General features: G+C 40.9%; 3 protein-coding genes across 3 annotated transcripts; 1 reads left to right on the top strand and 2 right to left on the bottom strand.

Moving 5' to 3' along the window:
* Window positions 1–1167: 1167 nt before the first annotated feature.
* Window positions 1168–23767, bottom strand: robo4 (roundabout, axon guidance receptor, homolog 4 (Drosophila)). The gene is made up of 19 exons (XM_030067993.1): window positions 23634–23767; window positions 20511–20837; window positions 18232–18389; window positions 17685–17805; window positions 16626–16764; window positions 15896–16023; window positions 13998–14113; window positions 13147–13378; window positions 12873–12994; window positions 12433–12604; window positions 11959–12156; window positions 11757–11799; window positions 11110–11225; window positions 10210–10536; window positions 9335–9439; window positions 8640–8787; window positions 5418–5657; window positions 4961–5310; window positions 1168–2622 (listed from the first exon to the last, which is right to left on the bottom strand). The coding sequence occupies exons 1-19, from the start codon at window positions 23683–23685 to the stop codon at window positions 2441–2443; spliced, it is 3276 nt and encodes a 1091-aa protein (XP_029923853.1). The 5' UTR covers window positions 23686–23767; the 3' UTR covers window positions 1168–2440.
* Window positions 23768–32778: 9011 nt separating this feature from the next.
* Window positions 32779–40907, bottom strand: tmem218 (transmembrane protein 218). The gene is made up of 3 exons (XM_030069785.1): window positions 40448–40907; window positions 39003–39105; window positions 32779–33933 (listed from the first exon to the last, which is right to left on the bottom strand). Exons 1-3 carry the CDS (start codon window positions 40555–40557, stop codon window positions 33799–33801), a joined length of 348 nt encoding a protein of 115 aa, XP_029925645.1. The 5' UTR covers window positions 40558–40907; the 3' UTR covers window positions 32779–33798.
* Window positions 40908–65947: 25040 nt separating this feature from the next.
* Window positions 65948–132363, top strand: LOC115371490 (pbx/knotted 1 homeobox 2). Its single transcript, XM_030068898.1, has 11 exons — window positions 65948–66026; window positions 98074–98180; window positions 101111–101247; window positions 116516–116687; window positions 118777–118962; window positions 119219–119354; window positions 120891–120988; window positions 127205–127324; window positions 127707–127783; window positions 128201–128379; window positions 130459–132363. Exons 2-11 carry the CDS (start codon window positions 98094–98096, stop codon window positions 130734–130736), a joined length of 1470 nt encoding a protein of 489 aa, XP_029924758.1. The 5' UTR covers window positions 65948–66026; window positions 98074–98093; the 3' UTR covers window positions 130737–132363.
* Window positions 132364–135430: the final 3067 nt, after the last annotated feature.

The following is a 135430-nucleotide window of genomic DNA, read 5'->3' as shown; positions in this document are numbered from 1 at the left end:
ACACACATAATCTACTGCTAGGATCGCTGCACTGCATATGGACTGGTGAATGTGACATGATGTGATAATTCAACACAGACTAATACTAAATCTTGGCCAGTGAAGCCAACATGGCTGTGTTCTTGCTGCCTTTGCATCCCTGTTTCTATTTTTCTGTTCGTCTAAATGTTGCTCAGCGTTTCCAAACTTCACTTCTTCCTGAATACAGTTTTATACCAGTAAAGGACCTTCCAAAATTCCCAAATTTCCATCCAGGATCTCAGAGGCAGGGACTTCATCTCTGTCAGAAAGCGTACATCAGGCAGGCTGATTGAACAAATCCTGATGCTTTCTCTCACAAAGATTTAGCGTTTTGTACAAAGGGCAGACACAAAGCGTTGTTTGGGGAAAAAAAGATCCACAGAATGAAAAAAAAATTATCTTCCACCTCACATTTCTAGTTCCTTTCAATTTTGATACCACATCCTGGGATCATTTAATGCAAAATACTGATCTTGGCAAGCTTGTTTTCTGGTCCTTTGCACCTTACAAATGAAAGACAGCAAAGCACCTGTCAGGTGTTATTTACACATTCCTCTGCAGACCACAGTAAGACACACACAGGAGGCATGGTACTTCAAAAAGGAGCATTTTGTACTGTTTCGAGGTGTGAAATTCACTCCTCCTGCACACAAGGTGATGGAGAGGACGGCGTTTGACCCTGGAGTCAGTGGTGAACCGCACTGACGAGCCAACTGCTCATCCGTAATAATCACACCACTCAGGTGAGCTTGGACTCAAGCATCTAGAGTCCAGAGGGAAACATTAAGGATTTGTATTTTTACGTCTGGACGGCCATCCTTTGAGTTTGTGATGAGAAGCTGTTATCAGCGGCACCAGCACTGCTTGTCTTGGTTAATCTCCCCAAACAGATGAGAGCCAAACATCTTCCTGCTCTGCACAGCCATGAAGAACACAAGGGGTTAATCAGCGTCTGATCGGCAGGACCTGCTTCACTGGCCCTTCACTCTGCATTGTGTTGTTGACAGCAGCGTTGTTTTGTTTTGTTCTGTTTGCTCATTGATTCTTTCAATTAGGGCTAATAACATCCATGCTCTTTAACCCAGTCAGAAATGATGCTTTTTAAGACCATGGCAGAAAAAAAAAAAACAAATAATTTCAGCCCCAAACAGTCAAACGCACTATGGTTGCATACTGTTTTTAATAATGAAGAGACAATTATTCCTCAGCTCACACAGGACGAGTGCTGCTGAGCCAATTCAAACAAAAATGGTCAAATCCTTGTATGATGTAAAATTTTGTTGTTAAACTTGACTGCAATCAATTACAAACATTTTAATTCAAATTTCTATTACACATTTGTACTTCATAGAAAAATTGCATATTGCATCTAATAATTAGTGAATTTAGACAAAATTCAGCAAGCATGCAAGGACTAAACTATGCACGTAGCAATGGCATTAAAAATCATTCTTGTCGAATTCTTACTAAAATTCAAGTTATTCACAGGTCAAAGCTTCAATTAGTTCAAGTTAATAATGAACACAACAGAGTGAAATCTCAAAATAAACTTTGCTATGCATTGTTAACTACATTTTGGCTAATGCAAACTTTGTCTAACACTCTAAAATGGAAAGACAAGCCTATGAGGACAATAATCACTTTATAAAAATACAAAAGATGTCCTAGAATGTAAAATGAATGACAAAAGAAATAAGACAGAGAAGGGTTTGGAAGGCAATCAACAATTCTTTAAATAATAGGCTGAATATTGTGCATATTTACACTTCATTATCACTGAATGATCAATTAAACAGTCTGTACAAAGTTGCTATGGTGTGTATTATTTGGTAGGACTTCAGCCGTCGGAACATCCTGCAACATGTGAAATAAACATCTGCTGTGAGGAACACGGCAGCACAGCTCCTCTTCTTCCTAATGACTGTTTTCTCACTGTCTTGCATCCTGTCTTTGTGTCTTTCTGGCCTTTTCAAAACACACTGGGTGAGAACATCCCAAGGGAAGTATCTCATTATCTTCTTCTCTAATGAGAGGAAAGGATGCGCAGACAGGAAGAAAACTTTTGAAACTCAACAAAAGTCATTTGAAGGATGCAAAATAGTGGCTGGACGGCCCTGAGGTAAAGTGGGAAAACTATTAACAGACAAACAACAACAGATTCGCATCTGCTCGGAGAGGAGGTGTCCTGAACATCAAGGAGTTATCTCCAATTATATCTCAAACCCAAATAGTGATCTATTTATAGCTGAATACCATCTCTAACCTTCAAACCCTGAATAATTTGGACTCAAAATTGATTCCAACAGTCTGAAGCGGATAAATCAATAATTGTTACGGTGCTATTTCTGTCCCTTCTCCTCGCCTGCAGTTTCTATGAGGTGCTTCTGTAGGTGTTTCATTAATTGCTCTGGCACAGTCCCTAGATGTCGAAGGGCTTGGTGTTCCTGGCAGGATACTGAGCTCTGTACTGGTTCTCCATTTCTTCAACCCAGGCCATGTTCCAGTCCCACGCTGGCACGGGCTCCGGCTCCCCCAACGAGTCGCCGTCTCCACGAAATGGAGGGAACAAGGCACTGAGCGGGGAGGCCGGCGGAGAGAAGTCTGAACAGAGAAGTGGACAACATGTTGATATGCATGGCAAGAGCTAGTGGAGGGATTATATAGGGGGGGGGGGGGGGGGGGGGGGGGGGGGGGGGGAAGAGAAAGAAAATGCTGTTGCCTTCAGAGTCCCTTGTGTTTATTCAAGTAATAAGTAAACATTTCAAGACCGTTCAGGAGCCCCTTTCAAGTTGACTCTTGGGGGAAAAGAAAATTTGTAGGTCTGTTTGAAGTAGCTGCCCATCATGGAAAACAGAGCAGAGCTATTTTAATATGTTTGAGGCTAAAAAAAAAAGAAAAAAAATTCCTATCACCTAATTTCTGGATTCTTCCAAGTATGCTGCATCCAAAATATACATTAGCGACTCTTCAGTCATCAGGAAAGGTTTCAAAGCTCTATATAGAAAATGTAAAAAAAACTGTATTTTGCACTTGTGAATGCACCCTGCTCAATTATCTCCTCAAACATCTGTGCCAGGGTTGTACAAAAGCACACTGAATCTACATTCTAGTACAATGAATAGTTAAATCAGACCCTGTGTGCTGGTGAGGCAGAATTGTTGGGTTGAGACACCACAGAATGCTTGGCTGCATTTTTTGGAAGCTCAAGTCCAACATGGCCTTAAAATGTTCACAATGTCCTAAATACCTAGCAAATAGCTTTAAAATGTTCTCTTAATGAAACGTTTTGGATAAATGTAATATATAATAAGTGACAGGTTATTGACTAAAGAAAGTAGTGAAGCATCTCTGTTCCCCTCAAGGATCCAGCTTACGCTATGGCCCATTTAACATGAGGTCACACGGACAAATGACCTTGGTCTGAACACGATGCGTACAATTCTCCAAACCCTGAAGAAAAGTCAGCAGCTCTGACGCCGACAGTTCCCATGGACGGGAGAGGATTCAGTACACTTTCAGCTGATGCAATGTTTTTGATTCGAATTATTAATATTTAATGTCAGCCATTGAGAGATTGCATTATGAAGTCTAGAAAATATGATTTCTACTATGAGGCTGAGAGTGCACTGCTGCATGTGTAAAGGGATTTGGGAGCACTACAATATATATTTTTAAGGTGTTAAATGAAATCTAGGAGTTTGAGATAGGAGGCAATGATACTAGGCGTTACCTCCACAGAGCTGCATAAGTTGAACTGCTGATGTTTTTGGCACTATACCAACATTTTTTTTTTTTTTTTCTGGGCTAAAACTCAAGAGTGGGTGAATGTTATTGGATGTTTCGTGGTGCTGTACTTTATTTCAACTCTTCATATGTCGACTAACTCACGACCCCTGCCCCTCCCTCCCCTCTGCTCTCCACTGCATTGCAGTTTTCAAACTCGTGGGGGAGTACAGAGAGACCAAACGGGGGGGAAATGCTGTGTTTTAAAAAAAAATACCTGATGAGTAGAAAACATCCAAAACTGAAAAAAAAGCATATAGAGCAAATCTGAATGCTGCCTACAGAGGGAGAGTGGAGTGACTGATGAGGTGACACTGGGAAAAGGATGACTCATCTGGCAGTTCAATTTGCTGAAAGCTCCTAAGTAATTGCTTAGTGCCACCCTAGATATTATGTTAAATGTCTGTCTACTGCAACACAGACACACGCACGACTGTGGGAGACTGAAGAATCTCAGACATGCAAGGTCAAAAGTCTTAAGAACGCACATGAACACACTTCCCTCCACCCCCCACACACACAATGTAAAACTGCAATTACTCCTCTGAAATACTGTAATACCTCAATACTGATTTTTAATGGCTTGTAAAAAGCAAAATGAAACAGCAACTGAAACCAAACCGCTATTTTATGATGAGCCTCATCTTATGTAAGTTTGGCAGATTTTCTGTGTCACAGGTCTTCTGGGAAGGTTGCACAATACCTGGGCTTCAACAGCAATGATCACTGATAAACTGAGTGCCCCATCTAGTGGACAAATGTGGTAAATACAGGGGAGTCCACTGTTGAAAATGAGTTCAGTCAGTTCTCTTTTCTGTCAAAAAAAAAAAATCCACAGCCTAACAGGCTCTTCGGCTTATAGACATGGTTTTCTTTTTCTTTTTCTTTTTTTTTTTTTAAATTCCATTTGATTTTAAAATTCCATACTTTACGCAGCCCTGAAAATGCTGAATCCATTTAAATCTATATCTGCTTTACTTTCTTTGCTGCCCTCCCAGTCTGTACATCATTATTATGACAAACACTCTGCAGCAAATTGCTTTTTTCCCAGACTTAGCGCAATTGCCAAACTTGTGAAAACAAAAAAGTATCAAATTTAATTTCCCTGTTTATACAAATGGCATGACAACTGAGGAGACATTCTTTGCCTGCTTACCTGAGAAAGAGGCTCCGCTTATGGACTCAGCTGCCACAGCCAGGACTCGGGCAAAGGTGCCGGTGTCGTTCATGTACGAGCTGTCCACCGAGCTGATGAGGCTGGTCCGGGCGCTGGCCATGTTGCTGTCCACGACCGAGCCCCAGGTGTTCCACAGTGAGCTGTCCCACTCGCTGTAGCAGGACGAGGGCGTGCTCTGGAGGCGGGCCCGTCTCGAGCCAATTAGCTGAGCCTCCTGCTCATGAACAGCAGCGTTGTCCTCCAGCTGATTGGACGGCAGCGGGCCACAGATGTAGCCCAGGGTGGGGGAGAAGGGATGTGACAGGGAGGGATGATACTGTGATGGGCCACTGGAGAGAGAGTGTGTGATGGAGTGGACAACAGTTAACATCTTTAGCCCTGAGGAGAAAATCTATAAAGTCAACTAACCAAATGCCAGTCAACACTGTAACTTTACCTGTGGCTCTCAGGTTTTGGACTGAGCTCCAGATATTGGGTGACTTCCTGTGATGTTAGTGTGCTGCCCTGCTCCTCATCCAGTGACATGCAGTAGGAAGCAGTGGACAGGCGGCTGTATGAAGGGCAGCTGGTGTTCGTATTGCTGTGTGTGGGTGCTGGGTGCCCAAGGTGGCCTGATGCTGCACACACCGACTGGAGGGACCCCATGTCCACTGTCAGCTTGGTAGAGCGGCTGGAGCTGAGGGGGACAAAAGACGTACGGAGGTAAGAGGCCGAATCAAGTTGGTTAGTTCCTGAATCCCAGTACCGGGCGTCGGGTTCTGCCACTTGGTTCTTGGTTTCGTGGTTTCATACTAACTCTCCTTATCTATACAATCATGTATATACTTCAATCTGTATATTTCATATTCATTACCATCTGTATATTTCACATCTCATATCTTTTTCTTAGGTTAGCCTTTATTGTATATTTTTAGTTTTTAGTCTTTATAGTCTTTATTGTAAATATTTAGCCTTTATTTTATTTTATTTTTTTTATTTAACTTTATTATATGTTTCTACTGTTGCTGCTGGAACACCATGATTTCCCTGGTTGGGATCAATAAAGTATATCTATCTATCTATCTATCTATCTATCTATCTATCTATCTATCTATCTAAAGTTTTTAACCTAAGAGGAATTCGCTTTTTGGGGGTAAGATCAGCCATCTGGTTAAAACATAGCTGTTAAACTACGGTGAAAATCATCCTTGTGTCAAAATCATCGTTCACTCTGGTGGTCCAAGGTAACAAACCATATGCCACCTGAGATGAGAGACAGTAAGAACTTGTTTCAGCTAAAGCCGAATGAATAGTAATGTCAGGCCATGTGTAGAAGACTGTCAAAATTTACATGAAAAACAAAACAAAAGTAATGTACTGTTTTGATGTATATATGACTGCTTTCCCTGTTAAATATTACTTGGCTAGTGAAGGGAGACTGTATGCAGGTAAAAAGGTGGATGAATGGTTGCTCACCTGAAATATTCCAAAAATACACCTGGTTGCATCAGCTGCATTGAGTTACTGATATTTAATTTCTAAAATGTATGAACTTACAAGTCATATAATAAAATACATTATTGATCTTTTACTAAAAGTCTTCTTAGTTTTGATAATGCTACTCACATGATACACTATATGGACATAAGTATTAGACCACCTCCACATCACACCTACAGGAGCTTTTATGACCCCCCATTCTAAATCCACAGGCATTAATATGGAGTTGGTCCCCCTTTGCAGCTAGAACAACTTCCACTCTTCTGGGAAGGCTTTCCACAAGATTTTCTCAGTCTCTGTTCATCCCAAAGGTGCTGAATGGGGTTGAGGTCAGGGCTCTGTGCGGGCCAGTCAGGTTTTTCCACACCAAACTCAGCCAGCCATGCCTTTATGGAGCTCGCTGTGTGCACTGGGGCTCAGTCATGCTGGAACAGAAAAGGGCCTTCCCTAAACTGTTCCCACAAAGCTGGAAGCAGAGAATTGCCCAAAATGTCTTGGTGAGCTGAAGCATTAAGATTTCCCTGGCATTCACCACACCCAGACTCGTCCATCAGACCGCCAGATAGCGAAATGTAATTAGTCGCTCCACAGAACACGTTTCCACCGCTCCAGAGTCCAGTGGAGATGTGCTTTACACCGCTCCATCTGACACTTGGCATTGTGCTTGGTGATGTCAAGCTTGCATGCGGCTGTTCGGACATGGAAACCCATACCATGAAGCTCCTGGTGAACAGTTTTTGTGCTGATGTTGATGCCAGAGGAGGTTTGAAGCTGAGTCAGCAGAGCGTTGGCCACTTTTACACTCGATGTGCCTTGGTGCTCGGCAACCCTGCTCTGTAACTTTACGTGGTGCTGCCACCTGGTGGCTGAGTTGCTGTGGTTCCTAAACACTTCAACTTTGCAATAATACCGCTTACAGCTGATGGTGGAATATCTAGGAGGGAAGAAATTTCACCAACTGTTGCGATGGAGACATCCTATTACATCGTTATTACAGCACCACGCTCAAGTTCAGTGAGCTCTTTAGAACGAACCAGTCTTTCACAAATGTTTGTAAAGGCAGACAGCATGGCTCGCTGCTTGATTTTATACACCTGTGGCAATGGGACTGAATGAAACACCTGAATTCAATGATTAAGAGGTATATCCCAATACTTTTGTCCATATAGTGTATCTCTCAACAATGACAGTATATGATTCTGAGTTAGCATTACACACTGATGCTAATAATCTACATTACTGGAAACTAAATTGATAAAAGTAATTTACTACTAATATTGGATTGATTGTAATTGTGCATTGAATGCATTTTGTTATGAGATCCCAGTTCTAATACTAGCAAAAGTCGAAAAAAAGCTGTGGAAAAAAAATAATGACATGCATTTAGGCTTCCTGGAAAGAACCTCAGCCTATTCTGTTGCTGACTGAAAGGAACACAGTCTATTCTGTTGTGTCACTGTGTCATTTTTAGCAAAGATTTTCTTATTTTAAAAAAAACAATCTCTAATTCTCTGTAATTCTGTCTCCAAACTGCTGGGCAGAGTGATGGCCAGTTCATGTTCAATTCATTTCAAATGTTAACTGGACAAGCAATTTACTGTTTTGTTTTTTGCTTGTTTGTTTGTTTTTGTTTTTTTCCCTCAATACTCTGTATTCTCAGCAACTGTGGAGTAACTAAATAATTTCTAAAATTCTCCAGGAAGATGCATGGATCAATCATACCTCTCTACAACAACCAAACATGTAAGCCATGCAAAGATTGCTGGCAATATTCTCAACTCTCTAAAAGAAGGTATTATTCACTATTGCTTGTAGTTATGTGTAAACATTAACATTGGCTCTGCAAATTAACCATTAGTAATGTGGTTAATAAATGTCTGAATAACTACTCAAAAAAACTGTTTGTTAAGGTGACTTTGTGGTGCTTTGGAGTAGAGTTGGAGTTAAAAAACTTTCACTTCAGTTTAAAATGTTGCTGAACTGACATGAACTCACACCAGATCCTTCTTTGTTCAGGTGGATCTCCCTCTAGCCTTGTTGCTGTATATTCATCCATTATTTGTGTTCACTGCTCTCCAGACAGTGTTACTCAGAAATTTGTGCGTCAGCTGAAAAGCCTCTATTACAAACCACCACCACCCAGTCTGAGCTTTGTGTGTACCCTCTGCGTGCATCTTACCCTTCATCTGAAGTGAGGCTGTGTGCATCCGTGGTGTCATCAGTGGGGATTGGAGGAGGGGAGGGCAACATGTCCACCAAATGCAGTGATGCAGAGTAATGCAGGACACGAGGGGAGCCAGCAATTTTAACAGACTCTGGGTGTCCACCTGGGCAGGAACATAGGAAACAGTTAATAACAGCATGTAAGTGTAATGTAGTAAAAGGGTAATGGGTTATTCACTAACAAGTAGTGTTAGAAAATCACTATTTCAATTTTAGTAAAGATATTCCAGTTAACAATTCATCTCCTCAGAAAAATTTATCTAAATTATCTAAAAACTATAATCCACCAAAATTTGCAGAATCTGTCATTGTGTCCTCTCACACTGAGCTAGCTTAGATATGAAATGGCAGAAAGCTGACTTTTCCTATTTTATGTTTAATAAGTGAAAGTATCCGAAGAACATTAGCTATCAGTTAAGTATTATAATTATTTTTATGAGTAACATATGAAAATTACCACTATTATATTTCTTTTGCAATAAGTAATAAGTAATGTTATGATTTTTTAAAGGAATGTGTAGTTCATTACTTTTTAAGGTAGAAGCCAAACACAGAAACAAATATAGATCAGTTCTCCGCACTGTTTCGCACTAAGCTGAGGGAAAGAGCTGGTGTGTGAAAAGTATTTTTAGTGTGGAGTATTTTCCCCACCAGATCGGCTCGGTGGCAGCTGACTGAGCCTCTGTTTGTAGGCGTAGGCTGGACAGGCCTGGCTCCTTGTTGGCATTAAAGGGACGCTGCTCACTGCGTGCAACTCTGTGGGGAGAGAGAAGAAAGTTATCCTGATGTTGGAGGATTCATGTTCTCCCTGATGGTCTAGTACAGAAACGTCCCATTAAATTCATCACTGCAAATTAAACAGCGTGCAAGAGTTTATTTGCACCTTTTGCAGGATACATGTTATCATACTGTATATCCTACAACATTTGCTTTATTCTCATACTTCATTCTCTGATCTGGTTCATACCAAATCCCCTAAATCCTGTCTGATGGTGGATCCTGTGACATAACCATGTTATGAGTTTATGTCAGGGCTTCCACTGTGGCCCTAATGTAAAATTCCTTTTCTAGGTCAGGGTGTTTTCATGACCTAAAAAAAATGTTATTTAAAAATGTGTCATATTTGTCAAGGAGTAAACAGTCTGGTTTGCTGTGGAGACAAACAGGTGAAAATCACAATCTGATGCGGTGAATGTGTGAAACAAGCTGAAAAATGTATTCTGAAATATTCATATACAGCGATCCATCTGTAAAATTCATCATCAATTCATCATTTCCCCCAATTTCCAGTTGCAGAAAACACTTTTAAAATTACATGATATTCCAGATATTTTATAGCCACTAGGAACCCTGCAATGTGGCTGTGTGCACTGCCAAGATTTCCCTATGTGCTGAAGTTCTGCTACATCCAAAACCACAGTAACTTACGCCAGAGACAGACAAAGACAACAAGGATTATGAGAAGAGGAGAAAAAACTCCAACAGTGGTATTTACATGATAATCACAAGTACTCACTACTATTCACCTTGCTTGCTGTGGCTCTTCTCCCAAGACTCCATCAGCACACCCATCTTGGGCTGGCAGCGTATGGCCTGTTTCCATGGCAGAGCATCACGGCTTCCAGGGCTCGACGTCTTTGCAACAGGCTGGGTGCATATCCGGATGGTCTCCGCTCCAGGCTGATGGGGCGGGCCATGGGGCATCTTGGGGCAACGCCCGGGGCTGTTAAAGGTCTTCAGACCATTGCCCATCAAATCCACATAAAAGGTGCCATAGACGCCGCAGCTGTCGGACACGATGGGGCCAGCGGAGTCCAGGCTGCTGGGGTCCTTCTTGGCTGTAACAGGGAGGCCTAGTTACACAAAGAGCACAAGAACAAGTACAGACTCAGTTCCACCACAAATCTGTGGTGATGATTTATAGTTGTCCCTTCATACGTGAAGATGATTGTGGGAGTGGTGTGAAAAGTCACACCTAAGGTGTGAAGATGTATTTTTTAAAAAGCGACATTTTGTTATTTTAGTGGACTAAGGCACATGTTGACTCTGCTTGTCAGTAAAGATCAGACAGTTTACAGAAAACTTTTTCTCTTGCACTGTAAACCATAATATGCACTGATGGCGCACAGTTACAGAGGTGTGTTTCTGTGACTTGATCTGAATATGTTGTTTGATGAGGCAGAGACACAAACGGACACCAAATTGCATGGTATTTGCATGGTATTTGTATAGACACACCCCTCTCCTGCACTCCACACATTTCAGTGCAACCAACATCTTGAGGGGGCCACGAAATTACGAAATGAAATTCCCATTGGCATGACAACAGAACCTAAAGAATCTAGTACAAAGACTGCAGTACATCACATTCTCGTGTAACGTTGGTCATTTTTACCCTCTTCTTCTGTGCTAAGATCAATACTCACTGGTACTCCTGATCCCTGGATGTTGCTGTCTTTGAGCCCATAACCCCTGGTACTTCTCATTACAATGGGCCGGCCTCCATGCTCCAGAGATCCATGGGGAGTCTGGTGCTGCCATCCTGTGGAAGAGGTAGCCAATGTCACTTTGAGGAAAATACACAGTTAATAACAGTATATGATAACAGGTTCATGGTAATGTAACTACAATTTTGTTGAGCTACAATGTGAATTACTCTCTCTGGTGAAAATACTGTAGCGGTTTTCTGTTGTTCACTGAGAAAACCACTGTATTATTGATAAGAAAATAATAAATGATGAGTCCTTGTCCTTGAATCTTGGCTAAAGGTGCCAGAGGACACCACTAGCTACTTTACATCGCCATTTAATCCAGTAGAAGCAAAGTCAGTTTCAGGATTTGAGGACTTTGCCTGAGAAAATATAGCTTTATTTGGGTTCCTGGAATCCAAAATGAACAGAAAATGGATTTGGCTTGGCTGTTTACTTTTGAAATCATGCGTGAGTGGGTCTGAGTGATATTAAGTTGTTAAACTGCTCTCTGTTTTCTAAGAAATGGAGTGACATTTTGTATCATCATTTTATAATACACCATATCCATTGTCAACAAGTTATGCCAGGTTTCTTGATTTTACCTGTGTTTTATGATGAGATCTTCACTTGCTAGTTTGTGCAAACCTAAGAAAATACAGAGAAAAACAGCTCTTTGGTTGTTATGAAATAACAATGAGTCAAGTTTAAAGTCATCTGTTCAGGTTTACCACACCTGCAGGCCAGGTCAGTGGGCTTGATGATGAAGGCAACAGTATATCATGATAAGAAGTCACCTCTACTTACCTCTACCCTTGCTACACCCTGGCCCCAGGTGACCTGTCCTGGTGTGGCGTCGAAAGAGGCAGACGGCTGTGGCCATCAGGACACACCACAGGAGGGCGCCAACGCTTCCAATCAACACTGGGTCCCGGAGGACGGCCATGACCTGGGACATATTCCTTTTGTCGCTGTCTGACTGGGAGGACCCACCATTTTTGGCGTCTGAGAAGATAACAGGAGGGAGAGGAAGAAATGTAGGATTGGCGGTAGAAAGAAGAAGCAGGTAGATGAAGGCCAGGTGTGAATTTCCCAGTCTGGGATCAATAAAGTATACCTATCTATCTATCTATCTATCTATCTATCTATCTATCTATCTATCTATCTATCTATCTATCTATTTTCTGCCTCAAGGTGGTTATCCTACACTGATGTCACAGACTGCTGAAATTGTTTTAAATTACTAAAAGAAAAACTATTCCAAAGTGCTGGGCTGCTCACCTATGACAAATCCACTGGGGTCACTTTGTACTCCTGGTCCAGCTCCATTGACGGCTGCAACAGTGATCCAGTACCGTTTCCCTGGATTGAGATTTGAGATGTCCAGGCTGTGCCGGCTGCTGTCTACTGTCCAGTTCTGGTACTGCTGCACTTCTGACTCCACACACCACACCTAGACAGAGATACACACTTTTAATCCTTGAGTTATCTGGAAAAAATGTTATGTTCACTTCTTCTCTACTTTATTAAAAAGTCACTCTTGCCTCTAATTTGTAAAAAAATAAATAAACAAACAAATAAATAAACAAATAAATAAAAAATTGCAGCATTCTGCAATCTTACAATCATCTCTATATCTAGGTGGCAGCTTGTTGGAAACATGTTAAAATTGAGAATATAAGAGGATATTTGTATTATCTGTGTTGTTCTGCAGTGATTACCTGGTAGCCCTGTATGATGCCGTTGTGGGTTTCATGAGGAGGCGGCTCCCAACTCAAGTGGACTGTGTTATTCTGCTCATGGCTCACCATTATGGAGACTGCAAGAGGTGAGGCACTGGGCACTGTGGGAAGACGGCAAAGTTTGCCATTATCATCTTAGCTTTACTGCTGGATTATCTGCATGCATCCACAATGCAATGACTGAAATCACTCTTGGAGCATCCACTTCAAGTTCACCACGCACTCTCAAACCAAACACTGAAACATTTCTTACCAATCTCAGGAACTCTCAGGTGCCTGGTGTTGCTTTCTCTTCCGTACAAGTTGCTCCCATACGGACGAACCTTGAACTCATACTTGTAGCCTCTTTTCAAAGGGCCAACGTAAGTCTGGTAGTTAGGCCGTGTCACCCTCTTTGCTGCCCAGTCGGAGCTAGCAGGCAGCAGAGAGCGGTAAAGGACCTCAAACCCATCGAGGTAATGTGGTTGTGCAGGGAGGGACTGGAGCTGGACAGAGAAAATGTAGAAGTTTGCTCATACGCATATAGTAACCTGTGCAAGCTGGTCTTTTTATAACAAGACCACAAAACTGTTAGTAAGGCAAGCGACAAAAATCACAAGCATTATATTCTCTTATACTATGTGCACCCAGGTTATGCTATACAAACTAGTGTTAACATACCCATTAGGGTATAACACATTTATTGGATGACTGATATACTGGGACAGTATGTTACTTTTTTGATTACGCAAACTGTCTGTGTCTACCTACTTTAATTATTTTCTAGATATTTCTTTAAAAAGATGATTAATATTGTTTGACAGTATCTCTCTCATTTTTCAATTCTGCATTTATATTTTTTTTGTTCATTTTATTTAAACTTTTCATGAAACCGATATCTACTCTAGCAATAGTTTTATTGTTACTGTTATTGTTATTTTTTTGCATAGTGATTTTCAAATGATTATATACTGATACTGATACTGAGTTTTGGTACTAAATATTGTTTGTTGACAGCTTTTGTTATAAAAAAAAATATATATATAATAAACAGTTTCGGTCAACCCATATCGCTGATACTCTAGTACTTGTAAGTGATCACTGAGGCTAGTGGTTTTCCAGTACCTTCCACTGTACTTGGGACATGTTGGATCCAGGGGCCATGATGGTGACATTTTCCAGGGCCACTCGCAGGGCCGACAGCTCTCTGTGGAGGTCTTTCTGTTTGGTGCTAGCCGCCTCTGGAAACACCAAAGAATTGTTTAATTGCCTGGGGATGGACATTAAAGAAAGACCTGTGAAAACTAATTACATACCAAACTGTCAGGTCTTCGAGTGATGTGGGAGCTTAATTAACATATTAAGTAGTATTTAACAGCTAAACTGTCTTAATTGTGGCACTTTCTGGTCAGAATCTAGGAGTAACCACCACTGGGAAATGGAGGTGCTTCATTTTCAGAGATTTGTGCACACATTTTTGTCATTCGGATCTAGCTTTCCGATGCACTGGTTTGATTGAGTTTGGCTGAGTTTTGATTGTGTTACCTGAGAAACATACAAACACATGGGCTGCTGCGCTTTAAGGGGACCTATTTTGATTGCTGGAATAACTGGCTCCTTCTTCAAAAGGAGCAGCAGGTCTACTCTTAGGTTTGTCTCTTTTCCACAGCAGTCAGTGGTAATGGCCTGATTCAGCTCCAGAGCTACCTCATTTCAGCTCCACTGTCTTCCTCCTACAGTTTTGAGACACCCGGGGAAAGTAACAGCACCTACCTTTATGCTCTTGAGACGAGGTTAAATCTAGACTAGATAACCATGGTGTGCTATTGGATACAATTTGTTTTCACAGTGTATTTGCTCCTTTAGACAATACAACTATCAGACGATTAATATTTACCAAATTCACTCAAATTTACCTATTAATAACATAAAAATAGGAATTTCACTGTCTTGGGACTCACCTGGCTACATTTAAGCCTGTTCACCTGAACTCAATGTCACCTGAACCAGGGATCTTTCAATCATAAGCAACCGCTACCAGTCCCATTATTTACAAAATTCAAAGGTATTAGTGATTTCTATTTCACACACATGGTGAGTGAATGAGACAGTGACAAAGAGCAGGCATTGTCAACACTGCTCAGTATTCAGTCAGTCCATCAACAGTGTGCACTGTTTACCTGCAGTCTTTGGTCTTTCAAGTCCACTACCTCACACACAAGATGTGCTTGGGCTATTGTGATGGCAGTAAATAGCACGGTGAAGATCTATTAACCAACTAGCAAACCTCAGAAAGCAGCATTACAGCCATCAAAGTAAAGTAAATGTGTTTTATTGCTGAATTATATCCACTGACGATACAGAGTAGCAAAATGGGCATTTATTAATATGAAAATGATATAGATTATTACTTCAAAAACTTTCAGAGTTGGTCTCTTATTCAGTGACAGTGGTGCTGCAGGACGTGTTAACATCATCAGCACAGGCTCTGTTCTCTTGTTTCTGCTTTTGTGGGGCTTGTTAATGTTCACAAATGCAATCTGGACTGTCAAAGCTCATTGCAAAAGGATTGTAATTAAAATCTTCTTCATCAGCTGACTAATGCTTCAGGCCATAACATGGTTGAATAGACTGACATTCAAACCCAATATGCCCTTCTGTTGTGGCAGCATCATTACATTGCCATTTAAATATGGGATGTTTTAAGCCCCTTAATATCTACATTTCCCTGTTGGCTAACAAGATTCCACTTACAATTAAAACTGAGCACTGCACAGCATATTTGATTTTATGATTTTTAGGGTTCAAAGTTAATTCTGTTATATCTGCACAGTTACATAGCGAGACATATATAGGGAAATTTTTCCCTCAGACCTGATTTGATTTTGGTGAACGTGAAAAAGAACAGAAGCAGACTCCCTAAAAGAGCTTTTGACCGCACTCTAAGAGCGGATTTTGACTAACAATCAGCAGCAATGTGGATGGCATGTTTTGTTCTTTATGCTCAAGAGATTTTGCCTTACCCTCAACCAGTAGATGTGCACTGGCAGTGACCACACCGACATCATTGACAGCAGTGCAGGTATACTTCCCTGCATCTTGTGCTGTCACATAGTGGATCTCAAGAGTCTGGTCTGGATTCACCAGATACCTGTACACACACACAGATTTTTTGTCAAGACATAAGCAGAGGAGTGCACAAAATGGCACAATTGCGAGACATTTCCGTAGCCCACTGGGTGATAAAGTGTCATGGCCAGTAAAGAAAATGCAGGCTGAGACTTGAAAGCAGCAGTTGGTCAAAGGAATCACTAACACACAGAGCATCAGAGCATCTTGGTAATGTTGTAGTTTAAGAAGTGGTGGAAGGCAAAGGCCCCTCTACATGTTGGTGCAACCAAGTGCTCCTTCGTAAACTGCAATCTAAATGTCAAGGCCTTGCTAAATTCAAGGAAAATTAAGTGTTAATAAAATTTTAAAGCTTTAAATCAAACCAACCAGATACTGCTTTTTGTTTCAATTTCTTAGAATACATTACAGTGCAGCATATTGGACCTTGACCACAAATGCAGTATAGCACACATTATAATACACTGTGTCTTTCAACACACTTGGCTGAACTGCTAGTTGTACAAATAGACTAACAAATATTTCATTGCATGTACCAACAAATATTCCATAAATCAACATTAATGGGGTATTAAATGGACTATAGAGATAAAACTGGTATTGTTGGGCTTTGGTATAGAGTACCTGCCATTTGGCAGTGGCCCCTGTTCTCTGCTCCACTCCACAGCAGGTGGAGGGTCTCCTTTAGCCTGGCAGTAGAACTGGGCCGACTCCCCCGTCCTCACCGACACATTCTCTGGCTTCAGCATCAAAACAGGTTTGGCTGCAGTAGGAGGGAAGAGGAATTTAGCACTGCACTATAAATTTTTGAGCTTATGCACCTGGTGTAGTGTTGTCTGAAGTAATTTTACTCCAGCACATAATCTTAACACCCTAGGCTTCAATTAATAAAGGTTTTTGAATTACAAATACTGCCATTTTGGGTTTGCAACTGCCAACAGACTATAATTTGTGCCATTATACAGTATCTCTAAATTTGGCCATGCTCATGCTATAAAATAGCCAAAAATACAAGTACTAAGCATTTCTCCCCAGAATTTGATGATAATGAAGATACTATTACAACTAAACAATAACAGAAAATAATAAAACGTTAATATTTGGAATCCCATCAAATTGTCTCATTAGCACTCACACTGATTAATACCATAACTATGCTGTCAAGCAAACTCTAGCTGTTATCTAATTTTTCATAACAGGCCAGTGGTGGCCTGCCAAATTGTCAAACTGTCATAATGGTCTAACTGCCACATAGTACAAAACTAATTTGTAATATAATTCGTGCATCAGCACAGATGAAACTCTAGTCCACACAAGACAATCTCTTAATCTTCTATCTTTAAGCACAAGTGTTATGGTCCTATCAGCAACAAGTTGTAACACGTATAAGTCACGTATAAAGGGCATACATATGTGGATTAGAAACTAGATACCACTTCACCTAAGCTTGCTGGCAAATTTGCTCTAGGAGCAAAACATGAGACTATTTAACTTAAAGGAACCAGCAAAGACAAAAGCCAACCAACATCCAAACCACTGTGCAAAAGCTAAAACAAAGCTCTCTGAATCAAGTGTGTATTTTTCTGTGATGGAGTTGCTATAATTTTGTTGGCCATGGGGTTAAAACCAAAGTTCTGGTCCAGCTAAAACACTAGAAAACACACAGCAGCAATGATGTCTTACCTAGCACAGACAGACGAGCGGCCCTGCTCTCCCTTACACCCACAGTGTTGGAGGCCACACACACATACACACCAGAGTGGTTCCTCTCTGCTGGAGCAATGATAAGCTTGCCACTCAGCACCTGAAACACAGGCACACAAAAATACAGAGCTAAAAATCACAGGAGTTACCAGTTCAGTGGCAAGAGGAATGATCTAAAACCTTAAACGCAAATATGTTGTGTGGTTGTTCAGTCATACTGCAGCACTGTGAAAACCAACACTTAAAATTTTAAGTTCTTATAGCCTTACTCACTTATTAGTAATGTGGCTCTCCCCATAGTATATTATAAAATATCTGCTTTGTATAAGCTTGTGTAAGAATTTATTGTACAAAAACAAGTAGTATCAAACAGATGCAAGTTATGTGAAGATAGGATATTTTTCAGGGCGAAATCATAATCATCATGTTTTCCTTATAGATGTAATAGTGTAGTTTATCCACTATTGACTGTGCTATTACCATAGCACAGACGTGCTGACACCTGATTGAGTGGGAGGGCTCTTACAGTGTAGTGCTGATCAGTGGTGTTGATGGGGAGGCCGTCCTTCCTCCAGGTAACATGAGGTTCAGGGTGTCCCACTGGGGGACCGCAGTTCAAGACAGCCATCTCCCCCTCTGCCACCTCCACATCACTGGGCTGCACACTGAACTCCTCCCGCAACACTGGAACAACACAGAATGATAGCTGGGCTCAGACTCATGTCACTTTAAATAGAGTATATGCAGCACTGGCCATGCATACATTGTCCAACGACCATCGATCCAATGGAAACAAGCAGCAGGGTCTGATATACTGACTCAGTGCAGAAAGAGATCTAAAATTCAGAGAGAGAAACTAAATGTCAACTGAACAAGATGATCTCGTCCCATTAATAATGACATTTCTGTCAAGTGCTGTGAATTTTGAACAAAAAAAGTATTAGATATTACAAATTACATGTATTTTAATCAGCTGGGTTGAGGTTTAAAGTACAACAAATAGGCACACATTCAGCCACAGACCCCTGTTTGATATGGTTTGGTCCCTGGGTCCCTTATGTTGGTTTAGTACTGAATTATAGAACTGTCTACAACATTTCTGCAAGGTTCTGATGGGCAGATATTTTTAACATGATTTACTCAAAATTGCTAGATATAGCATGGTTTCTTGATTGAAATAAATTCTGCTTTCACTTCAAGCAGAATAAACAACAGTTTTGTGACAGCTTTCCAAATCAATACATCGTAATTTAGATGAAAACCCTGGGCTTGACTATTGCCTGAAAATTCCAGAAGTCAGATGCCTGCAGGATCACTGGATGTATAAGAATTGCCCACGATATAATACCATACCATACAATCATGAACAATGAGCAGAGGAAAGTTAAAAAAAAATCCAAAATGGCCTGCAGTAAACTACAGTATGTGGTTCTGAAAGCACACCAAGAGACGTGCTCCCAGTGGTGTCCTATTTTACATCCCTAAAAACACCACTACAATATAACACACAGTATGTGCACAGCCATAAAAAAACATGGAGTGTACTCATTAGCAGTTAGAAAGGCAGACAGTACACCACTCTTTCAAGCCCATTAGCCATCATTAAATTGAAAACATCTTTTCACAGTCCAACTGAATGGCTGATTTAATACAAAAGCTGAGAGGTACAACAAGATGTTAGACTTCAAAGTGCAGCCAAAAAAAATGTGTGAACTGCAAAGCCTGCAGGAAGACTAGCTGCTGCATGAAGAACACTTAATAGGGATCCTGATAAGTAAACAGCTGGGGTTGGAGGTCAATTACCAACACTGTTTGAGCTCCTCCTCTCCAGCAAACATTGACATTGGACCCCTGCACCCTTCTGTCTCTGTCATCACAGACATCTTGATCATTCTTCTGCGTGTGTGTGTGTGTGTGTGTGTGTGTGTGTGCATAGGGTTTGGGGGATTTGTTTTTCATGCAGGTGTGGGGGTTGCAGGAAGCAGCTGCAGGGAATCTGACTTGCAGGAAGGGGGTGTAGATACAGTCTACCTCGAGTAGACAGCATCTCGTCCTTTGGGGTGTGGGTTCATAGATGGCTTGTGTGTATGCATCACTGTGTGTTTGCATATGTTTATCTTTTTCAAGCATAATCTATGTTACTGGCATTGTTAAGTTTTCCAAAACTTAAAGTCAGGGCAGCAAACAAAAGGCACTCTCTAAAATCTTCTCAGTCTGTGGTGCTGGGTATAAGGCCCATTAGTTATCTTCAAGAGGAAAGTGAAAATATTCCCACACACGGAAATACACTCTGCATCTTTATTTGTCAGTTTTGGTCCTCTGACCTTTCTTAAGACATTTCATTAATGTGTTAAAAGGTCAGAAGACCCAAACATTGACAAATAAAGATGCAGAGTCTATTTCTGTGTGGGGGAGTATTTTCACTCCAAATGATGTTTACATGGTGTTTCATGGCTAATATTATTTAAGTTAAGTTTTAGAATAATAGCCTAATTATAAAAGTACTGCAAATGGAAAAGACTAGCACATCAGCAGAGTCAACAGAGGTTTATTAGAAGTGTACAGCTAAAACTGATGAATTTCCGTGGCTGGATTTCATAATATTCTCTCTACACATGTTGGTCCACTCAGAAAATGTGACGTTAACGAGTTTCGGGAAAAGTCTAGAACATTCATCTTTACACTTACTCCTATTACATGCATGTAAACACACATCTTACCAGATCACTTAATTTAACAATCAAGCAAACAGACAAGCCATTCTGCAGTAATCCACTATAATTCCCATATAGGCTCCAATTTTACCTGCAATATATAGTGATGCGTTGCGACTGGTGGCCTTGCCCGCACTGTTGCGTGCTACACAGGTATAGATGCCCTCATGTGACTGACCCCGCCTGCCTCCCGATGCACTCAGGAAGAAGAGGCTCCCGTCTGACAGTATCAAGGCCTGCGACTGGCTATCTTCCATGACCGTCTGCAGGGGCTGGCCGTTGCGCAGCCACTCAATGGTGGGCTCGGGGCTGCCGTCCGCCCGGCAGGAGAGCGTGGCAGGGTTGCCCACTTTCACCACCACGTCAGAGGGGTGGTGGATGATGCGAGGCGCCGTCTCCTGTGCATGAACCCTGAAACCTGAGGAGAATATAATAGAGATCAACAAGTGTCCAAGTGTATGTGTGGCTACAAAAGTAGTGACATTTTGCATTTAATGCTTGTGTTCTGGTTCAATATTGTCAGATTCACTCAAGTTTCCCTTAAAACTTTAGAGGAAAAAAACTAAAGATTATTTTCGACTCCTTCCTTGGCTTTAACTCTGTATCTTTCCTTTGCATCTTGTTTTTATAGTACATGGTTATTCCATGATCACACAGATATTGTAAGAGCACTAAGGCCCTGACTTTTGCATTTTTGATTTTTGCTTGCTTGTAATTGTGGTGATATAGGAGCTAAAGTCTATTGTGGTAAGTTACCCTATATAAGAGTGTATATATTGTTTTCAAATGTTTTTTTCAATAGGGAGGGGCCACACCCAAACAGCAGCCCACAGCACCAGATAACACCCACTCAGGGTCATTTGAGCGGCAACAGAACACCCGCAACAAACAACTTTAAGCCCTGCTTCCAGCAAACAATGTCTATTTGCAGCTAGCAGCACTGGAATGCCATTGTTTGAATTTCCCATGGTTACTGGATGACCACACTTAAGGAAATGGGGGGACTATGATCGGCTTCCTGCACAGGAAAGGAAGCTCAAGGGTCTCAGGAACGTCATCCCCAACAAAGGCTGAATGGAACTTCCCCCCATCAACACCATATCCGCAACAGAACAAAAGACTGTCATGAAGAGTAAATGTGCCACAACCGACTTTTTGATTGTCATTTTACTAAAAGGAACATTTTTTTTTCCAATAGTGTTTTATTTCCTGTTATTTCATGTGATACTCGCTTGTTGTTTACATGAAGAAACATGACTTTTCAAGATCATGACAGATAAAATCACCACCATCAGTCTGAATTGTTTGAGATGGCTGAAAGAAAATGCTCTGGAGAGTTATTCGAAAGTTCATAGTTTTTCCTCTGAAGTCCAGTTGATTAGGTATTGGAAAATGACAGTCCATATAACTTCCTTTCAAATGAACAGGAACAGAATGTCATAATTTGTCTTTCCTTCTGAGAATTAATCAAAGTTAATCAAAGAGCAGAGAAATGTTAGCAAATCTCACAAAAGCTACACAACATGTAGAAGTAAGATGTAAAAGGCCACTAAGCCAAATAGGATTTGTGGCGACTGGCCCTTTAGGGATGCTGCTCTCCCTCACTCTCTCACACACTCTCATCTACCCAAAGTGCGTGCCCTGTCGTGCCAAAATAATTCAGAACCATACATAACTACGTAAATCTTAACAGAAATTAAAGGCTGCAAAAAGGCAAGAAATAACAAAAAAAAAGAAAAAAAAAAAACTGGAAAAAATGTCAAAAGTTTGGTGATTATGGGTTGTAAACTTTTTAGATGTCATCACGCAGTACATTCTTTTTTCTCCACTGAATATAATCCCAATATGGCTAAATTTCTTGGCCGCACTTCTCAAGATGCTCTTTCACTATAGCCGGAAATGCCCCGAAATTACAGTTAACAATAGCCACTTTAACCTCACTGTCATTGCATGTGTTCAAATTTACAAAGAGTGCAGCCAAAATACACACAGATATAATGTAAACAGTACACCAAATGTTAGCAGCACCTACTCTGTGTGTGAGGTGGATTAACCAGCTGCAAACATGATTATTTATTCATTTCAGATGTTAAGTCCATTTGAATTTATGTAGATAAAATATTAAAAAGTCATTCAGATACTACTTGCCTATATCTTCCATTCAAAATGTAATCTGAACATCAATTAATCACACTAGGTAAGCACATACATCATTAACAATGGATAAATTGAAGTTTATGACAGAGGCACCCTGGGGCGTCCCTGTCTCCTCCAACCAGAGTTAATGTCCACCACACTTTCACTTAGGTTCACTACACAATTTTTCAAATGCATCATAAAAGTACCGCTTTCACTTTGGGCAGAGTCCATCTGAAGTTTGATATGCTCACTCTGATCATTACTGTCCATACAGTGGTCAGGCCAAGTTACACAATGCTCTTACACTCAGTAACACAGACATTACACATGATCAAATCATAATCATCAGTTTTAAGTTTAAAGCAGTTTTAACTCCACACTTTCACAATCTGAAACCCACTTGCGCAGTGTTATCAGGGCTAAAAGTAATGTGTGGAAAGAACACATCACTTCAAAACCTAATACCACCATAATGCCACATAATGCCTTTTTTTTGTGTGTGTGTCAAATCAACAGGTCATTTGATTAATCCAAGCAACAAGTACATCTTTGGTACAAAAACAACGCTGTTTTCTCCAAATCACATTGAATCTACATGCAGTAAAAGGCTGTGATAGTTAATTAAAATGTAGACTTGTTTATCAGGTTTTATTTTTATTGTTAAAGTCTTGCCCTAATGACAAAAAAAAAAAAAAAAAATCATCATAACAATCCTGTGTCTTACAGTATCTCTATGAGGGCGACTTTATATAGATCCTATCTCATGCTATATTTACTCATATGGTGTAACTACCCTACTAGGACGTATAATTTTTGAGTGACAGCTGTGTACCCTGTTATAATTTATTTTGAATAAATAGATAGCTGAATAAATAAATCCACAAATGAACAGATTAATTATCACTTCAGAACGGCCGTCATAAGTTATTCAGCGCTTGTTTACTGTCTGTCTGATTAAAGATGAAAAATGCGTTTAGTGTCAGTGTGTACGACGATAAACAGTGAAAATATTAAAGTTGGCAGGAGAAACAGACAGTCAAGAGAAATGCTGTGAGCCAAAAGAAGTCAAACTTACCTGCCAAGTTAGCAAGGACTCCAACAACCGATAATATTAATGTAATGGTCATTGTTGATATTTTTCCACACCAGCTGATAATTAGCTAGCTTATTTCTTAGGTAAAGTGTTTATATGCATCTTAATTAAACAAAAATACACAGTTCAGGGGTCAGTTCAAGATCTTTTTCGCTTTAGCTAACGATGAGGCCGAAGGTTTAAGTTCCATTTTTTTCCTGAAAAAGTCCGTTATAGCTGAAAAGTAAAATGAAAATGTTTCCACATTGTGACAATCAGCGCAGCCAACTCACTTCACATCCTGCTGAGCGTCACCGACGTCAAGCTGCACGCAATAACATTCAACTTCCTGTCGCCTGGATTTTCAAAATAAATGCATCCTCAACATGATACAGTGAACAAATGAAATCTTTTTCAAATTTGGTATATTTATGTCCACTCCAATTTTTGAATTAATAATTAAACTGACTTTAAGATACTATTTCATCATTTTACACACCACAGAAGCTGTTCTATTGTATTCAAAATATGATAATTAAAGATTTTATCTTTAAGCATAGTCATCCGGTGTTTCTCTTGCTTTCTATGGTGAGCTTGATGCAGATTTGGATCAGAATAGAGCAATGTAGTTTCAAAATACACACTGAACTAGTCAGTTTTCATCCTAGCCAGTGAGATGAAAAACTTTGTTTTATTTAATTTTATTTATTTATTTATTTATTTTAATAATGTACAGGATTTGATGGTTTATTGTGGCTGGTGAACATGTAGAACAATTAGCTTTCAACTCTTGGAATTCAGATGGACTATTACAATAAATACAAACTCCAAGTGAAAGTGCATTTCACTGAAAAGAGGGAGTGCCAAATAAGCATCCAAGGTACACAAGCTGTTCATGTGTCCGGACCCAGCTGGACCTGGCATGTTTGGCACTGCAACTGATTCAAATTTTGGATTTTTGCCACTGATTATAGCACTCCTCATGGTGTAGGTCTATAGAAAGACATTATTTTACTGCTGAAAATGGGCAACAATCCCCTTTAAATTTCAGTTGTCCATTTTACTATATGACCTGGAAGTTGTATAAGAAAATCATCTCTAAATGTTGAAAAAGTAGTGGTGGTTTTTTCCTCCTTTGTCAGAAATCACACGAGAAATCCATGTACTTTTGCTTATTAGCTTTACATTAACCACCAAGTATCTAATATCAAGGTCATTTTACTGTAGACAGGTGCAACCCATAGCTGATTGCAACAAGTTTGTACGTTTTCTCATGAAGTTGTCGGAAGTAATTTTGGGAAATGTTAGAAATGTCTGCCTTGAGTCGAAGTAGATGACACTTAATCCCAAAATAACTTATTGTAAAGATTTTTGGAGTCATGAACAGCACTCACAATTTATAAGAATTAAAGATTTTCAACAACCACCAGACAACCACTAAACAGATAAAAGTTTTGCCACAGATGTCATTTTGCTGAGATTTGTGACTCCATATGAGATGTTTAATGTTAAATATGATGCAAATTAAGACTGAACTGCTGTCTGCCTCTAAATAACAGTGGAAAAAGGCTCTATGCTAATTCCTTATAACTGAATGAAAGTTTTTTTTTTTCTGTGGACCCACAAAAACCTCAACAACCACTACCTTCAATCAGTCAGTCAATCAATAAGTCACATACATCATATGATCAAATTCTGTGAGTGAATGAGCAAAACTATCTGCCTTGATATCCTGACAGCCCTGGAAATTATATTCATTAAACATCTCAAAACGCGTTTGCCTGTTGAATTGTTAACAATACTCTTCTTTAACTGCATTTTAAAGGTTCAAGTGTCTGTTTTAATGCATGTAAATGAAGACACAAGTGGCTCAAGTGGATGTACTGAAGTAATTTACTTCTCATAAGTCAGTGTTTCATCTTTTCATTGACAGTTTGTGGCAGTGGTTCTGTCGACGCTGCTGGGAGGCAGGAAGCTGAGAGTCTCGCATGCCTCCAAACAATAGAAGGAAATGATATATCTCTCACTCATTTAATGAGTCTACAATGTATTTTCAACTGTTTGTACGCATGCCACAGCTCTGCTTGTGATGTCGTGGTATGGTCTCTGGCTCGTGGTTATCTATTGGATGTTTCACATTAGCTGAAGAATAAGACGGTTTCTCGAGATGGCTTGCCGAAAGTAACGGATTATGTGGTCAATCGACTACGTACCACTTAATAAGACAGAAATTTGAGGTATACAAAAAAAGAGCTTGAGTCAAGCTTTAAGGGAGAAAATACACCCCAGATGCTAACAGTTATTCAAGCCAATTATCTGAGCTCCACAGCAAAGCAAGAACATCCGAGGAAAAAGTGAACTACCACTAGTTCATTCCTTCCAATGGCACACATAAATAAAGTATTGTTTGGTGAACTGTTTATTGTGAGGCCCAGAAAGGCCCGGGGTGAAGTGATGGATGCTTGTATTGATCCAACAACTTGGGCTGGATGGCCCCGGCATCGGCCAGCTTTCAGTCAGCAACAAAGGGTTTAGAGAGGATGAAGGATGAGTCCCCACTAAACACAACCCATGGGAATGGTGGTGGGCTGAGACGTGCCAAGGGAATGAACCTCTTTCATGCTGCGGACCAAAGGTCAGTAGAAGTGTTGGAACGGGCAAAGAGGGAGGGATGGAATCAGAAAAAGAAAGAATGTGTCAGCTATAATGGGGAATGTGGAAAAAAGTGACTTAAGTGTTAATTCTGAGTGCAATTCAAGTTTGTTTTGAAAAGCAATTGCCCACTTAAACAATCACTATTTGGCAAGAATCAGATTTACCAAAAGTTTCTTAAATATTCTTTCATGTTGCACCTGATTTCTTAAAGACTGTGATCAACTGGAGGAATTAAAGACTGAAAATTGCAGCTATTTGAAATTGTCTTAAAAATTATCGGTCTTTAGAGTCACACTGTCATTCCATCAAAAGGCACAGTATATGTATATATTACTACGCAATATTACAATATATTGTGCTAGTTTTTTGTTCTTATTTTGGTAAATCCATCATTTGAAGAAAAAAACACTGTGTAATATTTTTAACTCTCTTTAAGAAGTTCAGTCTTTCACAGTTCAGCTTTTGTAAGTTAGTAAGTCAGTGCTGTCGTCTGTGAACTGGTCAAAAACCATTTATCTTTTTCATTTCACAGTAGGAATGCTATTACTTTTCTCATCATAGCTCTGGGCAAATAGCTTCCCAGTGTCACCAAAAGGACATTTAAAATTCCCATAAGTAGAAAACTTTTCACAGATTTTTAAAAATATAGGATTAATTTATATATTTCTTAAAATGGCCAGTTGAGAGTTTCACTAAAATAGGTAACTCAATTTCATTTTTATCCATTTGCAATGCATTTATTTTTGTGCCAAGAATTCCCTCGATGGGCAAAATAAATTAATGCAAAACTTTTCTTTTACACTGCATCCAATTTAGCGACTGATCTTGGCTGTAGATGTGCGGTGAGGTCCTCTGGTTGCCAACAGCAGAACACTGCTTACACCTAGATGCGCGGGCACTCCATGAGATACAGCCTTCATCAACCCATGCGCAACAGGACAGAGCACCTTGAAGATCCCTGGAGTGTGAAAAGTGAAGGGCTTACCTTTTTTGCGGTGCGGCCTGCTCTTGTGAGGCGTGTGCTGGCGTCCCACACCGTGACGAACATGCTCCTTGACCCGGGTCTTTGACCTCTTGTCCAATCCTGGCTCGGTCAGGCAGATGTCTTTGCAGTCGCAGTGCAGCGAGTACTCTGCCCAGGTGTAGAGCCAGGACGCCCAGAGCATCCATGCACCGACCCACATCTTCAGAAGTCCTGCCTGCACTTCCTGGCCCCAACAGATCTACACCCGGACATCTACTGCAGCACTAGTGTGCCATCCATTCCCCCTGGAAATTTGGATCCCCCTACCATGCAGCTCCACAACTCTCTCTCTCGCATGACAACATGTGGACCATCCTATGCAGACTTTGTTATCTGGAAATTGTTATAAAGGGTGTTTTTTGTCTTTATACTCTTTAAACAGGGTTTCATGCTCCTCTTCCCTCCCTCTTTAAATTGGCTCTTCTTGGGTCTCTCAGTCTCCCTCCTCTTTGGGTCTGTTTTTCTTCCTCCAGAGGAGGGAAAAGTTGCGGGCGGGGTGGGGGGGGAACTGATCAAAAAACAAGTTTCAGACCTCATGCTGAGCAGAGAGTGTGGGGAAGGGAACCAAGGGGTACTGTCTTGTCCAACAACATCTGTGCCATTCGTTCTGCATGGGACTGGGGGAGGCAGAAAACAAGGCTCAGTCTGGAGGAGGAGGGAGGAGAGAGGAGGCTGAACTGAAGGGGAGGTAACATAGAGAGGCCTGTTTTTACCCCCCAAGTCAGATCAGTTCCATTAATCAAATGTCTACCATCTGACTGGTCAAATGTGGCAGAGTTATTTTTGGCCACTCGGTACAGACCTTTGGCATTTATGTGGCAATTTTGTTTTTATTTTGATATTATTTCTTCAAGTGCAATTGTGTAAAGCAGGTAGGCTGTATGGGTTGCTGTTTTACTGCTTATGGTCTTGAAGGGTGGCTATGCAGCATTTAGAGGTGGTTGTAATTCCTCCTGTGGGAATGCCTCGAAGTGAGTGTTTTCAAACAGCCCTTCAATAATTCCCATAGCATCAGTGCCAAGAAAGGCCAGGAACATTCACATTTGGCAAATAAGGCTTATTAATAGGAAGAAATTAAATCTAAATGAAAGATATGCGAAGAAAGAGAGAAACTTTAGATAAGACATTCTTGCTCATTAAAGAGAAGAGAAATTATTTTTGCTGCATAGTAACAACTAAATTCCTCCGTATGTAAATTATCTGATCAAAAAAACACTGTTTCTTTTAACAAGCAGAAGCTAAAAAAGGGGGAGAAAGGGATACAAAGGCTTCTTTTTTCATTCACTGTCATCCTTTAATGTGACAACTCAACCCCCCACCCCCACCCACTCAACCCCCTACTAGTCAAGTAGCCAAACAAATTTGTAGCTGCCTGTCTGCACAGTATGAGTCTCGTACATCATCTTGGTTTACGCACAAGAAGCAAACAAAAGTGCTAAAGTGATGCTGTCAACAGGTTCTGTTTACAGTCTGGTCTTTTGGTTTGAGTGGAATCAAAATGTGCTGGGATAACGGATATATTTTGGTCTTATCCACACAAATACCTTGTAAACAAAAATGAATGGGACTTAATTTAATACAGAGAGGGCACTTAGCACAAACTTTATTTTTTGGTCAATTTTCTGTGGGACCCTTAGATGTTGATGGTGATGGTGATGAAGAATGGTGCCCCGATAGATAAAACAGAGTTTATACATTGAGTTCTACAATGCAGTCATCCTATGACACTAATGCCCCTTTTCCACTAGTACCTACTCAGCTCGACTCGGCTCGACTCGGCTCGACTCTACTCGGTTTAAGAGCTTTTCCATTAGGTCGTAGTACCTGCTAGCAGGTCCCATTTTAGCACCTACTCAGCCGGGGTTCCAAGCGAGCTGAGTCGCGCTGAGTCGAGCTGAAAATGTGACGTTAACGCCGTGCAGGCAACTGATTGGACAGGGAGTGACGAGAGCGACTCCCGCACGAAAACAAAACCCGACATTTAAAAAAAAAAAAAAAACGGCAACAGCGGCCGTGCGCATTGATCGTCAGTGAAGTTGTCAAAGTCGGAAAATGGCAAGCAAACCGCTACCGCGGTCAAATAAAGACGTGGAGACTTTTCTGAGCTTGGTGGCGGCCCAAAGAATCCAGAGGAAGCTGGACGGTGCGCCGCCTTGCTATGACGACTCCACCCACGGCGAGGTGCTACTCAACTGTAATGGAAAACCACCTAAACCGTGTCGAGGCGAGTAGAGTCGAGCCGAGGCGAGCCGAGTCGAGCCGAGTAGATACTAATGGAAAAGGGCCATAAGGCAGCATCATTCAACTCAATTCATCTCGTCTGTGCAGCAACAACAAATTTTAAGAAACTGAGGTGAACAATGCAACTGAAATATTTTTTCATCAAATATTAAAGTGCATCAAATAATTGGATAGTTTTAAGTCATTTCATTATTGTTAGGGATAGCCATCCTGTTCTAAAAGGTAGATCCATTCAACAGCTGAGCTCTATCAAAGACAAGCCAATGCCAACCACAGCCAATATAACTGCTGAGCATACTCCTTGGACTGCTGTGGCCACCCAAGTTCCACAATTGTGAGCTTTGCCTTTGATCAGTGTAGCCACTGCTTTCTGAGCCTGGCCGATATTCGATCACTTTTTCAACACTGTCAAAATGGAACCCCCTATCGGGCTGTGATTCGGCCCGCAATGGGGTGTCATGTTCGCAAAGCAAAAGAGCCATTGGCAGGCACCCTGACCTCTAAACTGAGCCTTCAACTTCCACCCAAGAGCAGCAGCTTTGGGGTAATTCCTCTCTGAGAGAGGTAAAAGGCCGAGGCAACACCACGGTCTTGAATTTAGGATTTTGTTCCCCTGGTGTGTGTTGCACTGACAGCACCCTCTGGCTTCTCACAAAAGCGCATAATGGAGCACAACCAGGCAGCGCTGAGAAAATCCACTCTTCTTGGCCCCAAAAATACATAGTTTGTTGCTAGGGCAACAAGGTCCTCTCCCACAATGAGATTAAAAAAACTTTACAAAGCTATGGTGAAATACCCAGCCAAGGAACTGTGGTGTCTCCAGGCTTGCCCGAAATCTACATGTTAGGTAGTAAAACCTTATCTAATTCAAGGCTTTAGTAGTTTAGAATAATTTAATTCATTTTTACAGCACAAAGCTCTCATCAAAATGTATTTCCCAAATTTTGAAACAAGATAAAACACCAAAGGATGTCGAGTTGATTTATTAAACATTTGCCGACTACATTCTTCTGGAATACGTGCACCAACATAGTTCAAGATTCAAGAGAAATGATCTTTAATGAATAGTCCAATCTTCTGTGTTGTAAGAATGGTGGGAGGAGGGGTATCCATATCACAAACAGAGACGGGTGAGGATGTGAACGCTATGCAGGAGTTCTGCTTGAGTGGATCTCAATACAGGATCTACTAGAGAGGAGCACACCCCATCCCCTCTGCAGCTTCAAAACCAAGCACCCTGAGCTTTCTGCTCACACCTCTTTGCCCTTGCATTGCTCTCTCTTTCTCTATCTAGCCCGCCCCCATCTCTTTATATGTCCAGCTGGCTGCTCCACAAAGACTTAGTCTCTGAGTTCCAAATGATCCTCAAACCCCCACATGCTTTGTTCTGCTCATTTTCCCACTCCCCACAGAGAGAGTTTAGCAGCAAAAAAAATTAAAATGAGGAAGGGATAAAGTGGATAGAAGAGTTGAAGATAGAAAAACAGAGTGAATGAGTGAGAGAGAGAGCAAAGAAATATACCCAGATCGTCTTGACCTAGACTTCTGGGATTGCTAAGGCCTTTCAATTTACAGACTTCAAGACAGAAATGCAGTGACAGCACTTGAATACTGCAAACCGTAAACATCTTTTGCATGATGACCTTGAAATATAAACAGTTGCGGAATGGTTTTTATTCAAAACACTGAACTATGAGGGCTACTTTGTTATTACCTCAGAGTTACAGAACCTCAAAAGTTACTGTTCCATTTCAAATGTGGGGCCATGACTTTGCCGGCTTAACCCTGTGCTGAGGTTTCATTGTGGTAACAGACACTGGTTTCTCAGTGCCACTTTCTGCAGGAGCTAAGATCATGTTTTGCGGTAATCATGCGGTCAATTACAGGCAACAAGTCCCTCCAGGTTGAAAGGTTTCAGATCCCCTATCCCACCATGCTGAACCCCCCCAGTTCCCCAGCTTGTGTGAAATCATGCGGTAGATTGTTCTGCAGAAAAAGGGCTGCTGTATGGAGATGTGGGCCGGAACTAATAGGATTGGTTTTGATTCATTAGATTCTCTTTCATCATCCTGGTTGGAATTCCACTCCACGTCTCCTTGGGCTTCACACTTTTAAAACGGAGGCGGGAGGGGGGCAAGTGTTTATAATTGAGCCTCTAGACTGCAAAACCTCATTATTCTCTATGGAATCATCTGCTTATTTATACCCCGTGGAATTCGCATCATAACCAAGTCACTGCAGCAGCATTTGTCAAGGAACAGATAACTTCCACATTAGGGGATGCGATTTATTGCTTGGCAAGATTTGTAACCAACGTGTATAATAGCAGACAATGGGTACTTTCCCCATCACTTGTTTTCATGGAACAGTACCTATTGTTTATGTATGGAACATCTGTTCTGTGAAGCAGATGGAGATGACATATAGTATGTTGAAGCACCAAATTTGACCCATTCACTAAGCACATGAGGACTCAGCAGGTGGAAACACTTGCTTCCTCAAAAGGCACCTGCAGAGCCCCAGATCTTTATTCATGTAACGGCTTCTGACACAGACCGCTGGTGAGATTGCTTCAGGTGTTGCATGTGAAGCTAACAGTTATCGTTCAGTCGCTAACAATCTGCTTTGTGCAGCGCCCTCCAAAGTTCTGACCCTCTCAGAAAATGCGCTGTGGATAAGCCAGGATAAAGTGCCGTGACATCTGTGTCGTAAAAACCTCACAAATGAATGTTGGGATGTCTGGTTAGCAGACACCAAAATCTTAAAATGGAGATGTCTCTGCACAGCCGCCACAAGGCTTCACAAAACATTTCAAGCATTTCAGTGGAATGCCGCCCGATATCTAAGGGTGTCTCTTGCCCTTGACAAATGAGGGCTCTACTCTTTCATCAGTCTTTCATCAAGATTATACATATCCAGGAGGTCTCCAAGAGAGTTTTGCTCTTTTGTTGGAAACATAATAGGATTAAAAAAAGATGCAATTTTCGCCTTTGCCTGAAAAAACATGTACAAATGAATGTTATGGGTGAACAAGTAGAGGCCAATCCACATGATGCGACTGGGCTGTCACTGAGAGTTGATGTTCAGATGATTTTCTGACCTGAAATTGGTCGATGGACTAAAAACACAAAGTTCTCTGATAATTGCCATACAGGAACTTAAGGAAAATACAGCCATTCTTACTGCAGAAAGAACAAGTTATAGAGGCATTCACAACATCTTGCAAAATACTTGGAAAATCTCTTTAATCTCTCAAAGAATGATATTACATTAGAGGCTAAACAAGTCAACTAATTTATAGAACACAAAAAACAGATAATAATAATTATAATAATAAAAAAAAATGAAAATACCAAAACAAAAACATGGATCATTACTGTGGCCCTTTTGACTCATTTATTTGGCATTTGCAAGAGTGAAATTTTGCTTATGTTTGCACACCAATTATCAGAAAACCAAACAATGCATCACAGTTTCATCTAGTTTTCAACATGAAATTACAGGAATTATTCTAGATTTTTTCATATCTAAAATACTTTGAGAAAATATAGAGCCTCAAGAACACATCTGCATTGCAGTCATTCTGACAAAACCATAAGTGTTTAATAATGATCAGTGATCAACTCAGTGGAGTTTATCTGTTTCAAATAGCTGTAAATGGGACACGCAAGATGTATCTGGAATTAATGAGGAACCTTCAGTAAGTACACTGGGTCACTGAGTTCAACTGGAAACTGTCTATGATGTTTAAATAGTTTCATAGGGTTTCAGGAGTGAACTTATAATGGGCTCAAACTACAAAATTTAAAACATCTATTATTTAAAAGCTATACATGAACAAGGTAAATGTTTGACCATTCAGAGCACAGTGTCAGGATCTATGATATATAAACAGGTTAGACGGTAGGTGTTTTAATGTAATTTTGTGTGAGTCGATTAAAATATCTCTGATGCTCTTAAAACAGATCAACTCAAATTTCCTGTGAAAAATTACAAAAATATAACATTTTGTAAAACAAACTGGCCAGTGTTGGATCAGTCCTTTCATTTGGCTGCACATAACCCGCCCCAACAACGAACAAACAGTTGGCCATGGAGAAAACATTGGCGCTCCTACTGTTTTGTTTGGGATGCATTCGGCAGTCCACTTTCAGATGAAGACGGGGGGGTGGTTCTTGTTGGCCCTGCTCGCCTCAAGTTGTGTACATCAGCAATGCGAACCCGGTGCCAACTTTGACCCTGGCAGCTCTAGTGTTTTCTTAAGGGCTTGGCATAAACCGGCTCCAGGAAATGATGGGGTACCAGCATGAAAAGTGCCACCAGAAAGACTGCACTCACCACTGACAGCAGCACGTAACGGCCAATGAAGAATCTGTCCACTATCTGTAGAGGGAAAGAGAGATGCCATTCACTGTTAAGAGCCACTAATAATTACACCTTAATGCATGTCCACTAGGGTAAATAGGAGTTAGTGTTTAACATTGGAACAGCATGCCTGGCTGTTTATAAGATCAGTATTTCCTCTTTAGGCCACCAGATGTCATGGGAGAGCTTTCACAGAAAAATGAGAGCAGAGAGCAACTCTGCAAAGCCGTACAAGGACAATCTACCAAAAAAAAAAGAGAGAAAAAACTCATCTTGCTTGTTTCCATTAAAATGCAAGTCAGCTTGAGTCAAAAAGTATTTAATTATGTGCATACTTTACGTTGCGTTGAACTACTACATTGAACATACAGTATAATAATTGATGTGCACCAGACGAGTGTATTCTAATACCAGGGGGGACCCCCAGGTTGACTTTCATGAGGCAATGGACCCCTATTTGAAGTGATATTGCTCTAGTGACCCTGATATGAAAAGATAATTTGGTTTGTACGAAGGATTAAATTGTTCAGATGTCATATTTGAACACTGACAAATAGGTTCAAAGTGCTGAAAACAGTGTTAAAAAGCATTTTTGTATCGTAACAATTTCAAGTGATTTAAATTATACTGAAAATATACTGTTGCTCGTTTTGCTGAGGAAAACCCCGGGGTCGCTCAAGGGACCCCTGGGGACCGCACTTTGAAAACCTACTGCTCTACTTAGCCATGGTAATAATTTGACCTAGATGGAGAGGGTGGGCTGATATGTGGACAGGTAGCCTTGGAGAACACTCATTTAGTATTTGTAATGTAGGGTTTTATCTTGAATTCAGACAGCCATCACATGGCCCACTCCCTCTCTGCTCAAGAATTAAAGCCAACTGATGACTAGCTGCAGCGCCAATGGTGGGCCATGTAGCAACATCAGCTTGTGACTGGCCAGGGATGGAAAACATTGCCCAAGGTTACGCCTTAGCTGGCTTTTCCTTGTGAGAAACCAGCTGGCAACTCTGGGCTTAGAGAAAACACTGGACATTTGACAACAAGGATGCTCAGGTCGATTCAATTTCAGATAATAGTGAAAGGATAAACTGACAAACTCTGTGGTGTGTTCAGCAGACCCGCTGGTTCACCTGTTGTGAAGGGAGTTAAAACCAACGCAACGACATACTGTACATTTTGAGTTCTCATGGTTGAATGATTGCAAAAATACATAAATTCCCTGCAGTCCTCTTTAAAGAATCACAGTCAGCAGACTCACTCTAATTTGCACCTGACCATTACAGTTACTGTTACCATTACAGTTTGCAGATGAATTAATATTCACATGGGGTATTGAGGCCGGTGGCCTCAATTCCACCATATGTTAGGGTTAAATTCAATGCAGCATCTCAACATGGTTCCCAGCTAATACTTGGATGAAAATTTAACCTTACTCAAACCATTGCTCTAACATTGAAACTATCTCATATTGTCTCCAAATGGCTTTACCATCTCCACTACCTTTCAAATCTAGCTTAAATTGGCTACGGTCACCCACACAGATTTTTTATTGATTTTTATTGGAATGTTTTCTGTCCATTGCAGAAAAAAAAAACTTCAGCAGCATTGTATTTGAATAGTTATCATTATAAAAAGGACATTGCTCACAAATGAAATCAGTTCGGATAACCAAGAATAACTATTCAACAGACTGTAGTTTGTTTCACTGTTCTTTCACGAATGTTGGAGCTAGATGCTTATTCTGGGTGCTTGTTATCTTCCGATCCTGCAGTAGCCTAATTTGTCTAGACGGATAATCAGTGGAGACACAAACTGTGCTACACTGTGGCTGGTCAGGTTTAAACAATTTAATGGAGCCAAGGCACAACACATACAACAGATCCTGTGTATCGGCAATGGTTATGTTCTAGTTCAGACAAGTTTTGGATGTACAAAGCTCCTGTCATTAGATTTAATCTCAGCACTTCAGTGGCACCTCGAGGCCTGTGTTAATATTTAGATCATGAGCCATCCATGAATAGGAGAATACAAACTGAGAAAACTCCCCTAAGCCAGATATTACCGGAAAAGCAGCAGCCCAACTGCTGACTAAAGACACAGTTTTCACAGGGACCATTGTGGAATGCGAGTGGGCACGTGCATGTGTTGTGTGTGCGTGTGTGTGTGTGTGTGTGTAAAGGATCTGATGTCTAGCAGAGCTTGGGTGGTGTATGCTGTCTCTTATGGATGCATTTAATACATCTCACTTTTTAATTTGCCAATTACGCAGCAAGCAGGAGCCCAAAGCAGGAGCCATGTATTATTAATGTAGCAATGGGCACAAGGGTGGGAGAAGGCTTGCGAAGGGGTGGGTGGTGGGGGAGCCTAGTGCAAATCCCTACCCACCACCCCCTGTCTGGGACTGGCCTAATTGGCACTATGATATTTTACTTTTGTTTAACAGCAAGAGGTTAGATAATTCTTACACAAAGTTACTTGCACACAATCACACAAACAGACTCAAACACACATAGTCACACACAAATATGCATATATTATGTCAAGTAGTTGTTAATCAGTAATCCCTGACTGTTAACTGCTAACAAACTACTTGTGCAGAACTCTAAATTAAATGTTTAAATGTTGCCCTCTGCTTACTAGTCTAGGCTCAAGCTCTGTTCCAGTGCTGCCTCTGAAATTGCCTTTGGCTATCCCAAATGAATCAGCACTATGTCTTTGTTTAAAGCTGTGGTCATAAACACAAAGCTTTTAATATGCAAGCTTTCATACACTGATTTTAGCATAAGTGTCAATAAGATTGCCATCATACATATCAAGAAATGATGGTTGAAAAATACATTATAGAAGACCTTGAATGAAAGAAAATGAGTCACTAAACACTCAACACAAAACAAAATGCTTTTTGCTTGCAATACAGTGTCATCACCTCAGTTTATTTCATGCAAAGCCCATTTCATGACAGGCCTTGAGGTAGGCAAGAGCTGATTTTAGCGATAAGCTTGCACAGAAACCCAGGAAGTCACGTTTTCCTGCCTCTCAGTGTTTTTGCTCTGGTTTCTCCCATTGCACAAAGGCTATAAAATGTGCGCGGGCCAGGATGGGGCTCTGCTCTGCTATTTCTATGGGGTGGCAGCTTGCTTGGCAGATCTGGCTGGCTTATTGGCACGACCTGGAGGCAACATGGGGGAGTGTTTGTTCTGTGTTGCTGTTGGACTAAGATAAAGCAGAACAGGCCTTTATGACAAGCACACACATGTGGGTGCATGCACGCACGCACGCATGCGCGCACACACACACACACACACACACACACACACACACATACACACACACACACACACACACACACACACACACACACACACACACACAGTAGCTACGTTTACATGCACAAAGTGTTCTGGATACTGGCTCATATCCTGCTGAAGGTTTTATTTGGGATAGGCTGTTAATATGCACCTTTAATACTGCGCTCCTGAATATAACCAGTTTCAATGTTCCTTGTGAATAACACTGAAGTGTAGAAATGAATTGAAATGAAGAATTTCTGTGTATGTATTCTCCTGCCAATAACTCATCTGGAAAAGTATGATCTCTTATGAACGCTGATAGCAACAGTAGCTTAAACAAATTACTGCAGCAATGTCATCTGCGATCCAGTTGGTAATAGTGGCATCTTTAATGATAGAGACATGGAGATACAATTCAGTTGTATCTTCACCCCAGAAACGACAGAGATGCCCTGTTACTGCCATGTTTCAACCAAATAACTTTACACATGTGTTTAGTGTAAATGGGCCTGTATCCCAGATATTATCAGAGCAGCCCAGCTACCTAGTCCAGGTTTCTTTATTGAAAAAAGATTTAGTTCATAAAAGTAAAAGTTCTACTACTGTGAAATTTTTTGTTGAGCTATAAATCTTCACATCCTAGCTGCCACAGTTCATGCAACTTCAATCCCCTCTGCATAGGCCAATAAGATTCATGTGACATCACATTCTTAATTTATTAGTTCACATTGACCATCATGTATGGTAACTTCCATACAGCTAAATCTTTTTCTGACTGCACATGTGACAATGCAATGGTTCGCAAACACACACACACACACACACACACACACGCACACACGGTATACATGGCACCATTAAGATTAAAGATTCTTCTGTTTTCTTCTACACACAGTTTGTTCCATAGCAACTACTCAAGTGTAAATATGAGTTATGCCAAACATATTTAAGCACTTTTCTTTGTCTTGTGCATAAGGTAAGCAGATGATGTACACCATAAAATATATTTGGGTTTTTTAAAATACAAATTTAAGCACAAAATGGCCATTCAACTAAACTCAGTTGTTTTTTCATGGACTCGTCGTTTTCACTCAGTGGTCTCTGTGTCCTAAAACATTTGATGACAAATGACTTCACACTAAGCATAACAAAATTCCAAACCTGCTTGTATCCTTGAGTGAAGTACAGGACAATCTTGGACATTAATGAAATGTTTCTTTTAGTCTTACTGTCCTGCAATACTGTAGTTTCCTTTAGTTTAAAGGTTAGGCTATTTGTCTGGTACCATGCATAACACTGCTGCACCAGATTTAGCTGCAGAACTAATTATCATGTGCAGTCCTAAGGCAGGAACTACACAATCAAATGCCATATACATGCAATACAATACAGCAACATACAAAATACACAGTAAGTAGAGTAAGTAAAGTAAAGTAGGCAGCGTGATTTCCTTCATTTCTTGGATTTGATTGTGGTGAAAGCTTAAATCATCTCTTGATGCAATACAATATCCACTCATCATGTTAGCACTTACCATCCCATATTTTTGATATTTTAAAAACATTGTAGGTGTTAAAATCATAACCCTCATGACATTAGCATATCAATATTGTGACTATAGGCACCATCCCTTGCTTGCTCCTACTGAGGATGCAGCTAGGCTGGACATCACAATAAGAGCACATTGCCCCGACAACATCAACCATCACAATATACATACCACAGATCAAGGTTTTTAAGTAATACAGTGGTGTGTGGGTGTCTGACTGTTTCAGATCAGTGCACAGAGCTCACCTCTATCTCTTTGAAAGGGGATGTGGTCTCTGAGCTGCGAGGGAAAAACACCAGTGCCAGAGTGACGATCAGGGCCAGGAGCAATACTGGAACCACACCTAGCCTGGGGACACACAGCATGCACACGTGCGCGTACACACACACACACACACACACACACACACAGAGTTCAAACTAACAGGGTAATATAAGGCCACACTTCTCTGAACCATCTGCTTCCCACTGTTGGTTTGATGTTGTCTAGCTAAAGTTTGGTGTAAATGCAAAGCAATCTGAGTCACTGCCATTAGAAAGCCCCATCAAATCAATAGCACTCTATCCTTTTACACACAAGCTAGCCTCACAGTCAACTAAATGGTACCAACTTTAAATTACTTTGAACTTTACTGTCACTTCACCTTACACAAGGGCACAGTGAAACATAAGAAAACGACTGGTATCACAGTGCATTCCACTCAACAATAAAAATGATAAATTCTTGTATCATTATTAATGTAAGTGATTGAGACACAGTAATTTAAATATCCTAGCATAGCAGAATAACAGTATTCAGGTCTAAATGTGCAGGGACTGCAAGGGGCAGGGAAGAACAGGATGCCAGTATGATGCCCAGCATTTAACTAGCATTACCAGAGATCAGCATATATACACAGTATGCATAAATAATGTATTGAATTGCACAGCATTCAACAACTGCAGTGTTAATATAGTCCCGGTTACTAATATAATGAAGAACATTTTACTGCTATTTCTGGGCAAACAGGATACGCAAAGCATTTATATGGCGTATGGGGAAGAATAAACTTGCATATTAATGGTTTATATCTGGGAGATTTGCAATCTCAGTTCATCATTCAGCCCGAAAATTGTTCACAACTGTGTGGAGAGACATAACGCCAAATTCTTGCTAAACATCTGTAAGATTATTATTGCTTTGCATAAAGGAAACGACACATGCCTGGTAGAGCTAACTCAACATAAGATGTGAATATTAAGGATCGGCTCCTCAAGTCGGCTCATGTTCAACACAGCAAGAAACACTTTATAGATTCATTTCAACTTCCAGATTTGGTGCGACAATCACTCAATAAGTCACACAGCGGGCAGCAGCAAAGACTGATAACCGTCGAATATTTAAGATTTTATGACAAGCAATAAGCCATCTGTGCGCCGAATTGGCCAGAAGAGTATTTTTGTAACATTACTTAAATTACAGGCAATAATATCTGTGCGTTTGCTGACAAGCAGAGCAATATGACACTAGCATGATTGTGGATGGAGACTGGCATGGCATTTTCAAATGTCAGACAACTGCACGTATCGGGACTAAAACTGTGGAGCTTCACCGCGATTCCAGACAATTGGTACTTCAGCAAATTTTCCATAACAAACTGGTACGGTTATATGTGTGTGTCATTTGCTATGTTGCCTACTTTATCACTCACTTTGCCGACCCAGATGCTCTCAAGAGCATCATCCCCAACAGGAGAGCCAAAATCCAGACAAGACTGACGAGGAAGACGCCGGTACCGACGCCCAGCACGGTGCTAGCCATTCTTGCTAAGCAAATTTCTGGGTAGTTCTTCTATGGACGGATATGTCAGTTTTAAACCAAGGTAATAGATTAATAAAAGACTTCTTTGTGTCAGACGTGGATGGACACTGACAAAGTTAGCTCCTTAACGAGGCTAGCTGTCGCGGCTCTCGCTAGCGGACATCCTCATGCTTGACAAATCATATTTGCTGTTTTATATGCCTTTTTTTCCGGTGAAAGGGTTGCAATATTATTGTGATAAAACCGCTAAGTGCTACTGACGCTGCAAAGCTGATAGCTGCAGTTTGCTTTGCCTTTTCATCGCGTCTCACTACTTCCTAGCAACAAGCTCCGCTTCACGGTGACAGTAAGCTTACATTTTACTGGGTACACCGAATCAAGGCTAGCCAATTAAATAGGTCTGTACTGAAATGGCGAGTGGAATGCCGGGAAATGTAGTCCACCCGCCGCATAATGGCCAACACATGCAATACAAAGCTGTTCTATTGTAACTTCTGAGCGTAGGACATAAACGCTGGCTGTGGCATCAGATTCGTTTCACTGTCCCAGCATCACTGTCCAAGTTAATGTTTCCTGCTAATATCAGAATCAGAATCAGAAATACGTCAGAATACGTCATGGAGAGGAATTCAATTCTAAGAAATAGAAAAAGAAATAAGAAAGATAAAGATATGTGCCTTAGAAATTTGTTCAAAAAAGTGTACTAATCCTATCTGTGAATTAATTGTAAAATAATAATAATAATAATAATAATAATAATAATAATAAATAAATAAATAATAAAAAAATATTACAGCAATAAACACAGAAATAAGAAACTGGGCATATGTAAAAAACTAAACCTTTATGCACTATATACACAGGGATACTGCACTGTTGAATTGCAGGTAAAAAAAAATGAACCTTTAAATAAACAGGTTAAATAAACAGTTTAAATAGAGTACAGTCATGCAGTCCCAACAAATACAAACTGTATCACCAGCTACCAAATACTGAGGCATTTCTGTGGAAAGTCCAGTCCAAGCATGAAAGTTTTTGTTTTTGGGGGGTTCAAACAGAAACAAAAGGGTTTAGGCAAGAGGGTTTTGCTGAGAATACAGATTTGTGTTGCATATGGAGCATATGTAAAACCCACAGGAGCTGTAACAGAGGACTTATGTGAGCCTACAGCTGACTTTATCTTAAGATGCAAGCCTGTAACTGCATGGATGGATAAAGACATGCAGTAAGAGGAGGAGAAGAGAAACCCCATTGCACCATTCTATTCTATTCTATTCTATTCTATTCTATTCTATTCTATTCTATAGCCAGCAGTTTTTTGGCAGTCAAGACAATTAGGCTACTGCTGTCCAGGGGAAAGAGATTATTTGATTTAAGGTTAAAAAAAAAAAAAAAAAAAAAAAAAATCGAAAAATCTCCTGTCTTTTACACTTGGGGCCCGCATTGGTTCGAATGTGCTTTGGGGACCTGTCATTTTGAAGGATGTAATTATTAATACGAGCCGACAGGGGGCTGGCCAGATCCGCACTTAAAACGTGTGTGTGTGTGTGTGTGTGTGTGTGTGTGTGCTGCTACTCGTGGTGCTGCTGTTTATGCGTGTCGCTTGCTGGAAGGAGATATGCTGCCTTCAAGTGCTCCTCATAAGCTCGTACGTCTGGCTTTCGGAAGTCGTGATAATGACTTGTTGCGCATTCAAGTTTTGTATTTCTTTGGAAATGAGGCCTTGTAACAAAAAACAAAAACGGATGTTACTTAGTCATCAACAATTCAGTGCCACTTCACATTACAGAATAACGGCAGACATAGCCGACTTGAGGGAAACACACACACACACACACACACAAACCCATTCACAAAGACTTAGAGGTTTAGAAACGGACCCCAATTTCTCTGGATTCCATTATTGTGAAATCGGCAGCAAAGGGGTATTTGCAAAGTATTTTAAATAAAATTAGCAATTGATTACTTAACTCTATTCCATTTTTGCCATCACACTGACATGGATGCACTGTGGTGGCCACTGGCTGAAATAGACCTATCTATTCCTATGTGTGTTTTTGCTCCTCAGTAGACATGATGGCATGGTTTAGTTTCATTTGGAAGATAATTTTGGTGATTCACACAGTTCTACTTTGAGTGCAGCAATGCAGCAGATTCCAATTTTATTAATTTACTGAGAGACTGTTTGCCTAAAAAGTCATGTCAGGACACAGAGACACACAAACTTCCACCGCTGCAGCATTTGGTTTGTTGTAAAACATTATATCTTTCTTTAAACACACGTTTTAAGCGTCTTCCAAGTTGCTGCTTCAAACCCTCAGGTGACTCTTGTTTTTATTGCTGTCCATCATGGAAGTTTCTGACTCTCCTCATGTTGGTCGACTATCACTTTGCTCAGTTTAAGTCCTTCAGCTCGATCCTTGATACACTCTGCGATATTTCCGATGGGCACCTGAAGGCATCACCAGCCCAGTATTGGGAAAATGGGGAGAGGAGATGGAGATGGAGGTGGGAGGGGCCTGGCATGGCTGACGTCACCGGCTGTGTGGAGGAGTATAGGCTGTGCTGTCAGCCCAGTGTCAGTCTGATGAAGATTGGCATGCAGGTAAGCTGTCATTCATTTTCAATGTCAGTGCATGGGAGCAGAGCTTTACCACTCCAGCGTCCTTTTTTCCCCTTTTCCCCCCCTTCATTACAAAAGGCAGGACATTATTCATACAGTCAGACAGCCAGCCAGGCCAGAGAGAGAGAGAGAGAGAGGGAGAGAGCATGGGAGAGACAGAGAGAGAGAGTGAAAGAGAGAGAGAGAGGGAGAGCGGGAGGGAGGGAGAGAGAGAGAGAGAGAGGGGAGGGGGTGCAGAGGAGGGGGAGAAAAAAGAGAGAGGGAAAGGAGAGGAGATGCATTTTTGTGCTGGACTGAAAGACCGTCGGATTTTTTTTTTCTTTTTTTCTTTCTTTTTTTGGATGCAGCGTTTGGATTAAAAATGTGTTGGTAATGTCTGTGGTGCAAATTGCCTATCTATCTAGGATGTATTTTTTTGTTGTTGTGTGTGTTTTTTTTTCTCGGCGGATGCTTTTGTGCAAGGCTATAATTTTTGAGAAGAATAATAATGACTGGATCGAGAATGAGCGCATACAGGAAACTGGCGTTTTATTTATAGGCTTTTGTCAATTAGCGCCAGAATGCCACAGTCTCATCCCGCTTATTTGTTTGCATTAATACATATAATTAATATTTGTTGGGGTGAACTATCGGCGGAAAAGATGACGTTTGTTTTGTTTTTACTGGTAGTGCACATCTTTTTTTTCTCACTGAAGTTACCGGGCAAAATTTTAGTGTCATAGCTGCGTTAATTTACTTGATTTTAAAAAAAGGCTTTTTACCTGGCAAAGTTGATGTGGTTTTGGTGAAATGCTAATATATTTATTACAGTGTTGTAATGATTTTATTGTCTGTGGAAAATAACCAAAGGTTTGTCTTAAGTTAACTGAACACTTTTTTGTTTACAATAAATCTAATTCTAGGTTATTATTAATGACAGTTATGTGAGTGAGTGTGTGTGTGTGTGTGTGTGTGTGTGTGTGTGTCTGTGTCTGAGTCTGTGACTCAAATAAACAAATTGGTCCATAGTAGTAATATCAGTTAAAAAATAATCAGTATCATATGATGTTAATTTAGCACTTTTTGATAGATTTAAACTGCCTGAGCTTTTGCTTTTTCACGACATGCATTTTTTTTGTGTGTGTGTGTATGTGTGTGTGTGTACATGCATTTGTAATTGTAACTGACTTGGCATCAGACTTCAGTGTCTCTTGTTTACGTGAACAGTAATTTCCCACAGCAGACTGCAACAATATAGCCTTGTACATACAAAACTGTTTCTTCTAAGAAAATTGTCTAATGTGGAAATACAGGCTCACACTTTCTCCTGTCTGCATTTTAAAATGACAGGCAAAGGTTATATACGTGCTAAGCAATACACATTTCTGAAATCCTCGATCAGCTCCTTATATCCTTTGTCAAAGTGTTTCTAATGCAGAATAAGTCAAAAACTATTTGCATTTCAGTGAGGTCTAATGTTTACTCTCAGCCTCCCCTGCCCTGCAAGAACTCCCCTGACTGAACACTGGCCTTCTTTGTGTGCCACTTCCCACTTTCTGTTTCGGGTGACCAGTTTATTCCACAATTGCATGAATGAGTATTTCACTCAAAGAGCAGGTTTGATTGGCATAAAATGCTGTCAGTTTGATTTGATGCAACTGTGTCTCTCCAGAAGCCTGCATTGAACACAGGAGCTCTGTTTAAATTGATTTCAATGCTTTTGCAAGTTTAAAAAAAAAAAAAAAAAAGGGCACAGATTTGCAGGTAATTCTGTGATGGCAGCCAAGTCGTCGCTACCAGATATTTTACCCCCGTCTTGTGTTTGCTCGTCAAACTCACCATAAACTCCAATGAACACACTTAAGTTAGTTGTGGCTTTGGCACAGACATTCAGATTTGAAAAAAAAAAAAAAAAAGTCATTTGTCACAAGTTGTTAGAGTGTGTGGGATTATGTAACACAGAAGAAAATGAACGTGAATTGAAGTTTAACTCCCTTTCCAGTGAGCTGTCATTCTCTGTCTTGCAGTTTGTGTGAAGTAAATCGTTGCAGGATATATAGAGAACTTTACCTTTTTATTCTATCAAAGATGTGATGACATATGAGGCCCCTCGCAGCGACGACTGTCTGCACATTAGGAGTACACTAGGTAAATTAAATATCCCCGAACCATTTGTCTACTAATCATCTGCATCCCTGAGAAATCACAATGGTGAGTTGGAAAATTTTAGGCCCTACGTCTAACATATTTGGCAGGTGTACACTCCTGAGCAGAAATCTCCTGAGGAATTAAACTTGAACCTCTGAACGTAAAGGAAAATGCTTTGAATGCTGTGCTGTTGTCAGTCGCTGCTGAATAACCACCAGAAGGCCAGTTAACTGTTATTCAAACAATTATGTATTTTTGTCTATGTTTCAAAATGCAAAATCTGGTTGTGAAACAATAAAAACAGTGCACACACACACACACACACATACACACACAACAAGCACTAACAATATAAATATCACCAGTCACCACCAGTCGCCGGTAGTGATGTTTGTTCTTCGTTGTGGTGTACCCCACACCGTTCCAAGTATTGCCAGACAGCGATAATGCCAATTTAGATTATCCCCAAACCCTGCTGAGATCTTAATTGATGATTTGTGTCATTGGACAAGCAGCCCAGGGGCATATTTGAGGCTGCAAAATACTCAGACACTATTTGCATATTCTTCTTCCTACTATATGGGTAAATTACATGATGAGGTGTGATGCTGTGCATTCCTGCAGCTTTTGGGGGGATAATCACTAATAAAGTGATTCAGTCACACTAAATGAAGGAAGTAAACAGAGCGAGGAGAGCATATGTTACAAACCAATTTAAGCATTTATGTATGGCCATTAAAGCAATTGAGAAAATTAACCTTTAGCAAATGTCTTGTCATTTCCTTTTGCCTGTGTCTGTAATGCCACTCTTCATGGCGCTAAAGTAACAAATACATCATTTTGTGTGCGAGATATCATTTAGTTTTTTTTTTAGCAGTCTTGTACAGCTACTACTTTTATAATATTCCTCTTCTTGGAAGTCAGATGGTGCGATCTGTAATTGTTTTTGCGGGCTTCTCTTTCTTAAATCACCCTGGAAAAGGCAGAGAATGCTTAGAATTATTCATAAGGCCTTAGTCTGCTGGGTATCCTCAGCGGAGTGCATCAAGGTCCTGTTCCGGGCCCGTGAGCAATGTGATGTGGGGCAGTTTTCTCATGCTCAGTAGTGCAGCAATCCTTAAGACAATTGTGTTGTGTGTTGCATGTTTTGGCCCTGTCTGGGTCCTCACAGGCCATGCCCACTAAGCTTGGTTGATCCCTATTGCTCTCAAGAGGAGGCAGAGGCCTGTTTATACTGTCAGATAGCTCAGCTTAAGGACAGACCTTGCATACTTACCCTTGCTCATTCCACAGCCAGTGCTGCGTTGGCATGGCTCTAAGTAAGCCACCAGGGACCTGGGTCGGAGAGAGATGGATTGGCTTGATTTATGCTCCACGAGGAGCACCAGGCAAATTTAACGATCCTCCATACTGTTGACATCACGAAGCTTTGATTCTGAAAGGACATAGAGATGTCATGAAAGAGCATTTGCAGTGGTACTGTAATGGTTACAGAAGTTTGAAAAGTGCAGTCAGAAAGTAATATAATTGGTTTACAACAAAACAGCTGCACCTCCAGCTCCTCTATTTGGAATACTTGTAATAAAAAAATGGCCCCTAACACCTTGAAGATGAGCTTCAAAAGAGCTGGGTAGACAGTTTGCAGATAGAGGAAATAATGCTAAATAATTTTAGTTTTCATAAAGAAGATACTGTATGTTTTTATCCACACATCATAAGAATGCATGTTACCTCAATATGGCTTTACTCTTTGGTATCTTCTGCTGAAAAATAAACGTGCATGGCTGGATGTGTTTAAGACTGCACAGCCTTGGTGTCAACCACACTTAGAAAATACGGCATTGAAAATTCCTTTAAATAGTTAATATGTGATTGATCGATTGAGTGAATCAATCAGACCCACAGACTGTCTCAAACAAAGTTTTAGAAATGCTCTTCTCCAGGCTATAATCAGCAATGTCTGCCTGAATGATGGCCTATAAAAGTGAACGCCGCAGCATGGAAGAAGTCATACAAAGGCTTTAGTCATTAGGTAATGATTTAGCATCAGTACTCTGATTGCATTCCTTTTTGAGGAAAGAGGAAATGAAAACCCAGCAGGGACACATTCCATAAACTAAGTCGAAGTCATGGCATAGAATAGAGTAGTCAAATAAGGCTTAGGTTTCACCAGCGGGGCGCACATACAGGTGCACTGTTTGCTGTGAGTAAAATGCATTTCAAAGATGTGTAGGAAGCAGGATTTATTTATTTATTTATTTATTCATTTTCACTGTCCGACTCGTTCAGTACTCATAAAGTATGTATATGTGGAAATGACTTTTGATGTCATTATTTTTTGCACTAAACAATTAAGAAAATATTATTTTTAGACATCAATGGTTATTATTCAAGGATCAAGCACAAAATCAAATTAGCAACAGCTTATTATAAATTCTGCATTTAAGACCTTTAACAAGAAGCCGAACCTCATTGTGCCTCTTGGTTCTTATCTCTGGTGGAATGTAGATAATCCTAATAAATTAGTAGAGCTTCACACAGAGAAATATGAAGCCTGCCAGTAAATCCTGAATTTATTATATTTGAGAGTCCTGGTAACAGCTGAGCCGGGTGAGGTTCAAAATATTTGATTTGAATTCAACAGCAGATCAAAGCAGAGAAAATCCCACCAAGCACTGTGTGGCTGCATATTTGGGCTTCTTGCTAAAATGAATAAATGCATGGGCCAAAATGGTGTCGCTACTATTCCTTGAAAATCTCAAAATCTCCCCTAGTGTGATACTCCTCAAAACTTAGTTAAGAGCCGTGGCAGCCGACAGTATTGGTATATTGCTGTGTGAAATGTCATGTATGCCATTTTGCTACACTGATCAACACATAGCCTTCACTTTACATCGTGTATTAATGTGCTCCATACAGCATTTGGACTACTTCCAGATCTCAAGTATCACTGAAAGTGTCTGGCTCTCTCTGACACAATGTAAGCATGTCAGCATTAAGACAAAATTATTACTCATATATCTATTAAGAGCACACTGTAAGTATCCTTTTGTTTTGAGTTAAAAACAGCTAAGTCAGAATCACTTTTTTTGTAAAGACCAAGGCAAACTCTGTTTCTGTCTATCAAAAGAAACTATTTTCATGAATATTTAGCTAATTCCCAGGCTTTGGCATTGTACTTGGCTTCTGAGGGGCCACTTTACATTTCTGATGACCTCCTAAGTTGTTTTGAGTCCTGGATACATTTCCACCCGTATTATCATATGGATAAGCCTCATCAGGGAACAGTTTGGGTGACCAAGATGCATGGTGCCAGGTGGAAAAGGTGCCACAGAAATGAGAAATTCACCCTCTTGAGAAAACGTTGGTGGACAGCCCTTTTTGCAATCACCTTACTTCAATTATTGCCAGGGCAATCCATTGAAGTCTGCTACCCTCTGAATGGCAATGCGAAGCCATTATAGTTGTGACCTCTAAAAAGATATTTACCTGAGCACAGTTTCATTTTTCAAAGTCCTCTCCAAAGATATCGTTCAAGTGTGCTGTTCTGTCTGCCACTCACATCTCCTCTGAATGCCTCAGCACATTGCGGTCCAGGACACCACTGATTTGAAGGACAATATTTTCACTCAGTCTATAACCGCTCCTTTATTTTGACATCAGTCTCTGTCAAGGGCTCCCTTCCATCCATATCGGTTTGTAAACCCTGCTGTTATTTCCATGTGACGGTCTGCGGATGCTTATTATGCAAGCCAGATGAAACACCTGTAAAGTAAAAGCACTGCTCAGTGGCAAGAACAGAATAATTGCCTTAATGCATTTTAGTGATCATTCTTATTAGCCGCAAATGACTTTCTTTATGTAGTCCATTCCCCTACTGTAAAAGTGCCATGATTTTATGACAGCACAGGCTTTGGTGGAGGTGAATTTCATTTTCCCTGAGAAGGCTACGTCATTTACGGTGTTTTTTAGGACTTTCACTGTTTAAAAATACTGGAAGGAGGACTACACTGTTTAGTCCTCATAATATAATGCATTAAGGCTTTTGGCACCCAGGAGGCTTTAATGCTACTGGATCCCTGACATCCATAATAGAAGATTTAGTCTTGTAAGTAGTGCATTATAAGGCATTAAAAGCACATTATTTGGACACTGTAGGTGTTTAAGTGTATAGGTAATAACCAGATACAGAATGTATTGCAAATTCATACCATTAATACTTAATGACTTCCATTTGCATGCATGTGGATTTCTGATATACAAGCAGCACACAGAGTATATGCTTGTTATACTCTTATAGTTTGCTTATGATGCATCACAAGTACTAGAGATGCATTGTGCGTGTGATGCATTATAAACAAACTATAAATGTAGAAGTTCCATAGAAATACTGTTGAATACACTGCAATGCCTAATATACTTTTCTTCTTCTTTTTAGTTTTTTTTTCAAAGTTGCATTCACTTTCATACTGGCATCCATCAAACTGTGAGTCAGTTCTGTGGAATATGTCTCTGCTCCGATCTCCTTTTATTGCAACGATCAAGCCAATATAGCCTTAAGACTTTTATTTCTTTCATATTGTTGTGTTTGTCAAGCCAGAGGATATATTGTATTATAAGCGCCTAGGAGCAAGTTCCACAGAGGCTGCACTTTTGAAGTAAAAGAAATCAGATTTGAGAAAAGAGCATTTTTGACCCAACAAGAGGCTCTCTGGTGGTATTGATTACAGTGTGTGGGGGGTCAAAGGGAAACCCTGGGATTTGAAGTTTTTGAATATAAACAAAGCATCATTTTGCTTGTTATAACCTCAAAAAATTATTTCTGCAGACACCTTGCTTGACTGGTATGGACACCAGCTGCCTGTATGAAAACACATGGACTACAGTGATTGCCTTCTTGGCCGTATTCATTGTCATTGCTGTCTCCTCTCCTCACTTCATTACATTCAGAACATTATGACTTTGGGAGTCCGTGAGGGTTTGAAGAAAAAACAGCACATAAGAAAGCACCGATGAGGACCTGAAAGTTTAAAGCAACAGCGTTGGGCCGTTTGGTTCGGTTTTCATGTTTTCACATCTTTATCTTTTTGTTTGAAATGGCTGCAGGATCACCACCTACGTAGCAATATTTCCTCCAAGAAAATGTTCTCCATTATGTTGTTGCCTTGCACTGTGTGAATCTGAAAATCTGGCAATCATGGCAATGTGCTTTTTTGTTGTTTGTCAGAGCTGTCTTCTGGACGACGATGCGCTTTGTTGATTGGTCTCGAACAGCTTGAGTATCATGTTTAGCCTCGCAGCCTGAAGCTTAGCCTTAGTCTCTGCAAGTAATCATGAGTCAACCACGGCAGTGCAAGAGGCCTGGGGTAATGAGTGACACAGGCTTTCTGGGAAGAGTGTGAAGTTGACCTCTACACTCCTGAGTCTGTTTAACAAGGTTACAGTTGCATTCTGAGGTCAGTAAGACAATCCGTGTCTAAATATATCTGTTTATATGTATATATTCTGCATTCGTTTTTCTCTGCCTCGTTATGTTGTGCTGCCGCTATTTTGCCCGCCCTCATAGTGCTGACCGCCATACCTTTTCTTGTACTTTTCATTCATTCAACCCTTATGCTCTATTCTTATTCATGTTCTATTTTCTCTGCTGTATCCTGTTACGATTTGGATCATCTAAGCTTCTTCTTCTCTCATGTTTCCAAGAGCTGCTTCCTTGAGCCTTGTTTTTTTTTTTTTTTTTTTTTTTTACTTCTCAACAAGCAATGCATACTGCCATGTTCAGGCCTGATATCCTGTTCAACTTTTTTTTATGCCAGGATGTCATCACTGCCTTCCTTCATATAAAAGTTTGATTTATCACATAATTCAAGCCAAAAAAAGTCATCGAGAAATTAAATTACTTTTCAGCCTCCACTCTTGTGATTTGCGGTGGTGCGCACAGAACTTGTCAAAGAAAGCTGTGCTGTGTCAAGTGTGTTTGTACAGCGTTGTGGGCTAACCGCATGCCAGGTCTGATTTTAGAAGTGGTAATATTTAATGACTCTACAACGCGCGTCTGATTTGCAAGCACTCAACGCTACGCACCACTCCTTCATTTCGGTGTCCTTTCTCATTTGCTGCTGCCGAGGAGACCTGAGGCATCGAGTCATGTTGCCTTTCAAGTCGTAATGTAAACATGTCAGATTTCTGGAGTACGTGAAGAGGCTCAGGGAGCGAGCGTGCGCAATTATCATAACAGACACATGGTTGTAAATGAATTTGTGCACAAAGCAGCTGTAAAGGAAAAGGCGCAGTGTAGCAAAATGCATTTACTGACAGTCATCTGTTCGCCTGTTGTACATGTAATTCGGCTTTGGCTCCATTTTAACCTCTCAAACTGTTCCTGTGCAGGGTGTAATGCTATTATTGCCTTGTTTTTGCAAAGTGATCACCCAGCAAAATGCCTATGTGTTCCTGCAAATCTCCACGACACGAAACAGCAAGGCATACCTATGTTACTGTATGCTAAATCAAGAAAATATTTCTAAAACATTATCTGGGAGAGCAGAAATGATTCTACATGTTAATTGCAGCACTGTGAGCTAAAAGAAGAGAGCAGACAGAATCCCGTTTTCAAACCAAGACTTCTTTCCACTACAAAGAATAATTACTTTTCCCAACTCCCTCGCCATAATTGGTTACCACTCTTTTATCTTATCTATGTGCGCATAATTATCACAGTCATCATATTAGATTATTTCATGCATAATAAATGAACTCAAACTGTGTGTGGGGTAATTAGCATGTTAGGATATGTGCCACGATAAGAGGTTTGCTCTTTCAATGATTGTACTGTTCAAGACATTCCTGAAAAGTGAGAAATGCAGAGAGAAAATCATCACTGCGGTGTCTCCATATCGAGAGATGTTCTTCTTTTTATGTTCATTTTGTAGATTTCCTTACTCTCCGGGTCTGTTTTGGGTAAACTGTTTATCTCATACAATGTGATTCACAGTGCAACCTACTTTGCCTTCGATTTAGAGCCTAAAACAGACAGTAGCTTATGTGCAAAAGATATAAGGAGACACTGAAGTATAATGGAGACTACTGTGAGGAGACAGACCGATATGCTACTTGACTTTGGCAGCATCCTGCTCCATAGATCTTGGCCGATTCATATCACAGATGTGCAACACTTCAGTCATAAGGAAGCAGGCGGTGATGGTGGGTAGTCTCGATACAATAAGTGCACTCTGCTGCGAGATGATACCTTGAATAGTTGTGAGAGTTATGATGGTATTAGCAGGAAGTGTGCAGATCATGAAAAACTCCTGCAAGTCCCCAAATATTATTTGGTTTTCATAATTTTGTTTTTACATGTGGCTCAAGATAAGAAAAAATGGTCCCTATGATGTTTGGCGAATACACTTGTTAAATTGAATTAGATACATTGATAGAAAAACAGGGAAAACACTGGATCCTGACTGGCTGACAACACCAGCTCCTCTTGTTGATTTAAAAAAAAAAAAAAAAAAAAAAAAAAAAAATCCACCAGAAAAATGTCTGTTCAGCTCAGTTGTTTACAGAATGGGAGCCAATCAGGACTAAGTCCAGTTGTGATGCGTTTACTGGGGTTGAAACTGAACTGAAACTACCTGAAGGGATTTTTAAGCCAACTATAAATTTAACCACAATAATAATAACAATATCCTCATTAAAAATCTTTGATCAGATATGTACAATTCCTGTGTATATGAAATTTGAATTCCTGCAGAAGGGGCTTTTAAAATGTCTAAAATTACAGCATTATTAGGTTGTAAATGCAGTTAAACATAGTGTTTTGAATGTTGAAGTCACAGTTTGAGGTTCTAAAAATATAGTGTGTTGTTCTTGGCATCCTTTTTTTTTGAGGGGGGGGTCAGTCTTAAAATTTATAATGTTATTGGGTCTACCGTTGTTTTCAAAAGGTCTTAAAAAGTCATAAATTTAACATAAGAAAACATGCATACATTCTGGCTCAGTTCAGCTCAGGACAAATGTAGTTTAAAGTCCTATAAATTTCACATTTTATGTCAGTGACATTACCCTTTCCGACTATTATGTAGAATTTAATAGTGATGTAAAGAAAGGCTTTCCAAATGCAGTGTTTGTCATAGTGCATAACATGCAGTATTTAAATCATGATGTACCAGCGAGTGACGGCTGAAAGTTGTCAGCAGCATCGTGGTTGCTTACTTTTTTCACCAGTAAATAACAAGAACAACGTCTTTGAAGCCAAATGTTTTCAGTTACAGTTTTTTTGGCCCTCCAGAGTTATTGGCAGTGACACTCTTGGTAAGCTGAGCCAAAAAGCTGTAAAACACAAACATAATGAGCTATTTTCAGCGCCCAGTTTTTTTTTCTTCTTTTCTTATTCACTGAGTTGTTAAGAAAAAAAAAAAGTCTTGTTCCAATGTGTGATGATAACCATTATTCCAAAAAAAAAAAAAAAAAAAAACCAACAAAAACAAAAAACGATGGGTTGTCACAGTTGTTGTTTCACTCAAATTCAGTTACATTACTTCAGCTTTTGCTGGTTAACACTCATCGTAATGCTGTCTTCATTTTATTCAACATTTCTTCATCTTTTTTATTTTATTTTATTTTTCCCAGTGATAATAAGGTGGGATATTTCAATCACGATTCTCACTGAAGAGCTTTAATTTGCATCTCTGTATTACACAGGATGAACATTTAAGATTTTATTCCCTTATTGCCATTAGTCATCTATATAGGCCACTGAGTTTCAGAATATGCAACAACAGAATTTGACAAATTCATAAAATCCTATTGAGAACCATTCCAATGGAAATACCCTCAGTCAAAAAGGGTGACAGGATGTCTCTAAGGAATTGAACATTTAGAAAACAACATTTAGAGGACTTAACTTATCACACATTGGAAATATACTTTTTTTTTTTTTTCTGGATAAAAGAGTAAAGAAATGCAACATTTTATGAACATAATGATGTAGCTCATTACTTCTTAGACAGCAGATTATGCCTCCAGTAGGCAAACATAGACACATACACACACGCACACACGCACACAAACACTCAAATACACACCTCCCATTCCCTCTGTAACTTCATAAAGGTTCATCTCCAAAGGGTGATGACGGCTCTGTGCTAAAAGTGAATTCTAAACAGCTGCCGAGCCAGCGTGGGGTAAATAAGGCAGCTTGGAGGTGGTGCTGTGCCATGTCTGGTGCTATAATGACACGACTCTCGCTGGGTGAGGAGAGAAGCCTTTCTGCACTGGCATCTCATGCCAACCCCCCTCCCCACATCCACTAACCCTCGGTCAAGGTCTCAATACCCCTGTGGTATGTGCATGCCCCTTTCCCTGTGCTGGCATCAGTGTGGCATTGTTGCGGTGTCAGCGTGGTGTAAATGGGAGGCTGAAATACAAGAGCGATGATCAGGAGTCCCATTTGTTTGTTTAGTCTTAAAGGAATACACAGTCTGTAGGGGATTGCCCCACTGGTCAGCTTACTCCCGAAGTGATGAGAGCATATACGCCAAAATCATCCATGTGTCCCAGTAGACTAATGCTCTTGCTGTGGCGCTTTATGCCAGCACTTTAAAATAGCCTTCACTATGTCAAGTGAAAGGATGAATTTCACTCTCATTCCTTGTCGAGTCTGTAAAAAGCAGTTTTGTTAAGTTGTCTGCAGACTCTCTGCACCCTGTACCTGCTCTCTCTGCAAACCTGAGCTTAGGGACTTATCCACAATCCAGTTTGTGATGGTGCATGACTTGCCTCCTGCCCTCTGGTGAAAACTGGAGGACACTTCCAATTAACCCATTGCATCCAAACTACAACTGCAAAATTAAGTTAAAGGTACCACTCTAGAGCACACGAGGAAAACCACATCCCTTCCTTTCTTCCAGCTCACCATGAGCATAGAGGTGCACCTTTCTTAACAATACAACTTTGAAAATATTACAATATAAGACTTTACAATGTCTTGGTGACAGGAAATGCATTCCACATGCTTATTAGACCCAAAGAACGCACATGATGAGTGAATTATTTTGAAATCAGGTGGAGTCTAGATCACATTTATACCAACATGCAAATAGTCATAATTCTAAGTATTGAGTATTTTTTATTTTGATAGAGAAATCAGGGGACAGTACATATTAATAGACACCTTCTGGTGGTTAACAACATGGCTGTGTCCCCATATCACAGATATATGTCATATGTTTAGTGATGTCAGTGGACCTGCCCTGTTTCCGCCCCTGTTCACTCACTGAGCAATACATGCTAACATTTTAGGATGCACGATGTTGAGTGGAAGTAGATCTGTAGCCAGCTCAGTAGTGTCCCCTTCCTATTTTGTGCAGCAGATTTCCTGCTAAATCCAACCCGGTGTCACACAATGTAAGATGAAGCATAACGCCTGATAGCAGCTGCATATCTCAACATTGATGGGTCTTGTTTGTTTGCAGTATTAATGACGCTAATTAATGTATTGTAATGAAAGTGGTAATGATTTATTGATTTTAGAATGCTCCATGTAGAGCCTTGAAGATTTTCTCACAGCAACCACAAATCAAGACAACAGTAAACATGCCATCTCCCACAAATGATGTGTTCACCACTCTGGGCCACACAGACACCAATGTGTTAGGTTGTTTTTGACCCCATCAGTGCAATATGGGTAACAAAAATATTAGAGCAAATAGATGAGATGGATCTTTCTCCCACTTCCACTTAAGTATACACCATGTTGAATGACTGCAGGTCATTACAGGCCTAATCTTTTAGTAGTAAAAAGTTTTAAAAATACAACCTAATTATTTCAGCCAGGTTAATTTTTGGAGCTGTTTCAGGTGAGCAGTATATTTGCTGCACAGTGATTTCCAGCAGCACACAGACTCCCCTTCACCTCCTGTGGAGCCAGTCAGTGTCAGTTTTACCAAAATCTGACACAAAACTGTCAGAATTAAATGCGTGTCATTTTAACTGATTCACCATTTAGTTTTAAAGCCAGTACAAGTTCTTTCTGTCTTTTAATTTTATTTCCTTATTGATTTTAACCTATATGTCAACACAGTCCGTACTAAAGCAACAGAATTAAACAGTGATAGTAGATTACATGCTATTACTTGAACATACACCGTGCAGTGCCAATGATCTGCCGTGGACATGTGGATATTTTTGTCTCTGTGCTCGTATCATTTATCAGCCAAGTTAACCAGCAGGCCAATATCCCAAAACTTGGTGTATTCCTTTAATGTGTAAAGGTCAAAGGAGGGACTGGCAGCCGGTTGTCTGAGAGCACTGGCTTAGAGGGAGCTGTCAGTGGGACTATGAAGGTGAGATGTACCATGGCAAGAGATGAAGGATGACTTGCACCTGCCTCTTGACGCCCACTTTGAAATGCTTGTGTGTGAGTGCAAGAGAGAGGGAGGGAGAGAGGGGAGTGAGAGCGAGAAAAAAATGACTGAGAAAGTGCTGTCTGAGTGTTTTCTCTATATTTGAGTATGTGCATGCCCGATGGTTTGACTTTGTGCCTGCAAGCGTGTGTGTTTGTGTGTGTGAATTTCTCTCTCTCTCCCTCTCTCTCTCTCACTGAGCCTCTCTCTTTCTCTCGCTGAACAGGCTTGCTGCTGTCCATCTTTCCCCTGCGGTCAGTGGTATTTATAAACCGCTATAGATATTTAATACAGATGGCAGAACACCTCTTAATGTACAGACACCACTTTCTGTGCTGGGAAATGGACAGAAAGTACTTTGTATACAAAGCTGAAGGGCCATTAGGAAATAAGAGGTACATTCAAAATGTGTGGAAATGCATAGCAGAAAATACTGAGTATACCTAAGTGTTATTAAGTTCTTGAGACTCAGTCCATATGCATGCAATGCACTGACATTATACTGAGAAGGACGTGGCGCACTGGAAAAACCGAAGCTCCAGCATGAGAGTGAAAGGGTTAACTTTCTTCCTTTGCACTCTCAACAGGAGGGAAGAGTCAGAACGAAAAAAGCAAGGTTAGCTCCACTTCAGACACTGACGGGGAATTCCTCACTGTGTCTATTCTGTCTTGGCCTTTCTCTGCCAAATTCATTGTGTCCTCCCTTCCCTGTTTTATAGGCAGACAACGAAGCACTGTAACTCTGCAGTATGAGGGGGAAATCCACCTTAACGATAAATTTAGAGTAGTGTTAAATATGCTCCATGTGACATTGTCTACACACAAATAAATCATTTAAAAATTATTAGGGCTTTTAAAAAAATATATATTTTAATTAAAGGAGATTGTCGTCCGAACAGTGGTAGCCTGTTGTTAGTATAGGCGTTTCTCAAAATGAAGCCCTCATTTCCCATAAATCCTGCTGCTTCCTGCCACAAAGAGGATAAACTGAATGTCTTGATAAGGTGGGCTGTTATTGAAGTGTGTCTGTGCTGCCTTTGGTCATTTGTAGCCCAGAAGACACAGAGCTGGCCTGCTGGTCTCCCTTAGACAAACAAGGGAGGATTCCACCGGGGAAATTTCTTTAGTGTGTGTTTAGATCAGATGGCCATCACTCCCATCAGTGTTTTCTGTGAGAAGGAAGGAATTTCATGATTAGTCGGTGTCTTCTGACTCCCGTTGACCTCAGCAACTTGATCTCACAGAAATACGTGAAAAACATGGTTGCTAACACTGTAAACATGAAACGAACACTGGTCTCGCCTTGAACTGGATTTGAACTCCACTTAGTGGAAGTCAAACTCGAATTTCAATGGTGCCGTCTCCTAACTTTAACCCGTTTGGTGCCACCACCGTGTAAATGCGTTGTTAAGATTTTTTTCCTTATTTCATGTATTTCTATGCTGGACCTCAGATGGTATGTACATGCAGATATACATGACACACATGCATGTGCATAAATGTGTGTGTGTGTGTGTTTGCATGTAGGGCTGTGTCTTGGACTGAGGCCTAACTGAGTCCCAGAGTGTCCATCACAGCGAGTCATGTAGTCTCATATTTCTTTTGATAACCTAAAATAATTCTGCCAGTGGAGTGTAATTCTACCTATTTCAAATAAGTAAAATATTTGGGAAATGTGTCAATTAATTGAAAATAGACTAAATAAGCTACAGCAGTACACTGATATCAAGAAAATGACTCTAAACCTAAAAAAAAAAAAAAAAAAAACAAGAAACAAGATGATTTGCATTGGATACAACATGTGAATCTTAACCCACTCACAGATATTTCTGATTTTTTTTTTTTTTTTATTAAATAAAATATAACCTTATGACTCAGTACTCGAGTAAATGGCTTGCTCAGATGAGGCACAAGTTCTGTTCTTGCGAGCATGCCGCCAGTCAAGCTATTTTAAAAGCACACTCTTGAATTAGACGCTATCTCCACCAGAGGAGTGAGTTTGACTGTTTTCTCTGCAGCTGTTACATTTCCCCCTCCCTAAACTCGCTCCACACATCACAACAGCAGCCTCAGCCGGATCATGGGTATTATGTCAGTCGTGGTGGTAAGAACTGGAGCTTCCTCTCACCAGTCTAAAACCACCAGGTCTTGTGTCCACCAGCATGACAGCCAGCTGCACTCCTGGACCAACAGAGCTTGTTTACTCTGGAGCCAGAGAAAGGATAGTGTTTCTACCAGAATGAGTTTAACCTACTTCGACTCAGTTACACTGGCTGTGTACTTAATGTGTTTTGCTGCACTGCAAAAGTATCCGTGTTAACAAGTCATTTAGTCTAGTGTCAAGCCTTAAAATCTTATTTTCTCTCAAAAAAAAAGTGAAAAAATGGACATTTCTTTTGCAAGTCAACTTGTTTTGACAGTTATCTTGAATCAAGTGACATGATATTGATGTTAAAAGAGTGACCTTCTGTATTTCAAGGTATTGTCAGTATTGCAAACTCAGGTTTAGGCAAAATTACTTGACCTCCTTAGCCCTGCCCGTCCCATCGTTGTTATAAATAAACCCTGCACAACCAAGCTTTTGTTCTTTTTTTTTTTTTTTTTTTTTTTTTGAAATTCTAGTGTCAATTAATCTCAAGGTTTCCAGAGTTACCAAGTATGTGCTGCTGCATTACAGGGAAATGTGTATGAAATGCTGTGCAAGACATATGCATTATTACATGTATTTTCTATTTGATGTAATGCTGCAGCCGTTAAATAATGCCATCGTGGATTTTGAATATTTCACACAATGTAAGTGTGATGTAGCTTCAGTGAAGTGCTGCAATCAGCTGATACAGAGTAATTTGAACAATATAGAAGACGAAAGTTTCTGTCACCTTAAGGGGATATTTGAAGGAAAATCGGAGTTACGATAAATAATTTTGCTCTTTGGTCTAAATGTGGTATACAGTCCCACAGTCAACACTTTTGCAGCATCCTCATATCAAATAAAAAAAATAATAAAATATATATATATATATATATATATATATATATTCAAATGATGCATGTCCTATGATGTGAAGTGCTTAACATGGCTGGAAAACATTTCAGGGTCATGAAAAAGACCAATCGGAGAAACGAGATGTGCCATAGCATAAGAGGACACAAGAACAGGAGACGTAATGTTTGAACAGTGTACAAAGCATTACAAAAAGAAATAGCTGTATGTTTAAAAAAAAAAAAAAAAAGAAAAATCTAAAAGAACTCATGTTGAGCTTGGTTAGAGGGCTTACCGAGGCCCAGCTAAAAGCCAGGTCATCCTATTTGCCTCTGTGTAAGTGAAAGAGCATATGAGCACAAGAGCCCGGTCTTACCAGAGCCCAAAGGGGTTTGAGGAGCATGGTTCAGATGATACAAGCTATGTGCAGTAGCTTGCTAGCTACTTTACTTTTATTGCGCTTGGGAAGCCGGGCTGGAATATAATAACTGCACCGGACACTGAGAAATATGCTATATATAAAATCATGCTGCATTTTATCACCGTTGAAAGGTTGACAGAATGAGAAATGGTTGTGCATGTTGGTACGGACAAATGGGTTTAGATTACGGCTAACTTCAATACAACTGGGCATTCACGTGTATTTATTTACCATATATTTATTTATACAGAAATATTCTTGGAAACTTTCAGTTCAGGACTTGGTCTCACTTAATTCTTCAGAACATTGCAGATCTCTGTTCAATAGGAAACGCTCCTTTGTTATTGTACTTTTATTCACTTTATGTGTTCAGTTCCTCTCATCATTAGCCTCCATTTAGACATTCTCTTTTCATCCTGATTGTGTGCACATTCTGTTTCTCTTCTTGATCTCTATTCATTAAAATATGAAATCCGCTGCTGGTACAGAGGATTGGAACCTCTTTTCCAAGTCTTTACTGAAAGCCCGCACTGGAAGATGGAAAAGACAATGTTCTATTTTTGTGTGTGTGTGTGTGTGTGTGTGTTGTTTTCTCTATCCATCCTGACTCATCACAATATGGATATTTTTAGCAGTGGATTCCTGTTTGGCTTTCCCTCCACTGTTCATAAGGGGCTATCATGTTCTGTGAGACGAGGAGGGATAATCGATGTCAAATATCAGCCAAACAGTGGATTGATGGCAGACACACGGAGCGAGAGAGCCTGGCATCGTGGTGAAAGTTTTGTATGGCTCGACCAGTGTGTGTGTGTGTGTGTGTGTGTGTGTGTGTGTGCAGATTTACATGTGAGGTAGCTGTGCGTGACGAGCCGGCTGGCAAAGCCCTAAAGTCGGTGTGTATCTGTGTGAGAGTGCAAACTTATTTGCATGTTTGTGCTCTCTGTCTGCGAGTGTGTGTGGAGGCTAAATGCGTGCGTGCTGTTTTGTCTGCCGCAGCTGCCTGTATCAGCTGCGTGCTCGTTAAATGTTGGGCTTAAACCCACGGTGACGCCACACTGGCTCCGGTTACCCCCACGGGAATACCTGCCATTGTCATCCTGAGCCCTCATAATTCCCTGGAATTCTGCAGCCGTTAGCCCCAAACAGTTGAAGCCAGGCCGGCCAGAAAGTGGCCACAAGCCTGGAGGAACTGTTAAACACATGCAAATGGACCCCCGGCACACGTGCATGAACAGCGAGCACGTCGTCGAGTCCGGCACGCCGATGCAAGTTGTTGGAGATGTGCTATTAAGAGTTTAATAATGCATTTCTGACCTTTGCTTTCACTTCCATTGTATCTGAGGGTTCTCTCTTTCTCTCTGTTTTTCATTTTCATCTCCTTTGACACTGAATGCTTTAGCCGAGGTTCTCAACTGCAGTGAAAGTCAGCCAAGATGCTTCTATTGTCCTGTTTGTGTACAACCATGTGCAGCTCAGGTTGGCCCTTTTCAGCCCTGTACAATAGTGTGAAAATCCCCACAGTGTCTGATTCCTCAGCGCTAAGGTGGCCAAGTGACCCGATATCCTGTTTGTCAGGAGAACAGAAATATTTTTAATTGTTGCACATCCTGCCGGACAGTGATCTGTGGCACATACAGCTGCCGGGCATGAAAACTTATTTAGCTTCTATTGTGTGAGCCCGGAAACATTCACTGTTTTTATTGAGTTAATTTTCAGAGCTAAAGGGATGATGCTGAGGTGTGAGCTTGCTTGGTGGTTTGTCATTATGCGTGGGTGATTTCTGCAAGTTTGGGGTGCACGAGCCACTCACATTATTATGCAAAATTAATTATTTGCCTCCTTTTATGTCCCCCCGAATCTTTGTGCAGTAAAAAACCTGGCTGTGTTTTATGGAAATGAAATTATGGCATAATGTCACTTTCGCTATTAGCACTGAGAGTCTGTGCATGCCAATTGATCCTGCTGTTGTCATAGTAACGTGAAGCACTAAACCTCTGCGCAGCTGTTGTTATGGAAGCCCTAGAACAGCTGGGGGGCTATAGCTGCTGAGGGATTGTGGGAAATGAGTCTTTTGGTCCTCCCTTCACACCTTGAACCCAAAACTCCTGCTAGCCAAAAGAGGAGGATTTGGGAACCTTAAAGATGTCCATCTGGAGTCTCTCCACCACGCAGAGACTCCATATGATTAGAAAGAGAATTTTGGGGGAATAAGTTGTGAATATTCATTCATTCACTCCGTGTCTTCTCCGAACCTGTTTCGCCGCAAATACGAACAGTAAAATCAAATGAGGCAAACGAGGCTGGATTCTCTCCTAGGGTTTGCCTGAAGCATTCAAGCATATCCTATTATTGATATGAGCAAATGTTGTACACAGCACGACAATAAAATACTCAACTCGCAAGAAGCACAACAACTTGTCAGGGGAGTAGCACTCGCCGTGTCCAATTCCTTCAGCATTAATAAAGTCAAAATGTAACTCGAGAGCAAGGCAAGTGCCCCATCCTCCCACTGTTTGATTTAATGAAGAATTCATTGACTGGGGATAGATGCACCTTGCGCGTGTGTGTGTGTGTGAACGTGTGCGCTTGTACAAATGCATGTCAGGAAATGTGCGTATGTGAAGGCCTTGGTTGAATCTGTCTTGCTGCAGTGATGTGACAAAATAAAATATAAATAAGTAAAAGGTGAACCAACCGACAAGCCTGCCTTTCTGTGTCGGGATGTATAAGCCCTATATATACACACATATAATGTATATACAGTATTTATGCATCTGTCTACCTGTGTACACATACATCTGGGGAGGCTGCAGTGTGAGTGGTGGTCTGCAGCGTCAGGAATGCTAATGCTTCCTCTGTGGGTTTTGTGAGGAACTGGGTGATTAGACCTCCAGCCCCCTGGGTGGAGCCCCTCGCTGCACAGCCCCGCTCTAATTTACTTTGACGTCAACAGGAAGGTCGGCCAGGTCCCGGAGGGGTCATGTAGAGATGTTGGAGGCTGGGGGCGGAGGGGGTATGCGGGTTCCAGTTTTTGAGAAGGCAGGAGAGACGCTCCCGCCTCCTCCTCTGGGTCCCAGATGGGGCCCGAGGAATGGCCGAGGGAGGAAAGGGCCCTTAGAGCTTAGGGAGGGCTTCTGGAAGGATTACTGAGAGGCTAAAATGTTTTCTTTGTGGCTGAAAGAAACCTAAGAAATGCTCTCACCCAAATCTCTGATGGCTTGAGGGTGGCTGGTTTGGAGGTGAACCTAAGCTACATCCCGAAGACTTCGAATAGTGTTTTGTTACATTTTCTTGGGCTTGGAGTTTGTCTTGACTATCATCCACATGCATGCTTTTCTCAGAGGTTTTCATGTCCCATTCTTTAAATGGTAAGAAGGAGCTTGGATCAAACAAACTGTGGTTGCAACAACACGTCAGCTGGATGAACTGTGATGAACTGGTTGAATTAGAGGGGCAGAAATGGCAATTTCCAATCAAATGTCTGTTTGCAAAAGGTATTGATACAACAGAATAGTAGGAAGTGCATCTATTTGTTTTTGTCCTTGGACGAAAGCATAAAAAATAGTTAACAATGGCCGACGCCATGGAACAGTCATGAAAGATTCTTTCCATTTTTCTCATGGATGTTTTTTGATGTAAAGACGCTCCATTCCAAGATCAAACATGTTGACTTTCTTCAACCCAGCTCACGTAAACACACCTAATGCACACACCTAATGCACTATTACCGTTGTAAAGTTCGCTCAAATTTTGCTTGATGGTGGGGATGAAATATAGCTCTTTCACTGCTTTTCCACTGCTCTCACCTTTAAGGAGACTGAGAAAACCTAGAAAAAAAAACCCAGTTTGGACTACTACAACCAAGCTGCACACCACAGCTTTCATTCCAGTATCCCCTCATCCACTTGGGGCCCCTAGTAGTACCTACCTACCACACACACAGTAGTCCCCACTGAGCCGTGCAGGACTGGATAAATACCATCCCTTCAGAGCCTCTGTGTTAGCAGATCGCTGGAGGTAGACGGCCCGCTGTGAGGCCCTAGCACACTCCCACTGTTCTGGAGAAGCTTTAAGCGAAAGATCAGGTGTCCACCTCTGAATGCTTGATTGAAGTTAAATCTTTTACATGTGCGCCATAAGTCCTCTCCGGCGCTACGCTTGGCGTGGCTCAGAAACGGCCAGCCAGTGAATTGCTCAGAGGAATTTGAGTCGCCGCAGCTCTCCGAACTCTCTGTTTCTGCTTGTGTTGCTAAAAATTATAATCAGATGCCTCCCATATACAGTAATGTAGGGGTAAATTAAAAATTTGGCTGAGCTACCACATCAAGTCAGGGAGCATCATAAGGCAAGCAACCACTAACATAAGCAGAAGTCACGTCTCTGAAAAGCATTATTTTATGTCTTTCCCGCATAAAGGTCTTTGTAGCCCACACATAACATACACCAGTACACCAGTATTATCAACAACAGTATAGTCAGAGTGTAGTTGTTTCTCTCTGTCACAATTTCTTTTACCATAAGTGACTACAATAAACTAAAATTATAGAGAAGATATCTTTAGGTTTCATCTTTGTCAGTTTATTTCATACATATGCCTTGTATTTTGTGTGAATATGAAGTCTATCTTCCAATTTTTTAGTCAGTTTCACACCAGCTGCTGTCATCGCAGTTGCACAAGGTGGACTTTAGAATCTTGCCCCTGACAGATACCCCATATTACCAAATAAGAGGACAACTAATGCTCAAACTAATAAAAACTAAACTAAAACTAAGCATTTAAAAAAAAATAAAAACTAACCTTAACTCGCCAAGTTTCGAAACGAAACGAAACGAAACGAATCGAATCGAATCGAAACGAAACGAAACGAAACGAAACGAAACGAAACGAAAAACTAACCTGAACTCACCAAGTGCGCACGTTTTAATAGATTCATGGCAATTTTAGCGAAAGTACATGCCGTCCAACTATTGACAAGATGGAACGACTTATGTGAAGCAACTTTAACAGTTTTCACATTTTTAACATTAATTGGAGTGAAGTTAAGTAAGTTAGCTTTTGAGATACCAAATCATATTCTGTACACAAACAACCGATATTTGTGATACTTTACTTGAAAGGTTATTGCTTATATTCTGGCCACTAGGGTGAGTCATGGAGTTTGACGGCACCGCCTGTAGGTCAGTCTCAACCATCGAGTCTTTATGTAATGTACGTCTTATCAGCAGAGGTCAGAGGTCATAGCATTGGATTGCCTATCACTTACAGGCCTGGAGAGCTAAAGACGCCATGTGCATAAGAAAAACTGACGCAGGGAAACCGCGTGTTTCAACACAAATCGGAGCCCAGAGTTCAAAGGTAGACAACGTCTGGCGTGCTTGCAGACTGTATCAGTGATGACAGAATATAATATTAACCAGCACTGTAACAGCACCCATAGGAACAAATACGAAAAAGACACTGGTGCTGCTTGACGTGCCGTCATTAAATATCTCGGGTTTGCTGCTTTGTGGGTCACTATGGCCTCTCATGATGACTTAAAATATTTTGTGGCCCTTAGCTCCTTAAAGTTGCCCATCCCTGTCCTGCATCTTTGGCATTTAGTTAATGTTAGGTTCATATCCCAGGAAAAGTCTGTCCTATTTCACCTGTGCTGATGGTTGATGAGTTGGGTACACTGTACTAAGGAGGAAGTGGGTATGTTCTCCAATAAATTTCTATGGCTTTTTGGCCGACAGGTGGTATACTGTAAATTGCCAGAAAAAGAAGTGGGCATACTCCATATACCTGAGTGTACATCCATATCTGAAACATCTTCATCTGTTGACAGGCTTCGTGTGGAGAGCTGAATCCCGGGCCTCAGAGCAGACACCCAAACTGAAAGCTGCTGTGTTGCTGTGGGCAAAGTAACTGTAAGTCATCCGTTACCTTCTGCAAGTAATGTAACTTCCTTTATCCAGTTCTGTAAGCATGTGCTTGTTTATGTGTGCCATTGCCAAAGCTGTGTGTGCAGTATTTGTGAACAGAGCGTTCATTCTGCCTTGATGGACATTCGGTAACAACACATCTGGCAAAGCTAATCTGTTTCTTCAGAGGCCAGTAACAGTCTGTGATTCAATTTAACAGCACACAATCAAATATAATTCATGCTATAAACACGTTGGCATGCCAGAGTACACTTTTAATGATTTCCCGTTCGTAGCAGCAGTTCACACAAGTCGAGTTGAAACCAAACGATAATTTCAATCATTTAAGCATCTTCTCTACATCTCTGCTACACCCTAAATGAGAATTTCAATTTGGGGCTCAGTTCTTGCTGGGACTTCAATCTATAGTCTTTGTGTTTGTCACAGTTCTTTTCTCAGTGTCTGATAGATTCACTCTTCCAGCAAACACACTATTTGCATCTTGGGCCAGGATGAAAATCAAAAGGACATGATGGGAATGCAGGATAGGAGTTGGCAATATGGCTGTTTACGTCTCTGAAGATGAAGAGTGCGATTTGATCTTGACTCCTGGGGGTCGCAATTCACCGCTATCACAGCTTTTCCTAAATATTATTTATTAATAAACAAAGGGCTGATTTGTAAAGAGACCCCACAGACTGACCATGGATGTCATCTTGTGTTAGGCCTAATTGTCTGATACATCACGGTTTGGGAATCATCTCCTTGTGATCGCATCAAGCTCACAGAGATTATGGGATTTAAGCAAGAATGGGTCAGGGAATGGGAAGTTTGTCTGACAAGAATGTAAATAGGCTCAAATGAAAGATGAGAGCTCTGAGTTTCTATTGATACCTGGTGGCTGTGCAGAATATTGCTTTCTAACAATATACTCATTTAAGTTGGGGCGCTTCAATGCTTCTTTGAGGTGGATTTTTTTGTTTTGTTTTGTTTTTTATAAAGTTGCTTTCTCAGCCAAGAAAGTTAAATTTTATCATGATGCATTGATAACTTGTAGCATGTTGGCTACCGCTGTGGCTTTGGGGCTATTAATGTGCAGACTGACCCAATGGGTGCTCTGTTTACAATATTTGACAATGGTGGTATTGAGAACCTTTAAGTATGGATGTTGCATGCCACCAAAAAATGGTATGTCAATAAAAACATGCCAAAAATGCAGTGTTTTGGGCACTACTTTATGTTTTCGTGTGTACTATTACACCACCACCAGTTACTGCATCTTCAACATTTAGGATCTTAACATACTGATTACATGATTGATATAGGTACATAACAACTTTAAAGTGTTTTTTATTAGCTTTGTGATGGTATTATTTGTTTTGCCTACCTCTACCTGTGAAAGACAACGATAGAAAAAAGTTAGGTGGCAATTACTGTCCATCAGGAATTATTATTGCTGTCTGTCTCTGTGGTTTGGACTGATTTAGACAAAAGGACTTTTATGCACTCATGCTCCCTCTGTTTGCAGAAAATTGCAGATTGATTTAAAGAACTGGAGAGGCTGTGGTCATTCCTGCTGAATGTAAAATGACTTTGAAGGATCTTTTATTGAGAGAGTTGCTTGTTTATACTTTGTTTTTGGCGAAGATTAGGGCTTGAATCCTGGCTTTGTTATGCAGACAAGGCACTGCGTTTTGAAACTGGTGACTCTGGTGACCATTTTGCCAGTACTTATCCTGATATTTCATTTTTTATTTATTTATTTAAACCTACAGTACGACCGGAGAAACATAACTGAGCAACATGCTTTTTTAGCTTCACTAGTATGCCCAGTATGTCCACTGTTTTTTCTTCTGGCCACTGGGAGCTGCCCAGTACACCCACACTCTTCTAGTGCTGTTTACAGAGCAGCTCCACTTGGGGGTTCAGTGCATTACTCAAGGGTTTCTTGACAGTTTTTGAGAGAGGGGAGAGTGTTGCTCATTTGCTTTTCTCAATTACATTTTCCAAGCTGGTCTAGAGATTCAAACTCCCAACCTTTTGGTCATCCTCCCACTCCTGGGTCACATTCACCTCTCTCATGTACGTTGCTGTTTTTTTTGTCTGCAATTTATGCACTGTCCTTGTCCAAGTCTAATGTCATTCTTAATCTGAATGTAACCACCCCACTAATTTAAAGGAATACTTGTGTCACTGCCTAGGAGACACTGATATATCTCTATCAACATTATATTGATATCTTGATATGGCACTAGATCTTGTCTGGGATTTTGGATATCATAATACTGTGATATGGCATACTGTAAGTGTTGTGTTTCCTGGTTTTAAAGGTTATATTACAGAAAAGAGATACAATTTTCTGAGCCTTCTTCTGTTGCTTTCCTCTACCTGCTTGGTGATCATATCCACATTACCAATGATTGTTTATCAAAAATATCCTCCGTCTTATGAAAGCACCTATAGTCATCCGTCCAACATCATCAGAGTATTGATATTGAGTTATTTGGTCAGATATTGCAACACTAGATTTTGTCTGTATGACCCAGCCCTATCCTTTACTCATCATAAGTTGTCATAGATGTCCTGGGAAAATGATTTTAATCACATACCTCACAGAGAACAAAGGCTCAAATAATTGTGGCCATTTCTGTTAGCATGGAGTTTGATTGACGACTTTGACAAAAAAGAATTTGATTCAAGCCCAGTTCAACTGTTTTCACATGCCTGAATGGACCTTATCAGTCGTAATCAACCCCAGAGGTATGGGTTAGTAGGTCCTCACTGCACCTTCCTCTGGGTCAGAGGGCTGTTATCATTTATTCCTATCATCAGTCGCTCCTGAAGGAGGTGAAACGTTTCAAATTATCAAATCTTTGTCCAGATTAGTCCAAGCCTCGCAATCATACAACTCAGGGCCAATGAACCAGCCAGAGCCTGGCCTTCAATTAGGTCAACCTGCAGGCCAGTTGTGCATAAGTGTTCATGCGTGAGGCATTTTCTGGTAGTATTTTATTTAGAAATGTTTCAGCAAAAATACATCGCTTTGGGAAATACTGAACAGTAGAATGAAGAATCAAGACTTGAATTATGCTGCACAAAGAGTTTTCATGTCATTTGTGCAGCTGTTTGTCAAAGACACTAATAAACTCCCTGCTAGTAGAAATGTCTGCAGTTGTTAGACCCTTTGTTGTCTTTCAGGCATACACTATGAAAGTGAGCAGCTGTAGCTGATATAAAATATATAGTTTTTGGGCAAAGCATTCCTTTTAAGGTTAAAATATAAATATAATCCTTGTTTTCCTATAAGGAAAAAAGGGGGGATCAAGTCAATCTCCCTTTTACTTATAGGTAAAGGGAGATTGGCGAGATAAGTGTTAAGACAGTGGGAGGTGGCTGGATAGACAGCAGTCTCTTTAATGGAGCACCAAAGCAGCTCGGGGTACACGGAGCCATTTCCCTCTCCCTTCATTCAGGACAGGCGAGTCAAGCTGCCGGTCTCCAAATGCACTCAGCCCTTCAGCGTTCCTCATTTCTGTACTCCCTTTCCCTGCCTAAAACTTCCACCAAGAATCCTCACCAAGGATTGTTTTACATTTAATTTAGTTAGACTTAATGAGATTTCACTAATTAAATCTCCTCCTAGTTGGAGGCCCCCCATACACACACACACACACATTGCTTGCTATGTTCCTCATTCATCGCCGGCCCATGGAGAGATTGCTCGTAGACCTGTTTTAGACAAACATTTTCATTATGAAGACCAGGGACAGTGGATTGCACAAGGGAAGGTCTGCGTTGCTTTCTAGTTTTCCAATTTCGCGCCAAGCTGCTCTGCTGCACTTGTGATCGCCAATAGGTTTTCACCACTGATTTGATGTGTGAGGGGAAGAAGCAGTTGTCTACATCTAGTTGTCTCAGCCCCATGAAGGAGATGTGCCATGGAGTCAAGTCAGTGGCTTTCACGTTATTAATAAATGAGTGATGGTGAAATTCTCAATAACAATGCGGCCTGCATAGTGTGGTAGAGGGACTCCATTTAAAATTCAATGATCCAACTGTTCTTGTAGTCGCCTTGAAACTCCAGTTTTGGTGATTTTCATGTTTTAAATGTAATGAAAGGACTACCTTGTGCTCAGTGGGCTGAAAAAGTCCTATTATGAAACCTTTCCAAAAGCAGTTAGACAATGACATTAATTCTCTTGTTTCCAGAAAAGACATTTTGGGGATGTAGTGTTTCTAAAAGTGACAATATCCTACTCCAATCTTTTCAACAAGCATGTTGGAACAAAAACACTGCCTTTTAATACTTCTTGTCTAGCCAAAGCGAAGCCAAAAAGCCAAACGAACAGGCAAAATGCACAGTTGTTCCACATATATACAGTATCACTAATAATAATCCCTGCATTAGCTTTGTGGCAGCGCTAAAAGGGAAGTGCTGAAGGGTGGGGCCATCTCATTTAAAGCAGCGAGGCCTTGGGAGGTCATTGTTGACAGCAGCCGCTTGCCCTGCTATTGTGGATGACCCTCTGGGACTCTCCTACTGACTATTGTGGGAGCCGGCCTCCTGTTTCCCGTTTGGGCCCTGGACACCCGGTGCCAGCACTTGCTGCAAGCTTCTCCAGCCAAACCCCCTCTCTTTCCCCCCCATGCCCTTGCTTTCATTGTAGCCAAGCTCCCCCATTCCCTGCCTCGTTTGTACACACATACACACACAAACACACACGCGCGCACACACTTACACGCACACCGTAATCGACCTCAGAAGCCCCTATGCTGTGGCCCTCGGGTGGGCGAGTGGGCAGCGTGCCCGTTTCAGACGGGAGTGCTTCCTTGATGAAGGCCTACGCTGATCAGATTTCTGCCACCTGTCACTCAGCTTAAGAGGGAGGAAAGGGGCAAGAGGGGTTGTGGGTGGTGGTGTTTGAGGGGGGGTTAACAGGAGCGATGCCATCACAATCTGGCACCGATCCTGCAGCCTGCTGTTGTTTCAATTGTTTCACAGCCTCTCAGACTTTTGAAGTGTAGTGCATTTTAAAGTTCAGTGGCGCTGTACCCATTTTATCTAAAGATTAAGTCATCCATTTCTGCACTTTTTCACAGAGTTTTATGTTTTGTAAATCTTCCAGCTAAATGTAATACTCTATATTTAACATGATGTGCCTTGCATTTAAAGGAGCACAGAAAATGGTTCAAAAACACCAACAGACACTAAACTCTGAGGGCAAACCCAATGTAAATCACTGCCATGTTCAAGGTTTGTTTATATTTACTGGATAAGAATATAATACAACAGAAGGTGAAAAGCCTCACTTTCATTTTGTTTAACTTAAGTTTTACTGTGGCATCTCAGATGTGATTACTTTTTTTTTCAGGCACAATTTAACAATCTAGATCAAATTTTACTGCTTTATTCATTGGTTTTATATCCATGTAAAATGCTACAACCTGGTGTAATTCATCACAGAAACCCAACTCACAAACACAGCATGTTATTGCAAATTAGATGCTGGTGTAATGCTGGCAGTAAACTGTTTAGGGCCTCTTTTAGCCTCGCTCATAGAGAGAAATTCATTTTCTTCTCCTCTCTGTGCACAGAGTGGCGGGTTGTCTCAGTTGGGATTTTAGTCCTGCCAAGTTTATATGCTCATTTTGTGTGATTTTAGTCAGACCAAGACTCTGTATCCAGGTGACCAAAAAGATTATATATGGGCGAATACACAGTAAAACCATAAGTACTTGTTTAGGGAATTTGCTTTAGTTGTTGCTAACATACCGCAAATGTTATCTCTCCACTGTGGGTGTAGCCTGCTTATTTTAGCATGGAAAGTGTTAGCCTAAAGTGTCATCTTGCGCTCCTTACGTTTTTAGCAGATATGAAATCATGTAGGCTGCCATTTCAAATTCCACAAGGGACACCAGAGGAAACCTTTGTGGAACTCATTTAGCCTCCACTGCCTGAGTAAATATCACACCATCCTCGTCAAGAATTTGTCAAAGTCTAGGGCCTGCAATCTGGCCTGGGTTTAGGGGGATTTTACAAGATAATTAAATGATTTTAAGCTCCTGCTCTGGCAAGGAAATAGAAAAATCACATTCCTTAAAAGAGACTGGGAGACAAATTGACGCGTGCTGTGATACTCTCATGACCTTTCTGTCATGCGATTTAGGGTTCACATTTACGCCCTTCATTATTAGCTTTACTGTGCAATCCCACTTTTACCTCCACTGCGCCCACTACCACTATCTTTAACCAATCCTCCAATCCGTCCATATCCATTTCTCCCTCACCCGGGCACTTTACCCTACCAACCCTAATTGTAATTATGTTGATTTAACTTAGGCACATGCGGCTCCCTCCCCGCCATCTGAATGGAAGCTTATTAGTTTGAATTTTTTTTATATTTATTTATTCCCATTTCTCAGGGTCCCTGTCGGCATTTCCAATTACTCTTGTCGTGCGGCTGTAATTGCCTCCATGCTAATGGCCGCCAGACAATCGTGCTAAATGAGGTGAGGCCGAGAGGCTAGGAGCCCGACTTCATTAAGAGCTAATGGGATTTTATAGGGGGGACTGAAGACCCAGCTCATCAAAAACAGGGAGATGGAAGGAAAACAAAACAGATGGAGGGGAAGAGCCAAATCACCACTCCTCTAACTTAGCTTGTTCCTCTTTATATCACCCTCATGAAAAAGAAGAAGAACTGGTCACTGTTCTTCTATAAGACTAGCACCTCTGTACTCCACTTAAAGATTGTGCCATGGCAATAAAAAATAGGCGCATTGATAACCATGCATAATTGCTGTGGCTGTTCAGTTGAACATGAAGTGTAGGTATTATGTCTGGGGTTGCAAAGAACCTCTCTTGCAAACAAGCTGTCTCAAGGCAACAGCTTAATATCTGGCAAAGGAATATATATATCTATATCTGTGTCTATCTATCTATCTATCTATCTATCTATCTATCTATCTATCTATCTATCTATCTATCTATCTATATATATATGAAGGAAGTGAGTGCACAGCCCAGTCCAAGTCCTCCTACATGTTTTCACACTTTATTTAGACAGGCAGAAACTCAGAGGGGTGCAGATATCGGTGGATGTAAGCACATAAATGGCTTGTAGACAGCAGAGTGTAGTTTGTACGTGACCGGGGGGGACATACACTATATGGACAAAAGTATTAGGCCACATCTCTTAATCACTGAATTCAGGTGTTTCATTCAGTCCCATTGCTACAGGTGTATAAAATCAAGCAGTTAGCCATGCAGTCTGCCTTTACAAACATTTGTGAAAGAATGTCTCATTCAAAAGAACTCATAGAAATCGAGTGTGGTATTGTAATAGCCATGTAATGGGATGCTTCCATTGCAACAAGTCGGTTCGTGAAATTTCTTCCCTCCTAGATATTCCACCATCAGCTGTAAGTGGGATTATTGCAAAGTGGAAGTGTTTAGGAGCCACAGCAACTCAGCCACCAGGTGGCAGACCACATAAAGTTACAGAGTGGGGTCGCTGAGTGCTGAAGCACATTGTGCGTAAAAGTGGCCGACGCTCTGCTGACTCAAAACCTGCAGAGCTCCAAACCTCCTCTGGCATGAACATCAGCACAAAAACTGTTAGCCGGGAGTTTCATGGCATGGGTTTCCATGGCCAGGCCGTCGCATGCAAGCCTTACATCACCAAGCACAATGCCAAGCGTCGGATGGAACGGTGGAAACATGTTTTGTGGAGTGACGACTCACTCTATCTGGCACTCTGATGGGTTTGGTGAATGCCAGGAGAACGTTCTCTGTCTGACTGCATTGTGTCGACTGTAAGGTTTGCTGGAGGAGGGATAATGCTGTGGGCTTTTTTTCTGGGGTTGGCCTTGGCCTCTTTGTTCCACTGAAGGGAAATCTTAATGCTTCAGTTTACCAATACATTTTGGACAATTGTGTGCTTCCAACTTTGTGGGAACAGTTTGGGGAAAGCCCTTTGTTCTGTTCCAGCATGACTGTGGCCCAATGCACAAAGCAGCTCCAGAAAGGCATGTTGTGGTGAGTTTGGTGTGGAAGAACTTGACTAGACCGCACAGAGCCCTGACCTCAAACCCATCCAACACCTTTGGGATGAACTAGAACGGCAACTGAGAGCCGGGCCCTCTGGTCCAACATCAGTGTCTGAGCTCACAAATGCTCTTCTGGATGAACGGGCAAAAATTCCCACAGACACACACTGTAGAAAACCTTCCCAAAAGAATGGAAGCTGTTCTAGCTACAAAAGCGGGGACCAACTCCATATTAATGCCTATGGATTTAGAATGGGATGCCATAAAAGCTCCTGTAGGTTTAATGTGGAGGTGTCCCTGTACTTTTGTCCATATGTAAATCTACATATTGGTTACAGGCCAACCACTTTACCACTAGGCTACCAGGTCAAGCCTAGCACAAAATAATTTGGACAAAATTGTTCTCGCTATAGTCTTGCTATATATTTGAATGATTGGCCTGATATAAAACTTTTGTTAACTATTATTAAAATATACTATTATTAATACTATTATTATAATCTACTGTAGTCTAATGTTCATGCCACAGTTAACTTGGCCAAGGTCGAAGTCCAAAATCAGTAATAAGACAAAAACAGTCTCTTAAAAGATTGCAATTTCCAAATTATTCTATCTGCGTGTTTATAACGGTATGGCTGAAGCTGATTTGGGCAAAGTGAACGTGGATATCCAGCAACATCTGCATCCTTTTTGCAGTCAGTTGATAGCTAGTTGCTAGCTAGCTGCTGTTAGCTGTAGATACATCGTTTGATTGGTTTTGCTGGCTTTGCAAATACATTAGCCATGCAGAGATAGCATTGCAATCTCCTGCCTCAGTTTTGTTTCCAACACATTTTCATGAACACTGTATTGACAGCTACTGGTTTTGTATGCAAATGTGCACGGGCTGTAGACTCATTGCATTGGAAGATTGTGTGAGAGAGATGCTGGCCGGAGAGAAAAGTGCTGCAAGATAAGCTTTCTGAGGAAACCATTGTGGCATTTGCCTAGATGGCCATGGGAAATAAGAGGAAGTTATCTTAGAATTATCTGTTCCTCCAAAGGTTTTAGTGTGTGTGTCTGTGTCTCACACAGTCCTGGCTTCCATAAAATACTCAGTAGAGTCACATAACAAAGTTCCCTATTCAGACCACTCAACCAACCCTGCACAGAAGTAATGAACCTACAGTGATCTGTCTGCCCTTGAAATGCATGGAAAAGTGGCCATCCATCTTGGAAAAATCTCTGTTCCCCATTGGAATATAGTTACATTGTGTGCTCTGCGGTTGCAAGATCAGTTGCCCCATTCTTTAATTTGCCGCGCCATCTTAAAGCTGACACGGTTTGGCTGCCGTGGGTTTCAGCTCACTGGCCTTTTTGGCTCCTGTAGATGACGGCCCTGCCAAATTCTATTACACGCTGAATAAACCAATGTGTTCACCTGTGAGGAGCTGCATTTGGAGTCAGTGGGGTAATAGATATTGTAAAGTAAAGGAGGAATACTACAACTAGCCCAACTCCATTTCATTTTCTGGCTGTTAAGTGTCTGCCAGCTTGTTTATTAGAACGAGAGAGAGCATGCCTGGTAGAAAGGCTGTGACTTCTTCTCAATCATCTGTTTGAATCAGTCAGCTGCAGTTTTATGTGTGTTGACTATTATTTCAATAGCAAGGATAGACATCAAGCCATTTAAGCTGTAATACGATAGCCAACAACGCCTTTAGAGGATAATTACTGATTTCATTTGGTCATATGACATCCCAATGGTAGCTTATTTGGCGTAAGAGAAATTTAAGAGCATGGACAGTTGTAAGGTCCATCACAACATGTTACAAACCTTGGGGACAAGAATCCTCATCTCACCAAAAACAAACTACTCTGGTTACTTCAAACATGTCATAGGACTCCCATCCACCATTGGCAGAGTGTTGGCGTTTGTGTAGTGTTAACCAAAGACCCAAAACACACATTTAAGTTTCACCTGGTTCCTTCAGTTCAAAAAGGCATCTGAATATCAAACAAAGAAAAAAAAAATAGGAGTTATTCATTAATTAAAAAGCTTCTTGATCAGTACAAAAATGTATGCTCTGTAGTGGCTACTAGCCCATAGTAGGCCCAAATGGGAAGTAATTATCTCTTTTGGAGACAACATGCAAAAAGAATCACAGAGATGGTGCCGAGGGAAATCCAGCGATATAAACAGCTAGGAAGCATCGGTGTGGCCTGTCTGGCCCTTTAGTGGAAATCAGGCCAAGTATCCTCAGGCTATATCAGTTGTGGGCCATGAAAAATTTGTTCAAAGTGAAGGAGCAGTATGGTGGGCAGTAAAGCTTTCATTACTAAATAGATAGACCCCAACTGTAATTTCTTCAGATCTGCTCACATCTTTGACCGCAGAAGATAAGATGTACCTCTATTGATCCCCTGTAGGGGAGATACAATTTGATACAGCAGCATAAGGGGATGAAGTTAACATCAAAGAAAAAAAATTCCATAGATACCTACACATCAAAAAAGTAAGTACAAAATAAAATAAAATACGATTAAATAGGAATAATAGATACAGTAAAATAGATTTATGTGTGTATACATGAACAGTGCCTGTGTGGATATACTGTGCGTATAAGCCTAACAAGCCGCACCTCCAGCCATTTACAGGTTAGCTAGTTTGTTAGTCCTGGTTTTGAAGCAGAGCACGCTACAACTTGGGATCATTTAATCAGCTGATTTGAGCCCATGTGGCGTCCCGATGCTCGGTGCTGGGTCTAGTCTTGGTCCGGCCTCTCGGAAACACCCCCTCACCTTTGTCCCGTACGAGGTGCAGCAGGTCAGCACTCTGACCATTTGCATTCATGCAGAAGAACATTTGCATTCTCTTTTTTCATCACAGTGGTGTGTTGCGGCTGTTATGATTCTGGTTCTGTGGTTTTAATTAAATAATAATAGATGAAGCAATGGTCTACAGTGATCTTAGAAGAGCTAAGAGGTGTTTGCTGACGTGAAGCACAGTGCTTATTGCTTTTAAAAGGGTGGTGCTCAGTATGTCCAATAAAACTTGTTTCTTTTTTATTTAACAAAAGTAACAAAATAAGGATAATGAAATGCATATCTCCTAGCAAGCACTATATTATATGGATTGACTTATAGCTGAACTTGCAATCAGTGGCACAAGTGAATAAAACTGAAAGATTTCTTGAATGTGTGCATTCTTTTATTAATATATTAGCATTACTGCCTTTCCAATTTTGAGTTTTCTCTGACAATGCCTGTTCTAAAATCACTCACAGACCACTGCTTCATTTTCACGGTGATACAGTCACTTCAGTGCCGTGGTTTTCACGAGCCAAATTCAGGTGTGTCAGTCAGTGTTATTGCTAGTGGCTCAGCTGCTAACGCTAACTAGGAAACCAAGTAGCCTAACGCTGTGGGATTCCCTCAAGAAGAGATTAAGGCAAGCTGATGAAGAGATAGGGAGCCAAAGCGATCACGCTGAAATATAAACAGCTAATAAATCAGGTCGATATTGCACCGTGGGACCGTGCAGAATCGGCATTTGTTTGCTCAGATCTTCCCCTAAGAAACCAGAGTTAGCAAGGCGGGATGCATTTAATCATTTTAGTTGTGGGGGTGTTTTTATCCCCTGAAACGCCGTCCAGGCCGTCCTGATGGTGGGGTGACGGTTGTGGTTTGAAGCTTGGGCCTGGTAGAAACAGCTGTCCTACAGCTGCCATCTCTCTCCTGCTTTGGGGGGGTTGAAAAACAGTCCCAAACCTCCTGGGTCAGAGCCCTGGTATGGCGGTCTCCCTGGCAACTGGAGACGAGACTGTGTGTGTGTGTGTGTGTGTGTGTGTATGTGTGTGTGGGGAGAACAATCTGGCCAGTGAGAAGCAGAGTGCTGGGGTTAAGGCTACAGAGTCGATCCTCTCACACTATTGGTATCTCTTTGTCAATTCAGTGACTTCACGGCACTGATTGTTTACCAGAGACGACGTTGCCAAAAGCAGTGTGTACAAAATGTATTTTTTCCAAACCAGGAAACACCAGTTTATACATTTAAAACACACTGAGATGATGAATCCTCTGTCGTTCTCTCTCTCTCTTGCTCTCACAGGGGAATGTGAAGCTCCACAAACAGGGTGAGACATTGAGAGAGGGGAAAAGGGAAAGGAGGAGGAGGAGGAGGAGGAGGGAGAATGTAGAGACGAGTGAAAAGAGGAGAACGTGAGTTTGGGGAGAAGAAAGAGAGCAATGGTGAGAATGAGAGGGAAGGCAGAGGGGAGGGAGAGGGGAGAAATGGGCTGAGGAGGAGGGCTCTGTAAATGGAAAAGATGGGAGGAAAGGGGATGAATAGGCGAGGGAAAGAGGATATGTGGAGATACTTGGCTTTGGCCCCATCAAAATAAGGATTGTCATGCTAACTCAACCCTCCTTCCTTTCTCTTAATTCTCTCTTTCTCTTTCTCTCTCTCTCTCTCTCTCTCACACACACACCACATGCACAACACACACTCATACACTCCTCCTCGTGCTACATCTCACCTTCAGACCCCAAACCTCTTAAACAGTGTCTAATCAAATGCAATACTCACAAAACCGATTGTACTACTTTGGTACACATTAAGCACCTTGCCCTCAAAAATCAACCTGTTGTTTTGGAGGAGCCATACAGTCATAAAATGTTTCTTTTTAAGACGCAAAATTGCATTCTCTCTCTACTTACTAAAATGTCAGGTTTTTGTAATGACTAGTTTAAAATACAGCTCTTGACTTTTATGCAAATGCATCAGGAGGGTCGTTTAAAAGTTAATTTCAATTCATGTTTTTTCGATGCGATTTTTATCTGAGCTTCCTTTATCTGCTATTACCAGCGTATTGTATATTTATACAGTGGTTGCATGGTGTTGGCGGTCGCCTCCTCTATATATTCTCACACATAAACTTCAGAGTATAGCGCCCACCAACCTTCTGCACACCCCTCTTGACAAAACAGCCCGAGTCTGTGCTGGAGAATATACAGTACATTACAATAAGCTTGCAAGACAATAGCACAGTGACAGGTGTTAGCTGTGACACATGAGCAGTTACATTGGCTGATCAAGGTGTCAGAAGGGTGTGTGTGAGTGTGAATGTGTGTGTGTATGTACGGGCAAAAAGGGTTTTTTATTGACATTGGCATGCACCGTGTGGCAAACTGAATTTCAATTCACTAAGAGGACAGAGAGTCTGAAACTAATTGGATAGCAACAGGAGTTTTATATATAAACTGGCTCAGTGCTCTTATTGCTTTACATGTGACATTCTGCGGTGGCCATGGGAAACTTATTTAACAAATGGAGAACGTTTATTCACACTCGGTTTTATCGCACTCAGTTTTGACTTACCACAACAATACCACAACAAGACTCTTAGTTTGTTGTGGTATTTGCACTCCTCTTACTAAGGGGTGAATGACTGTTTCCTTACGATAAACTATAAAAATCAAGTAGCACTGAGTAATGTAAAGGAGTAATGTTAATTAAAATGTGTGCATGCTGCATGACCAGCCGCAGAAGCCTTGGCCTTCCAGAGAGGTTTTTTTTGCCTTAAAAAAATCACATTTACAGAAAGTACCAAAGATGATAATATATATATATATATATATATATATGCATTTTCTACATCATATTTACAGCTGAATGGGGCTATGGTAAGAGTATAGCTAGACTGGGGAATAGGGAAATTGGCTTTACAGTGGTAGAGGAATTGCTACTCTATTATATGTATGCACATATAATACAGTAGGACTTGACATGGACATACATGACATGATATCTAGATGGTGAACTCTAATGAGTGGCACACAAATATCTTTTCAATCTTATTAAACCACTTGGAGGGATGTTCAATGAACTGAAGACATTTTACTTGGTCTTAAATCAACTAACCAAGCTTTTGATCCAAGGACTGCCAGTATATGACAGCTTAAAATGAGTGTTACCTCTACTGAGTTTATTAAATCATTTGGTAATATATCTTACTGAACATACCGAGGTAAGACGTACAGCGACAGGGTTGTATCTTCTTGTATTTCAAACCTCAAGAATCTAAATGAAGAGGAAGTTCGCATAGCACCCATTCTCACAAAAACATTGACACAAAAATTGCAATAACCTAAAGTACTTTTAAAAAGGATAGTGGGCACCAAGAGGCCTTGGTTGATGAAATGATGAAATTTTTTACAGGCTTCATGCTTTATATTTTAAATATATTGAATCATGAACTTCTGGTTCTGACTGCCAAAATGCATATTTGTGTTGGAATATACTACTCAAATACTTGCATGTATGTTATGAATAGATTCCTTAGGTGAACTGTAGGTGACTCCATGATGGTTTGAGGCTTGTTTAATAACTCATAGCCCTGTGTTGACTCACAGCCATATAGCCAATCTTGTTCACTGTACTGCATCTGAGCAATTCTGTGCACTTCTCCACAGTGGAAATCTTATATGCATGCATTGAAATGCAAAAAGGCTGGATAGTCTGCACGATTTCACATCCAAAGGGATGAGCACAGAGCCAAAACAATGAAAACATGAAAATGTTAAGACTTTTTACATGAAGTGACAACTGTAAATGCCTCTCTGCTGTTCTCCAGGCCTTCAGATGCACAAGAGTGGAAACATGAAAGAAAAGACAGAGAACAAATCTTGAAATGCGATGCAGGCTCCTTCTTACTTACAAGTCGGCCAGTTTTGGCCGACCGATGACAGAAAAACACCAAACAGAGAGGGGCTGGACGTTGTTTCCATAGAAACAGACCTCATGTGAAAAGGTCACTGTCAGAGGTGTTTCTCAGAAAAAGGCAGAAAGATTATAGAGGGAGGTGGGGATCCAGACAAGAGCAAAAAAAAAGCAGTTTTATTCTCCATTTTTATACCCCCCACCACCCCAACCCACCCAACCCCCCCCACGAATATTCTAACGATGATAAAAATGTTGGATTTAAATAGCGCAATTACATGGCTCCGAATGGCGAGAGCCCCCTCTCTTTTTTTATTATTATTTCTTTATTCTCTTTTGAAGTCGGGAATTGAAAAGGGAGAGTGGTCGACAGCCTGCGCGATGCCTCAGCTTTGTGTTTCGGTGCAGATACGTCCCCTGCCTGCCCCCTCAATCACTGGCAGCTCCTTCCTCTCTCCCCTCCCTCTCAAGTCATTTTAATTAAGTCAGTCTCACTGGCATGGCAGGCAAAGATAATTGGAGAGGGTTTTTGGATGCCATTTACTCTAAATGACGCCTGTTTCTTCCCATTCTCTCGCCTTTTCTCTACTCCCCCCAACCAACTCCCCCCACCCCACACACACACATACTCTCTTCCTCCCCTCATCTCCTGGCGTGGAGTTACCTATCTTCCCTTCCTTTCCCTTTTTTTCCGCTTCCATCTTATATTCAAACGTGAAATATGGATTAACCTCTTCTGTGTGGCTGTGGGACGACTTCCTGTGAATTGCAAATTTTGGCCAACGCTGCAATTTATTTGAAACGGCAAATCAGGCAAAGCAATTTACTGGAAATGAGCGGATTCTTTGAACTTTTCCTCCTCGGAAAAAAAAAAAAAGTTATTTTTATTTTCTCATCCCATAAGGAGCATCTGCTGAGGAATCTTACGATGATAGAAATTTCTATTTTGTGCTATCTTGAAAAATTACAATTCTGAGAAACAAGATGTGCTTTGATTAGCGTCTGTTGCGTGTCTGTCCGGGGCATCGGGGAATGCTTTGAAAGTCTAAGAGCATCAGTGCAATTGCATGTTTTCCATGAACGATACAGCTGTATGCTTGTTGTATAAATCAAGAGCGGCTACAGATAAGCCAGCCACGCCGGTGCACAAGGTTCACAATTTCTATTTATTGACAACAATTGGCCCATCGTGTTCAGTGGACGTCAACAAGGCAGCCGTGAATTCACTTGTAATGTGTCTTGTAGCGATGTATGGTGCGTCCACTGTGGTTTAATTGTGCATTTACATATCTACATATGTCAAGCATGCAGTGCATAGTGATAGGCCGAGGCATAACAATCGAAAGGTGGAACAACACGTGTCCATCGCCCCCCTTAGGATAAATATAATCCATGTTATGAGTATTGCCGATGTTTCAAAGATTGTGTGGTCTGTGTTGTATGTCCATGTGGGATTTGTGTGTGTGTGTGTGTGGAGGGGAAGAGAGCAAGAGAAGGGGGGGGTACTCCCTCTATCAATCAGGTAGGATTGGGCCTGCTGCTGAAAGGGGGCTACAGTGGGCCACCCATCCAGTCGGCCGCTCTGGGGAGATCCAATGTCCTCGGTGCTTTAATGCGCTCCAGATGTCCCTTCAGCCAGCAGAGCGGGGGGAGACGGAGACAGCGAGAACGCTGGGCTGCACAGTCCGAGCGGGCCTCGATCTGGCTCATGTGCTGTAGTTGTGCTTTGTCAGACTGTCCTGTGCACACGCTCTCCTCAGGGGGGGTTGTTGTTGATGCACCTGCAGCTCTACGGTCTGTAGCAACTGACTCGAAACAGCGATTTAGCATTTATTTGTGTGTCACTAATTAGCGCACATGGGTCCAATAGCGTGTGCGTTCCTTGCAGCCGGGCAGTCTGTAGTCATCCAGTTGCATCTTTTATACCACTCTTACTTTCCTTACTCCTCGCCGCTCTGCACAGCGTCTCATTTACCTCCAGCTTAACCTTGCACTCTCTATTTCCGTTTTTTCCCATGTCCTTCATGCACTATGCAAGCACCACTTTCTCTCGCTCTCCTCATTTTCCTACCCGTCTTATTTTGATGTCTCTCCCTTCCCGCCATTTGCTTCACAGTGTCTCTTTCTTTTTCCCTGCCTGTCTCCCATGTGTCCCTATATTTTCTACTCTACTCTCTCTCTGGCTGTCTCTCTCTCTCTCTCTCTCTCTCTCTCTAGTGCTCTTCCCTCTCTGTCTTGCTTCCTCTTGCTGTCTGCCTCACATACTCCGCACCTCTCCCCATAGCCTTTCAGGGGAAATTTAATATGGGTTTGTTTGGTGTTTCCAAGAATTCCATTCGGCTGCCGGCTCTCTTTGCCCCCGACACTAAGACAAACAGAGGCCGTCCAGCCAAGAGCAGCAAACACCACCGGCGTTGGCCTCATTATTTGGTCTTCTCATTTCAGAGGACTCCAGCCCCACTTCATTGTCTGCCTCTTCCCCTCTGCCTGATTTCTGCTCTAGATAGCCATCATCAGATCCACTGCATCTGCATGAAATATGGTCTTTGATGTGGGCTCATCTGTAAAAAAAATAAAAAATAAAAAATAAATCAACAAAAAAAACTTTTAAATGATAGAATCCAAACAGAATCACACATTTTTGTTGTTCCTACACAGGAAAGGATCAGGATTACATAATGATGGCGCTATTCAAGCAGCATTTAACCAGTTTTTAGTGGTATCTTAACAGTATTAGACATCGTTTGACGGCACCCAAACAAAATCTTATGGTTTCAGTGGGATCTGAACCACATCCAAAGAGCATTAGGTAGCTTTTGAAGACACCCAAATAATATCTTACAGTTCTGTCAGTATCCATGCATCATTTGACTGTGTATTTTACGGTAACCAAACACCATCAGCTACAGTTTTCCATTGTATCTTGGTGATATCTAAACAGTACTGCATAGTTTTGATGTTACTTGAACAGCGTCTTATAGTTTTGATGGTATCCAAGCAGCGTTAGACAGCTTTTAATGACATCTAAACAGATTCAGACAGCTTTTGATGACACCCTTATGGTTTTGATAGTAATCAGACATTATTTGACAGTTTCGGATTGAATCTAAACAGCATTATCTAGCTTTTGGCAATATAGAAACAGCAGTTTTTAATGATAAACACACAGTGCCTGAAGGTTTTTTTTGGTGCTATCCAACAGCATCAGATAGTTTTTGGTATGCAAACAACATTGGACAGATTCCGGTGGTGTCGTAACAGCCTGAAGAGCATTAGACGGCTTTTGGTGGTATCCAAGTAACATTAGGCCGCCTGCTCAGTCATATACTGATATTCTGCGTAATAACACGGTGACTATAGACCGCCTGCTAGATGCATAGTCAATATAAGCGAGCAGCCAAGCCAAATAACATATCCAAAACTCTACCTAACCACGCTCCCCGTCTCCGCTCTCTACTTCAAATGCTGAACGAGTGTGACCCGCCATTACCTTGGCTGGGGTCCTCAATTCAGACTTGTTGTACATGCCAGCCTGGGCAATCATCCTCCTACTTCTGTCTTGGTCCCAGGCCCATAGCACCTCTTTTTAAACAGACCCCCTGCCTGCCTCACCCCGCCAACACAACACCCCCCTCCCCACCATCACCAGAGCTCTGCTGACACTCAAGTGGCTAACCCTACCAACACACACACACACACACACACACACACACGCACACACACATACATACAGCCACCCACCTGCTAATCCCCCTTCTCATTAATCCCCCACCACTCTCCTCAAATATTCCCTTCTGCTGATCTCATTGTGAGGGAGAGTTAGTGTGAGTGTGTATGTGTGTGTGTGTGTGTGTGTGTGTGTGTGTGTGGAAGGGGGGAGGAGGAGGTGCAATAGGACCCTCTACAGATGCCTGGGTCCATTTAAAGTGATATTTCACTTTCACTTTAGTAGAACATTTCCAATTTTCAACATATGTGCACCTTCACAGAAATTCAGGAGCGTTCAACCTCAAACATTAGCCAGCCCTGGGGATCTGCTGCCAACACCAGCGTTCGGGATTTTCTCTCCGGCTCTTAATAGGCTACAGATAATTGCAGGCAGGCACAATTACTAAGTTGGAAAGTTAGATCCAGGACACACAAAGAAATATTATTAACTGGGGGTTCATTTTCTTTTGTTTGTAAATGTTGGAGGTGTAATTTTTAGACTGGGTTTCCAAAATGAAACGAAGAAAGTGGTGTTGAATATGGGTCCCCAGGCAGCCGGTTTTGGTGGATGAACGTCAGTAAACTTCCCTAGAGGTTTGTGCACTGCAAATCTAAATGTTCAGGCAAAGAGAAATGTCCCCTTAAAGCTATTACGTCTAAGTTTAGCATGTTGGCAGCCTCCCCGGAGGAGAGAAGCAAGTAATTACTCGTTAAAACTGCAATACCCAGAGTTCCCTTCTGTATCACCTGAGTGGTATTAACTTAACAGTGGCTGGAATTTGAACAGGCATAACTCATGTCCCATTTCAGGTGCAGTCATAGAAATGGGTGCTATTCTTCATTTGAATATGACATGAGAAAATGATTAACTTATTGTGGACTGGCATATTTTGACAATGGCATTGTATCGGTGGAGGAGTGTATTCTACTGAGTTTAAAACTGAAAAGCTGCCCTTTAGCACCATGAATGCACACCCTGGTACCTTGGCGTTGCATTTACTTGTCATTGATTGTACTTGCTGATAATGCAAATAACTATTCCTTCATTTCTACTGATGATGACAAGGAAGAATACAAATTGCTGCATCATTTTATCTGTATTACTGAGCTGAACAGCTGATTATTTGTCACCTGCAGATGATTCTGCATCTGTTTCTTTATGTTGCCAGCAAAGGATATGTTTCCAAATCTAAATTTTGGTTTGGATTATGAGTCTGATAAAGAAAAGTGAACCAAACCGAGGTTACTGTTGATAAGATGACCAATTAAACTCCTTGTCACGTAGCATCAGAGGATGAAACTGGAGAAGAAATGAAAAATGTTTTTGTAACAATTGTCTAGGAAGTGACATTGTAATTGATGTAACGTTTCATATCAGGGTTTATGATGCTGAACCAGCTTTTGTTTGGGGAACTACTTTTTGGGGGAGCAATAACAACAGTCACTGCAACTTAATTTCAGTGTTTTATTTGAGATAATAACTATTGCTGCTGTAAAATCTGAACTATTGCATAAAACAACATAAATAATCATTTAATGCTGAATTTGTAAATTTAGCAGTTCTATATATTTTGCATTGACATGAGTATAATTATCCATGAACAGACCAGATTCCATTTACTAACTTCAAAATCAAGTTAGTAGTTAAAAGGTGGATTTGTTTGACATAAAGTGCAAACCGCACCATTCATTTCTATATATCGTATTTCACTCCTTGTTTGTTTTGGTTAATAACTCGCACCACCTTCTTATTATAGAAGACTATTATATTCTGGTATATTGGAACATAAAAATCTTTTGAGTGGAGTCAAGCTTTAATGCCTGTTTGACCACATGGAAATGAGACACCACTGTTTGTACCACTTGGCCAAAGAGATAAATGTGGCCAGCATGTGATATGGAAATATAACTTTTAGTTCAAATGCTAACATTTGATGCACTAAACTGTTCACATTGGAGTGGATTTATCTCCTTCTGAGATATTTGGTTATTTTGGAGCTTTAAATGTTAAAGAGAGTATTTTCCTTAAGCCCGGGGCCCATCAGTATAAGCCACCCTGCATCCCATGTCATTCGGTTGTCAGTCACGTCGCCTCACCAGTCGCTAAAGTTGATCCAGAGTGACATGGATGGCACTCACTTGCACTGTGATAAGGAGGTATCCATTTAAAAAAAGAACCTCACAGATGCAACGGCAGATAAGTGGCACAATGTTTGTGTCGGCAAACATGACAGCGAAGGAAGAAGAGTACTGATGGGGAAAGGGAGAAGAGGTGGGAAGAGGAGAGGAAAAGCGCATGAAAAGGATTCAGCGGGGAAACTCTTGTAGATTACATTTCCTCTCCGTCAGCTCGGCCGTTCCAATTCCGGCTGAATTTTTCTACCTTCAGTGTTCTGATGGTTATCAGCTTAGCGGGGGAAATGCTTCTCCTGTGTGTATGTCAACCACAGGACACAGGCATTCAGCCTCGCGCCACCTTTCAACATCAAAATGCTTCAGCCGCCATTCTTGGACTTGGCTAAGCACATCTGAATGGATCACACAGCACAGGTGGGAGGGTATGCGTATATGTACATACGTCCTCATACTGAAGCATCCGCAAATCCATAAAATTGCTCTTTTTGCTAGATAAGCTTAGAGCCTGAATTGGCATGGTAGAAATAAAAAATTAAAGCAAAGCCCAGGCTGTAACGTCAAGTAATTCCTTCAAGGCTCTGCTCCGTCCCAGCTGTTGTTGTAGGATTTCACCTCGCCTCTGTAGCTCGGCTCTCTCCTGCTTCCACTGTGTTGAACTTGGAAAATGAAGTGGCTATAGTTTGATTTCTGTGGAAGGGACCTGTGCCACTATTAATCAAGTCTTAATTAATGAAGCTGTATGGACTAGATGTGCTGATGACGAGAACTCATATCGTCTGGATGAGATTGTGAAGGAGACCTGCGAGGTCATCCTGGACGATCTCCACACCTGCATCCCAGCCTTCATGAAAACAGGTCCCGATCCACATCTAAGCCACTAAATGTCATCCCGTCCATGTTTTCTCTCTGCAACTGAGCCTTTTGCTCCATACAGACACTGTTGCAGTGCTATTTTTGTTGGGAGTGCAATGTTGGCACTCTCCAACTACCCCACCCACCCTCTCCCCAGGAGTGTGTATGTGTGTGTGTGTGTGTGTGTGTGTGTGTGTGTGTGTGTGTATGTGTGAGTGTGTGTTTTTTTTAGGAAATGATGCAGTGCCAGTTTGTGTAAATTTATCCATGACAGAGCTAAAACAAAAATAAGTTTACTGAAGCAGATCTGACGGCCGTTTGCTGGTCATGTGTGGTGGTGTTTGCCATGTGTGCAGCACACACATAGCGATGCATGTTCATGTTCTTATTATCAGTTTTTATGTTGGATTGAGGCGTGTGCTGCAGCCCGCTGGGAGGAAACAATCCTGCACACTGTCTTATTTATGCTCCAGCCAATGGGAATTTGGTTTCACATTCATGAGCATTTCCTGGATGCTTCCTGATAAAAGGGAACCTGTCATTGTGTTAATTTACGTGACATAGTATTAAATTGGAGGGCTCAGGCATGGTTAAGATCAGATCATCACTTTTGTCAAATATCAAGTTGCTAGCAACCATGGCTACTCTCCAAATATCTGACATCCATCCAGTATATGATATCTGATACCTATCTTTTGTTCTCGTAACACCACAATCATCCATTCCAGGGCTACTGCTGCTTGGCCTGTGACAGAGGAATATTTTAATAACTGGTGCAATCATCTGGTTAAAAAACACCTTTTATGTCTTCTGTTTCATATTTCATGTCTTGTGCGTTGTGCTTGGGACGTTAGTCTTAACACATTTGAAGGGAATTCAATCAGTTGTTTTTATTTTGCATTGCACGCCTTCCCAACATCAGTACTGATTTCAGCAAAAATGGATGGGACAGCAACACATGAAAAGGACGACAATATGAAACAGATGAGAGGGAGACTTGACCACAGAGAAATCTAGTGAAAGTGATGTCCATGACAGGGACAACCAGTGGTGACATGAATGAAAGTGAACCAGCCAACATCTCTGACAGAGCTGAGCAGCAATTAACAGCTGGTTGTCTTCTACTTTTACCAGACTTTTATTTACGCAAGTATCTGTACTTTTTCCACCTCTGCATGCAAAGCCATAGCACCCGAGATATCAGCAATGTCAGCTACCATGCTGCAAGCAAACACAAACTAATAAGTAGACGTCAACCTGAAATCAATATATAAGTAAATATGTCGCTAACATAAAGCAACATGAAGCGTGCCTCAAATGGTGCAGACCACACAACACTGAAAACAAAATTTTTAAAAAATTGTCGTCGAGTCACATGATGAAAACAGGTTCACATTTTCTCAGGCAGATAGAAAGTTAGGGAGAGGGAAATCATAATTTTGATTGGCTACAGACTTTGCCAAAATCAGTGACCTAATGCAGTAAAGCATCAAATGTGTTTAGATATTTTGACTTGACAATTTGTTTCTATTTTATGTCCTGTTATATGATATTCACATTTAAACACTACACTCAGTCCTTTGGCAAATTATTCTTTGAAAATAACAGTGTGAACGACATCACTGAGCACCACGACAGCGGACATATAGACGTGGAGCCATTTAATTGAACAGGTCACAAAGTTCACACTCTGCAGAGGAGACATAATGAATATGAACTGACTTTGCTATGGTAGTGTCTTTAGTCAAGTTAAAAAAATAGGTTAAAAATCAGGTCTCACCTGATGTGGTTGATTAAAGATTGTAAAATAAGTTATCTGCGATTTGAATATCTTTTTCATCTTTGCCTTATATGTGTAGACTCTTCAAATAAGGAGAAAAAAAAACACCTGATTAGAATAAGGGCTTTTAGCTATGCTAATAAGGTTATTTGCATGCAAACCGCCTGCCCATGGGGAATTACAAAAATTTTCACTACACTGTAGTTTTACCACCACCCATTTTACTTGAGACTTTAATCTAATTTTAAAAAGCAGGACAGAAAACAATCAAATCAGAATCTGTAATATCCAAACAATCATTTGCATAAATACAAAGAAAACAAGAATTGGAGTCAGATTGGACCACTGACGCCATTGTCAGCAGTGGGAAAGAAAGTGATGAATCTTGCACACTGTCATACCCGGGGGAAATCCTCGTGTCTTCATTATGGTTGTGAGGCATATTTGAATATGTGAAGGGCGTTCATTAAGAAGTTGAGTATGAAAGAAACACTGGAAAGGTTATAGTTTTTAGTCCACGCATAAAATGTCACCGCAAAATGGTGAGAACGAGTAAGAGGAACCTTTTGTGTGAACTCAGCCCACTGATTGAGCAAGAACAGCAAAAAGCCCCAATAGCAACATTTTTTTTTTTTTTTTTTTTTTTTTAAATAAAACTAGTTGTTTTGAATTTGCATTAACGATGCACTTAAATATTTAACTGCTGATACTTTGCAAGGCACGTTTTCTGATGCAGTTTATTGGGGTATTATACTATAGCCTGGGTAAATGTTCAATATTGACCAGCTGGGGGGATTTGCATTAATTTTTTTCAATACATGTCCTTTAAATCATTTCAGCATAGTCTAGATGCCTTGTTGTGTTTGTCATGAATACACTGGCTTCATGAAAACGGCACTAGATTTCCATATAAAAGTACACCCATCTTATCAAACCGTAAAACCGAGCTGCAGCACAGAAGAATTGACATGATTGAAATTTGCCCTGTTTTTCTAAGTGAACCTTTAATGGTAGGTATAGACGCATATTCACCCACAGGATGTTACAGTTATAGCTCCAGTCACATGAGATGGAAATATTAAACTTGGTCCCAGACAGCAGTGTCAGGATTCAGAAACCTGTCCATTTGGTATCCTTTGGTAAAAATCATCACAAACCCTTAAACGTGACCATACTGTGTACAATTTACTGACATCACCTTACAGGATTTCTAGGTTTTGTTACACAAAATGTGCCAAAAACACTTTGCAAATTTGTATAGTGCATCTATAATAGATTGCTTTTGCAGTGCTTAGATATTATTTACATCAGCTGGCCTGCTAGTGCCACTCTTATTAGGAGATTTCATTTATTTTTTAAAATGTTTTGCAGGAAATATGCTTGTTAAAACAAAGAACTGGAGGTAGTAAAACCCTGTTGTGTTGATTGGTGCAGCGTTTATTATGTTTGAGAATATTTATCGATATGTATTGTCGAGCATGGGTCACCAAGCATGATGCAAAGTTCATACAGTTGTTTTGTACAATCGACTCTCTACAGTGAAGCACAAATGCAGGTGATATTTTACTCTGAGTAAATCATCAGCGATCTTTGCTTCTCTGACAGTACTTGCAAGATTAATAATATAATACGCAAGATTTTCTAGTGCTAAAAAGAGCACGACAAACAATGAGCACAGAAGCCTTCACTTCCTAATTGAGCTTTAGCTGAACAACAAAAATCTAGCTCTTTTATCCCTTACTGCCTGCAGGATTCATAACACACAAGCTAAAACCAAGCAACTTCCACAACACCGTAGGGATTTGAAATCATGTACAAAGTCCAAGTTCTCTTTCTTGACCCTGGAGACAAAAACTTGCATTCACCATGCTCCATCAGCCCACCGCATCTCATCACTATCGCCATGATCTTGGCTGAAGCCAGAGATAACGATGTCCACAACAATGCTGAGATGTCCTTCACCAAGCTTTCAAACCCACCTGTTATCTATCTGGCGGCCGAGGATGAGTCCAATCAACACGAGCAGATGAATAAATGATACAAGTATGAATTGTAAGTGCAGGCTGGTGAGAAGTGTGGTGAGGCCGGGCGGAGGGAGGGCTGCTAGCTCAGGTTAATGAGGTGGTCTGGGAGCATAGACTGGGTCCTGGCTATGTGAGGAGCTCGTCGTAGCCTGGGGGGGTTTGTAGCCCTAGGACCACTGGCAAACCCATCTTTGCCTCCGGCTGTGTATGCATTTGTGTGTTTGAGTTTGTGTGCATGTGTGTGTGTGTGTGTGTGTGTGTGTGTGTGTATGTATGCATGTGTCTGTGTTACAGACAGAGAGAGAGAAAGTGTGTTGCCCTCAGGATGACGCTGGTTGAAGCGTTGCTATCTCTGTGTGTAGCTTTGGCATTTGTGCATTAATATACATGCTTATGTTTGCATGCATGCCCATTCCCATGTGCGGTGTGTTTGCGCTCTGATCTGTGTGTTTTCCGATTTCGGTGTATGCGAGAGTCCAACCACAAATGTGTACACAGTGCCCCCCTCCCCCGATCTCATTACCACTCTGCCCTTCCCTCCACCATTTTACTCAACACCATCAAGGCCTCCCGTCCTGGTGTTTGCATTGCAAATCAGGGTTGACAATGAGGCGATGATTAGATCCTGCGCATATTCAAAAACACCTGATTTATTTATTCATCTTTCTCTCATACCGGTGACTCAGGGCATGAAGATGCATAATATCTGACCAAGGTGACATACCCACTTCCAAATGGTATTCATTGGTTTTCCAGGTCAACCTCTTAAGCAACAAACTCAAACAGGACAGTTGAAATGAGATCTTGATGGGTGAATTTGCAAATGACAGCTTTTTGGCACCTTACGTCTAAAGAGAGGCGATTTGACGGGTTTTCTCCTTCATGAATGTACATTTGAAATCAGATCAGGTGTTGGGATTGGGTTTAAGTGTTGCAATCTGCCCTGATCTCTATGGTTAGAGATTGATTTTGCATAACATGTACACAATGGAATTTTTTATTTATTTATTTATTTTAAAAACAAATCCTTTTGACTGTTAATCAAGTCGTACATTCCCAAAGTCTTTGTCCTCTTGCTTTTTTCTGTAAATAAGCCTCTGTGACTTGGACTCATTTCTCTCAAAATTTATTACTTGTCCTTTGAAATGATTTATTTTAATATTATTTACTAATTTTATTAAACTGGAGGCCATGAGCTTTCGAGAAAAATTGTGTTAGAATGCACTGATATAAGCTGGCACAGCTAAAGAAATGTTAAAAGGAAGCTTCTACCAATTCCTTGAAAACACCAACATCTAGAATTTTGAATGCTGTATGAGGGCTTGGTTAGTGATCAATACTAACTGAAGTTTAAAAAAAAAAAAGATCAGCAGGATTAATTTTCAGTTTTTTGATCAGGGCCTTAATGAGAGTCAAATGGAATGAAGGTCCACAGGGATAACATGAGCTGTCAATACTTACATAAATCTTATGCCCCATTCGCTGGTAATTATCTGCTCCTGTAGCTCCAAAACAGACTACTACCAAACTATCAACACATCCTTCCAAGACCCTTCAAATACTAAAAATGAAAAACACAACAAAATGTAATAAAAAAAAGTTGTTTCAAACCTTTAAAATTATACTTAGACAAGGTTGTAATAACCCTACTTATGACAGATGTTTCCCCTCATGGCTTCTAGAGAATTCCCCTATGAGTACTTGAGGGTTCAGATGAAGTGTGTTCTTTTATGTGTGTGTGTGTGTGTGTGTGTGTGTGTGTGTGTGTGTGTGTGTGTGTGTGTGTGTGTGTGTGTGTGTGTGTGTGTGTGTGTGTGTGTGTGTGTGTGTGTTCGCTCTAACGTTCAGGGCTGTAAACACTCATCTTACCACATCCCCTTGACTCCAGTCATCACCTGTTTTTGGTTTGGTGGGAAAGGAGGAGCTGAGTTCTAGTTAAGAGCTCTACCAACATGAGAATTACACCCATCACTGCTCAAAGTTTTGGTTTCTTCCAACAGATAGGGTCACTCTTATATGTTCCCTCAGCCCTTAAACAAATTCCCATCTAAATTAGCACCTACATTCCCTTATCTCTTATTGTGTATAACGTATTAAACTGACAAAGTTAACAATGACTAAATATTTACCAAATTTGAGAGTTTAGACCATTTAGAATGAGATAAGGGAACCTAAAGCTGAAGGAACATGGAGCTGAGGGAACATGAGGCTGAGGGAACATACGCCTGAGGGAACATAGAGCTGGGAGAACATGGGGCTGAGAGAACATAGGGCTTAGGAAGGAAAGAGTTGAGGGAACATGTGGCTGAGGGAACAAAGAGGTGAGGGAACGTGGGCTGAGGGAACATGGAGCTGATGGAACATAAAGCTTAGGGAACATAGTGCTGAGAGAACATGGGGCTGAGGGAACAAAGAGGTGAGGGAACATGGGGCTGTGGGAACATGGGTTTTAGCGAACATACAGTTTAGGGAACATAGGACTGAGGGAACATGGAGCTGAGGGAACATAGGGTTTAGGGAACATACGGCTGAGGGGACTGTAGTACACTCCTAAACAGACAACTAACCAACATGTGTATTTTCAGTGATTTTCATGATTTTTGTGAATCTGTTGGCAGTGTCTGACTAAAAACACAAAGAAAGTAGATGCAGTGAATGGATGCCTATCTGTAAATTCCTCATTATTCAGCAAGCGAGAGAGGTGTATCCTCTGAGGTTGGATTGTCCACATCAAGTTTTTCATTACAATGTCCTTTACGGTTAAAACCTGGCCATGATATGTACTCTGCCAGTACTGCGGAAATGTCCCTCACAACTGCATTGCATTCTTTAGAGGTTAAATTACAAGGGCGATCATCCTCTCTTTTTCTGATCACTGTTGTTTGTGGCAGGATGCATTGCCATTCCACAGTAAATAGAAGAAGCACACAGTACAATGAATTCACATTCAAACCAAAGCAGACAATAAGCAGGATTAGGACACGGCTAAACTCAGGAGGCAACAGGCGATGATCACACCATGTATGACCAGATATGGATTTTCACTTCAATGCCAGCGGTGAACAAGGTGAAACTGCGGTAATGCCACTGTCTGACTTTGTATCAATACCACAGAGGCCAATTCTATGCCTGACAACAGTTGGAAAATTGAATACTGAAAAGAAGCGCTTCTTGCTGCACAGAATCCAATGAAAGAGTATGACTGCCTCCAATCCAAATTCACGAAACCCTTTGATGTTTTTTGGAATAATTTTATGCCTACTTCTCATTTTCCATTTTATGCTTGCTTTTGAATTTTGATCGTGACTACAGGCAATTTTCAACTGATATGCATTATGAACTCTGTAATAATTCAAAGGCCTTTGTTGAGGAACAAACATGTCATTCGTCCTCAAAATGAATTGTGTGACTTTTTGTTGTAATCCTACACCTTTTGTGAGTTCAGACATTGTTGTTATACGAATCTCTGCTGTTTTAAGGTGTTTTTTGGGAGAGATTTGTATCAATAGTTGTACTTTTGGTTTCATGAGGCAGGTTTTATTGGGTGTTTAATTTGACTGCTGAAATTAAAGGTCTTGTTTGTTGGTGTTTTTGCAATGCTCCTGTGTGTTTTTGTATGTACTTTTACGCTTCAGCAGCCAAACTACGGAGTGTGCGCATGTGCATGTGTGTGTATGTGTGTGTGCACGTGTGTGAGTATGTGTGTATATATTTATGGATGCACGATTGCTTGCTCAAATCTGGCGTTAGGTGGCTCATTCCTCGAGGGATGGCGAAACTTGAGAGGCCGCCTAAAATACTGTGCAGTAATTGGAATTGCTTTATCTTTACTCTCATCAATTAATGTGCAATTTTCCATTTAATCACTAACACGCTCGCTGCATTTGCAATTAAAATGAGGACTGATAACAGAGAAGATGCCTTTCAGCTGATACCAGTTGGAATGAGAACAGAAACCAGGAGACGCAATCAGTACACAAAGTGACTCACAGGGACACGCACATGGCACACAAACAAGTGTGAACGCACATAGTGCAAACAGTCACGCACATATAATTTTGCACTGAACACATACACACACACACACACACACACACACACACACCCATGCATACACAGCACATGCACAAGCATAGCATAACATGATAAAAATATGCAAATTCTCAGCTAAACCACCAAATTAGAGGCCCATTAAAAATCATCATAAACCACCACTTAACAAACACTGGTAACACAAAAGTTCTGCTGGCAATGGCAGAATTGTTTGCCACTCAAATTGCGACGGGTCTTAAGCAGCATTATGTTGACTTTTCCAGGCCGAGGCATTGCCAGGTTCTGGGTTTCAGTGGGGGATGAGCTCACTGGCGGGGAACGTCTGTCATGTATTGTCCTGCGTCTGAAGAGTGGGATGAGATGTTCGCATCACTTCCTGTCTGGCACTAGTAACCTAAAAACCATCCAAAGAGGCTCCCTCTATTTTAGGAGTTCTGGGCTCAACGCACAGATGTGCATACAGTGGGGGTTTTATAGCCCTAAAAGCAAGAGTGCTGTGTAATACCACTGTAGAAAGTGTTCAGTTTTACTGTTTTTACTAGACATAACCATACAACTGTATGAACGACCACTAGTGTCCTTATAATATTTCTATTGGGACTTATAGTGTGTCTATGGCACCCAGTAGTGTTTTTATAGTGACTTTATTATAGCTCCTTTGTATTGATACTGTTTTCATCTCCCCATAACACTCCTATAACATTTCTATTATAGTTTTCCTTTGATTTTTTTTTTTTTTTTGTCTAACATTCTGCTAAAATTTATTTTATGAATACAGTAGCACTTTTTCACAAGGTCATAACCACATAATGTAGTGTCACATACTGAGAGAGCCTTGGGTTCAGTGATCAGGAAGATTTATTGCACGTTTTTATTTCCTGAAGCTGTAGCTCTGAAGCAATGTTTCCACCGGTGCAGAGATTTTGCTCGGATGTCAAAGTTCCATTTCACTGGCTTATAATCAAGTATTTTCCTTCAGGTCAATACGGCTAAGTGCAGCTGCACCAGTCCACTGTGACTGCTTACTGCCTGCCCTGATCACACATATGGTTTTATGTGACATGATCAAGCACTGAGTGCCATTTTTCTAAGGAGATGCAGTATGTGTGTGTTTAGATATACTGAGGGTGGCTGAGACACTCATCAATCAATAGATGCTGATTCGACAGCCTGCACCAGTGTTGAAAACCTGTTGAGATTTGTTACCTGCATCATTTTTTTTTTTTTTTGAAAATGACACCTAAATCTCTTTTAAAACTGTATACAGTGAAAATGTTTGTGTTGACGAAATTGGCCACTCTCTGCACATTGCCGCCCATCAAACGCTAGGTTGTCATGCCCCTAAGATTCAAGAGCTGTTGCAGTCACAACAAGCGTAATGTGTGTATTTATGCATGTGCCTAGATGTGTGTTTGTGTCCATGAACCATGTAAGCTATTTATGATTTAATGTCAGAGGTAATAACATTACATTAGGAGTATTGGCTGTGCTTTAAGACAGGCTGTACACTGTGCAGGGTGTGTGTATCACAGTACGGAGAATCAGCGCGAGGGGGTGTCAGATTTCATAATAAGTCTGTACCTTTGTAACAGTTTCATGTTTGAGACAGAATACATTTGTTTTTTTCTAGCTACGTTTACCCCTCACCTTTGTACAAGTATTATTTTTCTTCCAAAAACAAACAAAAACTTTATTATGCACTTCGAGTTTTACACACTTTTTTTTTTCAAACGGGTAATTTAAGGAATACTCCGTGCCAGTGCAAAATGAACATGACGAATAAAAAATAAAAAAAAATAAACAAACACTGTACCAATTGTGTTTCATAGCATCCGTTTCATTTCACACATAGGTTATGCGTAGCTTCAGGAACGAGCACCTGCTGTGTTTGCCTATAGTAAGTTGGGATGACGGTGGGGGGGTTTCGTGTGTGAGTGTGTGTGTGTGTGTGTGTGTCTGTGTGTGTGTGTGTGTGTGGGCAGGGGGTGTGTGGATGTAACATATCCCTGAACCAATTAGCTCCTTCAGTGGAGGTGAGGGTGCGCGAGTGTGTGTGTGTGTGTGTTGGGGGGTTGGAAGGGGGTTACGGCTGTGTTCCACAGGGTACAGCCCTCAGCCCTGTGGGGTCCCGGCCAATGGCAATTAGCCCACTGACAAGAGCCCTAATTAGCCCCCTTGATTGGCTCGGTGACAGAGCAACAACACCAGCATCCAGTGCATAGAGGCAACCAAGGTGACTCTATTACGATGTGTTGTTTTAAAGCCAGCTGTAATTGGTAAACAAGCATAGCTGTCTGTAATTGGTAAACAAGTAGTCGGGTTTGTATGTGGTGTCATTATGAACCCGCTGGTACATTACAGTATTTCTGCCGAGCACTTAATGATTGAGTTTGTGTTGCTTTTGTTTCCTTTATCCTTGGCAACGCTGTCAGATCCCTCAATATTAATACATCATGCTTTGCCATTCTGTTAGCCCAATGCAAAGTGGAAGAGAGAGATAAAGAGAGAGAGAGCGAGAGAGAGAGAGAGAGAGAGAGAGAGAGAGAAAATCAAAGTGCAAACAGAGAGGGAGAAAAGTGTGAAAGCAAAGTGAGTGAGATGCCGCTTAAAGATCCCATCTCTTATTATTTAATCACAGCAGCACCTGGTGGCTGCTTCTGAAATAGAATCTATAATCGCCACTTGCACTTGATTCATGACTTTCTTTTGTGTATGTGTATGTGTGTGTGTGTGTGTGTGTCTCTCGTTCAGTCTCGATGTGAAGCTATCCCATGATGCAACATGTGTCCCCAGCACCAGCAGTGACAATGATGGCCACCCAGAGCGTTCCTCCACCATCATACCAGGAGAGCCAACAGGTAGGAGGGTTTCACCAATATTCACCTCGATGCTTATCTAACACCCAGATAACCTGTGTCATATAAGATACAAACCCATTCACCTGGTTAATTACCACTTTATCATTTAAATATATATCAGTAGGGTGTCTGCAGGTCCTTATATTAGATATTGAAAGTCACTGAATAGTCTTTAATGGTCTTTATTTTAACCTCAACATCTAATCACATTCCCCCTTCTATTATTTTTTTTGAAAATTCATCAAATTCTTCTTCTTCAGGGTCAACATTTATGATGTTATAAAAATATAAGCCTCCTGTTGAACTTAACTGTTGACCCAACTCATTGTATGCTTGCCTGTTGTACTTACCTATAGAGAGAGAGGCAAGAACGTTGTTGGACTTGCCTGTCCCAAGTACTGTGGGAGAAAAATGGTTACAATAGACGTTTTTCACAGCAGCCATTTTTACATGTAATAGCAGGGTAAACATGGATGTTATTAATGACATGAATCAAGGTTCTGTTTCATTTAGTTCCTGGTTTAGTTCCACTTTTATATTTACATTGAACAAAACCTTAATTAATGTCATTACTAAGCCCTGTGTTTACCCTGCTATTCCAAGTCATAGTAGCTGCTGTGAAAAAGGTCTGTTATTTCAGCACCACTTTTACTGTCTAACCTAAAGGAATCTGTTATAATAAGAGTTCAAAGAATAACTTAGTTAATGACCATATCTCCACCCAAATCTAGTCGTACTTTCATAGTGCTTACCTTTATACTGACTTGCTGTGCTTATTTTAATAACAAAAAGATTTATTAAATTTGTCTGAAAAAGCTCTGAAATAGCCTTTAATGTCCCATAGACACTCTGATGAAGAGGAACATACTGTATGTCAAAAAAAAATTCACTTAAAAGGGGGAAAGAAAGGGTCAAGCCCCAGCCTGTGGTGTTCAGCGCAACATGTGATGCCACCAACAGGTCATCGCATTTCATGTAGCAGAGCTCTGGATGAACCCAGGCTTTGTCTAATGCGGCAGCCGTCCCAGTGATGGGAAGTAGAGAAGGTTCATCCGACCGCTGCACCGTCCTCCTTCTCCCCCTCCTCCTCCTCCTCTTCCTCCTCCTCCTCCTCGTCCACACCACCTCCGTCTTCTTTCGCCCAGAGGATTAGTGCCAGGGGAGAGCTCCCGAGCTGCAGTCTGCGCGCTTGGAAAATGCAAATGAGAGCTAGTTAAGTGTGAAGAAGCTAATTTATTTCCCATTTGGTGCTGGGATTAAGACTTGAAGCTTCCTCCCACCCCACCCCAATGCAAAATGGGGGGAAGGAAAGGGGGGCACTCATTTCCTCTGAGAGAGAGAGAGAGGGAGAGAGAGGGAGAGAGAGTGGGGTAAAGGATGTAGACAATGGATCATGTTCATAAAGCATGTCATTTCCCTGCCCAACGCACAATACAAATAGCATCAAGAGGGGTTAACTGATTCTGTAATGGCTTCACGTTGACCCATCACTGGCTCCACGTGTACCTCCTATGGTTCTTCTGAGGCTTCTTCTTTGACATATCCTAACTCCCACAGACCAAAACCAAGTGGCATCCTACAGCAGTGAGGCTGTCCAAATACAGAATAGGGACACTTTTCAGCTACCACCGCAGTGGCTAAATTGTGAATGCTAGTTGAATATTTTTCATTAAACAGGAACGATATGACCTGAGCATGCTGTGTTCAGTTACTTAATCTATCCTGTCTCATTCATTATACTTAACAGCTTTATTGCGAGGCTAGAGACCTGTCAAGGAATAATGATGCATTCCGGCTACTTACTAATTTGTAGACTGTCAGTGCCAGATGCGTCTAGCACCCCTATTGCTATTAAAAGTCTCTCAAAATTTTAATGCATTGACTTTATGTCAAGGACAATTGCTGTTATTTTGATGCAATGTCCAAATGGTCCTTTGACCTGATGTAGTCCAAGAAACCGGATTGCATCATTTGCACTGGTTTGCATTGTGTGATTGCATGTGATGTCAGGATTATGTTTGCCTTGGATTGCATTGGTTTTCTTGAAAAAGGGTAAGTGAATGGGAATCACAGGATTTCTGGTTCCTAATTTGTAATCGTATCACTTTAAAGGGGCACTATATAAAATTGTCTAGGGTCAATGTAAGTGAGCACATTGAGACTCAACTGATAAAAACAAAAACAGCATGGAATATGTAATGTGATGTTTGAGTCTTCATGGCTAGTGAGATAAATACATTAAAATACATTAGTCCACACAGGTATTTAATAGGGGACAATTAAGTGGGTGTGTCACCGGTGGTAGGACAACATTCAAAATCATCAAGCATCATAGAGACCCCTACATCAAAGGAGCCAAGTAATATGAATAGTACATACAATATATTCATTAGTACCAAAGAAACATATGAGAAGATACAAAATTAGATATTTCAATACAAAAAAAAAATCATAAACACTATACACCAGAGCTGTGCAAACTCAAAGTCAACACATACCTTTACTAGTCTAATTTTAAAAGAAATAGTCACTAACTGGATTTCATTCAAACCCAGCACCTATCCTGATAAAAATTTTGAGTCTACGTGGTTCTAATGATCAGCCCAACTCAATGATAAATTCCATGCTTATACCACATTTTTTGTCCGCTGAGCCTAAGGAATCCTAACCTAAATCAACATTCAGTGATTTTTCATAGTGTAGCAATAATAATGTTGCATGAATGACAACATAATTTTATACCAAATGATGATTTTGCTCAAAAATTGAAATATGTTGCATTGCAATCAATGAACCAAACCATGCATTCTAGTGTCACCTGGTTGTCAGACTTCTCTCCGGCTAAATCAACATCTGAAGATCACATGAGAGCAACAGGAAATACTGTCTGAGTCTAAAGTAACTCATGCGATTATTCCATGCGTCCCCAGATGACGGGCACCACTCAGCAGAGTACCAAGACCCAACAGGTCCATATCCCAGCAGCCTCTGCAGCAGGAACCACCGCTGTCAGTGTGACCCTTGACCCCCAGGCCCAGCTGGAGTCTGACAAGAGGGCCGTTTACAGGTTGGTTGGTGCTCCACAGCCTTTAAATCTCATGATCCGTGAGTGGTTAATATGTTATTATAAGTTTTATGGATCCATCTTGGGACGGGTATCCAAAAGTTGGAGTCATAAAGCCTCTTTCTGTGGTGAAGTCCAAAATGGTTGCCAAGATCAAACAGGTTATTACAGATTGCCCAAAATAGAGCTGCAGCCATCGAGCACTTCAGATATCATAAGTTTAAACGTTCACTCATCTTGGCATTTTTTCCTCTCTTCTTTGGTTTTGCACTTGTTTGTCATTATGCGTTTTTGTAAATAAATGTTATTATTTTACCTAGCTATTTCTGGCAGGATACAGTATGACTCTGCCTTTAACTTCACCCAAATATGTTCCACTGGTATATTGGCTTGTATAGTGAAAAGACTATCCACCTAAAGAAGTTGCTTCACTATATTTATGTGTGTTTGTTGTGTCAGTGTTTCATTTAAAACTCACACTTGTTTCCAGTTGAGTTTCACCTGCTTTAAGAAGCTCCTTTAAACAAGTATCAACACCTTGAAACAAGGCAAATCACTTGACTAGCATCAAGAAAATGCCACATGAGACAAGCAGATTTGCATAGCAAACAAGTGTAATGATTCCATCCAATTGCTATATTTTTTCACTTGATTGCATAAAAAAAGATTTTAACACTCATTCCTAGACTAAGTGACTTGTTAAGATGGATATTTTTGCACTGCATCATATTATTATACTATACTGGCTGCAGTGCCTTGGGCATTATGCTCTGTAAACAGTGCCCAGCTGCGTTTAGAAAGCAAAATTAATGAGGTACCTGTTGGTACATTGTGGCTATTGGTGTGCTTCTCAGTCAGTTACAGAACTGAGCAAACTGTTGACTATTTTAGCAGTGACAAAAGTCAAGGAAAAGATATTGTCTGCTATTTTGCATTTTTCATTTAGACAATGTGTTGCGGCTAAACCTTGGCAGAGAAAAAAAAAAGAAAAAAACCCAAACAGTCACTGTTTCTGTGGGAAACACCACAATGCTAAGTTGAGAGGGTAACCAGTGCATTTTCTGACTTATTTGCCACATGCAGACCTAGGTCAAAATAGTATTTGGAAATAATTATTAGCCTCTTTGGCGCACCAGATGGATGGGGCTAGCAAAGAGCACTAAAATGATTTGTTGAGTTGGTGTGCTATGAAGGCCACAGCATGGTCAAAAGCGTTGGAGTTTTATAATGTGTTCCTTTGAAACAGCCATGAAATAAACACTTTTTAAATTCTGCTCGACAAGTGCCAAGGAGCTTCTTCCTTTTTCACTAAGTAACATGCCTGAACCAAAGAATACCTTCAGCAAATGCTTCCACACACTGAAACATAATGGAAGCACTCTCTGTCCTCTCCTCTTTGAATACACAAAATTGACTTTTAAATAGCCCTGTGATGTTAACAGGAGGAAGGGAATGAATGAATGAACGATTGAAGTCATTGATTTATTGATTGGTTGATTATTAAGCCAACAGCAATCATTTATTAAGCCCCTAAAAATAATCTTTGTTCATCAATATTGCATATGTAGATGTTTTTTCTATGAAAAAAATAGTCCCTTAGTACCTTAAAATGGCATAAATGTCATTTTAAACCATGCACTCATTAAAAATGCGCAAGTCTATGAATATATAAATAGTCCCTGCCCACCCCGCCCACCAACTCGTAACCAGAGCTCTAACGTCAACTTCATAGAACGAGGAAGTCCTGTCCTGTGCCAAATTTCAAATCTAACCATGAAAAAAAAAAAAAAAAAAAGAAATCCACAAATCTCTTAGGTACACTAATATTGCTCATGTAAGGCAGCCATTTCATGTTGGTCTTGCTGTTTCTTGATTGTGAAAACCCCTCTCTAGTGACAAACTTTGCAGAGATACAAGTCAGTATAGTCAAGGTCGGGCTTTTTAGGGGACTTATACATAATAAAAACACATTTTTCAATGGAAGAGGTCTTTAATTTAAAGTACATTTCAGTAGTCGCCTGAAGTGACTGGCTATGGAGTTGCGTAAGTTGCACAAACCATGAAAAAAATACATAACCCAAAATATACTTGAGGTGCTTCACTTCCAACATGCCATATAATCATTTTGGGGGGAAAAAATGCTACCTGAAATTCATTAATGAATACTTTTGGAGCACATCCAATAATAGTTGGTGATTTTTTTTTTTTGTTCCACTGTTCTTCTAATCCCACTGGTCCCACTGGTCTTCAAATCTCATTTCAACCTCTTTGCCATGCTCTCTGAGAGTTCCTACAATTAACTGTAGGTAGCTATTTATATTTTTTGTTCAATACTTTACTCCCTGCTTCCTGTTAAAAAAATTTTTGTCACTCCTTTTGCGAAGTTGAAAGATCACCCTACAGACATTTGTTCCCAGTGTTATGCTTTTATCTGCCATGTAAAGACCCTCAAAGGCACCTCCTTCTTAGGCATAGAAAATAGACTAGAAAATCACTGCTGGCTCAAGCCCAAACCCCAAAAAATTGTTAGAATATTGATGCACACTTATAATGAGCTTGTATTATCTATTTATGAAGTAAATTATTTAAAATACAGACATTTTTAATAGAGCCGGGCAATCTCTCAGCGTGAGGCGGCGCATCAACAACAAACTGCTAGATTTGTCGAACCAGAAGAGACAACGAGCTGCCCCGCGATCAGTCAGTCCTGCCATGCCGGCTCGACAGACTGAGCCGGGCTGTCTGTCCCGGCTCCCGAGGTCCCACCCACGGGTATCCGCCACTCCTGTCTGAGGCGGTGCGAGCCCCCGTGCTCAGCCCTGAGGCATGCCGCTGTAAAGTCCTCACCAGGCCCGGGGCTGAATTTCTAAGCTCCTCTGAGATACAAGGCTCCCTTTGATGTGAGCAGCCATCTTTGGAGTGGCTGCGGGTGGTAGAGGAGGGGGGGGGGGGAGGGAGAGAAACAGTCCAAATCAACCCCTCCTCACCCTCCGAACACTTCCCTCCCCTTCGCTTTCCCTAAAACACACACACACACACACACACACACACACACACACACAGGAAGGCAAGTCGAGAAGACGCTTGCAGTAGCAGCCAAGCTCAGATTTCCGTGCAATCCCGTGGCATATTTGCGTCGATGACATATAGACCTAATTAATTATTTATTTGAACGTAAATCTCAGCTCCGTGGCTCTCTGGTTGATCAGCTGCCTTCTTCTTTTCCATGGAGAACCAGACCGGTTGGCATCTCCTTCTGTTATTTTCTTCATGTCGGTGAACTCGTGTCCGCTGCCAACGTGACACAACAGCAGGACGAAATCTACATCACAGTGGCTGACAAAGTCCCTTTAAAACATGAGCAATTTGCACGTAATTGTGTTTAATAAACCAAAACACATTCAATTTATTGCTTTGTAGTTACTAGAGTGACAGTCCATGTTTTTGTTTCATACAGTAAAGCAGGGCTGGACAATTACTGTGATTATATTTATTGGGATATGAGACTAGATATCATCTGGGATTTCGGATATTGTGATATCCATCACTCGTGTGCTGCTTCCGAAATCCAACCAATCTGGACTGTCAAGGCAATTTAATTGATGGCATAATGGACAGGGAGGCAGGAGAACGTGTGCATCTTTGTCTTAAAGCCATCTGAAGAACTTTTTAAGACAGTCACTTTGGATTGTCTTAATCTCTCTATTAACCTCATTATTCACCTTCTTCCATGTCGCTCAATAATGTTTCGAGACATTTTTTTCCCTCTTGTCTATCTCAGTCCTGTGTCAAAAATACATGCACGTGCATTTAAAGTGCACTCCAGAAGCAGGGACCATGCACTCCTAATGGCTCTAATATCCATTGTGACCCAGTGCTGATTGTTGTTGCTGGATTGTAATTACATGATGGTGAAGAAATGAATGTACTCTTGACGTTACTCTTTCTGCAACAAAATTTCTTTGAGTGGGAGGCTGACTGATGATAACTGCCATGGCAACAACAACCCTAGCTTTAATTAAAAGATGAGCACCAGTTCATGCTCTGTTGCATATACTGTATGTTTCACGAGTCACAAATGTGTATTACAGCATACAGATACGGGCTGCTGCATTTACCTGCTAATAACAGAAAACAGAAACACACGGCAGTAATGAAACTAGACTGAAAGCAGCTAAAACATCTTGAAAAGTGTTTACTGCAAAGTCATAGTTATCTTGCATGAATTAGCAATGAAAGACAACTTTTCGACCTATAATTTATAATTTCTTAGACCTACCTGCACATTATATTACATGTAAATCATATTTAAAAAAAAAAAAAAAAACACGATTTATTTTTCGTGCATGAATAGATCTGTAAATTGACTTTCACCCTTTTTCATTTCTTTGCAAACAACAAATGCTGCGAAAATCAACCAATAGAGAAAGGTGGCGCTCCAAAAATGAGTGAAATATTCTTTAACTCTTTATTACAATAAATGTAAACATCATTTAAATTTGACGCGTTTCGGCTATCAGCCCTCATCAAAGCATTAAACTTTGCAAGTGCAACGCCACAATGTTTTGCTTTATTTGTTACAGAAAGAGCACAAATGGACAGATTTTTGTCAGTTTTGATGATCTCAACACATAACTGATTTCGTAAGTGGATAATAATTCAGTGTTAGGTTGTAACTGTTGCGGCTGGGACATTATGAGAGGACAAACTAATCAGCTATGGAATAGATAGATAGGCCTTGTTATAATAAATACAGATTTGAAAAGACTTTTTAAGGTGCCGTCAGTTAATGAGATGATGAAAGCGTAGTCCGCAGATTTACTGTCACTAAGTGGAAGAAAGTTTTGAGACTTACCATGTTAAATGTATGCTAGACTGTATTTCAAAAGTATCAAAGCCATTATCACCCGGTTTTACAGTCAAATCTAGCTGTGCATCATCTGAAGGCAATGAAAAGACACATCATGCCTTTATATGACCAAGCGGGTGCATAAAGATGGAGAACAAAATAGCACCCTGGGTGGAAACTCCAGTTACTTACTGGCTCAATTGTGGCGAGTACAGTGCTGGCAGTGCATGTAAATCTCAACGACTGTCAATTAAAATGCTGTCATCAAGACAAGGAGAAGTGAACATTCACCAACGTCTGCCATGAAAACATGATTATCAGTCGCTCAAAGGGAGGTCACACCGCTCTGTGTTCAGAGAAAACAAACCTTATTGGATGATTTGAAATCATTTCTGCACATGTAAGCTGCTAACAACGATCCGCACCTTGTTTCCTTGTTATAAATGCAATTAAAGTTTACATGGGGAGACACAGCGCTGATGTCCCCGCCTTTCTGCAGCATTCATATGGGGGCTGTAAACTTTAAAAGGAGATGAGTGTGGAGAATCAGCATCTCTCTGTGTGTGTTTTTTTTCTCACTCAGGAAGTGTGTGTGGGCTTTAATGTTTCTTTTCACTAATTGCTGGAATGGCAACTTTATGTGGAGATGTGTCGTTTCCCCTCTCCCTCTCTGTCTCTCTGCCTACTTCGTTATTAACAGCGGAATGAATGTGTGATAGGGTAATTAGCCTAATGAGTTGTGGCATTTACTATAAAGATCCTTCTGGGTTCTCTGCATCTTATTACAAACCTGGTAAGGGCTTTGCATCGCAGGTTGCTGATATAATGTTCACGACTGATAGAAGTTGAGTTGGCTTACAGATGGAAACATGTGCTTAATTGAAAGAGGCATTATAATCGCTTTTTTGGTGGTGCTGTCATTGCTGTGTGTGGAAATGTCCTTGTGATGCGTCTGAAACGACGAGTAAAAAGGACAGTCTTTACTAGAACATGCTGTTTGAAAGCAAAACTTTTATGAGTTTGTCGGAGTTAGCTGTGCGCTCGTTTTAAAAGCTTGCAGAACTCAGGGAGTCGGTGATAAACAGGACAGGAAGTCAACTGTGTTTGCATAAGTCCTCGCACAACTAGTAGTGCACAGCTGCTGTGTAAGAGCCACATTCAGTGCATTCACATAGGCCTGGAAATCGGTGCCTGCACACTGTTGGAGAGCAAGAATATTACTTAAATATTCTAGAAAAAAACACTTTTTTATCATCTTATTTCTCGCAGCCATCTATTTATCACACATATTGAACATTTAAATGGCTAAGAAACTGTACTACATGATATGCAAATGCATTTATTTGCATCAGAAAGTGGGTAAGTTTGGAGAAAATAGAAGCAGGATTTTAAAAAATAGGATTTTTTCACTTCTTTGACAGTGGTGGAATCCTTTTATAAAGATGCCAGTGTTGTAGTGCAGAGCTCCATATGGGGCATATTATCATTCTCTCCCCTCCATAGTGGGTCTTTGCGAAAGCCTCTCTCATGCTGGTCAGCCTGAGTATTTTGCATTGAAGCACGATTTTAGTGCCTGTGTGTGTGTGTATGTATGTGTGTATGTGTGTGTGTGTGTGGGGAGGTTAACACGTTGTCATGCACACAGTTGCTCAGCTCCTACAGATGCAGGAATTCATAAGGAGCCTGATGTGCATATGTTTGTGTATATGTACGTTTTGCGGAAGGCGTACATAAAGTGACGATTTGATGGTGCATTGAGGGGCAGAGACCTCCATATCATACACAATGGGAGCACTTTTATTTTGACATGTCCAAGAATGGGGTTGGGCACATTTGCGCTTGCCTGTGTGTTTGCCTGCCTCAGTAATGCACCATAAAGTCTGTTTACCCTCACCGCTACAATGCATCAATGCATCCCCTACCACTACGCCACTTTTCCAGCGGCCCAAAGACTCTCACTGTTTGATGGGCTTAAAACAGGCCGTGCCTCCTCCATTTAGCAGGTCAGCGTGTGTTGGTGCTCAACCACTGCTGAATGCAGGAAACTGTGTCAAAGCTCAAGTGGTTTATTGGCTGTTTCTTTCAGATATCCATTTTTATGAGTTTCCTCACTGCTTGACTTTGGTAGAAAAGGGAAGTTTGCACAATTTTTTTTTTTTTTTTTTGCAGCCAACTTAGCAATCCATGTTATCTTTGCTGGCACAAAGGTGGCCTGCAGCAAACATAGCTAGGTTCTCTGGAAAAAGGAATAGAACATAATGTGCACTTCACAGCTGTCAAATAATCCCCCCTGGAAAGACCGCATCACCCATTCATTCAGACTGAAATGTTATCTTTGATTGCTAGACAAACACAAACAGTTTCATCAAAGGAGCGTTGCAGAATCTGATTGTATGTCTGTATGTGTTACAGTGCATAAAAGTATAGTATGAGAAATGTTTGACCCCAAATTCATCATGCTTCATTCACTGGTATGATGACTCTCAACAAAAATTTGAGGAAAAACAGGGGATTCCTGACAGTGTCATCCTGTGGTGATGGAAAGGTTACAGTACATCTCCTCCTCCCATCTGTCACATCTGCCTTGGACCTCAGCCAAAGTTGCATATGGGCATTGTGGACTAGCATATCACCATGGCTACACCCTGCATTGCAGGTTATGAGCGGGGATGGGAGAGAGGGTGTAAGTCACAGAGCTGGGAGGTAGTGGCGGGGCTTTAGAAAGGGCTGAGAGAAACAGAAACTCAAGTTCACAACGAGAAATCAGAATGAAAAAGGGACGCTGAAAGGTAGAGAGAAGGGGAGACAGAATTTATTAAGATGCAGTGCTAGGGGGTCTTTGCGTGTGCGAGTATGTGTGTGTGTGTGTGTGTGCGTGTGGTGAACCCCCCCCCCGCCTTCATCACTCTTGCACACGGTATGCTTCAGACATGTAGCCTGGGGAAACAGGGGCCTTGTTGGGAGCAAACGCAGCGGGGCGCCACCACAAACTGGTTTCTAATATACCAGCATAGAGCGGGCCTGATTAGGATGGCAAACAGTGGGGAGCAAAAAGAGAGAGAGAGAGGGAGAGAGAGAGAGAGAGAGAGAGAGAGAGAGAGAGAGAGAGAGAGAGAGAGAGAGACCCCTTCCCCCACCCCCTACCTTACCCCCAACTCTCTCTCTCTCTCTCACACACACACACACACACACACACACACACACAAAATACATACCTTTAAACTGCACGCCCATCCCACCTCCCACCTTCCTCTGTACCACCCCGGTGGTCTGCCAGATTACTGCAAAACCAAACCTGCAAGAGACAAACATCACTCGTTCCTTTAGACTTCCTTTAAACTGCACCGATTGGGGTTTATTGTAATGTACAGATCTACATGTGCAGGTTTAATGTTGATGAAAACCCCACAACTTAAAACCCATGGGATACGCCGCACAAATTCCACTGTCAAACTAAAAACACGGCAGATTTTTCTTTAATTTTTTTTTTTTCATTTTGGAGATACAAGGTTTTTAGAAGAAGGTACCAGTCTTTTTTCCACCTTTAAAGGGACGGTAAACTAAAATGTGCGATCTTTCATTCATGTGTTTTATTGTCATCGTTGAGTATAGAAATCATCATGAAACTGTGAGTTTCTATTCGAGAGAGAGAGGCTTGTCTTCTCCAGAGTGTTTTTGTTGGGGAGGGATTGAAAAAGTTACTTTCACACCAAAGAATCAATCAGAACATTTATTTCTCCCACACCTGTTTGATTCGCCAACTGCGCTTGATATCCTGTACTAGGATGCCCTGTCTTCCTTAAACGACACTAACACTGGACAATAAACCGGCTTCACACACATTTTTACCTTGATCAAGTGCACTCAGTGCTGCTCGCTAATCAAAGACAAAAAAAAAACGAGTGGCACCTCATTTCCTCCTTCAGCCTTTGACTCAGCGGCCATAAAGCAGATGGCACTGGAACTGCCACGTCGCTCACCTTCATGTTTAAGTCATCGCGTACCCCGCTGGCCTTTGATTCACCGTTTTGGGGCCTTTTACGTTGGTGACCCAGCACGGTGCAGTGCCGGAGGGTGGGGGCGGGGGCGGGGGTTCGCTGGGTGGTGTGGGGTGCAGGGTGGAGGGGAGGTGGCGTGCTGACTCTACTCGCCGGCCGTCCTGTAAATCGCTCTTTTATGGCCCTTGTAATGATCCCCCAGCCGGCAATCTCCACTCCGTCGCACTGCAGATAGAGCCTGGCGCTTTTGGCACCCGACGTGTGGGGGCTCGGAGGAGTCGGAGGTGTAGTAGCAGAGTGGCAAACACACATCGCCTGAGCAAACACACACAAACAGACACACATGCACAGCACACACAGTTATGTTGACGTTCATAAAAATGCATGCCCCTGCACACCCCATCTACCTTAATCCCGACTTCTTATGTAAAGGTCACCGAAAGCAGGGTTTTCACCTCGCTCCAAGACAGAGCGTCCCCACTGCGCCCAACGCTGAGACGTCAACAATGCATGTCAATGTCGCTTTCTTTAGCCTCGGACATCCTCGCAGCGCTTCAAAATTCCCACAGAGCAGAATGCTAAAGCTAAGCTAAACTGAAAAAACCATAATAGTTTCTAGTTTCTCTTGAACACCATCACTGAACACTTACAGTCATATTTTCCAGACTAAGATGCAATTAGGAGGCCAATGGTGGGGAAAAATAATAATAAATAAACAAATTAGTAATGTGATGTGGATGTTGCAACCCAATTTTCTTGGTTCAAGTTAGCTTTTCATCAAACTCTTACAGAATGCATCCAGCCTAAAGAACCAATTTCTTGCGGTGCCAAAACACTCAAAACTAATGAGGTCTCTCAATAGTGTAATAAAATTTGTATGTGGAAAATATTTCTTGCTGCATGTCTTAAACTGTGCCACGCTCTTTGCAACGGCTTGATATAACATGTTTATGAAGGACGCAAGGCGCGTTTTGCTGGCATGTCTGGAAACGAACAAAAATAATAAATAAAGTGACAGGAGGTATTAGTAACGATCCAGAGGAGAAACTGGGGGCATTGCAGAAACATTTTATTTCAAGTAATCTATACAGAATATAGTGTAAATTCAAATTAAAACTCATGTTAGAGCAGAGTTAGAACAGAGCTCCTTATATGTTTCAGTAACATTTGTCAGGATTATTTAAAGTCTCTTGAACAAATGCAATGTTCAGTTTAATATCCCTTAATGTTTCCCAATTAATGAACGTGCCTCATTATTACAATAACACGCTTTATCGTTTCTGTCGTAAAACGGGACAGACGGAAACAAGAGGTCCTGTCGAATTATTCTAACGAGGAAACAAAACATAAAAATAAGGGAATAAAAAAAATCATATCTATATACCATTGCATTAAAGAAATAGTTTGAAGTTGGCCCCCTCATGCCAGGACCAAAGAAACATATTCCTAATGACATGCAATAAAATAGCTTATCAGTTATGATTCATTTACCGTGTACTTCAATGACTTTCAGGTCAATGAATGAGGTGAATATCACATCAAATAATCATCATAACAATAATCATCCTCCTGTAAGGGTGGCGGAGTGGTCATACATTACCAGAAAACAAAGAGCTCTTCTATATGTTCCTCTTCAGCCCATTTTAAAGAACAAGAAAAAGAAAAAGGAGAGCTATTGTCTTTTTCATAATCATTAATTTTTATACACAATGAATTCTCTAGGCTTGTTGAAAGCTCCTGCATTCTTGCATTTTGAAATGTAGTATGTAACCACGTTGAATAAACATTTTCTGTATCTATAATAAACCTTTGATGGAGATTGATTGTTCTGTTATGAATGTGTCATGAATATTGTGTTATATTATGTAACCTTGCAGGGAAAAGTTGTGTTATGTACACTGAGCATGTATTGTGCTGTGTCCACTTCATGAGCCAGACATTTTTTTCTTTAATATTCAAAGCCTTCCACTGTGATAAGTATTATTGGCTGTAATTGCTGCATTTGTTTTGCATGCCGCTTAGCCGTTGGTGTTTGTTCTCTACCTTGCACTTGGAGGTGTGGGTAAGCAGCCAACACAATAATAATAATGGTGCTGTGTGCTCTGTAGCCCTACCCACAATGCCCTTGGGTCCGTCTCAGACCCGGCATTACCACATCTCCATGACAGCATACGGTGTGTCAGTGGATATGGGTGTGGAAAAGTGTGTGTCTGTGTGTTTGGATGTTGTCTGAGGAGCAAAATTTCAATGTGGAATAAAGTACAACCCAAATAGTCATAAACAGCATGCATACTCCTGGAGTTGTTTCACTATAAACGTATCCATCATAACATACTGAGCTCGAAAATCTTATTTTCCTCAAAACAAATAGAATCTGTCAGCGCGGTGAGATAATTTCTCATTTCCAATGCAAATGACCTTGTTTCAAGACTCAAATCGAGTGTCATTTTGGAGCAACGAGAGCAGTGATCCGCCTTATTCTGTCTTGTTTCAGTGTATTGGTGCAACATTCCTGAAGCAAGTGAAACCATGTTGAAAATATGTTAAATGATCTCACTTTATTGGCAGAATTAATCACCTGCTTGACAGAAAGTACGATTTTAAACTGATTATGACAGAGAATGACTTGTGTTTTGCAGCGCCGGCAGAGGTGCCCTGTTAGTTCTTGGTTATATCCCTCCTCTCCTTCACCACCCAGCCCAGACTGTCTCTGTCTCTCTCCACACACACACACACACACACACATTAACTAGACGAGGCTGAAGCTTGCCACTGTGCACGTGACCCTCCTTTTTAGTATTCCCACCACGTCTGGCTGAGGGAGCGGCATTAAATTGGGATCAGGCAGATTAGAGTATAATATAGGCGACTATTAAAGGCTGCAAATGAGAGCCATGGGTTAGAGCCTGAGCAGGGGCCCGGCCCACTGCCATGCCAGTGCAGACCCCTACAATATACTGTTTCCCTTATGCCTCTCACATTCACAAACACACACAAACACATGTATATACACACTAGTCATAGGTATATTGTGAAATAAAAGGCTGAACAAGCTACACCATTATCTCCAGTTGATAATTAAAAGGCAAACAACCACCAGTATAGCCATCCATTTATTTCCCATACCCGCTTAATTTCTAATCAGGGTCATGGTGGGCTGGAGCCTATCCCAGCATGCACTGGGTAGAGGGTCCGACAGCTCAGCATCCACATCACCAATATAACCAACAATCGATCATATGTTCATAAAAGATAGTCATAATTTTTTTTTCAAAGACTTCAAAGGCTATTCTCATTTAACTCGATACTACCTATTTACTAGGAAACTATTTCTTAAATAAACCAGAAACACAAGGTCCTATCGTATCAGGCACATGTCACTGGTGCAATAGTGTGTGTTGATATATGTTGAATTACAATATTTTAATGCAGTGTCCTTTCTGATAAACATCAATGGTTGAAAATGCACTAAATATACAAAAATATCAGGGACTTCTTCTTCTGATGGTGAGTTTCAGCCCATTTTGCACAATTCACGTCTCATTTGTCTCAAAGCTTTAAAATCTTTCTCCAACTCATCTGCTTCTCTGGACTTAGATCTAATCCTTTGTGACTATTATTTTAATACGAGAATAATTTTAGTTAGAGAAATCATTAGGGGGTAATGAGCTAATGACTTTTACCTGGATTTACCTCATCAGTTGGGTTCATGAAAAGGCTTCCGAATATTTTCTTTACTAGAGTACATTTTGTTTTAGGAAGATGTCTGTTGCTTTTGTGATGTATAATTGATATTATTTTGCACCCTCCTCTTCCCCAGACAGGGCAAAATAATTGCAATCTGGGAGAAAATGGTCAATAAAAAAAAAAAAAAAAAAAAAAAAAAAAGTAATGTTTATCATTAAGAGTACATGGATGTGATTTGATATTTTCAATATAGGACATGACAAAGACTTAAATTCACACTTACCTAGTAAAAAAAAAAATCAATGTTGTCCATGTCAGTTGCCCATCTTAAGGCGAAAGACACACTGCTGCTCCTTCTCAGGGTTCAGACATCAGCTTTACATTTCACTTTATTCCTTGCAGATCCCCTCCTGTGTAAGCTGTGCAGCTAAAGCCACTGGATGCAAAAATAATGAAATATGCCAATAGTAAGCAGCTTACAGGGGTTATATAATATAGCGCCAAGAGCCGTTATCGTACTTCATTTGACAATGACATATTTAGTGAAATTCCTGTGGGTTACCGTTAAGTCAAAGGTAACGCAAGGGACAAAGTTGGAGAGTGTGAACGGAACATTGTTAGTGATGATTTGGCGTGGCTGGAGGGGACGGACAGGAGAGGAAGCGTTATCACACGTTGTAGCTCTTTTCGTATGAGGAGGACACTCTTTCATGTTTGCAGTGAAGTCCAGATGTTTAGGAACAACAGACATTAAGCTGATTTTTAATGAGTTGTAAGCCCTCAGCGTTAGAAAAAAAGAGTTGCATGAGAGGATCTCTAAAAGTAGACCCTGGGAAGTCACTCAGCTCTAAAAATGCAGATTCTGTGTTAAATTAGTTTGTTATGAATAAGTTTAATCTAGTCGTCTTGGTCCCATTTTAAACAGCAAATGATCGGCACTTTCATATCGACAGAAAATCCAAACGCTATTCCGCTTTCCTCTCTGATCTCAGTGCATCTTAGCAGTCTTTCACCCAGGCATTTAGGGCACAAGCTGCCCCAGTAGTAGGAATGCTTAATAATTGGGCTTGTACTACATACAGCAGTACAGTATGGACCATTGCACAGTGTATCTGGGGGATGTTATATGAGTGACACTCCCTATAAAAGGCAGATGGTAACAATGTAGGTGACACTCACAAGCCCAGTGCTCTCACTGGACCATATCCTATCCACTTTAAAGATCTTTTTTTGATCTCTAGCTGAACCTTGTCCGTATGTTCAGCATGTCCTTTAGGGAATGTCATGGAACTGCCATGCTATTAAAAGTACAGCGAGGGAGGAAGAGTGCTTTGGAGTGGAGCTCATGTCATGTCTTGAATTCTCCTGTTCTATGGAGTCTGTTCAAGTGTCTGCTAATGCATCGTTGTGTAAAACGAGATGTGGTAATATGATGAATATGGTGAATTGTTAATCTTTTCTTTTCTTAATGTACCTCTGTGAACAAGGTGGTGTGGAGTGGGTGGCAAATTTTAAGTGGTGCACTAAAGGAAAAAAAAAAGTCACAAAATGAAGAATGAAAAACAAGCCCAGGCAAGCGAAGTTTAGCTGGATGACTACTGCATTTGTGCATACAAAGAAAGACACACAGCAAATGATAAACTAAATGAAATTACTGCTTACCCTTGTCTCTCTGCAGTTAGCTAATGTTAGTTACTAGCAAATAAATAACAATAGTTGATGATAGTACGCTGTTAAGTCCTGAAAAAGCTTTAGATCCTGTCATCCACAGCTGAATACATTCCTATACCTTTGTACATACAAGCAAGGATGCACACCAATCAATAAACAAAACTGCATTACAACTTACATCTCACCAATAGTTCAAAATTATTACCTGGGATTTACATGCATGCCCATTTCAACAGTGGGGGGAGTGAGTTCCTCACTCCGTCAGGGACGTACAATATTCTTTGCCAGCATCCTCAGGTGGTCTGGCAAAAAAGCATTTTTGGGCCCATATGTTTTATTCCAGCAGATAGCTGGCCAGCCATACAGTTAAGATACTTCCAGTGCAGCTACAGTGGTGTTTGATGCATTTTTCAGGTCTTGGTGTCAAACCATCCAAATAAAAGGACAACCTCTTTCTTTATTCTCCATTTTGCATTGATGATATAAAAAAATGATATAGGAAAAAATCTCTGCCTCACAGAAGAGGGAGAGATACCGGTTTCTTCTTTCGCCATAATAGACCAGAATGTAATGCAATCCCAAGACACATTGGGTCTTGAGTGGGAGGCAGGGCACACCCCAGTATTCAGAAAGTAGTTGCCTTGTCACAAAGTACATGGCTAGCTATAGTTCTATGCCCACATTCCTGCCTTTGAATAAAAGCAACAAGTCCAATCTCTGGGTTTGTCAGTGACATAGTACATCTCCCAGAATGCCTTCTAACTGCAGCAGAAGTAAGGTTGAGATACAGTGGACATACAAAAAAAGTAAATTACAACACCTTACAACAAAATGACTCAAAGAGTGGTGAGAGCTAGTGTTAGAAAAAGATTTTTCTTTGCCTCAAGGATTTTCAGAGCTTCAGAAGGAGTTTTTTTTTTTTGACACATCCATATTCATCAAGTTGATAGCTTTGCCTGCTAATACACAAGAAACTGTTTAGCAATATATCAACGTTAAGGTCCACTAAAAGACAACACCTAAGTTACCCCTCGCCAATGACACCTACTTGTCTCTCTGTCTTCAGACATCCATTGTTCCCCCTGCTGGCGTTGCTATTTGAGAAATGCGAGCAGGCCACACAGGGATCTGAGTGCATCACGTCGGCCAGCTTCGACGTGGACATTGAAAACTTTGTGCACCAACAGGAGCAAGATCACAAACCCTTCTTCAGTGAGGATCCAGAGCTGGACAACCTGGTGAGTCAAATGCTTTGAGAAATAACAGATGGCAAGCATTAACATCACTGACATCAACCCCTAGTTCTTGCTTAATGATGTTTCTTGATTACAATTTATGACCAATGCCTAGATGTTAGTGTTTTAGAAAAGCTACCCAACTTGGTTGAGGAGCGCAGGGAGAAAACATTTAAAGGCAAGCAATAATAAAGCGACAGAGATCCCTGTGTGTCTGCCCCACCGTTTACAGTACATCCCATCATTACTGCTACCAATCATGCCCTCCTTTTTCATGTTGTCTCCCCCATCCTCCCCCTTGCACTTCCACTTCCACGACAACTAGCAGTAATTAGAAATTAGGAGAAGGAGGGCGCTGATCATGTTCACCCAGGAAAGAGGAGGAGGAGTTGCAGCCAGACAGAGACAAAGACAGAGACGGGGAAAAAAGATAAAGAGGACTGTCTCGCCAGTACAGTACGTGGGACGGCAAGCTGACGAGTACTGAACAGTCAATTAACCCTGCATCTGTGTGTTTTATGAGGCACGGGGTGTGGGCAACCCTCCCAGCGGGCACTAACTCTTCCACAGGGCAGTAATGTTACACTGGGCCTGACTGGCTGAGATGGGCACAAGAGTTACTGGTCCCCTGATTAAACGAGTGCAGTTTAATTAGCTGATTTATCTCCTCCTTGGCCAAGCACTTTTCCGTCCATTCCGGTGACCTTGAGCGGTGACTTTGAGGGAGTGCACTACAGTCTGCTGTGCATAGGAGGGGAAAAGCCAGTGTGTTGATAGATGGATAAACGCTGAGGTGAAGGAAAAAGCTGCACCTCATGGGGATTTGCTGTAGGTTTGCTGAACAACTTCAAAAAGACCATCATCGCAACAGCAAATGTTGGACGAAATGACCGAACACCTATACAACGGTTTGCTGATATATTCACCTGATATTAGCCTTTAATATTTGCCAGTCAATGTCATCCATCTCTAATATGATGGAAGTTCTTCCATAACCACTGCTAGGGAATGCTTTACTCATAGTTTTATTTCAGATGTCTGACCAGTGAAACTATTCCAGTGTGGTGTGAAAGGACTTTACTCTCAATTTAGCTCCAGGGATGACAGTCTGTTCAAGAATCTCATTAGCCTGGCTTACAGTGGGGAGTTTTCGTATCCCATGATGGTCTAACTGCTGTTTCAGAGGCTCCTCTATCCTGCCAAGAGCAAAATTTTGAAGGAAACACCGAATCCTTGCAATGCCGGGGATTCTTTTGGCATGATAACGCCAAATACAACATTACAAATGAGCCAGTCCTAATTGATTGTCATTGGAGAAGCTCCATGTTTTGCTTCTCAGCATTGCATATTAGAAGCATGGTTTGTTTGGTTTCTAGCTTTGGGAGAAAATTGTTCATGCAGTTAATTTTTTTTTTTTTTTTTTTTTTTTTTTTTGCTTTGGATTACTGTGTGGTTGCCAAATTAAGCAAAAGAGTAGATATTATAATACTTGAAAAGTGTATGATTGCAATACTTAACTTCAGATGTGGCTTCCAAATCAGCTGAAGTCAAGAATTTACATTATATTCAATGGCTCCTTTTACAACCAGGATCAACATCCATACCCACATCAAAATTGACTTTTCTGTCCTTCAGCAGAGATTGCTGCAAATGCCACTTTCCTGTCATCATATTTCTCCCATTAAAACTGACAGTACAAATCTCTTGTTGTTTGTTCCCCATTCAGTATCCTGACATTGATTTTTTTGACAAGTGTATCTATCATGTAGCTTCTTGCCACCTGCTGGATTTTCATGTTCCTTGTGGTTAGAAGAGTTACACCTTCCCTAATGTGTTCCCTAATCATGTTTTATGTGTTTTTATGTGTATTTTATACAGCAGGCACTGTTGTGTCCAGGCAAATTTGCTTAAGGACAATAAAGTCAATCTAATCTAACCTAATCTGACCACTTCCATATGGTCAAATGCAGTTTCAAAACAGTCCAGTCAACCAGGGCCCATGTTACCGCCTGCTGTAAAGGTGGTCACTAATATGTATATTTATATTTACATATATTTGTGTGTGTGTGTGCTTTTCTTCTGTTTCCTCCAGATGGTGAAGGCCATTCAGGTGTTGCGGATCCACCTGCTAGAGTTAGAGAAAGTCAATGAGCTCTGTAAGGACTTCTGCAATCGTTATATCACCTGCCTCAAAACGAAAATGCACAGCGACAACCTTCTCCGCAATGATCTTGGAGGACCTTATTCTCCCACGCAAACCTCTCTCGGCATGCAACAGGTTAGCCATGGACCCCCATGTCAGATAATGTAGGTGTGCATGTGCATTTATTTTACCCAACCTCTGCAAAAACATGCATAGCTACAGACAATTTGTTTCTTTTGCTGCCATGACAGAGAAGAGATGGACTAGTGGTGCACTTTATGGCCTTTATCAGCAAGCGTTATGTGCTGTTGGGAGTTTTTTCATTCAGATGAGGATGATATAATTTACCTCCTCACATTTGCTTACTAGTGTCTCTCTATGATTCCCCCAGGAACTAATTCAGACCTCCTCTCCATCCATGACCTCTGTCTCCAGCTCTGTTAACCCTTCAGGGATTGTGGTACCTGCCGGGGGTCTGCAACAGGGCAATGTCGCCATGACTACCATCAACTCCCAGGTGGTGTCAGGTGAGCATGTGCACTGACACACACACACACACACACACACAAACACTAACACACACAACAAAAACTTTAAAACACATAAACATAGACACTGTAACACATGGATATTTTAGAGTTAAAAAAAAAAAAAACTGCTACATTAAATTATAATATATTTTACATGATATATATTTTCACCTACCAGCTTTGAAAATGTTTGTTAAGAAACTAATGCATGATATTAAAATGCCCAGTCTCCAGCATGTGTCACCTTATGGGGAATTGAGTTCAGTGAATAAATCTTTCTTTGTGTAGAAAATGAAGAAAATGGATAAAATTATTATTTTTTTTTGTTACTTAAATAATTTATTTTCTGTTGTAAATATTATTTTGATATTAAATCGAAGCTTTATTCAATTGCTTGTTTCATTATTTTATCGTCTGAATTATTTTCTTATTTTTATCCATTGCATAGAAATGTGTTTTGGCACATTTATATTTTCCTATTTCTTTTTCTATTTTCCTTATTTAGTAACCAACAGTCACAAAATCATTGGATACTGTCCAATACCTAATAAACCATACAAAGCAACTGAATAAAAGCCAAATTTTTACAAACCACTCAATGCCAAATCGCATCAAACCAAGAATTTGGATCACACTTTACCAAAACTTACACATCTTATGTCTTAGTAGGGGGGTCACAGCTTTGAACCAAAAAAGCAATTGGATGCTTTATTAAAGATGATCACTGATCAAGCACCAATACTTATTCCCATACTTTGGTGTGCTGTTTCAATACACTACACTCTACAAAAAAAAAACAAACAAAAAAAAAAAAAACTGCCTGACCCACTTCCCCAAGCTACACTGAGTGGCTGGGTAAAAGAACATCCAATTAATTCATTTGTTTTTATCCTTTATCATTCATAATCATATCATAATGTATCATTGCACTGTTTTTTTTTCTTTTTTTTTCCAGTAGTACTAACACTGGTACTCATACTGTTATAACATTTATTTCTACAAATAGGAGCAAATAAACAGAACCGAAATGAATGGTGATGAAATGGATGGTGCAATCCAATCTCCGATTTTCTTATTCAGTTTTCTTATTCCGTATGCCGCTGTAGCCATTTTGTTTTGTATATAAGCATGTCACAAAGGCATGTTAAGCATCCTTATGCCGAGCGGTAGGCTGATGCGTTGTTATTATGTCGGGCCCGTACAGTGAAATGTTAATCCTGCCCTCTGGAAATCCCTTTTAACCCAAAATAAATCAATGTCTCTGCCTTTGATCACTACACATTCAAAAGCTCAAACAGACTATGATGAGAGGCTGCTGATCAAGACTAATTAAGCAGGCAGCTAAATGAACATTCCCTTCTTCTTTTTTTTCTGGGTTAAAGGACATTAATGCACCTTAAACTCATTTATTCTGGTGTTTCTTGTTGTTTGCGAGGCTGACAGTCACATTAAGAGGGCTCTGGAGTAGTAGGGGATGTGGCTGCCGTTATGGTGAAGCCACTTGATACTCATGATGGCAAATTATCCCCTCAGGTGGGACCCTGTACCAGCCGGTTGCCATGGTGACATCGCAAGGGCAAGTGTTAACACAGGCATTGCCCCCGGGAACCATCCAGATCCAGAACTCGCAGGTAAGCCGGCTGGACCGACAGCGCTTTGTCCGACACACAGTTGCCTCCTCTCCGTGCCCCTCCCCACCCACCGCCACAAATTTGTTGTTTGAAAAAGGCTCTCTTTACATCCTCGCAGAAACCCCCCGGGGCGTCTTTTCATTGTCTCTGTCTGAATAAAAACCCCCGCTGACAGACAAAATGGAATTTGTTTATTCCCCTGATGTTTAGGGCGCTTACTGAAGACGTTCCTGTCAGGTTTGACTGCAAATGAAAAGACGGTGTCATGTAAGGACACACACCAAACGCTAACTGATTTAGGGAATGGATATTTGGGGGCGATGGTATGTTACCCAAATATCAAACACTGAAGAGAAAAAAAACACTGAAAAAACACCTAAAAGTAGGTCTGCACAGGATTCTTGTGTCCTATTCTATTTTTTTATTTTTTTGTTGGTCTTTGTAAGATGCCATAACCAATGATTACAATGTTTTTTTTTTTGTTTTTTTTTTACAGGTTTTTTACCCAAAGGCAAATCAGATTATTTCTCATACTAGTATATTTTTACCCTTAAGATCTCCTGGTGTGTATACAGATTTTACTTGTTCACTTCCCTGCACATGCTCATATGAAATGGTGCGTAAAAGCCAATATGGAAAAGCAGTAGAAATATGGATGGAGTTAGGGCCAAGGAAAGTACAAGGAAGGGGAAATTGAATTAAAAATGAATAAAGAGAGAATAATTATTTAGGGAGAAGGCAAAAAAGGAGAAAGATAAGTAAATGAATAACTAAAAGAAGGGGTTCTGGCTGCTTACATATACAACTAATGAAAAAAAAGGACTCAAAACACCACAAAACTAGAATATGAGCAGTTAACACCAGAGCAGCTTAACAACTTGGGGGGATTTGTAGTTTTAAGAAGCGGAGGAAATTCGGGGTGGGGTGTGTGTGGGGCGATCTAAATGTATGTGTTGTGTTTTTCCAGCATGTACAGGAGGGCACATAAACACAACTACAATATCAAGCGTCAAGCATTGTCTTTCTTTTTCCGGGTCCACTTCTTGGCCTCGTCATGTATCTATCTCTGTCTGCTCGTGCTATCTTTTCTCTTTCGGTGTTGAGGATGAATGAACTTCCCCCTTCTGTGATTTGCTCTATTTCTGGTGAGCAGCTAAAGCGGGTTCCTCCCTAAGAGTCTCGCTGCAGCATCTAGCTTCTGGTCATTCAAACAAAGCGGTTGTTACAACTTCACTGAACCGCAAAAATGATGTTTCCTGAGTGTCTGCAGCTTTTGTCTGCTGCGGTACACTGGAGTATGGATTCAAACAATGCAATTGTAAAGGGACTCTGCACCACAAACCAACATCTAGTACACACTGTATATTAGAGCTGGAGGCTCTTGCATAGATAACTCAGTGCAGCTGAGCAGAGTATTCCCACCAAAACTCTCATTCTCATGGCGTTTTGCATTTCATGGATGGATGGCTGTACTGTAGTTGTGTCACAGTTCCCTCCATCAAGTTTATTGTTTGAACTTGACTGGAAATGAAAAGGCTGGGCTCTCAGTTGCTCTGCATTATATTGCTTTTGCAATCTCAGTACAATGTCGGTGTGAATTGTAAAATATAATTATGAGCAATGTGATATTTTGCAAAGAAGTAACTGAGGTGCTAAGGCCGCATTAAACCAGATGCCTGGTGATAACAGAGCCCTGTATTAACCACATAATAAGAACAAATGGAAGATTACATGGCCTGCACCGTGTGACAGCACTAGATACAGTAATAATGGAAAGTATTTGAAACAGTAAAAGGTTGACGCTAACTGAGGCGGTCTCATGCCAGATGCAACGTCTCCAAAATAGTTTGTTGAGTGTTGACCTCGCTAATGCTCATTTTATTGCAGGCAAACAGTCAAGTTATAGAATAGCTATATTTATCCTCATCTTTGAGGATAAATAACCTTAACCCATGGATTTTCACTTTGAATTTCATTGGAAAAACTACAGGGGAGCCTATAGCTTCTTAATTCATGTGGGTTTTAGCCTGGCTGATTTGATAAATCATAACCTGGTGTAATAATTTAATCTTGCCCTAATGATGGTCATGTAATGAATTCAAGCCAAATATCATCACAAGTAAATACTAATCATGAAATAAAATGCAACAAAGCAATCAATAAGACATGAGTGACTTTGGTTTAGGTTTATTAGCTGTAGTTATTAGCTCCATCTATCTATATACATGTGTATTTATTTATACTTACATTAATAAATTAAGAATTAATTAATCTTAATGTAACCTGTCAAAATACTTTTTGCTGTATTATATTACTTTTTGCTATTGCTATAGTTCTTAGTCTTTTAATTGGTCATTTGACTTCTCAGATCAAATATAGGCATTGGTCCAAAAATATGTCACTGTCCACATATACACCTTAATGAAAAATGACCGTCACAATGATGTCACGCGTAAAAATGCTTTAATAACTACTGGCTGATGAAGAGGAGGGATGGTTTAGCCCATAAACAGCAACAGAGATCTAAACAGCAACACGTTTATAATGAGATTAGGGTACGTGTAGGGCATTATGGGTTTATGGCCTAAATAACTCTTAAGCGTCTCGACAATCAGCCACAGCTTCGGCTGTTATGACCATTAAAGTCCTTAACTGAGCATTAGCCTCTAGTAAATAACACTGGAGGTATGCATGACTCCTTTAGTACGCAGCAGCTTCACTTACAATCTTTATTCGTCGTTAAGATCTCCATTAGCGGACACCTCGGCGACTGCTAATCCACAAAATAGACTTTACAACACAGTTGATATGACAAGGCAGATAAACAGTGCATATGATAAACTTTTTGGAATAATGGCGGTAACATCTACATAATCACTTGTTTTTGTTTTTGTTTTTTTTTGTTTTTTTTTTTTGGTACCTGCATCTTGAGGAATGGAAAGTTAAGAAAGTTTCCATAAAAAGGAACTGACAGCTCTATATTGCAGCTTATTTGGGAGGGATGCCTCAGAGTATCAAATTGAAACACTCAGCTCCATGCAGGACAAAACTTTACAGGATCGTAAACGCAGTGCAAACAAGTGTAGTAACAGTGGATGCTTGGCCCAGTTACTCCAATTTCCCCACACTTTCCATCGCAACAAACTATTTTGCAAATTCTGCAAGAGATTTCATACAGACAAAATTTGAATTTTTAGTTGCAACACCCACCTTGTAATGTTCTGCTTCTGTGGCCAGCAGGGTCATCAACATTCATAAACCACAGAGCTGATAATTGGCTGTGGAAAGCAAATGTTTCCCCAGGGACTATTTTAGGCAGAGGGACCATTTCACGCCACCCAATTTCAAGTCATCACAACACAACAGTGCTGCTGCTTTTAGGAAAACTAACGTGGATGACTTTATTACGGTGGTGGAATAGTGGTGTGAACCAAGTTTGAAGTCTCTGAAAGTAGTGGAATGAATGAACGGAAACCAGTGGCTGGATAAAAGACAGGAAAAATGATATGGGCGTTCATAAAATACGCCTGCCTGCTTTGGGAAAAGATGAGCAGAAACAGGAAATATATACAGTTTGTAGATGTTACGCTAAGCATGAGTAAAATCACAGATATGGTTCTTTAATATATGTATAAAAAGCAGCGTATGTCATAGATGCTTAAAGTACAACGAGGTAATTATATAGCAGAGATGCAGAAATGTCAAGATGTGCAAAATGCAGAGCTCGGGAGCATTATTGTCTGCATCTCTGTATGAGTCTGCAGCGTCCCAAAACAGAGACTCTACCAGCTGATTCAGCCAACTTAACGTTATCAGTCTTGAGCAATAGTCATAGTGGATTTGCCAAAATAGATTATTTACAGTATATAGCCACAGCAACCCTTAGGTAACGTTACAACAATGTTAAATTCTGGAAAACAGTTACAGTAGTTTTGAAGCAATCAGCATATTCAAAACAGGACTAATGCAGTTTGTTGATGTAACACAACCAGTGAATGTACCCATAATGGTGAGATATGATTAAGTTTATCAGTGCTCAGTAATACATTCAGCTCATATTAGTGTGGAACTGTGCTTTAAACTATTGACAGGGACTGTGAATGTTTTTAATGACACCCATCAGCCAATCAGACTCAAGTACTGACGATGGCCATGGGATAAAGACTGGATAATTAGCGTCCATGCCTACATTAGAAGGTCTGTGGATATGTGAGAATTGTCCATTCATTTCATTATCATTATTATTAATATTAGCGTTATTGTTATTATATAGTGATGTAGCACTTTCTATGGAGAGATGGTTTCGAATGTTACAGCTTAGACTTGGAGCAAATGAGCTATTCACAAATGCAACAAGGGACAATGAAATGTGTGAGAGAGATTTTCCCTTTAATATTTCATCCCAGCCGTCGGAGTGTTTGTACATGGCAGCAGATAGTGGACATGCATGGTATTATGTAGGAGGTACGCAATTAACTTCCAGCTAGTTTTGCCAGCAGAGTTGCACAGAACTCGGCCTAATTAAGGAAAGAGTTCATATTTGTAATACGAATTTGAATTTAAAATTAGAATTTGAACTGCCCCGTTCGTTTTAGACTGGAAATTCCAAATGTGCCGTTGACTCAGCAAACCACTTAGCCCGACAGGTTTATCGTATCACTGGTGGGGCTGTTCGTTATCTGGCCTTGACAGCCTGTCCACCTGCCTATAGATATAAATACTAACTGGGAGCCGGGGACTTTAGCGGTGCTGGATCTGTGGCAGCAGTGGCACGGACACGGCCTCGGTGTCAGGCAGGTAATTCTGCGCTTGACAGAGAGAGGAGGCCTTGGTGAATAGCCGGGACCCGGCCGAGGCAGAGCACTACACGTGGGCTGGGAATTGAACGCAGCCCCGTAGCTACTTTGCCGACAAGCCCCCAGTAATCACACTCGAGCTCAGTGCCGCCAATTAATTCAACCTCGCTTTCCCCCGGAACACACATTCCCAGGGCTGAGGGGGATAGGAGGAGGGTTATCCACGTGACGCGCAGCTGCAACTGTAATGAGCCTTGTTTTGTGTGGATTTTGTGGGGAGTGTGTGTACAAGGGAGGAGGGGAGGGATATGAGTGTGTATGGGTCTGGGTTTATGAGCATTGTGTGGGTTTGAGGGGTTGTGTGTGTGTGTGTGTGTGTGTGACTGGTACTTATCTCCAACTCGGTCAGGATTCTTTCCTCATGACTTTCCACTACTACACTCTGCATAAAATTAATCAGGTTTTTTTTTTTTTTTTAGCAGACCTGCTATATTTATTTATTCATGCATTTTGTCTTGCCTTTCTATGCATATGAAATTTTTTTAGGGTTTTAGCCATTGCAAATGAGTGGTTAAAATCACTGAATTTTGCCATTTCTGCTTGGCATAATGACACACAAAAATTAGTTTCATATTAAAGTTGTGAATTTGCAGCACTTATTAAAGGATGGTTGTGTGTGTGTGTGTGGGTGGGTGGGTTGGTGAATATGGTTTGGTGTGTGTGTGTGTGTGTGTGCGCATGTATACCTCCATATTCAGGATATGAAGTATGGTTCTTCACTGGATAATGACTGTTAAACGATTGAGGTATTTTATGTTTTGTATTATCTGCCTCAGTGCACAAACACAATTACCTGCACAATTAAATGGACAAACACGCACGCAAACACACACAAACACATCCAGACACACACCTCAGACTGACAAAGGCTGTCAATACTCCAGCTGAGAGGATCGAGACCTTCAACACCAGCATTCAAAACAAAAACATCCGAATAATGATTTCCCACTGAACACCGACAGAAGCTTAGGTCAACACAGAATCAAAAACAACAATGAAACCGCTTTCACAGTTTATACAACAACCCACTAATTTAGCACTAAACACTCAAATCTCAACTTTAATTAGAGGATTGTCTTTTTTTCCCCCTCTCTTTATCATATCATTCAAACCACTGACCTCCTTGTGTTTCCACCCAGAGTCAAGGGTGTTGCTTTTTTATATTTAAGTATCATTACTCAAATTCGGTTACCATGGTGACACTTGAGGAGGCGTTTATGCCCTTGCAAAAGAAAGAAAGATAGGTAATTGGTACTCTCCTTTGTTTCCGTGGCAACAATAACCAATCCCCTCTATCCGCTTCTTTTTTTCCCTCTTTTTTCTTCTTTTTTTTTTCCTCCTCTGGGCGTACGTTGAAAAGGTAAACTTGGACCTGTCGTCCCTATTGGACAGCGAAGATAAGAAGTCCAAGAATAAGAGGGGTGTCCTGCCCAAGCACGCCACCAACATCATGCGCTCCTGGCTCTTCCAGCATCTCATGGTGAGGCGGAGACAGTGGCTGAGTGCGTGTGTTTGTTTGTGTGTGTGTGTGTGTGTTTGTGTGTGTGTGTGTGTGTGTGTGTGGGTGTGAACGGGGCATTTTGATGGCTCCGTGAAACCCTCGCTGAAGGTTATGCAGGTTGTAGGTCAAGAGAAGGGGCAGATTATGCATGGGAGCAAAGAAACAAAGATGGCGAGGAGGTTAGGAGACAGAGTGCAGGGTTTCTCAAAGGTGAGAGAGAATGAACGTTCAGAGTTCAGAAGCCTTATTTGTTTAAACAAATAGTTGTATGAGAAGTTACACTGAACTAGGCAGCAGCATACAAATTACAAATTACAACAAAATGCCAGAAATCTCTGCTGATTTTTCCTCCTTCCTGCAGCATCCCTACCCAACAGAAGATGAGAAAAGGCAGATTGCGGCACAAACTAGTCTAACCCTGTTGCAAGTGAACAACTGGTAAGATATTGTGTTCCTATGAAGCCCTCCTGGGTGCCTGCACACTCTACTTTATGTAATAACAGATTGGAGTGAAAGTTTTGCTGAATTGGAGCCTGAATGTTCTGTAGCGCCCCATCGACATTGCTGGTATGGTGGCGCCATCTTCTGGCCATATAAGTCAAGTACATCATAGAACGTATTCTGTCTCCTCTTCCCTTTGACTCATGTTTTCTTGGACATTCATCGACCCTATCTCTTCAAGATCTAAAGATTTCTGTTCTACAGTGTTTTTTTATTCAAATGATCACTACATGATACGGTTTATATCCACAATACCTTAGGTGCCACTTTTTTCTAATCAATCAGTTTCTCATTTTGAAAGTAAGTTCTTTACATGTATCCCCAAACTATTTTTTCTCTGTCTGCATCTCCTAGGTTTATCAATGCCCGTAGGCGTATCCTCCAACCCATGCTGGATGCTAGCAACCCAGACCCAGCTCCTAAAGCAAAGAAGATGAAGTCCCAGCACCGTCCCACGCAGCGCTTCTGGCCCGACTCCATTGTGGCTGGTGTTTTGCAGACGCACAGATCTCAAACGGGCAACAACTCGGACAGTACGCCAACATTTTAATGTTGATCACAGAACACAAACTCATCCTTTGTTTTCTCTGATAGATAAAATGACTCCACCTTGTGATCTTTTAGGACTAAATAGAGAAAAACCTGTGGGCAAGCAGCTGAAAGTGTGCTGGCATATCATCATGTATCAAACAGTTGCAGGCATGAGGAAAAGTTAGTTTCTCTTGAAAGTGTTCAAAATGTCACCACTAGATGCCACTATTTACTTTCATATGTAGACTGTGAATGAATGTTAATGGTGAGTGAAAGCTGATTACATCCACTCATCACCTAAGATACATGAAGATACATTTTCAAGGTACAAGAGTGCCTAGACGAAAGTATGTGGAAGTAGGCTACATTTTTTTTTTTTTTTTTTTTTTGAGAGAGAGAGAGAATAATAATGATAATCCCTGATGTTTTCATAAGAGACATACAGATTAGGTCACAGGCTCCGTTTTTGTTTTTAATCTGTCACCTTCATGCTGTAGCTATTGAAGGTACTGTAACCCTTCTTTCCTGATCTTCTCCAGCACTTTGGGCTGTGGGTAAATAATGGGTTCCAACTGTATAGGAGGTTTTCTTTCTTTCTTTTTTTTTTTTTTAATCCAGCTCAGCAGGACAGTACACCCAAATTCCAGGTACACCTCGGACCTGTACTCTACAGCAGAGTGCTCTCTCAGTCCATTATACTAACATGCCCCCCATAAAACACAGATGGGTAGGAACTAAAATTACTTGTCCTCAAACAAGGGGATATGAATAGTAACTTAAAAGTTTTACATTAACATATAAATAAAATAGCAGTTAAAGTGTTGTAAATGATACTGAAACAACTGTATAAAATGATTACCTTATGTCTGCCAAGGTCCAAAACAATATCGTAAAATTCTTACTACAGTAAAGCTTAATAGCAAATGAATCAATATGGTAAACTTCAACAGAAAAATCCCAAAATACCATGTGTACAGTGATTAAGGTTACAGTATTGTAAGAACTGGGAACAGTGTGGGGAGGAACGCCTCTGATCAAACAGACATCCCCATACCATTCCCTTGGTATCATCACTTCAAGTGAAATAATAATACCAATATTATAAGCTCATTAAGTTCATTCATTTTGCATGGTATCCACTAGAGTGTACTCAGCGACCCCGGGGGTCCGTAAATTTTGTCTACAGACTCAGCCCTTTTACCAGTATTTCCTATGGACAGATCATGGAATGCACCATGTTTCTGAGAAATTAGGCGCTTGACAGTCAGCTTATCCATTAAATCATGAGAGCAGACTGACCAAAATTATTCATGTATCCTTGGTAGATAATTGGCTTCAGTACTCCATGCCAGCACTTTAGCATACGCGATGTTAAATAGACCACTAGCAGTATCCAAGATTAGAAAACTGACCTTTTAGTGATAAAAAGTTGTTAATACTTTTTTATTATTTGGCCTGTAGATTCATACATGGCAAAATAGACTGTCACCAACTCAATATAGCAAATGTTGCCAGGTATATTTTTGGAGCTATTTCAAAGTGAGCCACCATGTACTCATTTGCTCCAGCAGTGATTTTTAGCGGTGCAGTCAGCTGTCACCCACCACCTTCACTTCTGGAAAGAGAAAACGTATTTTCACATTATATGCCGTGTAAATTTTACTAGTCTCCTGCACTAAACTTAACCACCTTTTGAGATTACTTTGCATTTGGCTGTGTAGCTTCTGCACCTTTTCATTTTTTGACATTTGAGCTCATGCTAGTGGCCCGCCATCACTTAACAGAGAGTATGCTAAAGCGTTAGCATGGAGCGTTGGAGCCAGTGATCTACTGGAGTTACGTGGATGATTTTGGTGTCCATCACAACAAGTAATTTGATTAACAGGTCCAATTGCAAAAAAAAGCCCTGATGTATTAATATAAATGTTGTTAAATATGCATCAAATGGACACAGGAGAGTAAAATGAAATCCGTCACTGCATAGGCCATACATTTTGTTGAAAAGTGTTTGGTCTGTTTCAGGGTTTATGCATGTATCTCTGGATCCTAACCCCACTGATGTTGTCCTTAATCCCCACCAGACCCGCTGAACATGGACGGCCTCCAGCCACTGTCCTCAGACTCAGCCACCCTGGCCATGCAGCAAGCCATGCTGGGAGCCGACGACTCCATGGACGGCACCGAGGAGGAGGAAGAGGAAGAGGAGGAGGAAGAGGAGGAAGGGATGGAGGAGGAAGAGGATGACGAGGATGGAGAGGAGGAAAACAACAGGGGCAGACAAATGGCCAGTGGCGGAGGAGGAGGAGGAGGAGGAGGAAGGAGAGATCTGAGTATGGAGCACAGAGATGAACTGGAGTAGTAAGAGAGCGGGAAATGACGATGTGGACTTCGAAACCTCAGTGTCTCCGTGAAAAGACAAACGCTATCCCATTTCAAACTCAACCAGGCCGGCTCTAATGTCAAGTGACACTCGAGAGCGTTCAAGGGCATATTAGGTTTTCTACAGATTCATCAAAAGACTCTTATAGACTCTTCTGAAGAGCCATCGTGGAGTCTGGCAGACACAGCGAACATCACGATCATGATTATAAAGGAAAAATGTTACTTTGATGATGAATATGTGTTGTGTCATAATACCGCAGTACCTGCTCATACAGTGAGCTCCGTATATATTTGGAAGGCAGAACATTTTCACTCTGTACTCTTATTATTTATGAAAGCAAATAACTATAACTAATACTAATGCGGACTGTCAGTTTTAAATTGAAGATATTCTTAACCCCGCAGAACGTCGGTGCATTTGATGGTTATTTCCTCCGACATTGAAGTTATTCATGCCAACTTTTAAGCTCTGTAGGAGAGGCGTGACGTTTTGAGGCTGTTTTGACGGATCGGACACAGTTGAATTATTACAGAGACACAGCGACATGAAAAAAAGAAAAAAAAAAAAACGCTGGACAGGAGGACGTGGTGTGACAAGACATGACGAGTCTGGCGATGTTTTAATGCAATCTGCTCAAATACTTTGGCATCTCAGAATGGGAAACCGCGCACAAAAAAAGGGCTTTAGTCGATTTGTTATTAGTAAAAAGCACCCTCAAATTAAAGCTGTCAGTCTGCACTTTGCAGTTAATATGGCATTTTGCATCCCAAACAATAGGAGCGTGGAGCCCAAAGAAAAGAAAAGTACAGCTGTCCAAATATGTGAGGAGCTCACTGTGTTTGCTGGCTTCCACTGTTTGGACATCATTCACGCCTTTTTAATGACTCATAGGTTCTCAGGTTGAACAACACTTTTGATTCGGCGTGTTTCTTCGTCAGGAATGAAACACTGACTCATTGCTGCAACAAATCTTTTCAAGCATGACTTTTGAAGTAATGTTGATTTTTTTTTCTTCTTCTTCTTCTTCTTCTTCTCCCATGAGGCAAAAAAAGAAACTGAAGTAAACCAGTGTATACTGACTGCACAAAGTATGTATATTGGATTTTTTCATATGTTTGCGTTCTGGTGTTGAAGGGTTTGCATATTTATTCGGTTTTTATTTTTTTCTCAATATCAAAGGGGGGGCTCGACTTAAGTGACAAAGACAATGTCAGTTGCTTCTGCGTTTTCAGATATGGCAAAGGAGAAAGTTTCTGAATGAGGCTAGTTCTTAAAAGATCTGGTGGCCATGCACATACTTTTCTTCAACCATCAACTGTTCCAAAAATTGCTTGTGTATTTTTGTGACTTGGGATAATTCTGTCCCAAAAAGAGAAAAAAACGAAAAAAAAAAAAAAAAAAAAAAAAGAACTTGGCAAACACTGCCAGTGACTACAAAAACTTTCTCATCATCATCTCAACGAAGATAGAAATCACACAAACCAAGGGAGAGGCAATGACTTTGGAATTCCCTACTTCCAGATCCAATGTCGTTCACTGACAAACTCTCTCAAGGAGGAACATTTTGAGGGAAACGAGCAAGAGACAAAAAAAAAAAAAAAAACACAACAAAAAACTCAATTCCCTGAGTTATGTCTCTTTCGATTTTTCGTGAAGGATTTTGAGGAAACTGTGAAACAATCTCAGCTTTTTTTTTTTTTTTTTTTACTAAAACACAGCAACACAAAATGGAGTCACTCGTTTCTAATGTGAAGCTGTCTAGAAATGAAACCCATGTTATTGAATGTTCTGATTGTTCATTGTGAAGTATTTTTCCTCATTAATATTCTTTTCTCAGTTGCTTTTTTTTTTTTTTTTTTTTTTTTTTTTAAATGGATCTTCCAGAGCAAGTGACAGACAATAGGGAATATTTTTATTTCATTTGTACACTTTGTTGTCATAATCTATTGTGTTTCAATAGACCAATTTTAATAATTAAAACATGTAAAGGTACCGATTGTGTGCCGAGGTGCTGCTTATGTTTGGGTTGAACATCGAGGTGGGACTGTGATTTTCCATACAAGACGCTGACAGCTTGATTCGTGTGAATATTCTGGGGAGGGAAATGAAAGGAAAAACAAAGGGAATAAAACGTTAGATGTGTAAAACATTTTCCCTGACAGGGATGTGATGTAAAATGCAAACTTCTAGGCCTGAATCATGATAGAGCGAGAACTGCATGTGATACTTCCAAACTCTCTCAGCTCCTGCTTCCTTGTAATGTTTTTCCAGACCGCAGAGTTAGTGGTCTAAATATTGGCCTAACTTCCCTCATTTTCCTCTCTCATGTCCCACCCACTGGTTATTGCTCAGGCCTGTGATTACGGTTGCAGGAGGACACCCGCCCAAGCGCTCTCCCACCTTTTCAGTCTGCTACGATAAATAAAAGAGCTTCAGCCGAGCTCAGTGGATTCCAGCACAGCACTGTGGACAGTAGCTTTTGCTCCCTCCACATAATGCAGTGATCATTACTGCAGGTGTGGGTTTGTGCCATGTTGTATGGCTCTCATTACTTCTACATCACTTCTATTGTGTATAATGGCATCTTCGTATTGTTGTCTGCTCCCAAACGAGCAAAACTTTAATCACAGCAACACTGATTAAGCTCTCCTACTTCACTTCACTTCTATTTTCTAATCATAAAATGACCAGTTTTTTTTTTTTTTTTTTTTTTTTTTTTGTAATCTACACCAGGAATTAGGCAACAGAGATGATTGGGTGCTCAGCGGTAAAACGAGTCAGCAATGTCCTCAAAAAACAACAGCCAAATACTCCACTTACGCAATCACAAATGTTCGCTCCCTTTAAAAAAAAAAAAAAAAAAAAAAAGTTTGTCCGAGACAAGCCAGGCATTACCATGTTTCATGTGCTTACATTTCTAAAATGATTCAGTGCAGAGGTTAGGCCAGGTCAGCTGAGCAGAGGAGCCAGTGGCCACTGGGAAGTGAGCAAAATACGGGATTAAATGATATATATGGGAATCAGTCCCATAGCTAAGTAGGCCAGGAGCCAGGTCCAGGCCTCAGGATGTTTTTGCTACCTTTTTCACTATTATTTCCTGTTAGCCAATACCTTGGGCCATGAGAAGATGAAAATGAACACCCCCAACTGGGGGCCGTTTGCTCTCAGGGGGGAAACCCCTTTTTGGGATATGTTGTGGGGGAAATGCTGTACATTCAAATATTCAGCTATTACAGTGGCATAAATAGTCATAGAGGTATGAAATTTGGCAGGTAGGGGAAACGGTAGGAAAATTCTGGGGTTTGCTGCCATTCATTTTTGAAATATAATCCACAACATCCCCAAAAAGCTTGACAAATTTGCATCAAAAATGATTATTTCAAAGCATTTTAAGGTGAATCCTCTCCTTTGTATTTAGAAAACATCCTTAGTTCATAAGCTCCAGTTTGAGCTTTATCTTGAAAATTACACACTTTGTGACATAGTTTATTGTGGGAAAGCATTAGATATGGTTTGTTATTTGTTAATCAAACTTCAGCCAGAAGGGTTAGCTGTAACATCTGATTGCTAGTACATTACATTTCAATCCAAGCATGACAAACTATCCCATTAGCCTTGATGCTAAGATAACAATGATAATTTTCAGTTGCTATGTGCAAACTTCAAGAGGAGGTGCAGTCAGGGAGGGCGTTCGATGCAGCAAAATATCTGTAACAGTACAGTTGCTCTCCAGTTGACAACCCCAGGCCTTGATAAAGCCACAACTCGCCCTAATTTATAGGATAAGGATGATTACATCAGATCTCATGCATTAGTCAGTGCTATTCTGTTTCATGTTTCCATGAAGACTCTGTACCATCTGATGCTTTCAAATTCAGGGACATTGCAGTGCAGCTCATCACATGCACAGACGTGTGTGTCACATCCACTCAGTCAGACATGATTTTTAAAACACGATTAGTTTCCTCTGAAACTGATTTCAGCACTGCAAAGGTCAGGAGCAGATTGTGTCTCTCCAACATCACTGCTACACGGGACCCCAGCTCACAGCAGATCTGAGGCTAAAGTGCAGTAAAAATAGTCTTGGAATGACAGAGGCAGCAAAAGCCACTGGCAGTGGCTCACTTGTTTGAAGTTGGCCACAGCCATCGTGCTCAACAGCAAAAGAGTTAGACCAGACGTGCGCACACACACACACACACACACACACACACACACAGAGCCCAGTGCTCAGTGCAGGAGGTCTGCTAGCAGTGCCATCTGGGCGCCTACATGTTCCCAGATGTCCTCTCTGTAATTAGAGCCAGACCCGGCTCGGCCTGGTCCAACCCAGATCCAACCTCTCATTTACAAAGGCCCTCCCTGAATACTTAAGGAGCTCTCCAGCACCATTCGGGCCTTTAGAGGAACTTACTGGAAGATACTAAAGATTTTCTATTAGCCTCACTAAAAAAGAGCTGGAAGACTTAAGGTAAGGTGCTAATCGTTGTCCTCTTATGCTTTACAACATGTAAAATGTTTCAGATCAACTGGGATATGACTTGGAATAATATTAACTGCATTTGTGGTCAGATTGCCTTGACTTTTGGAACTATAATGCTATGGAAAATAATGGGGCCAATGCAATATGCTGTTGTAAATACATTATACATGATAGTCACTCCTTATGT

This window comes from Myripristis murdjan, chromosome 14 (genome assembly GCF_902150065.1).
Source record: "Myripristis murdjan chromosome 14, fMyrMur1.1, whole genome shotgun sequence".
NCBI classification, from domain to species: domain Eukaryota; kingdom Metazoa; phylum Chordata; class Actinopteri; order Holocentriformes; family Holocentridae; genus Myripristis; species Myripristis murdjan.
This window is presented reverse-complemented; position numbering and strand designations above follow the sequence as displayed.

Coding starts and splice junctions, on each gene's coding strand:
- robo4 (XM_030067993.1), bottom strand. CDS start 23,685: ATGACCATTACATTAATATTATCGGTTGTTGGAGTCCTTGCTAACTTG. Junction 14,114..15,895: donor TGCACATCTACTGGTTGAGG/GTAAGGCAAAAT, acceptor TGGTGTTTCCAG/AGGCGGCTAGCACCAAACAG. Junction 9,440..10,209: donor GAAGAGCCACAGCAAGCAAG/GTGAATAGTAGT, acceptor CTCTCCCCACAG/AGTTGCACGCAGTGAGCAGC.
- tmem218 (XM_030069785.1), bottom strand. CDS start 40,557: ATGGCTAGCACCGTGCTGGGCGTCGGTACCGGCGTCTTCCTCGTCAGT. Junction 39,106..40,447: donor AGAGCATCTGGGTCGGCAAA/GTGAGTGATAAA, acceptor GTGTGTCCCCAG/GCTAGGTGTGGTTCCAGTAT. Junction 33,934..39,002: donor CCCCTTTCAAAGAGATAGAG/GTGAGCTCTGTG, acceptor TTCCCTCTACAG/ATAGTGGACAGATTCTTCAT.
- LOC115371490 (XM_030068898.1), top strand. CDS start 98,094: ATGATGCAACATGTGTCCCCAGCACCAGCAGTGACAATGATGGCCACC. Junction 120,989..127,204: donor TCCAGATCCAGAACTCGCAG/GTAAGCCGGCTG, acceptor TACGTTGAAAAG/GTAAACTTGGACCTGTCGTC. Junction 127,784..128,200: donor CTGTTGCAAGTGAACAACTG/GTAAGATATTGT, acceptor TGCATCTCCTAG/GTTTATCAATGCCCGTAGGC.